Genomic DNA, 144179 nt, shown 5'->3' on the forward strand with positions numbered 1-144179 from the left:
AATTGTTCTATACATTTTTATTTACAGAACTTTTTACAACTATTTACATAAGTTACGTTTAAGATTAGAAAAACTAAATAAATTTTAAAATTAACAGTACATAAAACAGATGGAAGAAAATGTTTTTATGTAGTCTTTTATTGAGCTGGGCTTTATTGACCCTGGTGAAGCCTCTGTCAGCAGGACATCATCTGGATCAGGGCATATTTCCACTGTCTACCAACAGGTTTGCAGTGCGGACTTATTCGACGGCTGCCATGTCGCTAAGATGTTTTCAGAAAGAGGGAAGAATAAATTAAATTAACTCACATCCTCAAAGCAAACAACAAAATATTTTAACATGCATAACTGTTCTATGAGCTGAACTCTGCAGGACAGCGGTCCTCCAAGATCAATGATGCCTATCCCTGATCTATAAGACATATTTCTAGTGTATTTTATTTTTAGATTCTTTTTTAAACGATAACTAATATCAAAATGTAATATCCATGTGTTAAAAGTCAGTTTTTCATAAAACCACAACATTTGCCTCTGAGATGAAGTTGAATAAAAATCTGAGGTACTTCACAATTATACTCAAATACAGAGTAAATGTATTTTGTTACATTATTTGTAATATTTAGCAACTGTTGACAGCTGCCGTTGAAGAGAACTGAAATGAACATTTATACTGGACTTTAAAGTTATATTCAACTGCCTAAAAACAAAACAACTAAAGATGTTTACCTCGGCCCATTTATGTGCATAATAAAGAATATAAACTATATAAAATCGTATGTTGGTAACATATTAGTCAACATTTTATTTTTATCAGTAGATACATTAGATTACTGGAGTAAATTGAAACCCAATACTTGCATTTAAAAGTGTAATCTGGCAATTTCTCTTAAAGGGGTGGTAAACCACGATTTCACTATTCTAACTTTAGCTAACGTGTAATGTTGCTGCTTGAGCATAAACAACATCTGCAAAGTTACAACGTTCAAAGTTTAAAGCAAAGGGAGATATTTGCTTTTAAAGAAATCAGTTTCTAAGGACTACAGCAAACGGCCGCTAGGGACTACTACACATTCACCCAGGTTTTGCTGACATCACCAGGCCCAATATTTACATAAACCCCTCCTCCGGGGAATATGAAATAAGGCGGGCGAGGCAATTTTGTATCGCCGCGGGGAAGCGTTAGTAGGCTGTGTTTTTGCCGCAATGCCGAAGAAACGCTGTTATTTTCATCCGGATTGCAGGTCTGGGGTACTTGCTCTGTTCAGCCTTCATAGGGACAGGGGTGCGTTGCAGAGCGTTTAACATACAGCATGTTATATGCACGTGTGTTTGAGTCAGCGGGGAATCAGGCGCGCGCAGGGCTCCCTGCATCCACCGTCTTCGCGATTTCAATGCCGGATTTGCACAACGTCAGCTGCGTGAAAAAAACACTGCCGGTGCGTGGATGCATGACGCGCGCGCTGCACATTTCACGGAGGACAACACAAACTTCCACAAACTTCGCGAGTTCAATACAGGATATGCACAACGGCTTGTCCTGAAAGCTGGATTTACAAACAGAAGCTGTTTACGGGCCACAACCTGTAAGTCTGATTTATTTTTCATCAATGTGTTTTCCTGTAATAGGTTGTAGCAAGGAAGTAAACAGATGACAACGCTGTTCTGCAAACCAGTCTGTTAAATGCTCATTCATACTTAACGTTATCCGACGAACACCTATCGTTACAAACACGTTAAAATCTCAACAGCGAACCTGGCATTAGTGTAAATGATTCTTTGATTAGAGCTTTTATGTATTGTTTATCTACAGGCATGCTAAACATGGTTCTGTGTGTGATTTGGCTAACTTACTAGTTAAAGCCAGTGCTTAGTGTTCGTTTTGGGTTAGTTCTTGCGACAGATATTTGGCTATAATCGTTCTAAAAATACAAAAGTTAAAGTGCCATTCAGTAGCGATCATTATAGATCCGCAGTCTTTACTCTTGAGGACTGAACAGGTTCTGCTCGATCATCTTCACTCAAATGTTCTGGGTCTGATTCGGGCGGTAAGGGGCGTGACGTTTCCGACGTGCACTGCGGTTAGCGAATCACAACACACTGGGCCAGCTAACCAATCAGAGCCCACTGCGTATTTTTGAGGGACTGGCTTCATACAACCCGGAAAGCATCAGACCGTTTTACAAGGAGGGACAGAGCAGTGTAGAATAAAGGTCAGATATATGAAAAATAAGGCAATTTTTTTTAAAACGAAGCATGAACACATGTTACAGTGCACCCCACAAACACAATCAAGCCTTCAAAAGAATGTGTTTTACCACCCCTTTAAAAAATCTGACGTCGCGGCGCGCAATGAATTCTGGGGTAGGCAAGGCTGCGAAGCATCCATCCGAGTATCCGTGGCAGCATCCCAATTCGCCTACTTATACTACGTCCTAAAAGTATGTACTCTTTTTGTGAAGAAAAAGTACATACTTTTGAGTGTGTAGCAGAAGAGTATGCAAGCTTTGGGAAATACTACTTCGTCACTCTTACGTGAGTCGTTTAAACTGCCCTGTCAATCATCGTCACAGTTCAAATCCTCCACTTTCAATTTAATTTCCTACCGTATCGGAGAGAAATGTAGTCGCTCGTTGATCTGCCTTTCGTGGGTCTTTAATGCAGAGACTCCTCTCATGTGTTTGCAAAGTTAATGGCCAAACGTATCATTACAAAAGTTCTCAATGCTGCTGAAGGAGAAATATAATGTGGATAATATTGAATAAATATCTTTTCGTCCGGTTAAATACTGATAATTGCTCACTCAAACCACTTTATCTAATCCTCTCCACTTAACCGTCAGACTCGCGTAACCGTCATGTTTGTAGTTTTTTAAACACTTTTTATCCGCGTTTGTAGTTCTAATCGAATCCTCGTCCATCTCGCAATGGGTTGTGGGCAATATCAGCTGTTAGAGTGCGCATCGATCTGCACTTCGGATTCTGACCGGAAATAGTAAACCATCCGGGAATCTTTGGAATACTTTTTTCAACATACTAAGATTTGGGACATATTAATTCTTTTTTCGAAAACTATTTAGTACGGATAGTATGCGAATTGGGACGCAGCGCTTCATTTCATGGGAAAAGAAGGACGCATTTGCAGGCCGTGGCTGCGTTCGAAACCGCATACTCATTGAGTAGGTACTCATTTTCAATAAGTACTTACTTAACGAGCTCTAAAAGAGTAGGTACTATATTGCCTGATCTCGTTAAGTATAGCTGTGTCCCAATTCGGGGGCTGCATCCTTCAAAGGCCGCATTTGAAGGCCGATTGCGTCACCGCAGCGCGACGAAGGCTGTCTCAATTCGAAGGAGCCTTCAAATGCAGCCTGCCGTCCGTGTTGCCAAGTCCCCGTTTTTTCAGCCGAATTAGACTACTTTTAAGTTGTTGCCGCGGGTGAAAAATTATTTCCGCGGGTTTGGTTCTACCCCATAAGTACGATTTCGCCGCTCCAACACCCCCAAACGTACAACTGCAGTGGAGAATTCGGCCGCTCGATGGAGAAAATCGCATTGGGAGTTTTGGACTACTTTTGTTGCAGAGACCTGGCAACCCTACCCACCGTCTTTCTCCCCGGCCGCGAAGGATAGAACCAACCAGAACAAGTGGATTCTTCGCAGTGTGAATACACTGCCCATCCCGCGGCCGAGGAACACTTGTCATGTATTTTGTATGGTTGTACTACCCGTACCTATGTGACGTCACACACAATCGATCTGAGTAAAAAGACTACATTGTACTGATCTCGTGTCCGTGTCTTCATCTACAAAGTATAACATAACATGGTGTCAGATGTGGGATAGAAGAATCGAAAAGCACAACTGGAAAAGATGTCACTATTGCAGCCACCATCAGCTTTGTCTCTTCAAGGCAACTTGGCGGAGAATTGGAAGGTATGGATTCAGAAATTCGAGTTGTACCTCATTGCGAGTGGCGTGGCAGAAAAATCAGAGACCGTGCAGTGTGCTACATTTCTTCATATTGCGGGTGAAGAAGCCATTAAAGTGTACAACACATTCCAGTTCACGGAGCGAGAAGTGAATAAAATAGAGGAACTAAAAAAGAAATTCAAAGACTATTGTGAGCCCAGAAAGAATCTGCCGTACATTCGCCACATGTTTTTTACGAGAGCGCAAAGCTCAGAAGAAACAATTGATGCATATGTCACAGATCTTAAACACAAGGCGAAAGACTGTGAATTTGGCGATCTGACTGATTCACTTATCAGGGACAGAATCGTTTGCGGGATAAAGGACGACAATGTTCGTGCAAGATTATTACGCGAGGCAGACCTCACGTTGGAAAAAGCAATCGACACCTGCCGGGCCAACGAGTTAACGTCAAATCAGATGAAAATGCTAGTTGAAGAAATAGACGTGAACAAGATAAGCAGTGTAAAACATCCAAAGAAAAGAGGAGGCAAAACAGTGCAAAGTGAACAGAAAAGTAACCAGCATACAATGGAAAGTCACCACAAAGCGACCGTGAAATGTTCAAGATGTGGCTACCAACATGAATACAAAAAGTGCCCAGCTTATGGACAAATTTGCAAAGCATGCAACAAAAGAAACCACTTTGCAAAAATGTGCAGAATGCAAGTCTTCACCAAGAAAATGCATGCAATAGAGCAAGATGAACAAAGTGACGAACAAGATGATTTCTTTGTTGGAACCATCGATGTGCACACGGTCACCACTGAAAGACAAAGTAAGACAGACAAATGGACTGAAAACCTAAAAATAAACAACAAGAACATTACATTTAAATTAGACACAGGGGCAGCATGTAATGTAATACCCAACAATATGTTTAAGTCGCTGGAAACTCAAAGAAAACTAAAAAAATCCACCTGTCACTTAGTTACATATTCTGGCCACAAGATGTCACCGGTGGGACAAGTTCAGCTGACCTTCACCTACAGAAACCAAAAACATAATATTCAATTTCAAGTGGTTGACAACAACGTACCTGCAATTCTTGGACGCACAACTTGTGAAAAATTAGGGATGGTGAAAAGAATATACGAAATAAAGACTAAAAATGACCCCTTGAAAGGCTTTGATGACCTGTTTTCTGGCCTTGGCTGCTTACCAATTGAGCATCACATCAAAACAGACCCCAATGTATCACCAGTGATTCATCCACCAAGAAAGGTTCCTGTAGCACTCAAGGACAAAATAGTTGAAGAGCTACATAAGATGGAAAGCATGGGTGTAATAGTAAAGCAAACAGAACCGACGGACTGGGTGAACAGCATGGTAACAGTGGTGAAACCGAACAAGATACGTATATGTATGGACCCACAAAACCTCAATAAAGCAATAAAGCGTGAACATTACCCTCTACTGACAGTGGAAGAAGTGGTATCCAGCATGCCAAATGCAAAGATATTCTCAGTTCTGGACGCTAATCAAGGATTCTGGCAAATAAAACTGGACGATGAGAGCTCGAAACTCTGCACGTTTAACACGCCAATAGGAAGGTATAGATTTCTTCGATTACCATTTGGTGTGTCTTCAGCCAGTGAAGTATTTCAGCGTGCAGTCGCGCAGATGTTAGAAGGTCTTGAAGGTGTGGTCAATGTCATTGATGATATCCTAGTGTGGGGAGAGACAACAGAAGAACATGATCACAGGCTCATCAAGCTGCTGGAAAGAGCAAAGGAATGGAATCTAAAACTAAACAAGAGCAAGTGCCAGATACGAACGTCAAAGATAAGATATCTTGGACACATCATCTCAGAAGAAGGTCTTAAGCCAGATCATGAAAAGGTGAGAGCAATAGTGCAAATGCCACCACCTGAAAACAAGCAAGCACTCATGAGATTCATGGGTATGGTGCAATACCTATCCAAATTCATTCCAAATTTATCTGACGTCAGTGCTCCTCTTCGAAAGCTGCTAGAAGATGATGTTCAGTGGCACTGGGAGGAACAGCAACAAGAAAGCTTCACAAAATTGAAGAATTTACTGACAAATGCTCCAACACTGAAATTCTTTGATGTACAGAAACCAGTGACACTTTCAGTTGATGCCAGCTCAGAAGGCATCGGGGCAGTCATTCTGCAAGAGAAAAAACCAGTGGCTTATGGATCACGTGCGCTCACAGATGTTCAAAAAAGATATGCGCAAATTGAAAAAGAGCTACTTGCCATAGTTTATGGATGCGAAAAATTTCATCAATACATCTACGGCAAGGAAGTGGAAGTTGAAAGTGATCACAAACCACTGGAAAGTATTTTCAAGAAATCGCTGCACCAAGCTCCACCCAGATTACAGCGCATGCTTCTCAGACTTCAGCGATACAGCCTAAAGGTAACCTACAAACCAGGTAAAGAGATGCACATCGCGGATGCACTAAGTCGTGCATACCTAAATGAGCATGCAGAAGACTTACTTGGTCAAGAGTTAGAGATGTGCTGGATAACGTCGCATTTGCCTATGTCTGAAGAAAAGCTGAGTCTCTTCCGCAGTACAACAGCTGCTGATCAAGAAATGCAACTACTGCGCAAAATGACCATGGATGGATGGCCTAAAGAAAGAAGTGATGTTCCAAAGCTGATTCAAGCGTACTGGACATTCAAAGAAGAAATAAGCTTCACATCAGGACTCCTTTTCAAATCTGCAAAGCTTATAGTTCCAAGCAAACTGAGACAAGAAATGCTGATGAAAATTCATGAATCACACCTTGGAGTTGTAAAATGCAAAGAAAGAGCCAGGGATGTTCTGTATTGGCCGAACATGTCAAACCAAATTGAAAAGTTTGTCTCTCAATGTCCAGTGTGCAACACACACAAGAACAGTAATCCAAGAGAACCACTGATATCACATCCAATACCAGGAAGACCTTGGTCAAAAGTTGGCACAGATCTATTCCATTACAATGGTTCAGATTACTTACTGTCTGTTGATTACTACTCTAAATTCCCAGAAATCAGCAAACTGTCTGATACAACTGCTCAGAGTGTGATCGTGGCCATGAAATCTATGTTCGCAAGGCATGGTATACCAGATACTGTAGTCTCAGACAATGGTCCACAGTATGCCAGCACAGAGTTCAGTAAGTTTGCAAAAGCATGGGAATTCGAGCATGTGACATCCAGCCCAGGACATGCACAGTCAAATGGACAAGCTGAACGAGCAATCCAAACCATAAAAAACTTGTTAAAGAAAGCTCAGAGTGGCAAAAGTGACCCCTACATTGCTTTGTTGGAATACCGAAACACGCCATTGGATGGTATTGGGTACTCACCTGTACAGTTACTAATGGGACGGCGGTTGAAATCCAAGATACCTACCTCAGTCACCTTGCTGCAGCCCAAAAGCAACATACAAATTCAAGATGACCTGAAACAAAGGCAAGACAAGCAAAAAGCTTACTTTGACAGACAAACAAAATTGCTTCCAGATGTTCACATTGGAGAAAGAGTGAGAGTGCAACGAGGAGATGTCTGGAAACCTGCGGTAATCATAAAAAGACATGAGCAACCAAGATCCTTCATTGTACAAACTCCAGATGGGAAAATATACAGAAGGAACAGAAAACATCTTCTCAAGACTGGAGAGGAAAGTCTCACAACAGCAACAGACAATACAGTCAATGACACCAATGGTGAGATGGATTCGCATGTCAATGACACTCAATCTTCTACCATCGACAAGGACTCACAAAACACTGAATCTCCCGAGTCTCAGCCACATAGATATATAACCAAGTCAGGTAGACAAGTGAAAATGCCCTCAAGATACATGGACTGAACAGTGGTATGCACCACAAAGGTACACTGCAGTAACCTGAGTTTTGTTTTGAATAATTTGTGCAGTTAAAAAACAAAAAAAAAAAAAAAAAAACTCAATGTTCACAAGATTTCTCATAAAAACAGAGGTTCTATTTAGCTTATATATAACTGTCTAATTAAAATATTATGTTGTAAAGAGTTGAAGTTAGAATTGTTTACAGAGGCACATTTTGGATAGTTAAACTAAAGAAGGGGGATGTCATGTATTTTGTATGGTTGTACTACCCGTACCTATGTGACGTCACACACAATCGATCTGAGTAAAAAGACTACATTGTACTGATCTCGTGTCCGTGTCTTCATCTACAAAGTATAACATAACACACTTATACATGTAAGTAGCCTGTTGTGTTTTAATTTACTAAAATAACCAACGAAACGTTTTAAAAGCCGGTGGTCTTTATTTCTGTGTTACCACGGCACAGCTTTATTCGTTAGGTGATCTGATGTAATATTTCGTTTTGTTATGGATCAAGTTACTTTTAGCAGCTTTATTAAAATGAGGCAGCAAATGAGTATTTATTTACCAGGCCGGAAAAATCGAGAATATAGAATTTGAGTATCTATAAATATGATTTCTGGAGTATTTTGTATGTTTGTAGGCTACTGATGCATCATATTTTTAATTTTTCTTAAGATTGCACCCCTGCCTTGCAGGTAAAAAAAGTAAACTTATTACAACTTAAAAAATAAATAAAAAGTATGCAAGTTAATAGACACATCTTTACTGAAATGTATTGTGCTGTTGTGTTTGTTGTTGACAGACATGTTTGTTTTCTCTGCCTTAGGATTGAAAGTGTCCTGGGACAGGTGAGGGAGTGGGGAAACTTGGCCATGGTTTGTCTTCATGAATGAGGTGTTGGGACAACCCCACTGTCCTCATTGCCTCCATCCCTGAGGACACACCAGGGCCAAGTTCAGCAGTGGATGACCAAGAGGAGACGAGACCGAGAGGATGAGCTGGTGGAGATACTGAGGGAGGACAGGAAGTTTCAGCGAGAGACAGAGGAGAGCAGGGAGAGAATGGATTGATTGTTTTCTCTTCTTGAGAGATTGTTGAGAACTAAAATTTTGGTTTTGTAAATTAAAATGTGTAAATGAAATATTACCGTTCTACACATTATTTTTGTTATGCAAGTTATAATTTGTTAATAAAATAAATAATTCTGTACATTTATTTTTGTCATGTCAATTAATTTGTAAATGAAAAAATAAATTGTTCTATACATTTTTATTTACAGTACTTTTTACAACTATTTACATAAAGTTATGTTTAAGATTAGAAAAACTAAATACATTTTAAAATTAACTGTACATAACAGATGGAAGAAAATGTTTTTATGTAGTCTTTTATTGAGCTGGGCTTTATTGACCCTGGTGAAGCCTCTGTCAGCAGGACATCATCTGGATCAGTGCATTTTCCACTGTCTGCCAACAGGTTTGCAGTGCTGACTTATTCGACGGCTGCCATGTCGCTAAGATGTTTTCAGAAAGAGGGAAGAATAAATTAAATTAACTCACATCCTCAAAGCAAACAACAAAATATTTTAACATGCATAACTGTTCTATGAGCTGAATTCTGCAGGACAGTGGTCCTCCAAGATCAACAGTGCCTATCCCTGATCTATAACACATATTTCTAGTGTATTTTATTTTTTGATTCTTTTTTAAACGATAACTTATATCAAAATGTAATATCCATGTGTTAAAAGTCAGTTTTTCATAAAACCACAATATTTGCCTCTGAGATGAAGTTGAATAAAAATCTGAGGTACTTCACAATTATACTCAAATACAGAGTAAATGTATTTCGTTACATTATTTGTAATATTTAGCAACTGTTGACAGCTGCCGTTGAAGAGAACTGAAATGAACATTTATACTGGACTTTAAAGTTATATTCAACTGCCTAAAAACAAAACAGCTAAAGATGTTTACCTCGGCCCATTTATGTGCATAATAAAGAGTATAAACTATATAAAATCATATGTTGGTAACATATTAGTCAACGTTTTATTTTTATCAGTAGATACATTAGATTACTGGAGTAAATTGAAACCCAATACTTGCATTTAAAAGTGTAATCTGGCAATTTCTCTTCAAAAATCTGACGTCGCGGCGCGCAAGGAATTCTGGGTTAGGCAAGGCTGCGAAGCATCCATCCGAGTATCCTTCATTTCATGGGAAAAGAAGGACGCATTTGCAGGCCATATTTTGAAGGAGCCTTCGAAGGACCTACGAATTGGGACGGCCTTCGTCGCGCTGCGGTGACGCAATCCGCTATACCTTCCACTGTAAACGAGTCTCGGTGCGTCCTTTGAAGGCTGCGTCGGCCGCGCACTTCAAAGGACACGGCCTTCAAAGGATGCAGCCCTTGAATTGGGACACAGCTTTTGAATGCGAGCCTCACTTTATGCGCCATGTTGACGTTATCATGTGACCTACGACGTTATCTCAAGCGCAACAACTTGAAAGACGAGTGACAGGTTTAATTAATCGATCTATAAATATCTTAATATTGATTAAACTTGCTAATTTTGTGGTCTTGTTGAAGAAACAGCTGCCCATTTATTTTGTGATATTAACCCATCTGACCCAGTTTTATCCTTACCAAAACCGTGATCTCTTGAATATGTTGTTCATTTCTTTATTTTATATGCAAAATTGGCCTAAATCTCGTTTATATTTTCCTTTTTTTTCAAAGATATCTAACCTTATTATCGTTTTTTTTCTTTGTATATAATGCAAACCCATGCTATTTGTTTTGTTTTATCATTGTGATTGTTAAAGATACAACCATGTAATGATAAAATAAAAGATATGAGTGACAGGTGCAGTAACAGCTCAAAGCATCAGTAACTCCACAGCCTGACCTGTGCGGTTTCCCTCAGAGTCTGCACAGAGATGTCTTTCAGCTGCTCGAGGATCTCACCTTGGGAGAACACTGTTGATTTTATACTCTTAAAATGTAAGTTCACTATTCAAAATTAAGATTACCCCAGAATGAATTGCATTGCTAGCCCACTAAAACACTTACAATAATAATGACAAATGCTGACCAATACTTAATTATATTACTTTTTCTTAATTTTTTTTTACTGAAAATTATATTGTTTTAGTAAAACAAGCAAAATGCAACTTGTCATATGACATAGCGATGCATGAATATACACTAGACAAATGAATACCAATTTTCAGTCAAGCAATGAATAAATGCATGAGTTAATAAAATATTTTATTTACGGACAACAATAGGAAACATGAATTAATGAGTAAAAGAATGAATAAAAGTAAACATCACAAATGAATAAGTCACCAACACATGAAACAAAGCTTTATTCAAACGTATTGTTCTAACAAACCATCACACATTTACAGACGGTGAACCCCACATCTGCTGCCATCTCCACACAGCTGTGTCAGTTCGGCGGCTTTATATTGATGAAGCAGTTGACCACGTGAACACCTTCGCCTGTCCAGCCGTCCCTCATGTCCCTCCATCATGTCCATCATGTCCCTCCTGAACCCCACAACCCTGAAGCAAGAGTGAGAACATGTGCGGGACAATCTGACTGCTGATGTCTGCTCCAAACATCCGTGTGCCTGCTCTCCATCAGCATGACTACTTAAAGGGTTAGTTCACCCAAAAATGAAAATTCTGTCATTAATTACTCACCCTCATGTCGTTGGACACCCGTAAGACCTCCGTTCATATTCGGAACACAAATGAAGATATTTTAGTTGAAAGCTGATGGCTGAGAAAGGCTTCACACAGGCCTCCATTGGCATTCAGTACATTGACACTTCCAAGATCCATGAAAGGCACTTAAAACGTCGTTACAAAGTCTATCTCACCACAGTGGCTCTACAATAATCATACAATGCGACGACAATAGTTTTTGTGCGCAAAAAAAAATCTAAATAACACCTTTATCCAACTTGTTCTCAACTTCCGTGTGTGCCTCCACGACGCATGCGCGAGAATATGACGTAGCGCCGGTGTTCGGGAATCGATGAAATACACACTTAAGCCCCATTTTGAGCACTACGCCGAGACCTAAAGCACGATCAATGTAGAATCCAACAGCTTAGACACGCGCGTCTTCCTCTGCTCGTAAACAAATCGCTTCTGGGTCATATGTCCGAACGCCGGATCTGCGTCATATTCTCGCGCATGCGTCGTGGAGGCACACACGGAAGTCGAGAACAAGTTGGATAAAGGTGTTATTTTGATTTTTTTTTGCGCACAAAAACTATTGTCGTCGCATTGTATGATTATTGTAGAGCCACTGTGGTGAGATAGACTTTGTAACGACGTTTTAAGTGCCTTTCATGGATCTTGGAAGTGTCAATGTACTGAATGCCAATGGAGGCCTGTGTGAAGCCTTTCTCAGCCATCAGCTTTCAACTAAAATATCTTCATTTGTGTTCCGAAGATGAACGGAGGTCTTACGGGTGTCCAACGACATGAGGGTGAGTAATTAATGACAGAATTTTCATTTTTGGGTGAACTAACCCTTTAAAACGCTTTACAATTCATGCTGTCAGCATCCCATTTCTTGCCATATTTAATGTAATATTTTTACAATTACATGCTATTTGTATTGTAGCTTTATGACTTTTGTGGTGTAATGGGCTAAACACTGAACTGATAAGCAGAAGGTTTCCTTGAGCAAGGCTCATCCACAGGAGCTCTGCAGCAAATGCACAGACATCAAGAATCAGAAAAGTGCTGAAATAACTCTGTTTGAAATTATAATAAAATACAACTTAAGATTTAAATTGATGTTTTATTCATTTCTGTAGTATACTCAAAGCCTTTGATGACAGCCTTTCATCACCCTCTCTCCAGTCTCCACCAGATAAACACACATAAGCTCTTCTGCCCCTGTAACATCAGACAACATTCACGTTACCTGTATCTTAAACAACACCTTGATAAAAGCATACACGTTTGTGTGCTCAATAGCCTACTACATTTAAATGTTGAGGTAGTTGCTGATGTGTTAATGTTCCTCAATTCATCAACAGTACTAATGGACAAATAAAAAAGATAACTTATGTTTAGTTACTTTATGTAGATCTATTAACATTACTGACGTTCATGTAAAGTAAACAGTGATGACCACAGGGAACTCTACATTATAGCACACACACATCACTCTGATCAGATGTCTATTTCATGCTGTGATGTCATCTGCAATACTTATCGAAAATGTCCCGTCAAATGTTAAACGCACATTTAGGAAACGTCTATATTGCATATGGTTAAGAGTGCATTCACACCTTTTCTTTAAACAAACGTTTATCGGGTTCTTGTACACAGTTAAAGCAATGCTTTCAAGAAAACGATGATTAACAAATCTTCAGAAGTAACGTTATGTGTGCTTAATGAAGCACGACTGGTGCGTTAACTATATGAAAATGAAATGTTTTACAGCTATTTAATAACTTTAATATATCAATATTTAATATATATTAATGTCTTAAAACCAACAGTTTCCTCGTCAGTTGTTAAATATGTGAAATTTAAATACAATTAACAGCGGTTCAGTTTGTTGTACTTACACTTGAAAACAGCTGCGTCTCCGTCCTCCGACATGTTGGAAAATGATGATTCCCCATGGCCTCATGGGATATTAAAGTGTCCATCGGATGCACACTTCAGAATCTGGGCGGACGCAGTAGGCCATCCGGGGATTTCTCGCCTATACTGTTTTATAAATACTGAGGTTTCGGACATACTACTCCATTCACGTACTGTTTTCTCCTACTATATATTAGGTGTGTAGGCATATTCGGACGCAATTTAAGTACACGCGCGTCCGAATCTCGCGAGAATTAGTTCATCCGCCCGGAAATTCTCGCCTACTCTTTTATGAATACTGAGGATTCGGAGATTTCGGACATACTATTCGCTCGCCTACTGCTTTTTACATACTATATAGTAGGGAAGTATGCGGTTTCGAACGCAGCCCGTATTTTGAATGAGCCTTCGAAGGACCTACGAATTGGGACAGCCTTCGTCGCGCCGCGGTGACGCAGTCCGCTATACCTTCCACTGTAAACGAGTCTCAGACCGTCCTTTGAAGGCTGCGTCGGCCGCGCACTTCAAAGGACACGGCCTTCAAAGGATGCAGCCCTTGAATTGGGACACAGCTAGCTTATAGGCTTGTTTGAGATGCGCCTCGCCTCGCCTGATATTCAGCCGAGACTAGGCGGCTGCAGTGAGGGGAGGAGTGAAAAAAGTGCAGGCAAGCCGGACAGTTCTCTCTTCTCGTAGTGGATCAGACACCTGCGAGATCAAAGGCGGATATCGCGGGATTCACACTCGTGCGCTTTGTTGCTGATAAACTGGATGTAATTAAAGTTCTGTTACTTTTATATGAAAATAAATATTATGAACAAGACACCCAAAGTTGTTGTTATTTATTTCCATTCGAAAGACGTGTTTATCCATCATTTTGACTTTAATTAGGCCTACATACATGTTTTTTTATATATATATATAGGCCTATTTTATAAATATGACAAAATCACATAACCCACAGAGAGATCGCCTTTGCTAGAGAGTTTGGGAATATTCACACATAAAAACATGATCTCAGAGTTTTAAAATCAAACATTTTAAAAAAAGAACCATACATCACGGTTGTTTAAACCAATAAGCATTAAGCTGTGTCGTCAGCAAGTCGTTTCCCATCATGCTTTTGCTCCGCGCAGTCGGTGGAGAGCAGCTGCGCTCGTCTGCAGAATCCGACACATCCGCCTTTCGCTCGCGAGAGTTTTTTGTCATACGTCGGCATGACATCAGAGCAAGGCGGACCGCCCTCGGACACTTTTCTAACCGGAATGCATCTCGCGCTGATCACCGGTGATCGGTTCTGCGCAGATTTTGCTCATCTCAAACAAGTAGGGATGGCAGACGCGAAACAGACGTTTCGGGGCTTTGCCGAGATCCCGAAGCGCAGATGTTTCGAAACACTGCTCCGAACTGTGATTCGAAACACCCATGTCACGTGACTATGGCTAAATGAAGCTTCAAAGTGTTTCATCAGGTGGCGCCTTCCGAAACTGCGTTGATTAAAGGGGGCGGGAACAAGCCACACAGTCACACATCTGTATAAACCTAATTCACCACAGTTTAAAAGTGAAGTAAATCCATCTTCACCTCGTGGGTTTTTGTGAGAGGAGAGTGATTTTGTGATAGCAGTGATTTTGTGATAGCAGTGAGATTTATAGTGCGCTTTGGTTAGTTATATTTAGGCTAGATTTAAATTAGATATATTGACTGATAGGTATAGACAGTGACATATAGTATAGATATAGTGACACATTCATATAGGCTAAGTTAGATAGTGACAGATAGATAGCACAGCATAAGTTAGATATATAGAATTATATAGATATAGATTCATAGGTGATATATAGATAGATATATTAATTGAATATATAAAAATGGAGTCTGCACGCAAGAGATGCCGTACATCTGTGGTGTGGGAGCATTTCCATTTGGAAGCACCAAATAAAGTGAGATGTGTGTATTGTGATAGGCAGCTAGCCTTCTGCAACAATACATCATCCATGTATTTACATCATCCAAAAATATTTGTGCATGCCAGCAACAAGTGTCCCTTGTGAGAGGATTTTTTCAAAGGCTGGAGAAATTATATGTAAAAAAAGAAGTCAGCTGAGTCCTTCAACAGCAGAGCAATTCATATTTTTGAATAAAAATGTTTTGTGACAAATGTGACACATTGTGGCTTTATTTATTTTATTAATGTTCATTTTGTATAACAAACAAATATATATATAGTTCTTTACAATGACGAGGCTACAGGTTACAAAACCAAGATCATGTACTTGTCAGACAGATGTTAAAATTTTTTTTTTTTTTACATGGATCATTGTCAAGGTATTTCAGATCAACACATGGAAGTGACCACTAGATGGCGCCGTAGAGACGGGTGTCAGATTGATTCGAAGCTTCGAAACAATATGACACATTTGCTTCAACTGCTTCAGTGCTTCACGAAGCCTCGGTCTGCCCATCACTACAAACAAGCCTAAAGAGAATAGTGTGATGTCACTGTGACCATCGCATGATCTCACGTGTTGATTGGGATTTGGGATTTGATTGAGCTGGAAGATGACATCACTGTTTTCTACAGAGCTGCTTTATAGCTGAATTGAACAAATTTCATATTTGATTAACTTTGCACAGTTGAACTGAACTGAGTGAAGACCAAACTCAGCTGATCAATGACACTATTTACTTTTTAGACCTGCTTTACAGGAAAATGTAATTATGTTTTCATCACTGAATATTTTTTTAATCTTTATCCCTGTAAAAACTGATTTGAAACTGCATAGGCCTATTGTGTAAGTGCTATATGAATAAAGGAAACTTGACTTGACTAGAGTAAAATTTATAGAAAACTAGGAACAAAATAATGGCACCTCCTTAAGATCAGAATAATCCATTATATCCAATACATACAAGACAAATACAATTTTAGATCTGCCACAATAAAACATGATTGTGCTACTGAAATAATATCTTCCATAGTTTTAATCTTTTTGTAAATAGAGTTAACAATTTATATTCTGAATTTTAATGAATGAAGAGATGCCAATATTCAATTTAAAGATTACCTGTATTTGGCTTAACCCAATTTCCAATCAAAAAAATCGAAATAATAATAATACAAAAATAGATTCTGGAAATTTTTTGAAAGAGTCTCTAATATAATTTATTTTATCTTACAGTAGTAGAAATAACTCTATCAACTATATTTTGCTGAAACAATCGGTTTTAGCTTGACTCTTATTTTGAAATATTTCAGTGGTGTCGCCATATTTACATCGTTCTATACACATGTTCTAAGCGTTTATGGTTCTAAGCTAATCGACATGTATTCTCTTACTCAGTAGTGTCTTCGCATTTGTTCGATTAATTAACTGGGATAGATCGTTTATAATAGCGGTATAGCCTATGTCAGTGATGCGTTTGCCATTATTTTAGCTGTTAAGTGTGTTCATAACTATTGAGTGAGACATGAACAGAAGCAGCAGTAGCAGTTTCCGACTCTTTAGTTTTGCCCTTGGGAAATGTTTGTCTCGACGCCTTTACAGAGACACATATCACCGATATTATTGCTTTGGATCTTCTATTGCCAATCAAAGCAGAGTGATGCAGCTAAAGAATAAACTGGAAAGTGGTCCCAGTTTTCAGGACTTCATCAAGATTTCTGACAAGAGCCATGATGACTGTAATGAGGAATATGAGGAGTACTACATTACTGAATACACAACAGCACATTCACAGAAAGGTAAGGACATTTTATTTTCTATAAATCGACAGATTTGATGTCTAATAAACGGTATGCAAAACAATTTTTTAGTTATTCTGCTTTGTTGCAACAGTAGCCTAATAACGAAATAACTATTAGATTACAGCAATAAAAAGTCATTATGGTAACACTTAATAAGTATACAGAAATCACATACAATTTGCAAACTATTAGTGTATAGTTAATATATTGTAGTCTCTACATTGTTAAAATGTTAATAGGCTATAGTGAGTTCTTTGTTCATTGCCAATTATTGTTTAATTAGCTCATATGTAAAGAGTTAGATAATGTTTTTTATGCTTTGTTAACAACTTATTAACTGTAAACAGTTCTCCTTTTATATTAGGTCAGGGTATGTATTCTCTGGTTGCAGCATTTCTATGTTTAAATGAAGTTCATTGTGGCATGAATCCTCAGCAGTTGATCTCAGTTCATTGAACATTAATTGCGTTAGTATGAATTGTTTCTTAAAAAATATATATGTATGGGTAGAGTTTGTGTAAGAGTATAGAATATTCAGTTTGTACAGTATAAAAACCATTGCCAATGGAGAGTTCCCGTGAACAACATATGTCGCGTGTGTGTTTAATATCTAGGTTGATTTAATAAAGGTTGGTTTAAAGCACTTAAAGGTTCCATCCCATGGCATGGAATTTTCATTTCATAAGGTTTTTTAACTTTAATATGAGTTCCCCTAGCCTGTATATGGTCCCCAAGTGGCTAGAAATTTTGATAGGTGTAAACCGAGTTCTGCGTGTTCTGCTCTGCCTTGGAGATAATGAGCTCAGACAAGCCGATCTGGAATCTTCCCTGTATGCAGTTATATGGGGAACGTTACCTCCCCTTCCTCTGCTTTGCTCGCCCAGAGAATTTGGAGAAAATGGATTCCCTTTATCAGTCGCGATGTCAGCACAGGCTTTACAAACAGATCTTTACCATATGGATTCGACAGCACCGCCACAAACAGTGAGTAACAGTGTTCATTAATGCCTGATCTGTGATCAGTGATTTCTGATGTGTAGCTAATCATTCAAGTTCACACAGACTTTCTTTCTAAATCATATAATACTGTCCGTCCCGCCGCTGGCCGTCTTGATGCCCTAAGCGTAATGCATCAGTGAATCAAGCCAGTGACTAAAACGATCAACTTCACATAGTTTCTGTTAGTAGCATGTAACAAATCTGTTATTTCAATTTTGATTAGACACTAGATTAGCGATCAAAAAACACTCTCTTTATAATCGTGTATCTGCATACTTGCCCAAACTGCCGTTATAATGAATGACGCTGTTATGCTGCACAAAGCTCTTACTGTATTCCTGTCGATGTCGGGTTTGCTGTTAGTTGTGGTCAAAGCATTTTGTGAGAGAAATAGTGTTGCAATAACGAGATCACTGCCTTCACGCAATCAACAGACTGCATATGTACTCAATGTTGATCACTGCAGCTTATCATTTGATGGGAAAAGATCGAAAAATAATGCTATAATCAACACTTTGACGATTCGTTCATCTCGACAGCTGTAATGGTAAAAAAACGTAGTAAAAGTATTCGAGAGGGTTCCACATGTTACAAAGTTCGTAGAATAAGGAGGAAGAAGACAGGGTCGGTGTGACTGGGACTCGTGTTTATTCAGAACTCTCAGATACAAACAAAATAAACTCGCGCTCACAATAAAACTTTCTCAGTAATCTTTATCCAGCTCTATGGTCTCTCTCTGGTCCACATGCAGCCCGGGCTGTCTCTCTCTCTGGCAGTGCTTGCAGACTTCGCTAAACCACGCCCCCTCCGCCACATAATCTATCGCTACTCATTTCAAATGCTAAGATGTTAGCCAATCACAACAGTGGGCGTTTTCACTGAAGTCTCACAGCAGACATGCCCCTTCAAACAGAGCATTCAAGCCAGAGGGCTAATATCAGCAAGGCAAGGCATGGCAAGGCAAGTTTATTTGTATAGCACATTTCATACACAGTGGCAATTCAAAGTGCTTTACACAGAAATGAAATAAAAATATTCGTAAGATAATTAAAACAGTTATAAAAGAAATAAAAAATAAAGAAAATATTGAAAGATAAAAATAAACAGTATAATTAAAACAAAAAATAAAAACAGGGTTAAATTTAAACATATAAATTAAAATGCAAGCAGTTCGGACAAAGCACGTACAGTGGCACAGTGCTCATTCAGTAAATGCACAGCTGAACAGATGTGTTTTGAGTCTGGATTTGAAAGTGGCTACTGTTGGAGCACATCTGATCTGTTCAGGAAGCTGGTTCCAGCTACGGCTGGCACAATAGCTAAAAGCAGACTCTCCTTGCCTTGAGTGAACCCTTGGTATTTCTAACTGACTTGATCCTGATGATCTGAGTGATCTGTTGGGTTTGTATTTAATCAGCATATCTGCAATGTATTGAGGTCCTAGGTCATTGAGTGATTTATATACAAGTAATAGCACTTTAAAAGCGATCCTTAATGTAATTGGAAGCCAGTGTAAAGACCTGAGGACTTGTGTGATATGGTCATATTTTCTGGTTCTGCTCAGAATCCTGGCAGCAGCGTTCTGTATGAGCTGCAGCTGTCTAATGGTCTTTTTGGGAAGGCCGGTGAGGAGACCATTACAATAGTCCACCCTACTGGTAATAAAAGCATGAACGAGTTTCTCCAAGTCTTGCCTGGAAACAAAGCATCTAATTCTTGATATATTTTTGAGATGATAGTCAGCTGATTTAGTTATTGCTTTGACATGACTACTGAAACTCAGTATAGAAAAAATGCTTTTTATTTCTAAATTATGACATTTTTTATGTCAAAACCATACTAACCATATAAGTACACCTCAGGAAACATTATAAAATAATAAAAAAATCCATGCCATGGGACCTTTAAATAATTACATTTTCCGATTTCCCTTGACCTAATCTAAAGCGAGGACTATTAACTCCTAATTACTAATGAACAATTCCTTTACTACGAGCTAATTAAACGATAATAATTGTTAATTACAGTGACAATGAATGAAGAACTCACTTTGTATAGCCTGTTAATATATTAACAATGTAGAGACTACAATATATTGACTACGAATGAACTATAAACGAATAGTTTGTTAATGATTTTATGTACTTTATACTTATTATAAAGTATTACTGTGATTTATTTATTATTTAATCTACATTAAAGGATTAGTTCACCTCAAAATGAAATTTCCTGATCATTTACTCACCCCAATGCCATCCAAGATGTCATTCTTTCTTTCTTCAGTTTTTTGAGGAAAACATTTCAGGATTTTTCTCCACACAATGGACTTCAATTGCAACCAAATTGTTGAACGTCCACATTGTTCTGTAATGGGAACTTGTAATGTGATGCTACTGTTGTAGTACGGGGATATATGTGGGGACACAGGTTATGATGTCAGTTCCTGAGTAAAGAGCAATGCTGAATGGTCTCGTGTTCCTGGCTCGTTATTATAGCTAACATAACATGGTGTCAGAAGAGAACTGAACTCAAATAGAACCCACAGAACGGTGCATGCCGGTGAAATAAGGGGAAGATGGAGAGAGAAGCGCCAGTCCCATCGATGTTAGCGTCACAGCTAACTCTGCCCGGCAAGTTTGATTTTACCAATACAAGTGAATGGCCAAGATGGATGAAGCGTTTCGAGCGCTACAGAATCGCCTCTGGTTTGGATAGACAGCCAGAGGAATATCAGGTGAACACTTTCATGTATGCGGCGGGAGATGATGCCGAAGATATACTGTATGTGTTACCATTGACTGATGCGACTGATTGACTCATACGCGGCCGTTACGGAGGCTTTTAACAAGCACTGTGTTAGCAAGAGGAATATTATCTTCGAACGAGCGCGATTCAACAAGCGGAATCAAGAGCCGGGAGAGAGCGTCGAGTCATTTATTACAGCTGTTCATTTACTCGCCAAGCAATGTGATTTCGGAGCTTTAAAGGAAGATTTGATAAGGGACCGGATTGTAGTCGGCATTCGCGATGCCAAGTTGTCAGAAAGCTTGCAGTTGGACGCAGATCTGACGCTGGAGAAAGCGATAACAAGAGTGAGGCAAAGTGCAGCAGTGAAAAAACAACAGCCAATACTGCGCGGAGCAGAGCAGCCGACAGGACACGTTGAGGCTATACACAAAAAGGAAAGGAAAACACAAGCCATTTAAGATTAAAACAGAAAACCAGTCACTTGGATGTGGTAGATGTGGAAACATTAAAAATCACCCCTGGAAAGACTGCCCAGCTAGAGATGCTGACTGCAGGAGATGTCATCGCAAGGGGCATTTTGCAAAAAAAATGTAAGTCAGCTAGAGGGGTCCATAACATAACAGAGGGGCATTCAGAGAGTTATGATGAGGGGGATTTTGCTTTTCTTGGAGAGGTTTATAATCAAGGAACTGATGGGTGGAATGAACTGATAGTGCTGAATGGGGAAAACACAATTTTCAAATTGGACACGGGCGCTGCGGTTACAGCAATTCCAAGCAGCAGTTTCTCCACTAAGAAATATGGGGTGTTGCAGCCGCCTGGGAAAGTGCTGTTCGGACCAGGAAATCAAAGGCTGTATGTGAAGGGACAATTTAAAGGGCGACTAAGCATCAAAAATAAAGCTACAGAACAGGACATTTATGTAGTAGCGGGTCTGTCAAAGCCCTTATTAGGGCTCCCTGCTATTGAAGCCCTCACACTAATTCAGCGCCTCCACACGGTACAAGAGCGACAGGAGGACATTATAGCTGAAAACCCCTCAGTGTTCTCTGGCTTAGGCAAATTAAAGGAGCCATACAAAATTGAGCTGGAGCCAGCTGCTGTCCCATATGCTCCATCTTCTCCACGCCGTGTGCCCCTGCCAATGAGAGATAAGGTGCAAGCTGAGTTAAAATGCATGGAGGATATGGGAGTGATTTCTAAAGTGACTCAACCCACTCCATGGTGTGCGGGTGTGGTGGTAGTGCCCAAGGCCCAAGGAAAGATACGGCTGTGTGTGAATTTGACGCACCTAAATAAGTGGGTGCGGAGAGAACGTCACATCCTCCCTGCTGTAGAGCAGACAATCGCGATGCTTGCTGGTGCCAAAGTTTTCACAAAGCTGGACGCTACCTCCGGCTTCTGGCAAATTCCATTGTCCAAGGAAAGCTCACTTTTGACAACATTCATCACCCCATTCGGGAGATATGCCTTTAACCGTCTACCATTCGGGATCTCGTCAGCCCCAGAGCATTTTCAGCGTCGCATGTCGCAGATGCTGGAAGATTGTGAAGGAGTTGTGTCATGCAGATGACATATTAGTCTATGGCGAGAATATGCAGCAACACAACAAGAGACTGCATTGCGTCCTTAAGAGACTGAGAGATGAAGGCTTGACTTTAAACGAGAAGTGTGTGTTTGCAGCAGACAACATGATGTTTCTGGGGCACCGAATCGGGGCAGACGGTGTTGCACCAGATCCAGACAAAGTCAGGGCGATCTTGGAGATGCCTGAACCAACTGGGGTAGATGGAGTGAGGAGAGTGATGGGTATGGCTAATTATCTGGGTAAGTTTTTGCATCTTACACCCGTCCAATCAAAGGCCTGCTCAGTGAGGAAAAATGAATGGTGCTGGGAATCACCACAAAAAGAGGCTTTTCAGAAATTAAAATCAGAACTGAGTTCACAGCGGGTATTGGCACCATACTCACCAAAAGCAGAGACATGTGTTTCTGCTGACGCCTCTTCCTTTGGCTTGGGGGGCGTACTGAACCAAAAGCAGGCAGACGGAAAATGGAAACCAGTTGTGTTCATCTCACGGAGTCTGTCTGATGCAGAAAGACATTATGCCCAAATCGAAAAGGAGGCCTTAGCCGCCACGTGGGCATGTGAACGGCTGTCATCTTACCTCCTGGGTCTAAAATTTAGACTGGAGACGGATCACAAACCACTGCTCTCGCTGCTTAGCACCAAAGCACTAGAAGAACTCCCTCCACGAATACTGCGGTTCCGAGAGACCATGGCAGCGGGTGGGTACAGACTTATTTTTCTGGGAGAAAAATACATACCTTCTGGTTGTAGACTATTTTTCGCGTTACATTGAAGTAGCTTGCCTGAATGTAGCCTCAGCCAATACTGTAATTTCGGCTTTAAAAGAGGTGTTTAGCCGCCATGGAATCCCAGAGACTATTATGTCCGACAATGGGCCACAGTATAGCTGTGCACTCTTTAAGAACTTTGCCAGGGAATATGGGTTTACACACATCACTAGCAGCCCAGGATACCCTCAAGCAAACGGGGAAGCAGAGCGCGCAGTGGCTACTGTGAAAGGACTCTGGAAAGGGGGGTGAGAAATCAAAAGCTTTGATGACCTACCGGTCAACTCCTCTGGAGAATGGGTATTCTCCAGCACAGCTCTTGATGGGGAGACAACTGCGCTCTACCATTCCACAGCTCCCAACTTTTCTAACCCCTCGTTGGCCAAACATTAAGAGAGTCAGGGAATCGGACAACTGGGCAAAAGAGAGACAGCAACGCAGGTACAATGTGCGCACAAAACATGTCCCTTACCAATATTGCAGACTGGACAAAGAGTGTGGCTGCAGAGAGAAAAATCACAAGGGACTGTCATTAGTCAAGCAGAAACACCAAGGTCTTACTTCATACAGACTGATGGAGGTTAATCAGGAGAAACCGCTTTCACATGCGGGCAGTTCAGGGGCCGTTACCTCACAATTCCATGGAAACCACTGTCACATCCCTTAGACAGAGTGATGCTGAGACTCATGTGCATGCTACTAAGGATGGAGACAGGTCCAGAGACACTGACTTGAGTAGAGCACCTTACGTGACCAGCTCTGGTTGAGTGTCACAGCCTCCTGAACGGTTGAATTTGTGAGAGAGAGAAAGAAAAAAAAGGGAAAAAGTTCACTGTTTGTTTATGTGAATGTAATGAAAGTTAGGTGACCTGTAACTAATTTCAAGTTTGAAGGTTCAGCAAAGATGTTTTCAACATGTTACTATAAAAAGAGTCCTTACTTAAAAGGGGAAGGTGTTCTGTAATGGGAATGGGTAATGGGTCTTATCTAACGAAACGATTGGTCATTTTCTAAAAAACAAATTCAAATGTATACTTTTAAACCACAATTGATCATCTTGTGCTGGTCTGCAACGAGCCAGGCATTATGTAACGTATGTTGAAAAGGTCCCGCCGAACATTGGCGGAAGTACTGCCCCATTTTTTTAAAAGTGTGGAGAAGGAGGATCGTTCAAATGCTATTGTATGTTGAATGACATATTTATTATTTAATTTTGTCATTGTTTTACCTGTTTTGTTAAAAAAGCGTTTGTTTTAGTCTTCGAACGTTCGCTTTGTAAACAATGGGGCGGTGCACCCACGTTCGGAGTGACCTTTTCAACATACGTTACGTAATGCCTGGCTCTTTGCAGACCAGCACAAGACGATCAATTGTGGTTAAAAAGTATATACATTTGAATTTTTTTTAGAAAATGACAGATCGTTTCGCTATATAAGACCCTATTCCTCCGCTGGGATCGCGCAGTACCATTTGAAGCACTTCAAAGCCCTTTGAAACTGCATTGATGTGGACATTCAACATATTGGTTGCAATTAAAGTCCATTGTGTGGAGAAAAATCCTGAAACGTTTCCTCAAAAAACTTAATTTCTTTTCCACTGAAGAAAGAAAGACATGGACATCTTGGATGGCATTGGGGTGAGTAAATTATCTGAATTTTCATTTTGAGGTGAACTAATCCTTTAATTAGCTACTTTACCTGTTAACACCATTGTTTCCAGGTGAATGCACAGTTGACTTGTGCTGTATGGAAATGTTGCATTCATCAGTGAGTAGACACAATATTAAAAAGATCATAACAGATTCAAAAATTGTGAATATCAGTTGAAAGTTAACCAGTAGCTAATTATGTGTCATTTTGTTTCACTATACTAATTTTGAAGTCTAAATTCTTTCTTAGAGAATATTTATGCTATATGTTGACATATGAAATGTCTTTCAGTATATTTTGAGACATATGGCTGTCAGATGAATGTCAGTGACACTGAAACTGCTTGGTCCATTCTTCAGAAAGCAGGATATTCACGGACACATGAGCTTCACGAGGTACTGCAAACTTTCATTAATAAAAATTCACAATGAAAATCCATATGTAGAAACTAAGATTACCGTGGTAAATTTTTGTAAGGTGTGTGTGATACAGTCGGAATAGCAGAATATGGTTAATGTTCTTTAATTGCATCAAGGATTTAATGTTGTTCATCTGATATTCTTTTACAGGCCAATGTGGTGCTGCTTGTCACTTGCTCCATAAGGTAAGAAATACTGCTTTTTAAAGCAAAGAATGAGTATATTTAATGCAATTTGCTTTCAGATCTAGGGTTTAATGGTTTTCTCTTTTCACAGAGATAAGGCAGAGCAAACAATTTGGAATCGACTTAAACATCTCACTGCCTTAAAAAAGAGGAGTCAAAAACACAAGACTTCTCTAAAAATAGGTGTCTTAGGTAACTATTATAATAATTCCTCTATTTTCTTCAAAAAAAAATTGTGTGAATGTACATGCACAGGGCTCAACAGAAAGAAGCAGTTCAGAATTTTACCCTGGTGATATGTTAGAAATTAAAATGTAAATAAAAATGATACTTTTTAGCAACATATTTTGTATCAGATGTAAAGAAATGTTCAGCAAAGATATACTGCTAGCTAGGTGTACGGCCGAATAAATGAAAAGACAGAATACATTTTACTGAACAGTTATGTTTTTATGACGCGATCAGATAGCAACCAACATGGAGTGAGAGGCACGCACGCTTTTTTAATGCAGCAAACATGTCGGCGGTGTGGAAGCATTTTAAAGTGTCAGAGAAAGATGCAGAAATGGCAGTTTGCAGACACTCTTCTGTGTCTTAAAAGGGAGTAATCTTCTGTCATGCGAGAGCGGAGATCAAGTCAGACGCGAAGATGTCAAAGAAGCATGTGTACATTTAATGAGGATTTTCAGAGTTTATCAAGTTATTTTGCACATAAGTTGTGGAAAAAGAACTCTGTGTAGTATTGCGAAAAATCCTACAGCTCAAAAGAATTACATTATATGTTGACATTATCACTTCTTATCAGTCTTCTGCACCCCCCCCCATTTTTGCACAAATTGGAGTATTTTGAGCATTATGGAGATTTAAACACACTCATGTAATGTTATATTCATACTGGAAGCTAGAGGGCACCCTCATGCAGAAAGTCCACAAGTGAAACTCTTATAAGTAAAATTTATGACCAGGAAATCCCTTATATGGTTTGGTTAACTGTTGGGGAAAAACGTCTGATGTTTAACATTATAAAACATCTGTGCGGTACAGTAGGTCTTAATATATAGGCTGTTTCAATCAAACAATTGTGGTATCATGTAAACAAAGTTGAATGTATTTTTTTCTATAGATATTTGGTGTTGACTTGTGTGTCAAATTTGATGTTATTACCAGGGATTTTAATGTATGGTTGCTAGGTGATTTTGTTTTGGAACCTTCAAAAAACCTTAATTAAATTTTTGAATGACTTCCCATTCTTAATCTGTAGGGTTTAATATGGAGTTGGCCCACCCTTTGCAGCTATAATGGCTTCAACTCTTCTGGGAAGGCTTTCCACAAGGTTTAAAAGTGTGTTTATGGGAATTTTTGACCATTCTGCTAGAAGCGCATTTGTGAGTTCAGGCACTGATGTTGGAAGAGGAGGCCTGACTCGCAGTGTCCACTCTAATTCATCCCAAAGGTGTTCTATTGGGTTGAGGTCAGGGCTCTGTGCAGGCCAATCAATTTCCTTTACACCAAACTCGCTCATCCATGACTTTAGGGACCTTGCTCGTGCACTGGTGCGCAGTCATGTTGGAACAGAAAGGGGCCATCCCCAAACTGTTCCCACAAAGTTGGGAACATGAAATTGTCCAAAATGTCTTGGTATGCTGAAGCATTAAGAGTTCCTTTCATTGGAACTAACACCGTGTCCTAACTACACGTGACGCAATAAGATTCCAGCGATAAGCAACATGTCTGTCCACACCACACGCGACGCGACTGCGAGATGCAATAAATCAATCAAAAACCCCAGCCAATCAGAACAGCGTGTGGGCGGGTTCTCGCTGCAAGTGCACGGCACCAGAGATTAATCTTGACGGTACTCACAAGGAAATGGATAAGTACATCATCAATTAAGAACAGGGATACCATGGACCTTAAAGGGTTAGTTCACCCAAAAATGAAAATTCTGTCATTAATTACTCACCCTCATGTCGTTCGACACCCGTAAGACCTCCGTTCATATTCGGAACACAAATGAAGATATTTTAGTTGAAAGCTGATGGCTGAGAAAGGCTTCAGATAGGCCTCCATTGGCATTCAGTACATTTATACTCCCAAGACCCATAAAAGGCACTTAAAACGTCGTTACAAAGTCCATCTCACCACAGTGGCTCTACAATAATTTTACGATGCGACAACAATAGTTTTTGTGCGCAAAAAAAATCAAAATAACACCTTTATCCAACTTGTTACTGTCTTCCGTGTATGCCTCCACGACGCATGCGCGAGAATATGACGCAGATCTGGTGTATGTTTACCGGTATGTATATATATATATATATGTATATATAATGTATGTGTATATATATATGTATATATGTATATATATGTGTGTATATAATGTATGTGTATATATATATGTATATATGTATATATATGTGTGTATATATATGTGTATATGTATATATGTATATATATGTATATGTATGTATGTATGTATGTATATATATATATATATATATAGTGAGGAAAATAAGTATTTGAACACCCTGCTATTTTACAAGTTCTCCCACTTAGAAATCATGAAGGGGTCTGAAATTGTCATCTTATGTGCATGTCCACTGTGAGAGACATAATCTAAAAAAAAATAGAGAATCTTTGGAGGGAGCTCAAACTCCGTGTTCCTCAGCGACAGGCCAGAAACCTGACTGATCTAGAGAAGATCTGTGTGGAGGAGTGGGCCAAAATCCCTCCTGCAGTGTGTGCAAACCTGGTGAAAAACTACAGGAAACGTTTGACCTCTGTAATTGCAAACAAAGGCTACTGTACCAAATATTAACATTGATTTTCTCAGGTGTTCAAATACTTATTTGCAGCTGTATCATACAAATAAATAGTTACAAAAATCATACATTGTGATTTCTGGATTGTTTTTTTTAGATTATGTCTCTCACAGTGGACATGCACCTACGATGACAATTTCAGACCCCTCCATGATTTCTAAGTGGGAGAACTTGCAAAATAGCAGGGTGTTCAAATACTTATTTTCCTCACTGTATATATCTCAAAGCTAACCATTGGTTTATGTAATTTGCCCTACATTTCATTGCTCTTTTAATATTTAATACATGTTTATATTAATAATATAATACTTTTTTAAAATTAATATCCTACATTTCTGCCTCAAAATTATTTCTTAAATTAAGTTAGTGTTACATTAAATATTTGTGATTTGTGAACCGAAAAGTATAGTATTCTAACTGGATTGTTGTCGCACAATTTTCCTCCTGTTTTCCGTGTCAGTTGTTGAGGATGTCAGCACTGTTTCATCTGGCTTTAAACTAGTTTGAAAGTAGTCAACAAGAAATTTGTGTTTGTATCAGAGACCTCTGCGGCAAACTGTAATGCTTCTCATCGGATCTCATTGCGCTAAAAAGCGGTGGTGGTGTGATTAAGCCGGTCAGCGAGTAAACGCATTTGTTCTGAAGTTGAACTTGCGCTGAGTTATCTTTTGGTCAAAGCTAATAAATGGTGTGGTGCGGTTAGTAATGTCAACTTAAATATAATTGCATTTTTGAGACCCTGTGTTCTGTTACATTCTATTGTGTCATGTCTAGCTGTGTTTTGACACAAGGACATATGTTATGTGGGTACGGCCTTTTACTTTTTTTTTTTTTTTTTTCAGTAGCTCTACATTTGCATAAACTGAATTGTAGGCAGAAATGCTGTACTGGCCCAGACTGAGCAAGTGCCATCAACTGGCCATCCTTCTTGTTAAGCCCTAATACTAGGGGTGTAACGATATTCAAACCAAACCGAAAAAACGCGATACACAACCCACGGTTCGAACCACAATACTCTCATCTGGAACCGAGCGTGCCCTGCCCCCTGCTGCCCTGGCCAAGCTCTCACTTCACCTTATGCCACAAAATATTTTTTTTCTTCTTTGACATTAGATTAAATAGTAATTAGTACACGTTTAACAATTAATAAGAGCTGTATTTTTCCTAAATATTATTATAATAATATTAGTTACTAAGTATACACTAACTTTTGTCTTCGAAGTGCGTGTCACGTGACTTGGGCGATCGCTCAAGCTTCATGGAAGGGCAAAGATAACCAGTTTCCCCCTTTAGTCAGGTACGATAAATGCTACCTGGAGTCCCAGCAACATCGTCATATTTGTAGCTTGTTACAAAACAAAAAATCTCTCACCCCTCAGAAAACCGCTTTCCTGTCCTGTAAGCCACTATACTGTGCTCGTAGCGCACACTCTTTAATTACATGCGCGCTATCACGCCTTATATTATATGCACAAGAGAAACTCAGCATGCAACATTACGATGTCAATTCGTAAGTCATGAAATAAAAGTAAAGTACCAATAAATCACGTAATGGTTCGACTTGTGTGAGCTGGGAAGGATTTGCATGCAGTTATGATGTGCATTCTGTTTACCAGGAGCAGTTTTCATGTTTCATTAACAGTTCATGAAGTATTGTGTATCCGCCATGGGAACGTCTCGGTTACGTATGTAACCCTCGTTCCCTGAGGAGGGAACGGAGACGTAACGTGAGTGACTGACGAATGGGGTTTCGCTTAGAAGCCTATCAACTTCGAGATCTAGAAAACACCCAATGGCAGTGCCAATGCCATGGGCATGCGGAATTTGCATAGTGGACTCCACCCCACCGCGTGGGTATATAAGGAAGTACGCTGACAATGTCGCATTATGTTACCTGCTGAGGAGCCAAGACTGAACTCCCGGCCGTTCTAGCGGTACAGCGGATGTGGCAGAGGGACGTTACGTCTCCGTTCCCTCCTCAGGGAACGAGGGTTACATACGTAACCGTGACGTTCCCTTTCGTTCAGTCACTCCGAGTAACGTCAGTGACTGACGAATGGGGTCCCAATAGAATCACGCCACTCGGCTGTGATTCCAGTGCCCTGCGTAAGTGCGAGTGCCCTGTCGTAAGACTAGTACGGACGAAGGACTTCCACTTATCACAGGAATACCAAGGTACACTGGGAGGCATATTCCAGGTGTAAGTATGCGCCAGAATGCCTACCCGTAGGGAGGACCTAGAGAGTACACATATGACCCACTGAGGGCTGCATACGGGGAACTCTGGGGAACCAGCCGAAGGTGGATTTTTAACCCCAGGGTGGCATGGGCTTGCCAAGGGAAAGACACCTGCTCAAGGAGGCTTACGGTGGAAATACACGTGTGGGGGTCGCCCAGAGGGGAACCATGCACACGGAGGCACCTGGCCTGACACGAGGGTCTGGACTCGGAGAGGGCAGACTTACTGGTGTCGGCGTAAACAGTGCTGGAGGAGCTCAGGGCTTCCGGGAAGCTCACCTGAGGAGAATATTGCACGTATCCAGTCCGTGGAGTGGAATGGCGAGCAAGCGAAGACACCTGAGCCTAGTCCATTACCGGCCACTAATAGAGGTGAGTACATAGTCAGACACAGGCTCCAGTCGGAGATTGTAAAATCTACCGAATGTATTCGGTGTCGCCCAGCCTGCAGCTCTGCAGATGTCTGTTAGCGAGGCGCCATGCGCTAAAGCCCAAGAGGAGGCCACACTCCAAGTGGAGTGTGCCCTGACCCCAAGGGGGCATGGATGACCATGCTGCTGGTATGCCAAAACAATGGTGTCCACTATCCAGTGAGACAGCCTTTGCTTCGAGAGAGCCTTTCCCTTCAGCTTCCCACCATAACAGACAAAGAGCTGGTCTGAGGTCCTGAAACACTGGGTTCTGTCTACGTAAGCACGGAGGGCGTGTACTGGACAGAGCAGTGCCAAGGCTGGGTCTACCCCCTCCAAGGGCAGCGCTTGCAGGTTCACCACCTGGTCTCTGAACAGAGTGGTGGGAACCTTGGGCACATATCCGGGCCGGGGTCTCAGGATCATATGAGAGTTAGCTAGCCCGAACTCTAGGCGCGCTTCGTCAACCAAAAATGCCTGCTGGTCCCCTACCCTCTTGAGGCCAAAGCGGTCAGGAGTGCTGTCTTCATTGACAAGAACTTAAGATTGACTGACTGCAAAGGCTCAAAGGGAGGCCTAAGCAGAGCATCTAAGACTACTGCGAGGTCCCAAGAGGGCACGAGGGGAGCACGAGGAGGATTCAGTCTCCTCGCTCCCCTCAGGAACCTGACGACCAGGTCGTGCTGACTTACCTTTTTGTTCTCCAAGAGGTCGTGGTGGGCAGATATTGCGGCCACATATACTTTAAGGGTGGAAGGAGACAGCCTTCGTTCCAACCCTTCTTGGAGAAACGAGAGCACGGACCCGATCGGGCATTTCCAGGGGCCTGCTTGGCGAGAAGAGCACCAGGTGACAAAGAGGTTCCACTTCAACGCATAGGCGTGTCTGGTAGACTCTACCCTAGCGGAAGTGATGGTAGCCACCACCGGAGGTGTCGGGCGAGTTGAGACATACGGCAGGAGCGTATACCCCCCTGGTGGTTGATGTACGCTACAGTGGCCGTGTTGTCAGTCCTGACTAGTACATGTTGACCCTTAAGCAACGCTCGGAAGGGGTGCAGGGCGAACTGTACTGCCAGCAACTCGAGGCAATTGACATGCAGGAGGCGCTGGGGTCCTGTCCAGGAGCCTGCGGCAGCATGTCCATTGCACATGGCACCCCAGCCCGTGGCAGAGGTATCTGTTGATACAATAAAATGCCTGGAAACTCGTTCTAAGAGCTCGCCGGCCCGTAGAAAACTGCCTATCCCTGAGCAGTTTGCGTCAGGAGCGCCGCTTAGCCTGGCGTTTCTTCGCGGTCTGCGGGGCTGGAGCGGACTTGGATGCCTTCCTGCAGTTTCCTCTGTGCGGCCCAGGTGAAGGCTGCTGCTGGGGTGGTGCAAAGGGAGAGGGAAGCGTGGGAGGGCGCCTTCGGCGGCGAGCAGACTGAGACGATTGTGCGGCTGGGTGGAGTGACCGAGGCTTCTAAGCGAAACCCCATTCGTCAGTCACTGACGTTACTCGGAGTGACTGAAATGAGTGTGGTGGCTAACAAACTATTAACAATTTAACAAACTATTAACAATATTAACTATTAACAGTATTAATAAACTGCTTTTTAATATCTAATATTTATTAGCTTTAACTTATAGGCCTATTTATTCATCAGTTTTAGTCATATTCATACAATTGATGTGTTTGTTAAGTAGGCTACAGTGGGACATTACTTGAGTGTATCATCAATTTTTATGAAATAAATGCTTTGTTTTCAACATTATGGTAAAAGTAGATTATTTTTGACTAGTCTAAAGTGCAGACATTTATTTAATTTGAGTTTAGGTATGCTAACTGCTCAAAAGAAAACGTGAAGCCAATGTATAAAGTTACATTATTGCTGTTGTTATTATTAGGTTAAAAGTAAATCTAGTGTTATTATTGCTGGTGCCCGCCATGAACCCTGACCCACAGCAAACCGAACCGAACCGTGGCTCCAAAACCGTGACATGAACCGAACCGTGGCATAGGTGTATCGTTACATCCCTACCTAATACACATATCTTCTGTCCTGCTGTAGGTTGCATGGCGGAAAGACTGAAGTCTGAATTACTTGAGCGGGAGAAGTTGGTGGATGTTCTGGCAGGGCCAGACGCATACAGAGATCTGCCCCGGTTACTATCTCTTGCTCACGGAGGCCAGAGGGCCAGCAATGTGTTGTTATCATTAGAGGAGACCTATGCTGATGTCATGCCTGTCCATCAGACTCTGGAGGGGCACAGCGCTTTTGTGTGAGTAAATGCAGTATACGTGTAGTTTTAAGAGTTAGATTAGATTTAAATTAGTTAAATTAGATTTGATGTTGGTTTAGGATGTTTTTTTAACCTTTCTTTAAATGTAATGATTGTAGATGTACAGGTGCTGGTCATATAATTAGAATATCATCAAAAAAGTTTATTTATTTCACTAATTCCATTCAAAAAGTGAAACTTGTATATTATATTCATTCATTACACACAGACTGATATATTTCAAATGTTTATTTCTTTTAATTTTGATTGATTATTACTGAATTATCTCAGAAAATTAGAATATTGTGAAAAGGTTCAATATTGAAGACACCTGGTGCCACACTCTAATCAGCTGATTAACTCAAAGTTGTCCAAACTTTTTGGAAGTTGTCCAAAAGACGACCATTGACACCTTGCACAAGGAGGGCAAGACACAAAAGGTCATTGCAAAAGAGGCTGGCTGTTCACAGAGCTCTGTGTCCAAGCACATTAATAGAGAGGCGAAGGGAAGGAAAAGATGTGGTAGAAAAAAGTGTACAAGCAATAGGGATAACCGCACCCTGGAGAGGATTTTGAATCAACCCATTCAAAAATGTGGGGGAGATTCACAAAGAGTGGACTGCAGCTGGAGTCAGTGCTTCAAAAACCACTCCGCACAGACGTATGCAAGACATGGGTTTCAGCTGTCGCTTTCCTTGTGTCAAGCCACTCTTGAACAACAGACAGCGTCAGAAGCGTCTCGCCAGGGCTAAAGACAAAAAGGGACTGGACTGCTGCTGAGTGGTCCAAAGTTATGTTCTCTGATGAAAGTAAATTTTGCATTTACTTTGGTAATCAGGGTCCCAGAGTCTGGAGGAAGAGAGGAGAGGCACACAATTCATGTTGCTTGAGGTCCAGTGTAAAGTTTCCACAGTCAGTGATGGTTTGGGGTGCCATGTCATCTGCTGATGTTGGTCCACTGTGTTTTCTGAGGTCCAAGGTCAACGCAGCCGTATACCAGGAAGTTTTAGAGCACTTCATGCTTCCTGCTGCTGACCAACTTTATGGAGATGCAGATTTCATTTTCCAACAGGACTTGGCACCTGCACACAGTGCCAAAGCAACCAGTACCTGGTTTGAGGACCATGGTATCCCTGTTCTTAATTGGCCAGCAAACTCGCCTGACCTTAACCCCATAGAAAATCAATGGGGTATTTTGAAGAGGAAGATGCGATATGCCAGACCCAACAATGCAGAAGCCACTATCAGAGCAACCTGGACCCTCATAACACCTGAGCAGTGCCACAGACTGATCGACTCCATAACACGCCGCATTGCTGCAGTAATTCAGGCAAAAGGAGCCCCAACTAAGTATTGAGTGCTTTACATGCTCATACTTTTCATGTTCATACTTTTCAGTTTGGCCAAGATTTCTAAAAATCCTTTCTTTGTATTGGTCTTAAGTAATATTCAAATTATCTGAGATACTGAATTTGGGATTTTCCTTAGTTGTCAGTTATAATCATCAAAATTAAAAGAAATAAACATTTGAAATATATCAGTCTGTGTGTAATGAATGAATATAATATACAAGTTTCACTTTTTGAATGGAATTAGTGAAATCAACTTTTTTGATGATATTCTAATTATATGACCTGTACATGTATTTGTATGTGTGAATATACATAGATCATAGTAGATGCATCAAGTTTATTAACTTTGCTGTCTACCCTGTCTTTTTGTTGGTTTTATCAGGGCTCCAGACTAAAATATGAGAGTAGTGGCACCGGTGCCACCAAGTTCTACAAAAGGTGGCATCAGCACCCTAGGGCAGTGGTTTTCAAACCTGTCCTGAAGGCACCCCAGCCCTACACATTTTGTATGTCTCCCTTATCAGACACGCCCAATTTAGTTCTTGCAGTTTCTACTAACGAGCTGATGAGTTGAATCAGATGTGATAAATGAGGGTGACACACAAAATGTGCATGGCTGGGGTGCCTCTAGGACAGGTTTGAAAACCACTGCCCTAGGGTACTGGCGCCAACATCTGTAGAATATCACATTACTGTTGTATTTCACAAAAAAGTGCAGTTGCTAAATAATACTGCATTTTTGTCTAATTGAATTGTACAGCTCTTGTACAGCTCCGTCTGACAGCTCTTGATTTTGCTCTTAGTAAACGTTACCATTGTTCTTCCATAGAGTCGTACATTTGTAGATCATGTTAACCACTGGTAAAACCATGCATGTCTTGTCATTACCAATTAGGTAAAAAGTAACTATATGGCTTGTAACTGTATTGTTTTTGTTGGCAATTGTTTATGAAAAACTGCTGCCTAAACACATTTAGTCCATCCATCCATCCATCCATCCATCTATCCATCCATCCATCATCTTCCGCTTATCCGGGGCCGGGTCGCGGGGGCAACAGTCTAAGCAGAGACACCCAGACTTCCCTCTCCCTAGCCACTTCCTCCAGCACTTCCGGGGGAACCCAGAGGCGTTCCCAGGCCAGCCGGGAGACATAGTCCCTCCAGCGTGTCCTAGGTCTTCCCCGGGTCCTCCTCCTGGTGGGACGTGCCTGGAACACCTCCCTGGGAAGGCGTCCAGGAGGCATCCGAAATAGATGCCCGAGCCACCTCAGCTGGCTCCTCTCGATGTGGAGGAGCAACAGCTCTACTCTGAACTCCTCCAGAGTGACCGAGCTTCTCACCCTATCTCTAAGGGAGCACCCAGCCACCCTATGGAGAAAGCTCATTTCGGCCGCCTGTATCCGGGATCTTGTCCTTTCGGTCATGACCCACAGCTCATGACCATAGGTGAGAGTAGGAACGTAGATTGACCGGTAAATCGAGAGCTTTGCCTTACAGCTCAGCTCCTTCTTTACCACGACAGACCGGTAAATCGACTGCATTACGGAAGAAGCTGCACCGATCCGTCTGTCAATTTCCCGTTCCATCCTTCCCTCACTCGTGAACAAGACCCCAAGATACCTGAACTCCTCCACTTGAGGCAGGAACTCTCCACCAACCTGAAGTGGGCAATCCACCCTTTTCCGACTGAGAACCATGGGACTTGGAGGTGCTGATTCACATCCCAGCCGCTTCACACTCAGCTGCAAACTGTCCCATTGCACGCTGAAGGTCCTGGTCTGAGGAGGCCAACACGACAACATCATCCGCAAAAAGCAGCAAATAATTTTTTATTAAGCTTTAAAGCAGAGAAAACAACCAACCACCGCACTTGGCCGTCCGTTTGTGCCCACTATTTACTCCGATAACAACACGTCACGGTACAGTGGTTCCTTCCCAGTGCAGTGACCACATGCATGCATAAAATTAAATAGAAATAAAGTAAAGCACTGTAAATTATGGCGGATCGGGAGCCTTACCCACATGCGTCCCACCCACAGGTTCATGCCCCCCCCCCCCAAAAAAAATTTCTTTGATGAGCTTCAGGGGTGGAGTGGAGGGCTCGAGGAATGGAACCGCCTCGTGTGCAGGAGCGGGCTCGTGGAGGCTTGGAGGGGGCTCGTGGACGCTTGGAGTGGACTCGTGGAGGCCTGGAGCGGGCTCGTGGCAGACTGGAGTCGAATCCAGGAGACTTGGAGAGGAGTCCAGGAGACTAGGAGCGGAGTCCAGGAGACTAGAAGCTGAGTCTCGGAAGCCTGGAGCGGAATCCAGGAGACTTGGAGTGGAGTCCAGGAGACTAGGAGAGGAGTCCAGAAGGCTAGGAGAGGAGACTAGGAGTGGAGTCCAGGAGACTAGGAGCTGAGTCTCGGAAGCCTGGAGCAGAATCCAGGGGCCTCATTAATAAAACTTTGCATAGGATTTGTGTCAGAAGTGGCGTGCGGATGAAACATAGGACGTGCGTACGCACAGAAATATTCAGATTTATAAAACCGTGCACACGCACATCCTACGCTGTTTTCCCTTAAGAAATCACATCAATTCTAAATGTAGCGCAGCTTTTGCGGCTTCATGTCACGCCCATAGTTGCCCATAAATAGGCAATATTATTGCAGAACATATTTCACTTTTCTTTTTACAAATATGTGTTAATTTGCATTTCTGTTGTAATTTTCGTTTGTTTTACACTGCAGATCGATCAAACGGGTGTTCGTGTAGGCTGTTAATTGTAAGACTTGCTTTGTGAAGTCTTCATGTTATTTATGAGAGGCAGTATAGCCATTTCTTTTACACAACGTTCTACAGTTTCACACACTTTCACGTGTTTCTTCCATCTGCCGACGGTGTCACCATTTATCATTTCACCCGTTTATGTGCGTACGCCTGGGTCAGAGTTTGCGTGAAGGGCCGCACATTTTCCCGTCAAGTTTGCTTTTTATAAATACCAATTATTGCGTAGAGAGTGGCGTACGCCGCCTTTTGTGCGTACGCAACATTTATAAATGAGGCCCCAGGAGACTTGGAGCGGGTTCAGAGAGACTTGGGGCGGACTCGAGGGCTGGATCGCTCAAAAAGTTTATAAGCCAGGGCTCCTGTGGCTCTGGAGCGAGCTCTTGGCAGACTGGAGCGGGCTCTTGGCACACTGGAGCGAAATCCAGGAGACTAGGAGTATTGTCTAGGAAGCTTGGAGTGGAATCCAGGAGACTTGGAGCGGGTTCAGGGAGACTTGGGGCGGACTCGAGGGCTGGATCGCTCAAAAAGTTTATAAGCCAGGACTCCTGTTGCTCTGGAGCGGGCTCTTGGCAGACTGGAGAAGGGCTCTTGGCAGACTGGAGCGGGCTCTTGGCAGACTAGAGCGAAATCCAGGAGACTAGGAGTAGTGTCTCGGAAGCCTGGAGTGGAATCCAGGAGACTTGGAGTGGAGTCCAGGAGACTAGGAGCGGGGTCCAGGAGACTAGGAGAGGAGTCCAGGAGACTAGGAGAGGAGTCCAGGAGACTAGGAGAGGAGTCCAGGAGACTAGGAGCGGAGTCCTGGAGACTAGGAGCTGAGTTTCGGAAGCCTGGAGCCTGCCTGCCTCTCTGAAGGGACAGGACGAGCACAACACATTTCGCTCTGAACCTCCTCAATTTCAAAATCTGAACAATTTAACAATAGAATTCGATTGATGGTTTCTACAAGGGAGAAGGAACAGGCAGGTTCAAGGAAACAAACTGTGTCCTCATCCAGGCCCGCCAGAAAACAGGCAGAAAGAGAAGCATCTGGCCAGTTCACCAAATAACAGAGCTCAGCAAACTCCTCCACATACCTCTCAAGTGGGCGACCGTCCTGCCGAAGCCCACACAGCGATCCTCTTCTGAAGCCTCAGTCCTTGGAGGCGTAGGAGAGACGGGGATGAGGACAAGGCCCATCTTTAATTAGAAGTCCTTTGCTGTATTGATCCGTTCTTCTGTTTTGGGTCTGGTCATCTGTTACGGGTTTGTGCTCAGGAACAGGCAGAGGACACAGGAGATGCAGATTTGGACATATTTTAATTCACAATAAACTAAAGGCAGGCAAACACACAACTTAACACAACGGTCACCAGACAAGGAGTGAATGAACAGGGAGGAACTTAAATAGTGAACAGAAACAAGATAATTAACAAGACACAGCTGAACAGAACTAGACTAACGAGGGTAACCAAGAAAACAGACTAGTGGCGGGAAACTAAGACAAAGGAACATGTGACAGAATCAAAAACACAACCAAAACAGACTAGACATGTGACACTAGCACAGCGTAAGACTTGGCTAGAGATTAAATTTGTTTTCCACTAAACATCAGACATTATCCTTTTAACCCTCTCGAGTCGCTCTTTTTTTCTTATCAGTGCCAAAGAAACTCAAATAACTTTTTTATCATTCAGGCAAGTGTTATACATCATAAAACAAAAACAAAATAAAAACAAATTGTTGTGCTTTTTGCAAATTAAAGGAAACACACATGATGCGCGATCTGCAGCCTCTTTGTAAATTATGTCTAATCTGATTCTCTTCAGAAAATGACCTGTAGCTTAGTGAAAACTTATCACACAAATATGAGACATGTCTAAAGAAACGTTGAAATGTCAGGTTTTAAATTAATTAAATCAAAACGAAAACAAATATTCTGTGTTTATGTAATCTGTGTGAAAAGTGGGAGATGTCAGTCGACACATTATCTGACTCATTATCCGCTAATGCGGCCACGCCCATGGAGCATGCGCTCTTTGAGATTAAAATACAGGTGATCCGCGTCAACGCCCACACATCAACTCATACAAACAGATCAAGTGAAGCGCTATAGTTCAGATACATCATCAGATACATCGTTTCCCTCATGGAAAGCTGTTCATGTTCTGTCCAGAGGATTCAGGGCTGATTGTGGTAGGCTAAGTTTATTCTGTATAGCATCTGTGAATATTAAACACAAATGCACGCATGTCTCATAAATGAACTGAAGCTCGAAATGATATTTGAGTATTGAGTGTATCTGATCCTTTACAAAATCAAATGATTCCGAAAATGTTTGCCATTGAAATGACTGGGAAAAAGATTATGATGCGTTTATTGTTATGTGCCTAGTGTCACATCAATAAAGCTTTTATTCGCAAATGTATGCTCAGATGCTATAAATATTAGCCTGACAAGCCAGACCCACATCAAGATGTTGGGTCTGGAAACTCACCATTGACAGGGCTCAATCCGAGGGGCAGGATAAACGGTTGTTTTTCAAATTCCCTCTGCACGCAATTGGATGGCACCATGAGTGCCACAACCAATCAAAGCAAAGAAGAAGGTGAAGCCGAGCTAACGTTAGTTGAAAGACTTTCGCCGGATCCGGTAGGCAAATCACGCTGTGATTGGCCTGACCAGAGTTTGGTTTTTCCAGCTCTCAGGTCTACCGAGAGTTGCTAGACTACTCTTGCGGCAAAATACATTTTCTGCCGCTAGGGTGCGTCTAGATTGCTAGGCTATATAAATATAGAACCAGTCAAACGTATTTTGCTTCATATTGATGTTTAAATATTATACCGTAATGTTTTTTTTTTATTATGTTGCATTATGTTGTTTTAAATCCCAAATATTTTACTTATAACATTCATCATTACCAATTATTCAGTTATTTGTATAGGTTGAATACTGAATTGGGTTCAGTGTCACAATATTACTGTTTTTTTTTTAGCATGACACTTCTTTCAAACACATTTCTGATTTAAATCTTGTTTCTTGTTTTGGTAGATAATTTAGCTTGCTTTAAGTAAAAATTCACTTCATTTTGATTTTTCCCCCCAGAATTTTTTTTTACTGTTACTGTACTTCTCTAGTAAACCTAACATCTAGTACCTGTAGCACATTCATTATGTAGCTCATTATGCAGGCTATTATGCATTCTTTGTCTCTCAGCTGTGAATCACAACATTATTCATGGTTCGTTCATGCCTCCTCGCATACTGGGTTAGTAAAGAAAAAGTGTTTTACAAATTGTAAATTAATATATTGTTTTATGTGAATGAGTAGGCTCAATGATTCTCACATCAGTTTAAAGCAAAAACTCTCGACAAATACACCCAATAATCAAAGGTCTTGTGAACACATATCTATTGTGTGTTTTGAAGCCTTAATTTTAAAACAATTTTTACTTTTTTCAAATATCATGCATAAACATTATTCTCTCAAAAATACAAGCATGTACATACATGTTGCTCACATATTATGGTAGCCCAGTTTGTGCTTTGCCATTGATGTGTTTATAAGCAACTGAAAAATGCACAAATGTAAGAGCATGTCAAAACTTCTAAAGGGCCCCAAAACAGCTCCGACTCCTAGGGGTTAACTCTCTCCTTTGCCAGAAATGACGTTTTCAAATAACCATAGTTTTCATATTTGTATTTTACCCATACAATACATTAAAACTTCAAACTTTCATCCAAATTGAGTGTTACTCTTCCAATTTTAGCCACAGCACCAGAAATGACAGTGGGGCCAGATTCAGATAAGCGGATTGTTTTATTACAGCTCAGCACAAGCTTTTCTTTTGAAACCAAAACATCAGCTTCTAGGGTTTTCAGCATTTTAACACCAATTCTCCTACAGTGTTTTTACCAACATCCAGTTAAATAAACTTTATCAGAATTTTTTTCGAGTTAGAGGAACAGGAACATTTATTAAACATTTTTGTCATTTAAACCCTCTATGTCACTAATTATATATTTATTGCCATTCACATTTTTTTATAGTTATGTCTTTAATTTTTAACCTCATAATATTTATTTTAAAATTATCATAGATCTTTCCTTTAAAATGAATTCCTTAAGACTTCAATTTATTGAACTATTTACCATTTCATTATTTTCAATCTGCCCACCAGTCTGTGTGTCAGTGCCTATCAGCAGCTGCTTGGACAGTCTGAGAAGAGTGCGGGAGGGGAGGGGGCAGATAAGACTGGCTGCTCACATCTCTGTGTGATGCCTCCAAAATCCAAACACACGACAACATGTTCTGAAATCAAGTGGTTTTTTTTGCGAAACATCACACACAACCAGGACAGACCCTCAGTCACCACTCAGAGACCAAATACAAACTAGAAACAATCATGGGTCCTATTGATTAATCAAATTCATAACTGGAAAGAATCATTCAAATCATAATAATTATGTAGGAGGATGAATATTGATTGAGGCTTTGATTATGAATTTAAGTAGGATATATATGTATATATACATAATTATATTGAAGCTGTGGTAGATTCCAGAATATTTTAGCACAAACTTAACAGATTACTGAGTGCTTTGTTGGTATGATTGTAATATGATTATAGAATCAAGAAGTTGCCATCTAAAGTCTGTTTAATTTTGTGATTTTGCCCCGCCATAATTTCAAAGCGTATCACCACATTCGAGGCATACTGCGAGGATAAAGAGGATGGATGGATGGATAGATATACACATACACATAGATATACAATATTCAAAGCCTTACAGTACTACAGCTCAGACTGGGATATGTATTTTCTTTCTTTTTTTAAGTAGTCTCTTATGCTGAATATGCTCACTTTTCCCCAGGATTCTTAGATGTATAGAAAATTCAAAAGAACAGCATTTCTCTGAAATAGAAAGCTTTCAAAAAATCCTAAAAACATTGTACACAACTGTTTTCAACACTGATCATCATAAATGTTTGTTGAGCATCAAATCATCATATTAGAATGATTTCTGAAGGATCATGTGACACTGAAGACTGGAGTAATGATGCTGAAAATTCAGCTTTGATCCCAGGAATAAATTGCACTTTACTATATATTCACATAGAAATCAGCTGTTTTACATTATAATAATATTTCACAATACTACTGCATTTTTTATCAAATTAATGCAGCCTTGGTGAGCAGAAGAGACTTATTTTAATAACAAGATATGTTGATTTCTTTCAAACATTAAACATACCTTTTATTTTGGCGGAAATAAAATTGTATTTTCTGCATTCCATTCGACTGTGTAGAAAGAACCTTTTTATTTTCTAAATAAAAACTTCCAAAATGTAGGCTACACAGCTTATAATTCCAAGGGGACGATATAGCACTTGCAGAAAAACATTTACTGAGAAACTGGAAGCTATAGACCAATTTACTGTTTGTAAACATACAGGATGCGCGCGCAGCTAGGTTGCAGAAAACCAGGGGGAGATAGCGTTTACATATAGAAAATTACATGGATACGGTACAAAATCGTTAGATTTAAAAAGATATTTATAGATATATATTTATAGATGACTAATTATAGATTATTATATGTTATTTTAAAAATGTTGTCCGCATATTACAATAGTTTTACCCAGCAATAGGGCTGTGCGTGACAACTGCACCATAGTGGCTGAGTATCACCGGCGCTGGTCGGACAAAACACTTTTTTTTGTATGTGAATGCTGTTTTACATGAATATTATGACACGAGTGAAGCACAAACATTTATTTACAAAATAAATAATAGATTCGCAATTAAATGTTACATCGCAGCCATGGAAACATATTATATTCATGCCGAACGAGAGAGGTAGGCTTTGTGCGGTGAGCCAAATTTAAGCTTTGCCTACGTTTTGAGATCTGGTCACCCGATTTTCCACAAATTTAATAGGCTTACTCCATTTTATTCTACTGGACATGTAATCTCTCATTTATTTTCCAAAATCTTCATTTACAGGGGGTTATACACGTTTTTTCCTTGTTTGCTTTTAATTAGGAGTTGGCATTTACTGTGGTAAAGTAGAAAATGGTGCTGTAGGACAGATACATTTTACTTCAAATTATATTAAACACAGTTTGTGCTTGTTATTAGACTTAAACGTCCCATGGCATGGATTTTTATTTTTATTTTATAATGTTTCCTGAGGTGTACTTATATTGTTAGTATGGTTTTTACATAAAAAATTTTCGTCATTTAGAAGTAAAAAGCATTTTTTCTATACTTATATTAGCCCTCTGGCTTGAATGCTCTGTTTGAAGGGTCTGCTGTGAGACTTCAGTGAAAATGCCCACTGTTGTGATTGGCTGACATCTTTGCATTTGAAATGAGTATTAGATTATGTGGCGGAGGGGGCGTGGTTTAGCGAGGTCTGCAAGCACTGCCAGAGAGAGAGACCTTAGAGCTGGATAAAGATTGCTGAGAAAGTTTTATTGTGAGCGCAAGTTTATTTCGTTTATATCTGAGAGTTCTGAATAAACACGAGTCCCAGTCACGCCGACCCTGTATTCTTCCTCCTTATTCTACGAACTTTGTAACATGTGGAACCCTCTCGAATACCTTTTACTAAGTTTTTTTTTACCATTACAGCTGTTGAGATGAACGAATCCTCAAAGTGTTGATTATAGCATTATTTTTCGATCTTTTCCCATCACATGAAAAGCTGCAGTGATCAGCATTGAGTACATATGCAGTCTGTTGATTGCGTGAATGCAGTGATCTCGTCATTGCAACGCTATTTCTCTCACAAAATGCTTTCACTACAACTAACAGCAAACACGACATCGACAGGAATACAGTAAGAGCTTTGTGCAGCATAACGGCCTCATTCATTATAACGGCAGTTTGGGCAAGTGTGCAGATACACTCGCGACGTGTGATTGACAGATCCGAAGATTATAAAGAGAGTTCTTTGATCGCTAATCTAGCGTCTAATCAAAATTTAAATAACAGATTTGTTTCATGCTAATAACAGAAACGATGTGAAGTTGATCGTTTTAGTCACTGACTTGATTCACTGATGCATTACGCTTAGGGCATCAAGACGGCCAGTGGCGGGACTGACAGTATTAAATGATTTAGAAAGAAAGTCTGTGTAACTTGAATGATTAGCTACACATCAGAAATCACTGATCACAGATCAGGCATTAATGAACACTGTTACTCACTGTTTGTGGCGGTGCTGTCGAATCCATATGGTAAAAGTCTGTTTGTAAAGCCTGTGCTGACATCGCAGTCCATTTTCTCCAAATTCTCTGGGCGGGCAAAGCAGAGGAAGGGGAGGTAACGTTCCCCATATGACTGCATACAGGTAAGATTCCAGATCGGCTCGTCTGAGCTCTCATTTTCTCAAAGGCAGAGCAGAACACCCAGAACTCGGTTTACACCTATCAAAATTTCTAGCCACTTGGGGACCATATACAGGCTAGGGGAACTCATATTAATGCTAAAAAACCTTGTAAAATGAAAATATCATGCCATGGGACCTTTAAGGTGCGTCAAGTTTATGTGTATAGCGCATTTCATACATGCCGGATATTTTTAGTTTGCCTTTCTCTCGCAGTGCATAATCAAACAAAGCCTAAAGTTCTTGACCCTGCAGAAGATAATTTCGTTCTTCACACCTTTTACAACAAATCAAGCATACAGCGTTAGTTCTGGCAGGCTACGTAGTCAAGCTCCGCTATCAGCTGATTGGGAAGTTCTAACTCCGCCCCTTTCAGCTGATCCTATGCACTCAATTGGCTTCTCTCAAACAGGGCGCCTTACTTAAGCATAGCTTCACTTCAATCTGCCTGGTTGGAGAGAGAGAATTTCTGCTGCACGCTGCTTTGCATTCAGGATAAGAATTTATGGTTTTCCTATGCTTTATCATCTATGCATTTTGTGCAGTCTGCTTTATCAAATCATCGAACCATACACAAGGCTTTTTAAAGTGCAATTGCCTTTCACTTTGTATTCATATATCAAAAGGAGCTACAGCAATTCTATGTTTGTTTTGAGTGAGACAAGTAGGCAATGTGTTGGTTAATGATTCAATCACGCAATGTGAGCATTATTTTTGTAAATATGTATTCAATATTTACATACTTACATAGGACGAACGCGAGCAGCTGCATTTTCAGCAGAATTATACCAGGACATATACTATTTCATTACTATGGGAGCAGAAACAATTATGACCATGTGTTGGATACTTTCGTCAGCTTATTACTAGACTAACTTAGCCTGACGTTGTCATACTCAATTCTAGTCAGAATTTGAGTCTGATACTGCTCCGTTGGGCTGTGATTATGGGGCGTGTCTCAACCGAACCAGGAAAGACCTCAATTGGATAGACCTACAACCAATCAGAGCAACGGAGCGACGCATAACGTTAGTTGTCAAATGTCAACAGAACTCAAATGCTCTTGTTGCCAAGTCTGCGGTTTTGCCGCGGGCTGTTTTTCCATGTCCGCGGGTTGAAGCGACCCCAATTATGTGATATTTAGACCCAGGAACCCAGGCAACCCAGACAAAAAAAAACACATATTTTACCCCCCAAACTCCTTTTTTTCCGGAGAACCCCCCCCCCGCCGGGGCTTAGTTCGGCTGGCATCCAGGCTAAGACTAACTGCTGTCTTGTAAGATTTTTTTTTTTTTTTCAGCTTACCCGAGTGTGGCGGTTCAAGTTCTAACGTTACAAGCTATTTTCTCAGCGAAAGCAACCCCGCTTGATGAGCCTGTTATTTTATAATTTGGCAAACGTTTCACTGGGTTCTGTGTCTTGGGCTCTGGGATACGTTTGGTGTTCCATTGCGGCGTGTTTAGCAGCGATGGGCGGCGGCCGATCGTCACGAACGTGATCCTGAGAGGGCCGTCAGAGAGGTATTTATTAGTTAAAATCACTCACTGCTCAAATGCATGTTTTGCTTTAATACAAGATTTGTCAGGAGCTAATTAAATGAGGAATTCGGCAGGCTATGGAGTCAAAATAATGCCTTAAAGTTTTGCACAAGAATAAAGTTTTGCAAAAGAAAAATCAAGTATTGAGAGAAAAAAAATGTTTTGCAGACAAAAAGAAAGAATTGCAAAAGAAAAAAAAGTATTGAGAGAAAAAAATAAGTTTTGCAAACAAAAATAAAGATTTGCAAAAGTGGTTTCATTTGCAACGCAACTTTTACTCTGCGTTTCAGTCAGTGTGTGTGCGATACTGTTTTCCCCTTTGCGCTTCACTTTTCTGCGCGTGTAACTTTATGGCACTGTTTTGACGTGGGGGTGGAGTCAAGAAACTGGGGCGTGTTTAGCGGAGATGGTCATGCCTTCCTCCGAGTGACATCATCTACCCGAGACATGGGGTGCGTTCCATTCGACCGTAAGTGGACTGTGAAGTGGACTTCAGAGGGTATTCTGCCATCTTAAGTGAGATTCCAATCAAAAGGGAGCGAACATGTTCAGTCCGAAGGGTACTGCGAACGGCGTAGGGAAGAAGGGAACATCGATACATCACTTCACAGGAAGTAGAGAGTGAAAATCACCCAAATGTCTTTGCGCGTCGCGTGCATCACCTGTCTGAACTAATGATGGTACAGAGCCATTGGTTGGAAGAGTTTTTAAACAGCTCTGCGATTAAGGAGTTTACATATGCATTTGAATATTCATAGTTATTATACAAACTAGAGTATTTATGAATTGTTATGGCAATAACTGTTACATTTGTATATTATATTTGATGAATATGTAAACAAATTAAAAGTGTTGAGAAGCACCTGAGGGCTGTCATGTTTTTTATTTGACTTTATTTAGGCCTACCTCAGGAATGTTTACTGTGCAGCTGCACTTGGGAAAGAAAGCGCACGAGATGAGACCGCTAAAGACCATTAAGAATAGCCTACATACATAGTTAACCAAATCAAAGTATTTTCATATTGAATGACAGGTGCAGCTTCAAATCTGTTCATAGTCAATAGGCTACAGGTTATAAGTAAACTAATAAAACTAATGGACAATGTTTTGATTATATGTTTTAGATAGCCTATACTGTGTTTTTTGTAACTGTATATGCTTATTATATGGTTTTCAATTTGAAAGTAAAGTAAATTACAATATTAATTTATGTTATATCGTAATGCACCCGTCGTTGCCTTTCTTTGATGAGTTCCAAATGAGCGATTATTGTCAGCGAAGTCCACTTCAGCTGATATACCGTGCTCAGGGAGTAGGGACCCTGTCGAATGGAATGCACCCACAGATCAGCACAGATGAATGGCAGGGAGGCATGCGGTGGATCGTTTCCTTGTACTAACACTTTTACTAGCATTAAAACGGGCATGGTTTTGTTACGACTAAATGTGTATTAAAAGCGTTCGCTTAAGTTAGAGATCATGTTAAAGTGGTGTTTATTATTAGCTGTGGACTACTGGCTAACGTGAACTATCTGAAATTAGCCAGCATCTGCTGTTTATTTCTCTCAGTCTCAGTGTGCACACTTTTATAGCTTTTGAATGTTTGGTTTTGTTAATTAAATGTGTATTAGCAGCGTTTGCTTAAGTTAAAGAAGTTAGAGATCAGTTGATGGGATGTTTAGTGTTTGGTTTAGAGGCTACTTGCTAACGTGAACTGAAAATGCCATCCGCTGTTCATTTCGCTCAAAATGCGTGCACACTTTTATAGCTACTGTTGATGTTTGTTTGATCACTACACAACACCCTTAGCAACGTAAACATGTTTGTTCTAGTTGATATTGTTAATTGAAGCTTACTGTATTATATGTTCAGGTCAGTACTATGTTCATAATAAGGGTGCTTTGACACTTGGTTCGATTGTCTGGACCGAACCCGAGTCCGATTGCAGTATGTAATGGCACTTGCGTCTATCTACCGTAAATGTAACGTTACTGCAAATGCTCTGAAGAACGCTGAAGACGAGCAGAAATGAGATCTACAGGTCTCTGCTTGCAGAACGTCAGTCATGCTTGCCAGAAAAATGAGTGAAACCACATTTTATCAAATCATACATTGCATTCACATCAGCAGCCAACGAACCGTACCCTAGACCACCCTTTTAAGCGGACTCTGGTACGGTTCGCGGGTGCGCACCCGAGTACGGAAGACCGCTTTCACATCCAAACGTACCGAACTCTGACGTCAATCGACCCCGGGTGCGCACCAAAACTGCTAGTGTGAAAGCACCCTAAAACATCTATTTTGAATGTCCGCTGCGATATCTTGTCAATTAAACCATCATGGGGTTTTCCATGCCTGACAGCACTAGTCCAAGCATTTGTCAGTTGCGTCTTGTTCTGCTTCTATAGCCTGTCAAGTTAATTACATACTATTTACAACTTACAACTAGCAGTAACTTTGAAATTAACAGGTTAAGCAAACGCTGCTAATGCACATTTAATTAACAAAACCAAACATTCAAAAGCTATAAAAGTGTGCACACTGAGACTGAGAGAAATAAACAGCAGATGCTGGCTAATTTCAGATAGTTCACGTTAGCCAGTAGTCCACAGCTAATAATAAACACCACTTTAACAGGATCTCTATCTTAAGCAAACGCTTTTAATACACATTTAGTCGTAACAAAACCATGCCCGTTTTAATGCTAGTAAAAGTGTTAGTACAAGGAAACGATCCACCGCATGCCTCTCTGCCATTCATCTGTGCTGATCTGTGTCTCGGGTAGATGATGTCACTCGGAGGAAGGCGTGACCATGTCCGCTAAACACGCCCCAGTTTCTTGACTCCACCCCCACGTCAAAACAGTGCCATAAAGTTACACTCGCAGAAAAGTGAAGCGCAAAGGGGAAAACAGTATCGCACACACACTGACTGAAACGCAGAGTAAAAATTGCGTTGCAAATGAAACACTTTTGCAAATCTTTATTTTTGTTTGCAAAACTTTTTTTCTCTCAATACTTTTTTTTTCTTGTGCAATTCTTTCTTTTTGTCTGCAAAACATTTTTTTTTCTCTCAAGACATTTTTTTCTTTTGCAAACCTTTATTCTTGTGCAAAACTTTAAGGCATTATTTTGACTCCATAGCAGGCAAAACAGAATCATATCACAAGGAATTGTGAAATATAGCGAGAGCAGTTCACCTCACATTCATTCAGGTTGTAAACTTGAACTCGCGTTTTCGTCTCATGGTTCATAAACTGTCTAATTTGGAGTTTGCATCATTGCATTATTTTCATGGAAGTTATACTAATAACGTTGTGACTGACTAAAGAACAATTTCAGAGAAATCTGCACTCCACAAATTAAGTATATCAAGCCTATGTGTCAGCTGGCAATTTCACACTCCTTCATCTTTCGTTTATTTTTAACACTGTGTAAAACTATCAGGTCATTGGCAACCTAATTGACAATGGTATCTGCATTGCTTTAGCTTAGTCGTTTTCAGTAAAATGCTAGGCTTATGGATATTGTTCTTGTCTCTATAGTTGGTATTTGTAAATTTGTAACTCGTTTTAAGCTAAAGTTGCTATTGGAAATATTGTCTTGTCTTAAGCTATAGTTGGAGATTGGGAACGCACTTGTTATTAAAGCTATAATTAATATTGGAAGTGCTTGTTCTTAAAGCTATAGCTAATATTGGAAGCGCTTGTCTTAAAGCTATAATTATATTGGAAATGCTTGTTATTAAAGCTATAATTAATATTGGAAGCGCTTGTTCTTAAAGCTATAGCTAATATTGGAATGCTTGTTATTAAAGCTATAATTAATATCGGAAGTGTTTGTTCTTAAAGCTATAGCTAATATTGGAAGTGCTTGTTCTTAAAGCTATAGCTAACATTGGAAGCACTAGTCTTAAAGCTATATTATTGGAAGTGCTCATTCTTAAAGCTAAAGTTGCTATTGGAAATGCTTGTTCTTGAAGCTATAATATTGGAAGTGCTCATTCTTAAAGCTATAGTTAATATTGGAAATTCTTGTTCTTAAAGCTATAATTAATGTCGGAAGTGCTGAAACCCTATTGTAATTGTACTGATTTTTATTATTAGGGGTTCAAGCACGAAGTGCTGAAACCCTATTGTAATTGTATTGATTTTTATTATTATTAGGGGTTCAAGCACGAAGTGCTGAAACCCTATTGTAATTGTATTGATTTTTATTATTAGGGGTTCAAGCACGAAGTGCTGAAACCCTATTGTATTTGTGCTGATTTTTATTAGGGGTTCAAGCACGAAGTGCTGAAACCCTATTGTATTTGTGCTGATTTTTAGGGGTTCAAGCACAAAGTTCTGAAACCCTATTGTAATTGTATTGATTTTTTTATTAGGGGTTCAAGCCCAAAAGGGTTGAAACCCTATTGTAATTGTGCTGATTTTTATTATTAGGGGTTCAAGCACGAAGTGCTGAAACCCTTTTGTAATTGTAAGGGTTTTTACTAGGGGTTCAAGCACGAAGTGCTGAAACCCTATTGTAATTGAAAGGGTTTTTACTAGGGGTTCAAGCACGAAGTGCTGAAACCCTATTGTATTTGTACCGGTTTTTATTATTATTATTCTGCCGTAAAACGCATCGTGCAGACCAAACTGTAAGGGCTAGAGATTTGAAACGTTTCCAATTGGTAGTACAAAAATTGAGGAGAGGTTATCAAATTATGAACCAGATTGGCCCATAGGTGGAGCTATAGCAATCAATTGCGCAAAACTGCTCATAACTCCTAAACCATATGTCGTAGACTCAAGCTGTTGTATATCATTGGAAAGCTGAATACCTGAAGTAAAAAAACGTATATCTCCGATTTCATTTCCGCTAGGATAGATTTTCTGCCATTTTGAATCTTGTCAAAAAACTACTTTTGCAAACTAGTCCTAGGTTTTTCGCTTGATCGGAACCAAACCAGTGCAGAAATGTTCTCTGGAGTCTGAATATCAATAATTATTGAAAAAATGTTGAAATTTCGATTCACGGTCGCTAAGGGGGGGGAAAACGAATGTTGTGGGAGGAGCCTATTTTACTAAAATGGCTATAACTCAAGAACAAAATGAGATATCTTTACCAAACTTGGTACACATGTGTATGGGCTGAGTCTTTGGATTGAACACTTGGTGGCGCTATAACACGAAATAAACATGAAAATGGCTATAACCACCTGACCGCTAGTCCGAATTACTGGAAAATTGGTATGCAGTGTCTTGGTCCAAGGTACCATATATGTCTATGAGGACATTGGTGTATCTAAAAAAACATTGCCGCCATCGGCCAATGAAGTTTGAGCACCTATAAGACAAGGTTAACGAAGGCCGATCAGAACAAAACTTGATGGGCATGTTCGACTCATGGTCCTAGAGGTCTGTAAGAATTTTGAAAGAAATTGGCCACTAGATGGCGCTAACAAGTTTTATGGCTCTGTAATCACGTGGTGTTGCACACATCAACAAAATATGCATATCATATGATAGGTCTCCTCATGCTGAACAACTTTGCCTCTGGAAGCATTGCTGTCAATCAAATCGTTCATTAAATATTCGTGAATATGTTCAAAACCTACTTTTGCAAACTAGTCCCTAGATTTTTGCCCAATTGGAACCAAACCAGTCTAGGACAATTCTCGGCACTCTTTAGATCAATAATTATTGAAAAAAAGTTCAACTTTTGCATTTGGCTATAACAGGGTCATTTAGAAGAGGAGCGTAGCAAAATACACTCAAAAGCCTATAAATCCTAAAGGATAACTCAAAACTTCACGAAAATTGTAATGTATATCTGACATAACATGTTGAAGCAGCATGCAAAGTTTTATGGAGATTGGACCATAGGTGGCGCTATAAGTGTTAAAAAAGCTTTGAAAACCATGTATTCCTTTTTTTTTTTTTTTTTTCTTTATTAATTTATATTTAATGTGCAATTAATTTTTAGTTTTTCAATCTTTTTATTGAGGAAATATCACAAACAATCATGTACAAACAGTTTAGAGGTATTCCCCTTAAATTTTTGTTATTTTAAAACACAGTAACACAGGAGACTGAAAACAGAAAACAAAACACACGCTATAAAAATGGGTAAATGAATAAAAAAAAATAATAATAATAATAAAAAATAAAAAAAATAAAAAATGAAATAAAATAATAAAAAACAAAAAAACAAAAAAACAAAACAAGGGAGGGCAGAATCAATCACATGGTAGAGTTTGTAGCGATTTAAAATAATCCATGAAAGAATCCCATTTGTGGTGAAACTTTTCAGAATTTCCCCTAGATGAAAACTTTATCTTTTCCAATTTAAGCAACGACATCACATTCTGGAGCCACACAGAAACTGAAGGTGCTTTAGAGGCTTTCCAGAGAAGTAAAATGCACCATCTAGCCACAAGTGAAGTAAATGTCAATATATCAGCCTGAGCAGGGTCAGTTAACACAGAGTTGACCGAGAGTCCAAATACAGCCAAAAAGGGATCCATATGAACCTGAATTCTAAGAGCTTTGGAGAGAATCATGGAATACTGGCTCCAGAAATTGTGAAGTTTAGGGCAGGAGAAAAACATGTGACCAAGATTACATGGGGTACCGTGACACCGCTCACACTGATCAGTTATCTGTGGATAAATTTCAGATAATCGAGACCTTGAATAATGTACTCTGTATAATACCTTAAACTGAATTAGCTGCAACCTTACACAGGATGTGCTAGAACGAATACATGATTGATAATGCCTTTTCCCATTGCTGATCTGAAAAAGTTATTCCTAGCTCCTGTTCCCAAGACCTCTGAATTTTAGCTGTTGAATAGGTGTCCAAACCATTAACTGTTTATATATTATTGATATAATAGATTTCTTGTTGGGCTTAAGAGACAACAGCTCTTCCCAAAGTTGAGTATTAGGAAGTGAAGGATGGGAAGGGAAGAGAGACGAAGCACAGTGCCGAATCTGAAAGTAGCGAAATAAATGAGCAGCCGGGAGATTCATTTCAGAGGATAAAGTGGAAAAACTTGAGAAAAGGCGGTCTTTATACAAGTCTTTAAAACTTTTAATGCCAGAGTTTTCCCACTGAATATAGACAGCGTCAGTCAGGCCAGGGGGAAATAAGTGATTTTTTGTTATAGGCATTGTGGTTGAGGCTGAAACAAACTTGTAATTATTCCTGAATTGGGACCAGATTTTAATACTGGACTGAACCACAGGATTCTTTTTGAAAAAAGATGGTTTAATTGGGAGGGGAGATGTCAGTAAAGCATTTAAAGAAGAGGAGATACAGGACTGGTCCTCAAGCCTACACCATAGCAGTTCTTGTGATTGAAGCCAGTAAGTCAATTTGTGAATATGAACCGACCAATAATACAACAAAAAATTAGGTAAAGCCAGACCGCCACTAAACGTAAATCTCTGCAAAAGTGATTTCCTCACCCTGGGATTTTTACCTCCCCACAAAAAAGAGGTAATAAGTTGGTCCAGTGTTTTGAAAAAATTTTTGGGCAAAAATATAGGGATGCACTGAAACAGAAAAAGCAACCGCGGCAAAATGTTCATCTTAATGGAGTTGATACGACCAATTAGAGACAAAGGGAGGGAACTCCACCTTTGAAAATCCAACTTGATCTGGCTAAGCAATGGGGAGAAATTAGCCGAATATAAGAAAGGCAGAGTCCGGGTCACGTTGACTCCTAAATATTTGAAACCTGAAGGACTGAACTTGAAAGGAATGTCTGACTGTTTCAGTGTAAGAGCTAGAGAATTTATAGGATAGCATTCACTTTTGAGTAAGTTCACTTTATAACCTGAAAAAGAGCCAAATCTCTTCAGCAAAGATAAAATTGGTGGAACACTTGCCAAAGGATCAGAAACATATAGAAGGAGATCATCTGCATACAGTGACAATTTCAGACCAATATTATAGCGGGATACTCCGTGAAATGAAGTGAGTTCTTTGAGATGGCGCCGCCGTGTTCGGTCGCCGTTCAGGTCGCTCCGCTAAGACTTTGCTTTTATTTATTATTCTACTCTCTTTTACTCTCTATTTTTTCCAACGGATCATCTGCTTTGATCTGTTACGACAGCAAAACACTTCTGGAATTTGGTTACCGCTACACTGACCTGTTTCAGGACACTTTCTCCAATCTTCCATCTGAGATTCGCCGGGACGCCGAGTTGAACAATGGCCACTCGAGTCGACGGCGAAGATTCAAAAAACACCGCGGGAAACGCGCTGGGATCCGCAACAGACTGAGAAAAAGAGCATTCAGTCCTCCTCTCCCGAGCATTTTGCTCGCAAATGTCCAATCCTTGGAGAATAAGATGGACGATCTTAGAGCCAGGATAAGTTTTCAACGGGACATGAGAGACTGCAACATCTATTGTCTGTCCGAAACATGGCTCACGCCAGCGGTCCCGGATACAGCCGTGACGCCGTCCGAGAACTTCTCTGTTTTTCGGATGGACAGAACAGCCGAGACCGGGAAATCTAAAGGCGGTGGAGTGTGTTTCATGATAAACAAGAAATGGTGCGATCCTAGGAACATCTCCATTCTTTCGCGATCCTGCTCGCCTCACTTGGAACATTTAACTATCATTTGCCGGCCTTTCTACCTGCCGAGGGAGTTTTCCTCGGTCATCGCCACTGCCGTTTATATTCCACCACAGGCAGACACGGGGCTGGCTTTATCTGCCCTCCATGATGTGACCAGCGGCTTCATAAACAAACACCCCGACGCTGCTTTCATCGTCGCGGGTGATTTTAACAAAGCAAACCTAAAGAAAGTATTGCCAAACTTTCACCAGCATGTCTCCTGTCCCACACGAGGAGCAAACACACTGGATCATTGCTACTCTCCGTTTAAGAACGCCTACAAAGCTCGGTCACAGCCAGCTTTTGGCAAATCGGACCATGCCGCCATTTTCCTCACACCGGAATATAAACAAAGGCTCGTTCAAGAGCCCCCGGTGAGGAGGGAAGTCAAACGCTGGTCATCCCATTCAGAGATCACGCTACAGGCAGCTCTCGATGACGTCGACTGGGACATGTTCCGCGCGAGTTCTGAAGACGTCAGCGAGTTCACAGAAGTGGCGCTCTGCTTTATTAACACACTGACAGAGCAAGCCACACAAACAATAACTATAACGTCCTTCCCTAATCAGAAACCGTGGGTGGACAGTTCAATTCGCACTGCAGTAAACTCGCGCACTACCGCTTACAATGCCGGTCTCCTAACGGGGGATATGAGGGAGTACAAAGCTTCATGTTACGCCCTCCGGCGCGCCGTTAAAGCCGCAAAACTCCGCTATAAAGACAGAGTGGAATCTCATTTCCAACTCAACGACTCCCGGCGGATGTGGCAGGGACTGAGGACCATCTGTGCTTTTGGAACTAAATCCTCTGCAGAGGTGAGAGCTGATCCGTTGCTGGTGAACGAGTTAAACTCTTTCTACGCTCGCTTTGATGGTAATCGCGGCAGCGCGACTCCGGCGAGTGACGCGTCAGAGAGAGTCCCTCAGAGCAGCAACGGTCACGTGATCTCTGTCTCGGAGGACGAGGTTCGGAGGGCACTCAAACGTGTGGATGTCAGGAAAGCTGCTGGGCCGGATGGTATTTCAGGTCGTGTTCTGCGGTCCTGTGCTGATCAGCTCGCAGGGCTCTTTACATCCATATTTAACGAGTCCCTTGCTACATCTGTTGTCCCCACCTCCTTCAAACGATCCTCCATCATCCCTGTACCTAAGATCAGTAAACCCTCTTGCCTAAATGACTATCGTCCAGTGGCTCTCACATCTTTAGTCATGAAGGTCTTTGAGAGACTCATTAAAAACAACATTTGCTCCATTCCTGACACTTTGGACCCTCTTCAGTTTGCCTATCGTCCCAATAGATCGACTGAAGATGCCATCTCTCACGTCCTTCACTCCTGCCTCACTCACATCGACAGCAAAAGTGGGAACTATGTCAGGCTGCTATTTATTGACTATAGCTCAGCCTTTAACACCATAGTTCCCATTAAGCTAACACACAAACTCCTGGATCTAGGCCTGAATTCTTCTCTCTGCCTCTGGATTGAAGATTTCCTCACTGGCAGACCCCAGGCGGTGAGAGTAGGCCAGTTCACCTCCACCTCCATCACCCTGAGTGTTGGAGCTCCACAGGGCTGTGTGCTGAGTCCCCTGCTCTACTCTCTCTACACCCATGACTGTTTGTCCACACACAGCTCCACCTCGATCATCAAGTTTGCTGATGATACTGTTGTCCTGGGTCTCATCTCCAACAACAATGAGACGGCATACTTGGACGAAGTGGAGCAACTGACATCATGGTGCCAGGACAACTGTCTCTCTCTGAATGTTAACAAGACCAAAGAACTGATTGTGGACTTCAGGAAGAGACAGCATCGGTCATACTCCCCTCTCATGATCAGCGGGACACCGGTAGAGAGAGTGAGCAGCTTCAAATACCTGGGTGTGAACATCTCCGAGGATCTGACCTGGACTACACACATCCAGACACAGGTGAAAAAAGCCAGGCAAAGACTGTACCACCTGCGCCAGCTGAGGAAATTCAGGGTTTCACCAGCCATCCTGAAAACTTTCTATCGAGGGGCGATAGAAAGTGTCCTGACTCAGTGCATCACAGCGTGGTACGGGAACAGCACCAGTCACGACTGCAAAGCCCTGCAAAGAGTGGTGCGCTTATCCGAGCGCATCTCAGGCTCAGCTCTCCCGTCTCTGCAGGACATCTACACCAAACGCTGCAGAGGTAGAGCTACCAAAATCATCAGAGACATAAATCACCCTGCAAACTCTCACTTCACCCTGCTGCCATCTGGTAAGCGCTTCCGTAGCCTGATGGCAAAGACTGAAAGACTCAGGAGGAGTTTCTTCCCCCAGGCCATCAGACTCCTGAACTCAGTCACGTGACTTCACTTCACTTCACCCCGCACACGCATAAACATCCAGTTTATACATTAACATTCACATACTGCCATTGCACTGCACTTTACGTTCCTATTGTTACTGTGTAACAACCTGTAATAAACCTGTTTGCACATCATACTCCTGTTTGCACATTATACTCCGATTTGCAATTATACCTATTGCATGCACATCATACTTCTCTATATATAAATATATATATATATATTTTATGTTAACCACTTATTTTTAAGTCTACAGTTTATCTCACTTATCATATCCACTTACTTTATATTTTATATTTTTATTTTATTTTTTTATTTTTATCTTATTTCCTATTTTTATCTTACTTGATTTATTTATAACTCTACTTATGTTAATACTTTTTATTCTAATTTTATTCTATTTCTATTTTAATTTCCCTTGTGTTCTTGTAACTGTTATTTGCACTGTCCATGGAGCGGACCTGTTTACATTTCACTGCCAGTTGTATATTGTGTATATAACTGTGTATGTGACAAATAAAACTCTTGAATCTTGAGTGATTGCAAAGCTAACGACAAGGGTTCAATGGCCAAAGCAAAAAGTAAGGGAGACGGGGCAGCCCTGTCTAGTGCCACGTGACAAAAGAAAATAGTCAGAAGTAATCTCATTTGTGTGGACACTAGCCTGAGGGGAATTGTACAATAATCGAATCCATGAGATAAATCGGTCCCCAAAACCAAACTTATTTAGGACGGCAAAAAGATAGACCCATTCCACCCGATCGAAAGCTTTCTCGGCATCAAGCGAAATGACTACTTCAGGACTAGTTAAAGAGTGATTAGACAGAATGACATTCAAAAGTGTGCGAACATTAAAAAATAACTGCCGTCCTTTAATAAAGCCATTCTGTTCCTCTGAAATAATAGAAGGAAGTATTTTTTCAAGGCGTCTCGCTAATACCTTGGCCAAGATTTTTACATCCACATTGAGAAGGGATATAGGTCTATACGAGGCACAAGATGTAGGATCCTTATCCTTCTTTAAAAGAAGCGTGATGACTGCCTGAGAAAAAGTGGGAGGCAAAGAGCCACGTTCTAAAGATTCATTGTATACTAAAAGAAGAAGTGGAGCTAAACGGTCTATAAATTTCTTAAAAAATTCAGCAGGGAACCCGTCTGGGCCTGGTGCCTTACCATTATGCATAGCTTTAATAGCATGTATAACCTCTTCTAATTTTAGGGGCGCATCTAACTGTTCAGCCATGTTGGGGTCAACGGCAGGCACTGCCAAATCTTTGAGAAAAGAAGCCAAATCAGATGTATCAGCGACAGATTCAGACTTATACAGAGATGAATAATACGTTTTAAATACATTATTTCCTTAGGTTCAGAAACCATTTTGCCAGCCCTGTCTTTAATTTGAGGTATCAAACGGGAAGCAGCCTGGCGCTTTAATTGGTGGGCCAAGAGCCTACTAGGTTTATCACCATGCTCATAATAAATTGCGCGAGAACGCAACAGAAGACGCTCAGCTTCAGTTGTTGAAAGCAAGTCAAATTCAGTCTGTAGCTCAAGTCGTTTCTTTTGAATGCTGGGGGATGGATTGGCAGGCATTTGCTTGTCTAAATCATAAATGTTTGTAGTTAGATCCTGAAGCTTAGTTTTGCGGTCTTTATTGGAATGGACAGAATACGAAATAATTTGTCCACGTATATACGCTTTAAGAGATTCCCACAACAATGAAGCTGAGACATCATCACTCCTATTAAAGACTATATATTCATCTATTGCGGACAAAGTGAAAACGTTAAATGCCTCGTCTGACAACAACAAAGAATTGAACCTCCAGGGTGAGGAAAAAAGCGGCTGGTTCACAAATTTGATATTAACACTAAGTGGTGCATGGTCAGAAATAACAATTGCGTGATAATCAGACGCAGTGACTTTAGGGATTAGGGAATTGTCAATAAAAAAATAATCAATACGTGAAAAAGACTGGTGCACCTGAGAAAAGAAGGAATATGTCCTGGCACTAGGGTTATAAAATCTCCAAGGGTCTACAAACCCGTTTTTACTCATAAAATCCGAAATGGATTTGGACATAGAAGACTGGGTCAGGGTTCGAGGATTTGAACGATCTAAGGCGGGGTCAATAACACAATTCAGATCACCAGCCAGTATTAAAAGATGGGTGTCAAGAAAAGGGAGGGTACTCCACAACTTGTCTATAAAACCCGGATTATCAAAATTCGGAGCATATACATTGACCAACAATACAGGGTTATTACAAAGAGTGCCAGCAACTACTAGGTATCTCCCATTCTTGTCAGCCACTATCTTTGAAGGAATAAACTGAACTCTTTTATTGATCAGAATAGCTACCCCTCTGGCTCTAGAATTAAACGTCGAATGGAACACTTTTCCCACCCATGGACATCTGAGTCTAACATGGTCCCTGTCGCGCAAATGGGTCTCCTGTAAAAATATTACATCGCTCTTCAGGCGCTTTAAGTGTGAAAATATTTTGGACCGCTTAGTGGGGCTATTTAAGCCTTTCACATTCCAACTCAAAAATCGAATACCACTCGAATCACCACATTTTTGACCTTGAGTGCTGGCCATAGCTAACAGACTTTAGTTTGGAAGTAGGCTACACATTTAAACAGGTCGTTCCTCCCACCCCCATTAAAAGAAAAGGGAAAAAAGCGCTGACACGCAAACAAAATGAAACAGACATAGATGTGAACAAAAATGAAATGTGAAATGAACTTAACAGAACATTGGACCATGTCCTCTTCCCACCTTCCCCCCACCCGCACCGCAAATTTCCCCATCCCCAAACGACAGAGACAGCAGTGCAAGCTCCTAAGCGGAGCAAGAAAAAAGAAAACGCTTACGACTATATAGCTAACCATAACCTATAAAGAAAGCTCCTACAGAGCTATTTAACAATAGAAAGAAAATTGCAAGACGCGAAATAACCCCCTACACTCACTGGTAGTGCGGTACAAACTGAGTTAAACAAAACAGAAAGTTATAATTACACTCACCAACATAGTCGTGTTGGACCAACCAAGTTTGTAAATAAACAATATGCAACCCTCGATCTATAATCAGTCTATTTTGTAATTTTGCTAATAAACGCCTTAGCGTCAGCTGGTGAAGTGAAGTCGCGCTGCACTCCCTCGTATGTGATGCTTAACTTGGCTGGATGGAGGATGCCGAACCGGACTCCTTCGATGTCCCGTAGCTGGCGTCGAACCTCGTTGAAAGCTGCGCGAGCTCGTGCTGTTTTAGCGGTGTAGTCAGGGAAGACGGATATGGTCATGTTGTGTAGTTTAATCCGCTGTAGCTCCCTGGCTTTCTTGAGGATATTCGCACAGTCTGTATAATAGTGGAGCCTTGCCACTATCGCGCGCGGACGTTCGCCCGGCTTAGGTTTGGGAGCCAGGGTCCGGTGAGCACGATCCACAAGCGGTTCTTTCTCAAGTGTGAATGCCTCCATCAAGAGTTTTGACACATACTCTGTAGATAAATTATTTGGAGTATCCTCCGGCACCCCGACAATACGGACATTGTTACGGCGTGACCTAGATTCCAAATCATCACATTTGCTCTCCAATTTAACCAGTTCTCCAGACATGTACTCCACCTTAGTACGAAGAGTGGCTATGTCATTGGTGCAAGTGGAGAGGGACTGCTCCATCTCTGACACGGTGTCCTTGAGTCCGGTATAGTTTTGCTGCATAGCGGAAATATTGGAGGAAAGGTCAGTTTTCAGTGCTAGCAGCTCAGATTTAATCGAGGAGAGGTTGTCACCTAACGCTGCGTGAAGTTCGGCTTTAAATATTGCTGGAATTTCTTCACGAAGGGCGCAGAGAAGTTCAGTCCTGAGAGCAGTAACATTGGCATCTGCCAGCGTGGTCTCTAGCGACGGCGAGGTTTCACCACGAGGCGGGGATGCAGCGTTGGCAACAGGCTGCAGGTGCGGGTGAGAGGCGTTTGCGCTTTTATTGATCTTGGGTGGCATTGCAATCACCGAAAATCAAATAATTCTTGTTCAAAACAGGTTTAGAAAAACGTATAAGCTACCAAAAGTGAGCAAATCGTGCTTAAAATAATGGAGAAAAAAAACTCTGTAGGAGCGAGGCTCGATGCGTCCTACTCCATGCTTAGCTAAGCCGGAAGTCGAAAACCATGTATTCCTATGGTTAATTGCTTGTATTGGCTGTAGATGGTATTTTCCATCTCTGTAACCAGGTGGGGTTAAAAACATAATATGCATAAATAATGATAGATCTCCTCATACTTTGCCTCAAGAACCAATACTGTCAATCAAATTAAATATTCACGATTATGTTAAAAACATACTTTTGCAAACTAGTCATAGATTTTTGACCTGATCAGAACCAAACCAGTGCAGTACAATTCTCTGGACTCTTTAGAGCAATAATTTTTTTGAATGGCTATAACAGGGTTATTTCAAGATGTGGCCTTGACCAAGTGTCCCCAAATGCCTATATCTATTCAATGAATGCTCAGATATTCTTAAAAACAAGTCAGAACATGTGTACTATGCCTCTAAACAAGCATGAAAAATTTCAGACAGATCGGACAATATTTGCCTCTATAACAGTTAAAAAGGTGAAAATTACAGAGTTCATATGAAAATAATGGTATATTAAGCCAATAAGTGGTCGTTTGCTGCCCCCCGCTGTTCATTTTATTGTACTACACTCTAATATTGATCTATAAGTAATATTCAGACTTAAAACAAAATCACTATTTTAACATTTACAATCACATTTAGTCCAAATTAATCTATTAAGTATTACTATTGACAATTGTGTCACATTGAGAAATGTGAATCTTGAAGGAGACTTGCAGGAAATATTTTGTTTACTGCAACATCATATAGTTCAAATGTCTGTATCTACAACAAAATGTGTGTGTGTAGTCCTATGTTTCTGAATAAATTTTTAATAATCTGATTAATAGTTACAAAGAGCTATGTGACATGATTATAGACCATAGCATTAAAAAATGTGTGTGTGTGTGTGTGTGTGTGTGTGTGTGTGTGTGTGTGTGTATATAAGCATGCGTAATGGAATTAACATGGAAGACCAATTTTATATATAAGTGATTTTATAGTGTTTATTGCAAAGCAACTGTGAAAAGACTTTATTAATAAGTAGAATGTCCAGCAGAGGGCAGCAGAAGACCACTTATTGACTCACTTTCCTTTTAAAGTTAATGATTTTCAACAGTATTTTGCACAAAAGCAATTACTATTATAACACATTCATATTTTGTCAGAGTTTATCTCTTCTCTTGTACTGACACTTCACATAATTACTAGCAATGTGGTAAACATGGTTTATTACACATTATGTTAAAAACCTAATTTTGCAAACTAGTCCCTGTTTTTTTGCCCAATCGGAACCAAACCAGTCTAGGACAATTTTCTGGACTCTCTAGATCAATAATTATAAAAAAAGTTGAACTTTTGCATTTGGATGGCTATAACAGGGTCATTTAGAAAAGAGGCATGGCAAAATACACTCAAAAGCCTATAAATTCTAAGGGAAAACTCAAAACTTCACGTAAATTGGTGGGCATATGTGACATTAGATCCTTAACAAGCATGCAAAGTCTTATAGAGATCGGACCGTAGGTGGCGCTATAACTGTTAAAAACCTCTTAAAACCATATGTTTCCTATGGTAAATTGCCTATATTGCTTGTAAATTGACTTTTCCATCTATTATTTCAGTGTTTAAAATCTTGCTAAATAAAAATTAATGTCTTTTGATGCTTGTGTGCTTAAACGCCTTAAAGGCTTGAACCCCGCTAAATGCTGCTTGCAGCTTTAATTTTCTTTATTTTCATTCAGTGTCAGCAATTTAATCAAACGTAATGAAATTTAACTGCTTTTCTGCTGAAATCATTCAACTGTTTTTACATGTATAGGCTAAAGCACGATTTAAACCAATATGTTTCATACATTATAACACTTTCCAGATCGTCTTTTGCATGCGTAGTTGAACCTGCGTGACGTCAGTGTGACGTAGGCTGTAAATTGGTCTATGCTGTAGCCTACTCCAAGACATTCCCACATCAGACATTTAATTATATATAATACAAATCACATACAGCAATAAAAATCTCACATATTGGGTTGGTTTTGCAGGTCCATCATGCGTGGCTGTGATAACATGTGTAGTTACTGTATAGTGCCTTTCACCCGTGGCAGAGAGAGGAGCAGACCCCTGTCTTCCATCGTGGAGGAGGTCCGCATGCTTTCAGATCAGGTAGAATGGTAGAAGTTTTCAAATGTATGTAATGAACCTAGACTAAAAGCCCATTGATTTTTTCAGATCTTTGATGGTGAGATAATGTGTGTGTTTGTGTGTAGGGGGTGAAGGAGGTAACCCTCTTGGGGCAAAATGTGAACAGCTATAGGGACCTGTCTGAAGACCAGGTCATCTGTTCTGAGGGCAACACTCAGCTCAGTCGAGGATTCAAGACGGTCTACCGCACAAAACAGGGAGGCCTCCGCTTTGCAGACCTTCTGGATAGAGTGTCCCTCGTCGATCCAGATATGAGGATACGCTTCACCTCACCACATCCTAAAGATTTCCCTGATGAGGTAGGTACCATGAAGTTACATTTGAGTCAGGAATACAATACAACAATACAATTGACCTATCGGTAAGCCCTTCCCCTCGAACGCAGATGAGCCAATAGCAGTTGAGTATCAGTTGCGCTGGGACCGGAACTCAGACATCTTTAGGTGTCAGCGCCATAGAGAAACATTGGAAAATCCAAAGCTCTCATCGGTTTGATGGTGTTTATGCTACAAAAATACTAAAATGTCGTGCCTGAGGTACTGTAACACTGATTCCAGGTATCCTGAGAGGATTTTCTGTTTGTCATGCTCTCGTTAAGTTACAATTAAAGTCCCTGCTAACATACAAACCGAAATAACTAACTGTTCTCACGTCATGTAACACTGTAGGTCAAAAACACGTAGGTCTACATTTCAGTGCCTCTCCATATTAAACTGGTTATATGTAAATTAATTTAATTTTAGATATGTTTAAGGTCTACATTATCTGTCCTATTAAGGAGGACTCCTATTTTGATGGGTATTATAGTTTACGCGTAGTGAAAGGAAGAGCTTGCACGCAGTTTATCGGAGTTGTTTTGCAGATACAAAGTTTACCAGTTATTAACTGCACCCTCGAAAAGGCATACGGTCTGTGTATATGTTTGTTTACTATTAGTTGTATAAGTGTTTTGTGTAATTTGCTGTGTGTGTTAATGGTCATGCAACTGAGAGAGCAACGGAGAGAGATAGTTTGTGAATGAGACATTAATGCGCACTTCTTATGCTTTGTTTGTTCAGCTCTTACGATGATTTTTTGGAGTGAAAAAGGACAAAATAACCTTGATAAACCATCAGTTAAGTTTGGCCATCATTCGGACGGGATATATACGCTACATTCTGTGTCCAAAAACATATTGGGATAAGGTTTTCACACTGACAGCTGTCATTGTAAGATATAGCAACTCTGTTTGTTTGTCCGAGATAGCAACAGTAACTAAGGGGGGCGGGGCTTACCGATAGGTCAATTGTTGACAATTCTACTTAGGTGTGATTATTTACGTTTTTTTTATTTTTATTTTTTTTACACAGTTTATCTGAGGTTGTATTTACCTAATTTTTAGACCTGCTAATGACCAGAATATTTGTTTTACATTCTTAATTGTAAAAACATACAATTCTAAAGGGTGTCCTTTCTTTTTCACATGACTGTATACATTTCTGGAGAGGTTAATTTTCTGGGCCCGTATTCATAAAGATTCTAAGAGTCCTCTCAGAAAACTCCTAATTTAGCTTAAAAACTTTTACGTAGGAGTCTTAGCTTAAGAGCTATTCGGGACCGATCTGAGAGCAACTCTGAGCAAGGAAAATACAAAAACTTTTATCTTAATGAAGAGGCGGGGCTGACCCCATTGCTACGTATGACACAGTCTTTTGAAGACTGTCATTGGATGGTTGTCCAAAAAGGAGCGCTTTTAAGTATAGGGTCTATTCTAAGCCTTCACTTTGAAATTACAAGCGCAAATTGTCCTATTTTACCGTTCTCACTCACACACACACACACACACACACATTTTATATATATATATATATATATATATATATAATATATATATATATACAACCCCAAATCAGAAAAAGTTGGGACAGTATGGAAAACGCAAAAAAAAAGAAGTGATTTCTAAATTTACTTTGACTTGTATTTCATTGCAGACAATATGAACACAAAATATTTCATGTTTTGTCTGGTCAACTTCATGTCATTTGTAAATATGCATCCTTTCCTGTCATTCAGACCTGCAATACATTAAAAAAAAAGTTGGGACAGGAGCAATTTAGGGCTAGTAATGAGGTAAAATGGTTAAATAATGATGTGATTTGAAACGGGTGATGTCAACAGGTGATTGTAATTATGATTTGGTACAAAAGCAGCATCCAAGAAAGGTCTAATCCTTTAGGAGCAAAGATGGGCAGAGGATCGCCAGTTTGCCAACAAATACGTGAGAAAATTATTGAAATGTTTAAAAACAATGTTCCCCAAAGAAAGATAGGAAGAGATTTGGATATTTCACATTCAACAGTGCATAACATAATTAAAAGATTCAAGGAATCTGGAGGAATTTCAGTGTGTAAAGGACAAGGGGGCAAGCCTTAGCTGAACAACCGTGATCTCCGATCCCTCAGGCGGCACTGCATCAAGAATCGTCATTCATCTATAAGCGATATCACCACATGGGCTCAGGACTACTTTGGCAAACCTTTGTCAAGTACCAGAATACGTAGTTACATACACAAATGCCAGTTAAAACTGTACTGTGCCAAAAGGAAGCCCTATGTTAACAGTGTCCAGAAGCGCCTTCGACTTCTCTGGGCTCTGAGGCATCTGGGATGAACCATCACACAGTGGAAATGTGTACTGTGGTCAGATGAATCAGTATTTCAGGTATTTTTTGGGAGGAATGGATGCCGTGTGCTCCGGACCAAAGAAGAAAAGGATCATCCAGACTGTTACCAGCAACAAGTCCAAAAGCCAGGGTCTGTCATGGTATGGGGTTGTGTCAGTGCCCTTGGCAAAGGGAACTTGCACTTCTGTGAATGCTGAAAAGTACATAGAGATTTTGGAGCATAATATGCTGCCTTCAAGAAGACATCTTTTCCAGGGATGTCCATGCATATTTCAACAAGACAATGCAAAACCACATTCTGCACACATTACAAAGTCCTGGCTGCGGAGGAAGAGGGTACGGGTACTTGACTGGCCTGCCTGCAGTCCCGACCTGTCTCCAATAGTGAATGTGTGGCGCATTTTGAAACGCAAAATGCGATAACGAAGACCCCGTACTGTTGCCCACCTTAAGACTTGTTTGCAGGAAGAATGGGACAAAATTACACCTGAAACACTTCATCACTTGGTGTCTTCAGTCCCTAAACGTCTTGTAAGTGTTGTGAAAAGGAATGGCAACATTACAAAGTGGTAAATGCTTTACTGTCCCAACTTTTTTTTAAATGTGTTGCAGGTCTGAATGACAGGAAAGGATGCATATTTACAAATGACATGAAGTTGACCAGACAAAACATGAAATATTTTGTGTTCATATTGTCTGCAATGAAATACAAGTCAAAGTAAATTTAGAAATCACTTCTTTTTTTTTTTTTGCGTTTTCCATACTGTCCCAACTTTTTCTGATTTGGGGTTGTATATATATATATATATATAAAATGATATGTATCGTGAAAAGCACTATACAAATAAATTTGAATTGAATATAAATCCTTTTATTATTTACCATGCTGTTAATTTCCTAAGGTATTTGATTGGCTTAGAATTATAAACATTGTTCCACTCTTTCCAATTACACTGATTGCTGGCATGTCTATTTAAATGGTGGTTTGAAAGTTGGATTCAATGCAACAAACATGATCCCTGCACGATCTAATCTATAGCGTCTTATTAAGTCACTGTCATCCATTGTCTGCAACACATTTCTTCTCCCTCTTCGTCTTTCTGCCATTTTCCCCCGCTGCTAAAGAAACTCTTAAGCCTCTTAAAAGTCCTCGTCCGTGCTCCTAACAAATTTGATCTTAAGACCTCTTTTAAGGGTTAAGATTCTTTCTGAATTACTTTTTTCTTTACTAGGATTTTTTAGTTGATTTTAAGAGTAAACGCCCACATTTCTAAGAATTTTCTTCGAATTTTGTCACTAGGAGCTACTCTTTGCATTATGATTCTTTATGAATACGGGCCCTGGACGATAGCTAGGTGTAAAACTGAAAGCTTAAGCCACAGTAAAATGTCAGTCTATTATTGTTAAACTGTTAAACCATCTAAAATGCCGGTCAATAATGCTGCTTAATGGATCAGGCACCACAATAGGCCTTTACAGTGAAATCCCTTGTGAAAGAGACTAAACACTAAACAGACTAAAATGTTTTGTTGTTCTTCTGGATGGTTTTAGAGAGGCTTTTGCCATTTTAACCCCTACGGGTCTGCACAGTTTTGGGGCCCTTTAGAAGTTTTGACATGCTCCGGCTACCTAGCGGATAGTGTAGTGTTCTGTGGATGTTCAAATGTGTTCACAGTAGGGCTGGGCGATATGGCCAAAAGTGATCTTGATAAAAAAAATTTATATCAGTCGATATTGATAATTATCACGATAAATGTCCATGCCCATTCTTTCAAATTTAAAGGCAGATTTTTGCTCCTAGGTGAAAGTTGTTGAAACCAGACTGTTAATTGTGGTTTTAAACTACTTTTTATTGTCAGAATATGACAAACACGTTTTTGAATTCCTTACACTTTTCCAGTCATTTTTCCTTAACAAAATACATTTCTTGATTGAAAAAATGTATGTCTTAGTTTCTAATGGGTTATATTGTTTCTAGTCATGAAACAGGTTTGTGTTGCCTGACTTTGGCATATATCTTCAGCACAATTTGCAATGCATGTTTTGTCTCTTAGAAATGCACATTTGACAGTGTGTTGACAGTAGTAGTAGCTTGAGTTAGGAGGATGCAGATGTAAATTTATGTTCATCAACAAAAACACAGACATCTGTAAAAATTGTAACAACCTCATCTTTATATGGTAAAATATAAATATTATGACTGAGTTTTATTAAAATTAACCATTGGTCTTCCATAGTATCATAAATTTAGATCATGATAACCACAGTTAAAAACACGCATATAGCTCTTCACTACCATGGTCAAATGTATCTATATGGTTTCTATGGTATTTGCCTAGCTTAAAGACATTTAGTACAAATGCACAAATTCTATAAAAAATACTGTAATAATATTCCATTACTCCTTTAATACATTCAATACATGTCTACATTAATAATATAATACAATTATATATGAATATATCCCACATTTCTGCCACAGTACCATGGTGCAGTTAGTGTCACAACAGTAAATCTATGGTAAATTATGGATAAGATCGAAAAGCCTGACTGTATCATTGCACACAGTGTTTCTGATGTTTGTAAGTGCTGTTTTGTCTGGCTTTAAACTAGTTTAAATCACTGAGACATTTGTGTTTTCCGCTGAATGCACGTGCTTCTCACTGGATCTCACGGCACTGTTTAGTGCTCGCGTGACCGATCAGAGTAAACGGATCTGCTCTAGTGAGCTCGCTGCCGTTTGGACTTTGACCCGGCTTACTTAAGTTCTTCAGAGACGGTTCAAATGAGTAACAATTCGTGCTACCTTTTATCAACAAATTCGTCATCTTTGGATGATGACTCAAGGTTAGTTTAACTTTTGATTTAACGTTCGTCGTGGCATCCACTCATTTTTTCCTTCTCGTGTCGAGTTTTCGTTGCCAGTAGAGCATGTACTTTTGATGTGCAAGTTAAAAGCTGCACGCTGACTGGTTCTGACTGGCTGTTGTTGCATTTATTTCTGCTGTGTGATTGGGTGTTACAGTAATCTATATCGAGTAAAAATGTCCAGAGCTTATCATCGTTATCGACGTCAATTTTATCGCGATTCGATATGATATCGTTTATCGGCCCAGCCCTAGTTCACAGAACACAACACTATCCACCACTTCCAGAAGTTCAAAACTTCAAAATAAAAGCTTCCAGACTCAAGCATTCAAGAGGATGCAAACTTTTAACATGAACTCTTATCCTGTCATCTTAGGTAATTGTGCCTGTGTGAAGCATGCTGGATACATGACTACTGAACAGTTTGTTTTGTGATCACAAATAATCAAAATGGAGATTGAAAGATTATGGGCCAGATTTACTAACAGCTTTCGTCAGCGCAAACCCTCTTTTGGCATAAAAAAAAACTACTGTCAGGATTTACTTAAGACACGCATTGAAAAAATAGCGTTGAAAAGGCATGAAAAGGGTTATTTTGGCGGCTGACATTAATGCATATGCATTTGTAGGAGTTTCCCTTTCAGGCGCAAAATTTACGGGAGGAGAGTGATTTACTAAGGTTTGTGCTCGTCAATTTAATAGTATTTTTTTCACCATTATTTACCTCCCCCAATAATGATGTCTTGCGGGTAGATTGCGTTGGTCATTATGGAAATGATCTGGCTGCATTTGTGTTCTTTAATTTGCTCGTCGTCAGTAGATCACGCGCAGAACTTTCCACTCCCATAGGCGCTTTTTAGGTATTGCGCTCTCATGCTAATTTGCCCAGTTAAATAAATCTGGCCCTATGTGTATTTTCAGTTATGTGTATTTTCAGATGCAATCAACTGAAACTATGTCTGTAAAGGTATGGCCAAATGGCTTAAATAATTTGAATAACAAAGGAACAGCATTTCTCATGGTATATTACAGATCTCCAGTGAGAGGTCCTAACAGTTATCTATTGTCTGTAGCTCTTTTGTCTTCATCTATAAAGTTCTGTCCCTCAGACAGAACTTTGGGTTTAGATTCTTTGAAGGCAGGCGCGCTAACATTGCTGCTGATGAACTGTCATGAATATTACTTGTTTTGTCTTAGTTTCATTGTCATGGATTTTGTTTGTTTTTATTCAGTTTCCAAACAACTGCTTGACCAAATACAGCAAAATCTAACTCACATCATGTCCTCCTCCTCTGTCATCTGCCAATAAATACTGCTTTGGGTTCAACTTAACCATCATGTCTGAGTTCTCCATAACACTACCAAGAGCAGCACAAATGAGTGTAGAGTCGCAAACAAGCAGAGCCGATGATAATCAGGTGCGGGTAATCTACTAACAACATAGGTGTAGCATAGCAAATTAACATCGAAAATAGTGTGGCTTGGCAAACAGTATGTTCGAATAACATTGTCTTCTGGCATTACAAATAAATGAACGTAAGTGGAGAAAATTCTCTCCCCTCTACCAAGGCCCTCTGTTCTCTGCGGTGCTTCCTCCTACCAGCAGCTATCACAGCCATGTCAAGCACAAAGTGGGTTAAGACATGTTTTTTTGGGGTGGTAAATAATGGCGCAAATACCAGTAAATTACTAGCACAAACCCACGTTGCATGATTTTAGGGCTGAAACGATTCCTTGAGTAACTCGAGTTACTCAAATAAAAAAAAAAACATTTGCCTCGAAGCTTCGTGTAGTGTAACTTCGTGTAACTACTGAGTTTTGAGAGCGCTGTCTGTCAGCGCGAGTTTATTGTGTTTGTATCTGAGAGTTCTGAATAAACACGAGTCCCAGTCACGCCGAGTCCGTCTTCATCATTATTCTACCAACTTTGTAACACATGCAATGTACCATTACAGCGAGATGAACGAGTTAGTAAGTGTTGATTATAGCATTATTTTTAGATATGTTCCAATTAAATGAAAAGCGTCAGTGAGTACACAGCGCAAACAAAGACACAACAGCAGTAATCGAATGTAATCCAGTTTATTGTGGGGATAGCTGGCTAGCCTTTCCGGATACCCTCACGCTTACCCCCCTTCTGCTTCATCTCGCGCCGTGTTTGGTGCCTCCGCTGTGGGCCAGATGCAGTACTGGGGGTCAGGGATGTTGAAGGCCGACCGGTCAGTGCAGCCCGAGCCTCGGCGTGCGTGAGGTTTATCTCTAAAGAGATGTGAGTCTGCCGATGTTGAGCAGAAACTCGTGACTGTATGCACATTGTAGAACAGATAGATGCGACGAGGACGTACAAAAACACTGACTCACAAGATAGAAAACACAAAAACACTGTTCTGTCGGGAGAGAGAGAAGCCGCAGTGTGTGCACGAATAATAAATAATTAGCTACACATAATAAATCACTGATCACAGATCAGAAGGAACTGAAAAAAGACTTCTGTTTTCATTTGTACATCCAAACACTGAGAAACTGCCAGCAATCATCGTTCACAAGCCATGATCTCTCGAGCGTTTGCATGGGCGTGCCAGATTCTCTGGGTGGAGGAAAGGGAGGTAACCGTTCCTGTGTGGACGTCAAAACAGGAGACTTCAGGATTGGCTAGTCTGGCCTGTCATTTTCTCAAAGGCAGAGAAAGACAGCCAGAACTCGGTTTTACACCGATCAACATTTCTATCCACTTGGGGACAATATTCAGGCTAGGGAACTCATATTAATGTTGAAATACCTCATAAAATGAAAATTTCATGCCATGGGACCTTTAACAGTGGATTGGTTGACGTTAGAGTTGATCCGCGCATCTCTAGTATGCCCATCTCTACTCTTGTTCTTGTTTCAAGTTTCCTTCCTGTCCAATATGTTTTTGCTTCTTACAAAAGCCACAAAGCCTTCAGAAGACAGTAAAGGCTTGTGTCATACCTGAGCTGAAGCTGAAACTTGAAAGTTAAGTTGCACAACATAAATGCAATGTTTAGGCATTTATATTACTATTATTTTGATTTATAGGTTGTAGGTTTAATAGTAAATAAAATAGTTAATCGTAGTTTTAAATGTATTTTTTATTTATATATTTGCATTTTGAATATAATATGGCAATTGAATGCACTAAATTGGTTTAGTTTTCACAGATATTAATGTATGCAATTTCAGCAATAAAACTTACATTTTTTCTAAAAGGGAAACAAATTATTTGTTCACTTTAAGATACCCGTCTTGTTTTCTTTTGTATATTTAGTATTGCTCTTTAATAAAGAAAAAGTACTTCTTATCCGATTACTCGATTAATCGATGGAAAAATTGGTAGAATGCTCGATTACTAAAATATCTGATAGCTACAGCCCTACATGACTTATTTAAATGCTCTCATAAATTTTGCGTCTGAAAGGGAAACTCCTACAAATGCATATGCAATAAGGTCAGCCATAAAATTACCATCCACACCTTGTCATCTCTAATTTCTAACTGCATGTCTTTCCTTACAGTTATTCCTTTCATTTGTTAACACCAAGAGTGTTGAGCTGGTGCAGGCCTGTAATTATTGTATTTAATTTAACTGTATACTTTTTTGTTGTCAAATCAGGTGTTACACTTGATTCAGGAGAGAAGAAACATCTGCAAGCAGATCCATCTGCCAGCACAGAGCGGCAGCAGTCAGGTTCTTCTTGCTATGAGACGTGGGTAAGAATCGTTTTATAGGGGTGTGTATTGTCAGCTTAACTTATTATACAATACAGACAATAGCAGGGCTGCTCGATTATGGCAAAAGTCATAATCACGTTTATTTTGGTCAGTATTACAACTAAGTTTATTTAATACAATTATGAGTGGGCGATATGATCAAACCTTATATGAGTAATTTATTTCACAGTAGCGATATATAACAAGTATATTTTGATGGAATTCCATTAAAAATGCACAATTTTCTATATCACAGCAGTCTAACTAGGCTGTAGTTGAAAATTCCTCAAAAAGTTATTGAAGACAAGTAAACAGTAATACAATAAAAACAAAAAAGCAAATGACAAACAATATAACAAATTATTTATTCGTTTTTTATCAGAACAACATTAAAAAGAGGAAATACAACCAAAGCAGAACAAGAGACAACATTAACTGAGGAAAAAAAGAGTGGCCTAACAGAGTAATGAAAGTGTACAGTGTACAATAGTTTAACTTAAGTGAATGCTGGATATGAGATTCAGACATTAAAACATATTAACCTATTTCTTAAAAGGGTCCCAAGCTTTAATTGGGAATTGGGAAACCAAAGTTACATATATAACCGAGGCGCCCTACCAGTCTCGTAGTTGCCAATTATTTAAACAACCTGCTTTTTGATTATTGAACCATAGGACATGATGTGAATGCAATAATACATAAAAAATATAAATATTGATAGAAGAATCTAAAAGGTCAATATAAAAAAATATTACAATATATGATTGTACCGGCACAGCCCTGTGTGGTTATGATGTGCCAATCAGAGGATATTTTGTTGCTAATGCATTAAAGGGATAGTTCACCCAAAAACGAAAATGTGATGTTTTTCTGCTTACCCCTAAGGCATCCAAGATGTAGGTGTCTTCGTTTCTTCAGTAGAACACAAATTAAGATTTTTAACTTCAACCGTTGCTGTGTGTCACTCATATAATGCTTGTCAATGGGGTCTAATTCTATTAGAGTAAAAAAAACATGGGCAGACAACTTCAAATTAAACCCCGTGGCTCGTAACGACACATTGATGTCTTAAGACACGAAACGATCGGTTTCTGAGAGAAACCGAACGGTATTTATGCAATTATATCACCTCATATCAGACGAATGTGTTAAGCTCTCCAGACTGCCATCACTTCCCGTGAGTGAGGTCAAAATTCCGGCCGGGTCATAGATATATACATAGATACCTCATTAGTGCCTGCGTGGATCGCTTGAATGAGGAATCTACGTATACATATCTATGACCCGGCCGGAATTTTGACCTCACTCACGGGAAGTGATGGCAGTCTGGAGAGCTGAAGACATTCGTTTTCTGTCCATGTTTTTTTTACTCTAATAGAATTAGACCCCATTGACATGCATTATACAACTGGCACACAGCAACGGTTGGAGTTAAAAATCATAATTTGTGTTCTACTGAAGAAACAAAGACACCTACATCTTGGATGCCTTGGGGGTAAGCAGATAAACATAAAATTTTCGTTTTTGGGTGAACTATCCCTTTAAATTGATCTTTTTAGAGCATATGTACTTTTTATTGAAATCCAAGACTTTGTGGATGTGCTGTATAATTTCATTTCCTACAACCTGTCATATGTTTTCTTTTTCAGTTATACCCGAGAGGCATATCTTGAACTTGTGGAAAACATTCGTAAAATAATACCAGGTAGCTTGTCACTATGAAATATACCAATTGATAATAACTGATTCTTGAGTACTGAGACAAAACTGCCTACAAAACTGATAAAATAGTTGTTTATATACTTAGTAGGGATGCCGCAATTCTCAATATAATATTGAACCGTTCGGTACGGCACTCACGGTTCAATATGCGCTTGTGAATTGCGGTTTTTCCGGTTTTGCATTTAAATAATTATTTTTCTACACATTCTATCATTTGCCTCCATCCCAATACTGAACAACGCAACATACAACCCCAAATCAGAAAAAGTTGGGACAGTATGGAAAACGCAAAAAAAAAAAAAAAAGAAGTGATTTCTAAATTTACTTTGACTTGTATTTCATTGCAGACAATATGAACTCAAAATATTTCATGTTTTGTCTGGTCAACTTCATGTCATTTGTAAATATGCATCCTTTCCTGTCATTCAGACCTGCAACACATTTCAAAAAAAGTTGGGACAGTAAAGCATTTACCACTTTGTAATGTTGCCATTCCTTTTCACAACACTTAAAAGACGTTTAGGGACTGAAGACACCAATTGATGAAGTGTTTCAGGTGTAATTTTGTCCCATTCTTCCTGCAAACAAGTCTTAAGGTGGGCAACAGTACGGGGTCTTCGTTGTCGCATTTTTAAACGCAAAATGCGCCACACATTTTCTATTGGAGACAGGTCGGGACTGCAGGCAGGCCAGTCAAGTACCCGTACCCTCTTCCTCCGCAGCCAGGACTTTGTAATGTGTGCAGAATGTGGTTTTGCATTTTCTTGTTGAAATATGCATGGACGTCCCTGGAAAAGATGTCTTCTAGAAGGCAGCATATTATGCTCCAAAATCTCTATGTACTTTTCAGCATTAATGGTGCCTTCACAGAAGTGCAAGTTACCTTTGCCAAGGGCACTGACACAACCCCATACCATGACAGACCCTGGCTTTTGGACTTGTTGCTGGTAACAGTCTGGATGATCCTTTTCTTCTTTGGTCCGGAGCACACGGTGTCCATTCCTCCCAAAAAATACCTGAAATACTGATTCATCTGACCACAGTACACGTTTCCACTGTGTGATGGTCCATCCCAGATGCCTCCGAGCCCAGAGAAGTCGACGGCGCTTCTGGACACTGTTAACATAGGGCTTCCTTTTGGCACAGTACAGTTTTAACTGGCATTTGTGTATGTAACTACGTATTCTGGTACTTGACAAAGGTTTGCCAAAGTAGTCCTGAGCCCATATGGTGATATCGCTTATAGATGAATGACGATTCTTGATGCAGTGCCGCCTGAGGGATCGGAGATCACGGTTGTTCAGCTTAGGCTTGCGCCCTTGTCCTTTACGCACTGAAATTCCTCCAGATTCCTTGAATCTTTTAATTATGTTATGCACTGTTGAATGTGAAATATCCAAATCTCTTCCTATCTTTCTTTGAGGAACATTGTTTTTAAACATTTCAATAATTTTCTCACATATTTGTTCGCAAACTGATGATCCTCGGCCCATCTTTGCTCCTAAAGGATTAGACCTTTCTTGGATGCTGCTTTTGTACCAAATCATAATTACAATCACCTGTTGACATCACCTGTTTCAAATCACATCATTATTTAACCATTTTACCTCATTACTAGCCCTAAATTGCTCCTGTCCCAACTTTTTTTGAAATGTGTTGCAGGTCTGAATGACAGGAAAGGATGCATATTTACAAATGACATGAAGTTGACCAGACAAAACATGAAATATTTTGTGTTCATATTGTCTGCAATGAAATACAAGTCAAAGTAAATTTAGAAATCACTTCTTCTTTTCTTTTTTTTCCGTTTCCCATACTGTCCCAACTTTTTCTGATTTGGGGTTGTACATTAACATCACACATTAGTGGTAGAGTTATACTCACGGAACCCTATAGTTATTCACAATCAGGAAAGTTCATTATTTGCATGCGTTTTAAAGCCTTGCCGGTTAAACTTTTCATTCGCGTGCTTATGCACATGCGTTTTTTCGAGCGCGCACACTAAAAGCCTGTCAAACACGTGATTACTGGACTAAGTAGTCTTACTGCGCTATTACTGTCAAATACACACAAGGTTTACATAAAAACAGTCGGTTATGTCTAAAGAGAAAGTAAAATCGGCGTGTGTCTGTATATTAAACGTGGGCAGGTCTTACATTTTCAGCAGCGCAGCCTAGTGAACACAGGTTTTAAATCAACTTGAGCGTGAGTAATCGATGACAGAATTTTCATTTTTGAGTGAACTATTAATAAAACAACAAAAGAGAAAGAGAAAATCACTCGCTGCTCTTGACTGAAAAACTTTAATACAGTAGTTTTAATAAGAATCAATGTATATTTTATAGTGAAGTAGTGTTTTATTTTTACATTTATTCATTCAATTTCATACTTAAATGCTGCTGTACAGCTCTGAGCTGCCAATGTAAATCTTTATATATATTTATTTTATATTATACTATACACTAGGAATGTGTACAAGGTTTTTTTTTAAGTAAAGTTTTAAGTTTAAGTAAGGTTTTTCAAGTCTTTTAAGTAAAATAAAGAAAGAGTATTGCAATCAAAAAAGAGTATTTTTTCCCCTTAACCTCTTGCTGTTCCTGTCGCCTATGAATAGAATAACAAAAAACATTTGTGACAAGCCATCAGAACCGAACCAAACCGAAAACCGTGGTTAAAAAACCGAGGTATGTATTGAACCGTGGATTAACTGTATTGTTGCATCCCTAAAACTTAGGAAGGAATTATTTTGTATTAATCTGTTAAACATATAAAAGAAAGATAAATCTGTATATCATATAATAATAACAATATCCAATATATCAAATCTATTTTCAAATCAACATTTGAATAATTTGACACTATAGGATTATTTCATACGGACTTCATAGAAAAAGAAAATCTGACAATGTTAAAAAACCCCACAATAAACTATACCTGTGTGACCTTTTAAAGCTAATATTGCCTGGTTTTGTACATGTTTCTGTTCATATCTGACAAGTGTGAAGCCTAATAAAAGAGGTACATCCACTTTATATTAGTTTGTTTTGGTAACACTTTATAATAAGTATACAATAATAAAGTACTTACAAATCATTTGCAAACTATTATTTTCTATAACTTCTATAACTATACATGTATTTTCTCAACTTTCAACACTTCTGAGCATTTCCCTACATTCCAGGGATCCCCTGAAACGTCACTATCTTCAAATATGGTGTTAAACGTTGTCTAAAACCAATCAAAAAGCTTAGAAACCTACACAAACAGTGACATAAACGCTGATAATTTGTCAATGGGAAGCCCCGTTTCGACTGACCGGCACACGATTGGTCCAGCCATCCTCCTGTCAGACCAGCAGCGCTCTGTCAACAAGCTAACAGATCTCATCAGAAAGATAGTTCAATACTGTGTAGTGTAGTAGCCTATAATGTAGTATACTGTGTGTAGTTCTTTTTATTAATTTGAGAAATGTCGCTGTCAAAAGAGAGTGACTGCGTGTGCATGGGCGTCTACACACGAGGTGACAGTCAAGGATGGGCGCGCACACACACACACACACACACACACACACACACACACACACACACACACACACACACACACACACACACACACACACACACACACACACACACACACACACACACACACACACACACACACACACACACACACCCTCTCTCCAGCAAAAATGTAGCACCTCTGTTCAATCTTTCTGATTTTAATAAATTTTTGTAAAAGTACCTTTTAAAATATTTATTCAAATAAATACTTTAAAATAATTTGAGCTTCAGTCTGGTTTAATAGCTTAATTTGACCAAATACATTTGTGTATTTATATATATATATATATATATATATATATATATATATATATATATATATATATATATATATATATATATATATATATATATATATATATATATATATATATATATATATATATATACAAATGTGTTTTGTCAAATTACGCTGTAAAATAAATAGTTTATTCCTTTAAATGCATAGGATTTTGAAAGATATCAACAAAAACTTTAAAAGCTATTTTCTCAGGTTTTCAATTGGAAAAAGAGGGCAGACGACCATAATTCAAATGGGTATATCTTTAAAACCATTCAAGATATTTTGAATAGGGTATCATTTTAAAGCTTACAGTCTCCTCTTTCCATCGATACCAATATCTCAATTATGAAATTTGGATCACTGTGACTCATTTTGCTGGATCTGTTCACATATATTAATAGGCTATGTACATAGCCTTTGCGGGGAATCCCTTCTTCCTTGACAATGACGATATCTCCAATCTTCACATTTCGTCTTGGAGAGCGCCACCGTTGTCTGAGAGTGATGTTTGCCAGATATTCCTTCCTCCATCTGCCCCAGATTTGCTCTGTCAGATATTGTACTCTGCGCCACCTTTTCCTTGTGTACAGGTCTTACAGTACAAATTTACCTGGTGGAGGCAGAGGGACAGAAGATTTCATGGTGAGTAAATGGTTTGGGGTAAGTGGCTCTAGCCCCTTGGGATCATTAATGGTATCTGTGGTGAGTGGGCGGCTATTTATGATCAACATGGCTTCATAGAAGAAAGTTCTCAAGGAAGCATCGTCCAATCTTCCTGAGCTCTGCGAAAGGACTTAGAATGCTCCTAACTGTTCTGATCTGCCTTTCCCAAACCCCTCCCATGTGACTGGCATCAGGTACATTCATAATTAAGTCACATTGCTTCTGGGATAGGTAAGCAGTCAGTCTGTCCTTGTCCAATTCTTTCAAAGCCTTTGTCAGCTCATTTTGTGCCCCAACAAAATTTGTCCCTTGATTCGATCTGATCTCTCTTACAGTTCCACGGATAGATATAAAACACTGCAAGGCATTTATGAAGGCATCTGTTGTGAGATCTTTCAACATCTCTATGTGAATTGCTCTTGAAGAGAAACAGGTGACTATGAGAACGTATCTCTTATGCTCCTTACGACCTTGCTTGATGAGAAATGGTCCAAAACAATCAATCCCACAATAAGAGAATGGTGGAGAGGGATCAACACGGCTAGCAGGTAGATCTGCCATCTTTTGCATCTCTGTTGATCTGCAAGCTCTCCTGCACGTAACACATTGCTTAATGTGATTTGCCACAACTTTGCTGCCACCAACAACCCAGTAACCATTTGCTCTCAATTCATTGAGGGTCTGTCCTCTGCCTTGGTGCTGAGTTTTTTCAAGGCAGTAATCCAAGACAAGACGTGTGACAACACCATCACTCGGGAGGATTGCTGGGTGTTTTGAATCAAAAGGTAAGGAAGCTTTCCTCGATCGCCCTCCCACCCTGAGAACACCATCATGCAGTATTGGGTCAAGTTGGAACAATGGATGACAATGTGGGTATTTGCATCTCTTCTTTGAAGGCATCCTTTTGTGCCAATTTTACAAGCATGATACTGGCCTCTCTCATGTCTACAACATTTATGGGTTTAACGGTTTTGTCCCTTGCTAATTGCTAAATACGAGCGACAACTTTCAATGCTGTGTGCCATTTTGAAAACCGCTTAAACCTCTCCAAAAGATTCTCATCTTGTACTACCTTTGTTTGTTGTACTTGTGTAGTTCTGATTTCAGGATCACCAACAAGCAGCTCTGGAGTTGACTTTGGTGTGATAAGATCTTTTTCCCAAAGAAACTTGGGTCCCATAAGCCAATTTGAATGAATCAGCTCTGACACCTTGAGGCCCCTGGAGGCATGATCTGCTGGATTTTGATCCGATTCTACATAATGCCAATGTGCAGGGTCAGTTGTTTCTCTGATTCTTTGGACTCGCTTTGCCACGAAGACGTGAAACCTACGGGCTTCATTGTTAATGTAGCCCAAGACCACCTGAGAATCTGTCCAGAAATATTCTTGGTCAATTTTGAGCTCCAGCTCCTCCTTTAACATGCTACTGACCGCTGCTGAGATCACAGCAGCCGTTAACTCAAGCCTGGGTATGGTCACAACCTTTGTGGGTGCAACCCTTGCCTTTCCAATCACCAAGGAGCAGTGCACTTTTTCTTCACTCAACACTCGGATATATGAGCACTGACCATAGCCATAGCTACTTGCATCTGAAAAGTGATTGAGTTCAATCCTCTGAACCTTCCCTAGGTTTTCAGGAGCAAAACATTCCGGAATCTGGAGATTTTGCAGGTGCTTTAGTTCATTCAGCCAGCTTGTCCACTGTGGCATTTACTCTTTGGGCAGCGGTTCATCCCATTCTATGCCCTTTTGGCACATTTCCTGTAGTACTTTCTTTCCTAAGAGGATGAAAGGAGCCAGGAAGCCTAGTGGATCAAACACAGATGCCACAGTTGAGAGTATTCCTCGTCGTGTTGCTGGTTTCTCATCCAGAGCGACATTAAAGGAAAAGGTGTCATTATTTACACTCCACTTTACTCCCAACACGGTCTGAACTGGGAGTTCATCACAAACAAGGTCCACATCCTGAACTCCGCTCGCTCTTTCGCTGACAGGAATTGACTCCAAAACCTTTCTGTTGTTGGACATGAACTTGTGTAAACGCAATTTCCCTTTTGCACACACATTTCAGGCTTTTTGAACTAGTTTGACAGCTGAGTCCATATTTTGTGATTTGCCACAACTTTGCTGCCACCAACAACCCAGTAACCATTTGCTCTCAATTCATTGAGGATCTGTCCTCTGCCTTCTCTCACCATCTCTCGGGAGGATTGCTGGGTGTTTTGAATCAAAAGGTAAGGAAGCTTTCCTCAATCGCCCTCCCACCCTGAGAACACCATCATGCTGTATTGGGTCAAGTTGGAACAATGAATGACAATGTGGCAATTTGCCATGACTCAGTATTTGCATCTCTTCTTTGAAGGCATCCTTTTGTGCCAATTTTACAAGCATAATACTGGCCTCTCTCATGTCTTCAACATTTATGGGTTTAACGGTTTTGTTGTTGGACATGAACTTGTGTAAACGCAATTTCCCTTTTGCACACACATTTCGGGCTTCTTGCTGAGTCCACATTTTCTACGCTAATGAGTCAATCATCAACATAGAAATTCTTTTTGATGAAGCTGGCTGCTGCAGGATACTCGCTTTCATTTTGACAGGCAAGGTATTTCATTCCATAATTCGCGCAGCCAGGAGAGGATGCTGCTCCGAAAAGATGGACTTTCATGCGGTACTCCTTTGGCTCTAAATTTGTATTGCCATTTTCCCACCACAAGAACCGCAAGTAATCTCTGTCGTCCTGGCTCACATCGGTGAAACATCCTTTCTACATCACAAATAACTGTGACTGGATGTTTGCGAAATCTGCTGAGAACCCCAGTTAACCCATTAGTGAGATCAGGTCCAGTAAGCAAGTGATCATTTAGTGCAGTACCGTCATATTTGGCAGAGTAATCGAACACAACTCTGATTTTCTCTGGCTTTCTAGGGTGATATACCCCTTGATGAGGAATATACTAGACGTGTCCTGCCTTGGGTTGGTGTTCAGCTCTCTCCGCATTACCATCATTGAAAACACCTTCCATAAATTTTACATAGTCATCCTTGAATTTGGGGTTTTTCTCAAATTTTCCTTTCAGGGGCTTCAGCCGCACCAGAGCCAGACGCTTATTTTCTGGTAGTTGTGGGCGTGTCTTAAAGGGGAGCGGCAGCACCTTCTGGCAGTTGCAGGGGTAGGAATGTGGGAACGTTCAAGTGGGATGAAATCTCTGGTATAGGCAGATGGCAAGTTGATTAGGCCATGAGAGGAAAACCCACTTACTCTGAGCCCACTAACTCTTTCACTTTGAACAATGGAATCCTTTCCCATCATTGTAGTAAGCTTTACCTTAAATGGCTCTGAAACTACCCCCATCCACTCACATAGCTCCTGGTCCACGAAGGTGTTGCTACTCTGAGTATCCTGTTGGGCATAAATGTCTCTCTTTCAGGATTGATGGATGAATCCATACAGGCACTATCATTGAGGTACTCCCACCATCACCACTGCCAATGCAACAGGAAAGGGAAGATGTGTTTTCTTCTGTTTGCATAGCATGAGAAAATGTGGCTGCTGCAGAAGACGGGCGGTCTTCATGAAGTGGTGTTGGATGATGTTTCTTGCATATACTACAAGAAGCTTTATTCTTGCAATCCCTTGAATTGTGTCCTTTCCTAAGACAGCCAAAACACAGGTTATTGTCTAATATGAACTTTCTCTTGTCCTCCACAGACTTACTGGCAAATGTTTGGCATTTGTGGATGGAGTGGCTTTCCCCACAACACCTACAATATGAGCATGAAGGCAATGTGCTTACTTTATTGGGTCTGTTTGAATCCTTTGAGTTATTTCCCCCAACACTGTATGTTTTCGGTACTGAGCTTGATTTCTCTGATGCATTCACGCTTGTGAAGAATGCATTAGCCTTTGAGAGCTTAACCTCTCGAGATGATCTTTCTTCAGTAAGCTTCAAGGCGTGAAAGGATATTACAGGGTTACATGCTATTTCTGCTTCTTGTGCTACAAAATCAGCGAACTCCTTGAAATTAGGGTATTCTTCTGATTGTTTCAACTGCATTGTAACATGTCTGTTCCAGCGAGACGTCACCCAATCAGGGAGTTTTTGTAACATTCTTTGATTCTCTTCACAGTCATTTAACACCTGAAGCCCTTTGATGTGTGGCATGGCATTGCTACAGACTGTCAGAAAGTCACTGAACTGTCTCAATTTAACTGATTCTCTTGAGCCAATCTTTGGCCAGTTATTCAGTTTTTCTCTGAATGCACACTGGATTACAAATGGATGACCATACCGAGAATTCAACGCTTCCCATGCTTGATCATAGGCGTCCTCATCCTTTCTGTAGAAGCTTCCTTCCAATACAGATAGTGCCTCACCACTGACATATTTCTGTAGGTAGAACAACCTATCAGCTGGATTTGCGCATCGCCTTTCTATCAATGCCTTGAAACTTGTTCTCGACTCTAAGAACTTAAGTGGGTCACCTGAGAAAACTGAGGGCTCAGGTGCGGGAAGTCTGCCGAGAACCATTGTGTCCTGTAGGGCTTGTACTACTGAAGCTTCCCTATCATTATGGGTTGTTTGTTCCTCTTTCATTTCCTTAGCAGATACTGAAGGACAATTGGCTACCTTACGTCGTGCTACTCTACTTTCTTTACTGGACTTATTTGAGTCAGCTTCAGAGTATGCTTTGAGCTTTGCAGCTATCACTTGAAGATCAGATCTCTCTGATTTTTAAGTCTTTTAAGTTCAAGCCTTTGAGTAGCAATAGCCTCCTCCATTTCCATCTCTGCCTGCTTTGCAGCCAACTCAGCGGCACACTCTGCTCTTTTTGCTGTGATGCTATGCTGTTCTGATGCGCAGCTTGAACGGTGACTACGAATAGTAGATTTGGAACGTGTAGACCCAAATATTGACTGAGCATACTCTTTGTCAAGCACCATACGAATTCTTGCATCTTCTGCATTAGCATCAAACTCTTCTTGCCCCACTTCACTCATACGTACTTTCATCAGCCCCAGCAAATCTGTTGTTACTCCTGTACAGGAATCAATTTTTCTTCTTATCCCATTAGAAGGTACTGATTGAGTATAAGTTCATACACATTTTTCACTTGAGTTTCCAGCCCTTCAACACTATCCATCATGTCACCTAAGTCTTGGTCGGAGCACTCATCCTTAAGTTTGGTACGAGTAGTTCTCACTTGTTCTCTCCAGCTTTCATACAGCTTGATGAATTTACTCTCCTTCTGAGAAACTTCTTGCTGCTTAAGCTCCTGCATTTTGGGTGTTAACTTTCTCTCTCGTGACGATTTTCTGGGTTCATAGCTTCTTGAAGTGGAAGCAGTAGGTTCTATCATTGCTATTTGAAGTGACTGTATTTAACTGTTCAGTTAAACTAGTCAATTCTGCCTGAAAGTACTCAATTTGCTCGCTTGATTCATTCATTGCAATTTTTCTCCATGAACTGACATTGTACATGTTTTAGCAAAACACTTTAGTACTTAACTCCTACTCTCAGATCAAAAAACCCTTGTAACTATTCACCACTGTCACTTGTAAATATAAACCACGATTAGGTTGAAATGATAAACCAATTCGAAAAAAAGAAATATATTATAAACACCCCTTTTGTCTTTCTTTTTCTTTTTTTTTTTTAAATGTCCATAAAGACAGAGGTATCACAGTCCGAAATGCTGTTGATTGAAAAGCAGTACTCTTCAGCTTGAAATAGCGATGAAATAAACAAAAACTGTTATATGAAGCCTGTAGAAAGGATACATGCAAAGCTACGCGGCTAAATGTTGCCCTCTACTGGTCGGGTCGCTGTACTTCCTTGGCTGTGACAGCTGCATAACGGCATGCCTCGTCTCTGACGCCTTCTCTCTCCACGAGATAGCCCCGCCGCGATCGTGCTTTCTCTTAGTATCCGACATCTCTTCTGTACGTGATGCACCCGTGATCATGTTTCCTCTTCCCATCCAGCCGATGCCGTACCACTCTTTAAGCTGTCGGCTGTAATGGCGTCACGTTTTCACTATAACTGCACTGGTCTAATAAAACAATGGCCACGTTTCATACAGATGTCTTCTCTGTTTATTTTTGTCTCTCTCTTCAGTAGACACCGTGAAAATGTGTGCACCTCTCAGACCATGCAGACAAAACAATTCTCTTCAGGCTATATGTAATTTCTCCGTGTTCATGCTCGACCTTGCCAAAATCACGCAGACCCACTCTCAACTCAACCGGGTCACGTGACACAATACGTCTCCTAAATCCCACTCCCAATTTCAAACATTTCGAAGGGGATACATTATAAATACATTTGTTTCTAAATTGAATAAACTCAAAATTGAAATGAATTTATAACAAAAACATAAGTACCCATCTCAACAAAAAAAGGATGTCCTTTGACAGTTACACTCACAATTAAAGACGATCATAATTCTCCATGTCATTGTCATTGAGCTATATTTGCTCATTATTTATTAAATCCAGGCAATTGGTTGTTAAAACATTGATTAAAATTAAGATACAATTTATACAAAACTAAATTCACTTTAAAGAAAGGCGTTCAACAAAACAAAAGTTAATGAAGTGGTCAAAATCATTTCTGACCCCCATGTCTTCTGACATATTGCACATCTTATGATGTGTCCTGTTCACTTTTCATAATCAACGTAGATTAAATAAAAAAATAGCATTATAATATTTAAACATATGAAACTAAATACGTGTTTTAATGGCTACAACAAGTATAGTAGGCTACATTAGCAGAGAAATTTCATGTCAGAGGGGGATTTGAACGCACGTCGTTTTACCATCGTTTTACTCACATGCTCTGCAAGGTAGGCAGGTTTTTCGCGTTAATTTTTATTTCCTGTCGCTATGCGGGCTCTTTTATTGTATTATTGTATTGTCTCTAGTTCATTTTTAATGAATGACACATGGAAAGTGGCAAATCAATGGTAGTCTCGGTGAGACACATAACTTCTCCCCCTCTTTCTCTCACATGGCTACACATGCATAGCCTATACCTTTCAGAAGCGCGTGTCTTTAAAATCATTAGCCATCACCAGTAGTAAAAGTAGTCATCTTTTGTATTCATGTACGGATTGTTTTTTTTCTTTTTTTTTCTTTTTTTTCTTATATTTTTGGATGTACATCAGGGAGTTTTTCATGTAGACCGATGATGCTCTGTGGGGCGGGCATGGTAGGCTACTAGAATGAAGGAAAGTTCATTTAGATTTAGAATAGCTAATGGAGTGATAACTTGATGATGGAAGTGCAATAATTCAAACGAATGTCCCAAAAAATTATAATTAAATAAATTAAATGGGGGAAAAAATATTTTATTCTTGCCGACCTGACTCTGCTGCCGCCCTAGGCAGCTGCCAAGTTCGCCTATAGGCACACGCCGGCCCTGCCCTCATTGACACTATATGATAATTGAACTGAGCTGGATGACATCACTGTTTTCTCCAGAGCGGCTGTACAGCCGAATCAAATTCTGTTGCATTATTTTTCTGTTAACACTGTGAAGCTGCTTTGAAACAATCGGCATTGTAAAAAGCGCTATATAAATAAAGGTGACTTGACTTGACTTGACAACACACTGGGCTAGCTAACCACTTATATATATCAGAAAGAGGGGTTTCATCGAAACCGGAAATAAACGGCACGTTCTGGCCAGACTGGGGAGAGAGGTGCTGTAATAATGTAAAATGTGATAAATGTTTTTTGAACAATCGAGCATGAAAGCATATTCTAGTACACCCCAAAAACAAAATCAAGACTACATAAAAGGACATAATAGGACCCCTTTAACATGTATATTAATCTATATAAAGTATTGAGTTATATTTTGAGCAGATGACGGGTGAGAAATAATGTCATAATTTTGATAAAAATATTAAGATGCATGTCAAAGAATTATTTTAAATGTTTTGTCCCATGCCTCAATAATCAATGTAGTGTCAAGCTGTGATGTGATGTAAATTAAGTGCAGTGGTTTATGATGTTCCCCTCTGTCCCTGATAAATCCTGTTTCAGGAGTCAGTCTAAGCAGTGATTTCATCACAGGCTTCTGTGGAGAGACTGAAGATGACCATCAGCAGACCCTATCTCTCCTCAGGGAGGTGGGCTATAACATGGGCTTTCTCTTCGCCTACAGCATGAGGAAGGTCTGATCTACCTTTTGCTCTTCCTATCCTATCTCCCTTCCTATTTTGCTCTGTCAGATTCATGTATCTCTTGTAATTATGTTCATAATAATATGGGTGTCAATCAGTCATACAATCTTTTTTCTTTTCTTACTTTTACATTTTTTTTTGCAGTGTTCTCAGTGTTGATAACAAATATAAAAATTAATAATACAATGGAAATCCCCAGCAATCTCTACAGAATGATTAAAAACTGGGATAGGAAAAAGTATTTTAATATTGAAAAATAACATATATTACATTTATTAAAATTACTATGGCTTTTTTGTTGCTTATCTTTAGAAAACTCATGCGTATCATCGGCTGCAAGATGATGTTCCTGTGCCAGTGAAACAGCGTCGTCTGGAGGAACTCATCTCTGTTTTTAGAGAAGAGGCAACTAAAGTCAACATGGCTTTTATCGGCAGTGCACAGCTGGTGTTGGTAGAAGGAGTGAGTATAACATCATACTTCATGATGTTTTGCCTCATTTTCTCCACTACTTGAAGGGTTGCTTAGGGATAGAAAAACACTAAACAGATATCTGTTACATATGTACATTTTAAGCAGCAGTTAAAATCCTCACTGACTTTCAGTGTATGGTCGAAATAAAACGCTTTAAAAAATATACAGGTGCTGGTCATATAATTAGAATATCATCAAAAAGTTGATTTATTTCACTAATTCCATTCAAAAAGTGAAACTATATTATAACTAATTTATAATATAAATTATATTCATGCATTACACACAGACTGATATATTTCAAATGTTTATTTCATTTAATTTTGATGATTTTAACTGACAACTAAGGAAAATCCCAAATTCAGTATCTCTGAAAATTAGAATATTACTTAAGACCAATACAAAGAAAGACTGAAAAGTATGAACATGAGCAAAAGGAAGTATGTTTTCTTTAAGGATAACCTTATATGTGGCTTGATTCATTAGTCTTTCACAGATGAATCTGCCCAATTCCTGTCCTGCTGAAGCACCCGAGATCATCACAGATCCTCCACCAAATTTCACAGTGGGTTGTAGGCCTCTCCAGGTCTCCTTCTGACCATTAGACAACTAGGTGTTGACCAAAGCTGAAAATTAGACTAATCAGAGAAGATGACCTTACTCCTGTCCTCTACAGTCCAATCCTTATGGTCTTCTGCAAACCTGAGCCTGGCTCTTCTTTACTTTTCATTGATGAAGAGCTTTTTTCTATCTTTGCTCGACTTCTGCCCTGCCCCTAGAAGCCTATTTCAAACCGTCTTCACCATGCACTTACCCCGAACTGCTGTTTTTGTTTTGTCACTTGATGTCATTCTACAGTTCTTCAGTGACTCCAGTGACTTGACGGTTATCCTGGTCAGTGGACATTAAAGCCAGAATTTAACTTTTTTGCACTCAAATTTTTTTTTTCAACTGTGTTGGAATAGTTATTTTTTTTATTCAATTACCTTTGAGGTCCTAATAGCAGAGTTTTTACTATCCAGCTGATCATATTGCAAGAGGATAGTGATGACCACATCAGGGTTTTTTTTATACTTTTTCTTGTTAAACATGATTTAGTTCGGGTGATCACCTAATCGTTAGCTCATTAAGTAGATTGAGGCATGCTTTTGTTGAACTTCAGTAGATACTGGAAAGGAATGGCTGCTATACATGAAGAAATGCTAATTAAAGAAAAATTTGGTGCAGTCTCTTAATTTTTTTCCTGAGCTATATACTTGATCAGTAACAAGGTATTATGTTATTCCAAACATAGCCTTGTTGAACCATGAAACTACTATTTGTTTGTTTTTTTTACATCCATTTTAATCTATCAGTTTCATCTGATTACAGATTGCTTTCAGTGGGAAGGGGAAATTGTTTTAGATTTACTCTTAGATACTCTTGCAATGTTTTGAATGCCTAAAAGTTTCACAACCTTAAGTATTATGCATGATAGTCTCTTACAGAATTTTGTTTTTATCTTTCTTTCTTGATATTTTACAGGAGAGCAAAAGATCCTCTGAAGAACTTTGTGGTCGAAATGATGGAAATGTGAAAGTAATTTTTCCTAAAGCAGATTTGCGTGTTCAGCCTGAGAAACATCAGATGGTCCCCATTAAACCTGGAGACTATATGTTAGTCAAGGTATGCTATGTACTAATAGTTCTTTCTCTATTATTGGAGCAATTTTATTGTTGCTTGCGTTGAATGCGTTTTTCGACTAGTGGTCGAAAGTGGACTATGGAATTCCAAAGCTGCCAAAATGAAAAACTAAATAAATAAATAAATAAATATACAAAGAAATGTAAAAAAACAAAAATAAATAAATAAATATATAAATAAATATACATAGAGAGGCAAAAATAAATAATTATTCATACATTTATTTCCTTATTTATTTTTTTCCACATTTATTTATTCTTTTATTTCTTTACACTGTACATTTATTAATTTCTATTTTTATTTATTTCCACATTTATTCATTTCTACATTTATTTATTTCTACATTTTATTTATTTTTACATTTATGCATTTCTACATTTATTTATTTTTACATTTATGCATTTTTACATTTCTTTGTGCATAATGAGGAGGGCGTGGTTTACCTCAGACATATCAGTCGAGCTCAGAGTAGGCGAGGGCGAATCGTTGAGGCCACAGTGACAACCTTGTGGTGTGGCCGAAATACAAAAAGTATAGCCTACTGACGTTGAGACCGTCTGTGATGAATGACTTGAATAGGTATATGACCAGAATCTTATATTACGGGATAAGTCATATCACCAGGCCTTGACATTAAAGGGGTGATGAATTGCGAAATCAACTTTCCTTTGAGCCTTTGGTATATAAAAGTTCATTGTGATTTAAGAATATCCTGTAAGTTTTAGAGCTGAAAACGTCCTTGTTAGTCAAAGAAAAGCTTTTTATAGACACCAGGCCCAGAAAACGAGAGCTCTCACAATATGTCGACCATTGACGTATTAGGACGCAGAAGCACTGCCTCAAGCCCGCCCACCAACTCGTGGAGCTAAACAATGCGGAATCGATTGTAAACAAGATAGAGGTCGAGACTGGATTTGCAGACATATTGAGATTACAACACAATGCTGTGCCTTCTATATTGGATCTGACAGGAACTGTGCAACACACTTATGTGAGTAAAATATGTTTTTTTATATGTGTTAGTATTGCATTGTTACAGATCGTTTGATATCTATTGATTACATACCTTAGCACGCTGTCACAGGCTGGAGAAGGTGTTATTGGTTCATTCGGGATCAGACACGGACTTGTAACGCCAGCCCGCAAAGCCCGGGGCTATGTGTTTTTCAGACGGGCTATCACCGGCCAGCCGACGTGAGCGTGCGCATGTGTGTGTGTGTGTGGTTCGCGGTTATATTCACTGTTGATCGGGCAAAATGATACAGAAATAACATTCCAATCAATTGCGGGTGGATGAGAGATGAATTATTGTGTTTGTTTGATAAAGACATTTTGCGAGCCCTGGCTGTGGGCTGGGCGATTCATTCCGGTTGCCGTTTGCCACACGCTATCACTGACAGGGGAGCAGAAGCTCATTAAATATGCAGATCTTATCCAATCCTAGCCGTGGGCGTTTACTTCCAAGTCTTTAGTGCGGCACGCCCATCGAAACCGACCGTTTTTCAGAGAGCCTCAAAACCAAGGCAGAAAATAGCCTATTACTTATTCATTATGATGTTTTTGAATGTAAAAACAACGCGAACGTCATAAGTTGACCTCAGACAACAGTATAAAAAAATGTAAAAAGCCAGTTCATGACACTTTTAACTTTTTTGCTCACCAGCCACTGTGGCTAGTGGTTTTCCAAAGTTGTTAGCACTCAGCATAACTTTAGAGATGGTCCCTAAATTCACGAATATCGAATGTCCAACGTCAAGCCAACTTTATGCCAGTCATATCATGTGCGCTATGGTTCTGTTGTGATACTATTTTCGCTGCTGAAATAGAACAAAATCAGTCAATCTCTGTATGATTGATGAAACTCCTACTCTCACGCACATCTCTGCTTTGATGAGAGTGCAGATTTCAGTGAGTGAGAGCGCACTCTGAACAAAACTCTGGCGCTTCAGCGATGAGTAATCCGATCATCTCTGATTATGACATTGCATTTATAAACTCAACAGACTTGCGTGTGATTGGTTATAATGCGTATTGCGATTATAACAGATGCATTTTGAGAAGACCCGCCAAAGTGGCTAGTGGGAGTGACTGTGTTACACGCCACAGCTGAAATCCACCCGCAAATGGCAGGTTGGCGTGCATATCACCTTAACTGTACTGTGTGACATGGATAGGCTACTCTTTATTCCGGACATGGCCGTAGAACATCGTCTGGTCTGGATTTGTAAAATGTCCTGGGCTAACAAACATGAACAGCAACATCTTCAACATATCTGATAACAGGGACTCTGAAATGGAAGCGCTTGATATTTTCCATTACCGGTGAGAACACACGGAAAGGAAGCAGCGCACATATAGGCTACAGTGAAGTCGATGCAAGCATATTGATCAATGTATTTGAAACGAGACCACAAATTCACTTCACATTCATATTTCCTATTTGTACATGCACAACATATGACAAACGCTTAAAAAACAATGCACATTTCAAAGATCCAAAATAGAATGAGGTGTCTGTTACAGTAGAACATTTTGTTTCGAAGTTTTGGTGCTTTATGTAACGCTATGTAATGTACATGATAAAACCCGTTCAACATTTGTGTTAGCTACTGTATACAGGCCACCAGGGCATAATACAGACTTTATCAAAGAATTTGCTGATTTTCTATCAGAGTTAGTAGTGGCCGTAGATAAAGTACTTATTGTTGGTGATTTTAATATCCATGTAGACAACGGAAAAGACGTATTGGGATTAGCATTTAAAGACACACTAAACTCTATTGGAGTTAGGCAACACGTGTCAGGAGCCACTCATCGCCATAATCATACTTTAGACCTAATATTGTCACATGGAATAAATGTTGATACCGTTGAAATTCTGCAGCAGAGCGATGACATCTCAGATCATTACTTCGTATCATGTATACTTAATTTAGCTAAGGTTGCAAAGCCGCCCCCTCGCTTCAAAAATGGCAGGACAATCACTGCCGCTACTAAAGATTGCTTTTTAAATAATCTTCCTCATCAGTATCATCTGCTCAGCATCCCAGATAATATAGAAGAACTCGATGTTGCAACAGAAACTATTGACTCTCTCTTTTCCAGTACTTTAGACACAGTTGCTCTTCTGCGCTTAAAGAAGATTAAAGAAAATAGTCCAACGCCGTGGTACAACGAGCACACCCGGGCCCTTAAAACAGCAGCCAGAAAAATGGAGCGCAGCTGGAAGAAAACAAAATTAGAGGTATTTCGTAATTCGTGGAAAGAGCACATGATCACATACAGAAAGGCCGTAAAAACTGCTAGATCTGCTTATTTCTCAACTCTCTTGGAAGAAAACAAACACAACCCAAGGTATTTATTCGATACAGTGGCTAAATTAACCAAAAATAAAGCTTCAACTTCTGATGATTGTAAACAGCACAGCAGTAATGACTTTATGAACTTCTTCACATGTAAGATTGATAATATTAGGAAAAAAATGTTAACCATGCAGCCGTCTACTACAGTATCACATCAGACAGAGCATTGTAGTGTCACTGAGGAAAAATTACACTCATTCACTGCTATAGGAGAAGAAGAATTGGCTAAACTCGTTAAATCATCAAAATCGACAACATGTATGCTCGACCCTATACCGACTAGGCTATTAAAAGAGATGCTACCAGAGGTCATAGATCCTCTTCTTAATATAATTAATTCATCTTTGTCATTAGGATATGTACCGAAAACTTTTAAGTTGGCTATTATTAAACCACTTATTAAAAAAACGCAACTTGATCCTACAGAATTAGTCAATTATAGACCAATCTCAAATCTACCCTTCCTGTCAAAAATACTTGAAAAGGCAGTGTCTTCACAATTATGTTCCTTTTTAGAAAGAAATGGTATCTGTGAGGATTTCCAGTCAGGATTTAGACCGTATCATAGCACTGAGACTGCTCTCATCACAGTTACAAATGATTTACTCTTATCATCCGATCGTGGCTGTATCTCTCTATTAGTGTTACTCGATCTTAGCGCTGCATTTGATACTATCGACCACAACATTCTTTTGAATAGACTCGAAAATAATGTAGGTATTAGTGGAATTGCTTTATCATGGTTTAAATCATACCTATGCGACCGTTATCAGTTTGTAGTAGTAAATGAAGATATGTCATACCGATCGCAAGTTCAGTATGGAGTACCACAAGGCTCAGTGCTAGGACCGCTACTCTTCACCCTGTACATGCTACCACTGGGAGATATCATTAGGAAGCATGGCGTTAGTTTTCATTGTTATGCTGACGATACTCAGCTCTATATTTCTTCACGCCCTGAAGAAACTTACCAATTCACAAGATTAACGGAATGCATAGCTGATATAAAACATTGGATGACTGGTAATTTCCTGCAACTCAATTCAGAAAAAACTGAATTTTTAATTATTGGACAAAAAAGCTCCACAAGTAGTAGCCTAGAATACTGTCTAACACTTGATGGCTGTTCTGTCAAGTCCTCGTCGTCAGTGAGGAACCTGGGTGTGCTCTTTGATACCAATCTTTCGTTTGAAAGCCACGTTTCTAGCATCTGTAAAACTGCTTTCTACCATCTTAAAAATATATCTAAATTACGGCACATGCTCTCAATGCAAAATGCTGAACAGTTAGTTCGTTCATGACCTCAAGGCTAGATTATTGTAATGCTCTACTGGGTGGTTGCCCTGCTCGCTTAATAAATAAACTCCAGCTGGTCCAAAACGCAGCAGCTCGAGTTCTTACTAGAACCAGGAAGTATGACCATATTAGCCCAGTTCTGTCAACACTGCACTGGCTGCCTATTAAACATCGCATACATTTTAAAATCTTACTTATTACTTACAAAGCACTAAATGGTTTAGCTCCCTAATACTTGAGCGAGCTCTTAACATATTATACTCCATCACGTCTACTGCGGTCTCAAAATTCTGGCCAGTTGATAATACCTAGAATATCCAAATCAACTGCAGGCGGTCGATCCTTTTCCTATTTAGCTCCGAAACTCTGGAACAGTCTTCCTAACATTGTTCGGGAAGCAGACACACTCTGTCAGTTTAAATCTAGACTAAAAACACATCTCTTTACTGTGGCATACACATAAAACACTTTTTCAATGAAATGATTGTTAGGCTGCATTAACTAGGTCAGCCGGAACCGGGAACACTTCCCATAACACCTGATGTACTCGTTACATCATCAGAAGAATGGCATCTACGCTAATGATAGTCTCTCTGTTTTATCCCGAGGTTTACTGCAGTCAGCCGGATCCGGGCCGTATCCAGTTCAGATGGTGGACCTGCGCCCAAAGAAGACCAACACAGGACCCTGAAGTGTCTGCAGAGACCGTGATTAGACTCCCCCTGCAACTGCCTCATCGACACGGCATCTCAATAAACCCGTCTCCGGCGTGTTGACTCAGATTGTTCGAATATTACAATTAAATAATACTTAAATCGATATGTCATCCTCAATAAACCCGTCTCCAGCGTGTTGCCTCTGATCATTCGATTATTGCACTTTAATAATTATTTAATCAACATCATCCTCAATAAACCCATCTCCAGCATGTTGCCCCCGGTCCCTCGAATATTCCGATCTATTATGACCTCTGAGCTGTAAAGCTGCCAGAATAATAATAATAATAATACGCTGTTTGTTAATTGGCCAGAGGAGAACTGGCACCCCGACTGAGCCTGGTTTCTCCCAAGGTTTATTTTTCTCCATTAGGTCACCTAATGGGGTTTTGGTTTCCTTGCCACTGTTGCCTCTGGCTTGGCGTGCTCAGTTGGGGACACTCAATTTTTCAACTAAACATTGAAATAAATCTAATTAATAAACTAAATTAACCATTTAAACTAAATTACTGATCAAATTATTGATCTAAAGCCCACACTGTCACTGTATGATAATTGAAATGAACTGATGACATCAGCGGTTTTTCCAGAATGGCTATACAGCTGAATAAAATTATGCTGCATTATTTTCCTGTTTAACACTGTAAAGCTGCTTTGAAACAATCTACATTGTTAAAAGCGCTATATAAATAAAGTTGACTTGACTTGACTTGTTGCGTCACTTCACGTGTGGACAGTCACAGCATCACTGAGTAAAATGTTTTTTTCTTGGTGTGGTCTTATTATTAATCACACGTCTTAAGCCGGGGACACACTTAACGACTGAAACATTCTAAGACTGAACTAAACACACTTAAAGACTGTTCCCTTTGACTGGAGAAGATTTTAATCTTTGACAGTCAGAGAAGAGCACAAACATTTACGAGTGAGTCAGTCCACACAACACACTTAAAGAAACTCAACTGTGTGAGATCTTGTATAGAAACAAACATGGATGTGAACAGACAGCCGCCAAAAAGAAAAAAAAACAAGGAAAACCCCTGCCAACAAGGTTTAAAAAAAATAAATAATTAAACATTAAACATAAAATCATAAAGCCCTATTTTTATTTTTCAAAGTTTTCTTTTTGCCGTTATTGTCTGAGCAGACACATTTCATTATGCATTTCCTGATTCATTAATTAAAACATTTTTAGTGCTATTTTTTAAACCTATAAATCAAGTAATAATGTAGACTGTTATTCACAAATCAGGAGTTAAAAACAAATTGGTTCGTATGAGCAATTTTTTTTCCGTTGTTTCCAGAGTTACTGGTTATAACGAAATTAAATACTGCTTTATTTATTCTGAAACAGATGTAATTCAAAATGTGATTTTTATATTTGTATTAGTTTTTTTTAAATATATTTTCTTATCAGTCTACAGTAAGTGTACAACGCTCTCAAAACCATTTAACGGGATTGACAAAACTGGAAACTCTGAAAGCATAACTTAATTTGACAGAAGAGCTGCAGAGATATTCAAAGAACTGTATTTCCTCATCATATTTCCTCAAATATATTAGAGATCATTTTTTTTATTTTTATTCATTAGACTTTTTAAATTAACATTAGGCTATCAATCATTAACATTAACATTACTATTCTGAAACAAGTGCCTACAGCAGCCTACAGCTACCATTTTCTGTTTAACAATTATTATTCTCCAAGTCTTTTTAATCGTGAGAATCGGCTTTAAATAACGATGTACCATTTTCCACGTTTCATGAAGTTACGAGTGAAAAACGTCATGTGAATGCCACATCAGTATATTATTTGCATATGGGTTTTGCAGGACTTACAAAAAACTTGCTCAAGTTTAGTCAAAGCCCAAAACAATTAGGCTTGTTGTGTTTTACTCCATGAGACATTTCAAATGACATATGACACATGACTATCTGAGCTTTATGATGTGTTTGACACATTGCAGTACATAATAACCCCCCCCCCCCCCCCCCCCATAAATTATGATTTTTTTTTTTCATCACTACTTTGGAGATACTCATAATGGCTACATTCATTGTAAAGTTTAGACTCTAAGCTTAAGTCAAGTCAGGTCAAGTCAACTTTATTTATATAGCGCTTTTTACAATGCAGATTGTTTCAAAGCAGCTTCACAGTGTTAAACAGGAAAATAATGCAACAGAATTTTATTCGGCCGTACAGCCACTCCGGAGAAAATGGTGATGTCATCTAGCTCATTTCAATTATCATGCAGTAACAATGTGGGCATTAGATTAGTAATTAGATCAGTAATTTAGTTTATATGGTTAATTTAGTTTACTAATTAGTTTTATTTGGATATTTAGTTGAAAAATTTAGTGTCCCCCAACTGAGCAAGCCAAGACAAAGGCGACAGTGGCAAGGAAACCAAAACCCCATCAGGTGGCCTAATGGAGAAAAATAAATTTGGGAGAAACCAGGCTCAGTCGGGGTGCCAGTTTTCCTCTGGCCAATTAACAAACAGCGTATGATTATTATTCTGGCAACTTTACAGGACAGGGGTCATATTCGATCGGATGATCGATTGATCGATTCATATTAGATTCATCTGTCATATTAGATCGGAATATTCAAAAGATCGGAGGCAACATGCCGGAGACGGATTTATTGAGGATGCCGTATTGATTAAACAATTATTAAAGTGCAATATTCAAAAGATCGGAGTCATCACGCCAGAGACAGGTTTATTGAGGATGAATTATTGATTAAACAATTATTAAAGTGCAATATTCGAAAGATCTGAGTCATCACGCCAGAGACGGGTTTATTGAGGATGACGTATTGAATAAACAATTATTAAAGTGCAGTATTCGAAGGATTGGAGGCAACACGCTGGAGACGGGTTTATTGAGGATGACGTATTGATTAAACAATTATTAAAGTGTAATATTCGAAGGATTGGAGTCATCACGCCGGAGACGGGTTTATTGAGGATGCCGTGTCGATGAGGTAATTCGGGGGGAGTCTAATTGACACGGTCTCTGCAGACACTCAGACACAGACACAGGGTCATGCATTGGTCATGTCTGGGCGCAGGTCCACCATCTGATCTGGATACGGCCCGGATCCGGCTGACTGCAGTAAACCTCGGGATAAAACAGAGAGATATATTTTAGATTATATTTAGATAAATTTAGATTTATTTTTAAGATGGTAGAATGCAGTTTTACAGATGCTAGAAATGTGGCTTTCAAATGAGAGATTGGTATCAAAGAGCACAACCAGGTTCCTCACTGACGACGAGGACTTGACAGAGCAGCCATCAAGTGTTAGACAGTATTCTAGGTTACTACTTGTGGAGCTTTTTTGTCCAATAATTAAACATTAATTTTTTTCTGAATTGAGTTGCAGGAAATTACTGGTCATCCAATTTTTTATATCAGCTATGCATTCCGTTAATCTTGTGAATTGGTAAGTTTCTTCAGGGCGTGAAGAAATATAGAGCTGAGTATCGTCAGCATAACAATGAAAACTAATGCCATGCTTCCTAATGATATCTCCCAGTGGTAGCATGTACAGGGTGAAAAGCAACGGTCCTAGCACTGAGCCCTGCGGTACTCCATACTGAACTTGTGATCGGTGTGACATCTCTTCATTTACTGCTACAAACTGATAACGGTCAGATAGGTATGATTTAAACCATGCCAATGCAATTCCACTAATGCCTACATCATTTTCGAGTCCATTACAAAGAATGTTGTGGTCAATAGTATCGAATGCAGCGCTAAGATCGAGTAACACTAATAGAGAGATACAGCCACAATCGGATGATAAGAGTAAATCATTTGTAACTCTGATGAGAGCAGTCTCAGTACTATGATACGGCCTAAATCCTGACTGGAATTCCTCACAGATACCATTTCTTTCTAAAAAGGAACATAATTGTGAGTATACTGCCTTTTCAAGTATTTTTGACAGAAAGGGTAGATTTGAGATTGGCCTGTAATTGACTAATTCTGTAGGATCAAGTTGGATTTTTTAATAAGTGGTTTAATAATAGCCAACTTAAAAGTTTTCGGTACATATCCTAATGACAAAGATGAATTAATGATATTAAGAAGAGGATCTACGACCTCTGGTCTCATTCCATTCAAGAGTTATAGCCAATTAAGTAAAAGTGGTCAGTCCTACTTCAATGTTTTGGTTTGCCATAGCAGCAAAGTCGAAAGTTCAAGTTTTTAGGGGCGAAGGACCAAAGGTGCATAGGCTGTTGCAGTTAGTTTGCTTCTCCTATTCCTTCTTCTGCTATGGCAGCCTATAGAATCACTTGACAAAAAGTTTATATTTTTCACACAGATTAAGATAAATAGGACATCATGAGGCACGTGTGGAATCAGTCCAATGAAAAGATGGAACGTCATTGGCAGGTGACATCATAGACCGGAAACTATAAAGCACTCGTGAAAACAAACCGCGCTAGCTTCTGTGCCTTCAGTAAGCGCCCTGTGTGAATCTTAGGCAGGATTTTTCACCTGTGTTATAAAAAACATAGAAGTAAAAAATTATTGCGAGTGCACAGCAATTCACTATGTGTGTTCATCCCTGCCCTCATTTCATTACAGGTGGGGATACACATTCTATGTGTGTTGTCTGTTTTGGAGCGCAGCACGCTCAGGCAGCTCTCGAGGGGGCTGGTTGTGAGAGTTTGCCATTAAGAACGTTGCGCTCCCGCCGGACGCTCTCAACTCTGAGTTTGGAAGCACGCGCTGCGGTTACTTCCTCCCGGGGTGAGACACCAGTGCTGCAACTATCCAGCTCTGAGGAGTTGGATGTTGTTAGTGTCGCAACTGAAGACTCGCCACTTCAGTCACCTGCTAGTGAGGAGCTTATAGAGGTGCTGACGAGGGCCGTGGCCAGATTAAATATTGAGAGACAAGAGCTTCATCATAAAAGCAAATTAGATGAACGCTTCTTGCCTTCTCGTGCAGCGCAGCCTCTACGTCAGGGTTTACCGTTTTTTCCAGACCTCCTGTTACGACCCGCTCGTTTGAAGTTGCAACATAAAAGGGGGATCAGATGACAACGTCTAATAAGTGAAAATTGTTTATTAAATTAAAATAATAACACAACAATGAATAATGAAAGATAAACAGAAGTCTAGGGATAATAAAGAAATAAATAAACTTACAACAAATAATGTATGCTACATGACATAAGAAATACAAACAAAAGCAAATGAGAAATAAATCAGTAAAGTCTTACTTACTTAACAGGAGACATCTCTGGGAATGACTATCCCACAGAGAGTGCCTGCCTCAAATGATACACACCACTCTTATATACTCAAGTTAATCATCAATTAACATAGGTTAACCAATCAGAAACTTCCTCCATCCTGCCCAATAGGAAGACAGGAAGACTCAGGGTCGTCACACCTCCCACTCCAAAAGGAGGTTTCCTGAAAAACCGACAAAGAATAAAACTAATATATGTACAGAAACCACCACCTAAATGTGAATATACAACAACAACAACATTAACCCTCTCGAGTCGGTGGTCGCTTATCAGTGTCAAAGAGACTCAAATAACTCTGTCGTTTTTTATCATTCACGCAAGTGTTATACATCATTATAATCTGTTAAATTTAAAAAAAAATTGTGTACATTCACAATAAAAACAAATTGTTGTGCTTTTTGCAAAATAAAGAAAACAAACATGATGCACGATCTTCAGCCTCTCTGTCAAAGACGTTCATTCATATAGTCTTCAGAAAATGACCTCTAGCTTAGTGAATACTTGTCTCACAAACATGAGACATATGTCTAAAGAAACACTGAAATGTCAGGTTTTAAACACTGTAAACCAAATCAAAAACAAATATTCTGTGTTTATGTAATCTGTTTGAAAGCAGAGAGATGTTAGTCGTTCCTGAGCGGCTCATTATACACTAATGCGACCACGCCCACGAAGCGCGTGTTCTATTGAGATTAAAATACTGAGGCTCCGGAGTCGACGCCCCACATTAACACATCAATTCGAACAAACACATCAAGTACTGCATTCCTACTTCAACTACATCGTTTTGAGACGCGTTTAATAATCCTGGAATAATTCTCCATGAAAAGCTGTTCATTTCTGAAAGCAACGGATTCCACCGCTGTGTAAGTAGGCTAAGTTTACTCTGTAAGTATCTGTGAATATTAAATGCAAAAACCTGCCCGAAGACGCACTGAAGCTTCTTTGTTTAAATTAGCTCAAAATTACTGTCAGATGTAAGTAATTACCTTGACATACTATACATAATTTAAAAGATCTAAGACTCAAGCTTCCATTTTTGACCTCTGTTTTATTCTCAAAGTCATATAGTGACCATAATTTGTTAATATGTGTCAGGAGTTATGAATATGAAAACTGCGTTGGTACCTTGCAATGATTGTAATATGAGCGTCAGCTGATCTCATTCATAAAAAAACTCCTCTATGCTCATGAAGACTCACGACAAAACATCCCTCAGGGCTTTTAGTTCAAAAGTGTACAGATGAGGAGAAATATTGATAGATTCTCATATGTCTGTGTCAAATTTCTATACAGAGAAGTGTTTTTTATTCAATCGCAGATATAATCTTTATGAGCACTGGATACTCTGATGTGCTGTGTTTTCAGTTCATACTGGCAGCCGGAGGGCGCTCCGTGCACATGTAGTTCATATACGGTAGACGAAGAAGATACCATGTGACATTCTCACTGACATAAACAGCTTCCAGAAATCGCTATAACATGCAGATGGACACGTTTGAAGATAATAAACACACAATCGCGACAATATATGGCTTATCTGTGTTATTTATACCATGTTGCGTGTTTTCATAATAGATTATATTTATAATGCAATGCTATTGGAGCTTTTATAATTATGCAGAATATTGTAAAATTATATATTTTTTACGTCTGATTTTTTTATCCAAAGCCAAATGAGATCACATAAGGTTATTTAAAACATTTGACTTGTGATATAAAGTAAGTTTGGAGTTTTAATCTCATTAATTGTTGTGTTTTAATAAATTGGTGCAATAAATCATAAGTTATGGTTTAATAAATCATAAATTGTTGTGGCAGATAATATAGATTGTTTTAAGCAAAACTTCATTTTGATTTTCCCCCCAGAAATGTTTACTTATCTAGTAAATTAATCTTGATTTAAGAATTTTAAATATTTGGACTGGAAACAAGAATTTACCAAATACAAAATACCAAATAAGAAGAGCATTTTTTGCAGTGTAGTCAAATATTTTGATCATTTAAAATATAATAGGCCTTTGATTACTACATTCATAAAAAAATAAACTACAAAAGTATATATTTCCTTTGCTCTGTTGCTCTCTGTCACATAGGATACCTGAAGCTCATTCATTATGCAGCTCATTATGCGGGCATTATGTTATTTTGTCCTCTCAGGTGATCTCCAGCATTATTCATTAGCCATCAAGCCTCCTCGTATATTGGCTTTGTGAAGAAAAACTGTCTTACAAATTGTAAATTAATATACTGTTTTATGTGAATGAGTAGGCTCAATGATTCTCACATCAGTTTAAAGAAAAAAACTCTATGCAAATACACCCAGGAGTGTACTTGTGAACACATATCTATTGTGTGTTTTGAGGCCTTAAAGGGTTAGTTCACCCAAAAATGAAAATTCTGTCATTAATTACTCACCCTCATGTCGTTCGACACCCGTAAGACCTCCGTTAATCTTCGGAACACAAATGAAGATATTTTTGTTGAAAGCTGATGGCTGTGAAAGGCTTCAGATAGGCCTCCATTGGCATTCAATACATTTACACTGACAAGACCCATAAAAGGCACTTAAAACGTTGTTACAAAGTCCATCTCACCACAGTGGCTCTACAATAATTTTACGAAGCGACGACAATAGTTTTTGTGCGCAAAAAAAAAAATCTAAATAACGACTTTATTCAACCTCTTCTTGTCTTCCGTGTAGGCCTCCACGACGCATGCGCGAGAATATGACGTAGCGCCGGCGTTCGGGAATCCATGAAATGCACTTTTTAGCCCCATTTGAGCACTACGCCGAGACCTAAAGCACGATCAATGTAGAATTTAACAGCTTAGATACGGCGCGTCTTCCTCTGCTTGTAAACAAATCGCTTCTGGGTCATGTGTCCGAACGCCGGATCTGCGTAATATTCTCGCGCATGCGTCGTGGAGGCCTACACGGAAGACAAGAACAAGTTGGATAAAGGCGTTATTTTGATTTTTTTTTGCGCACAAAAACTATTGTCGTCGCATCGTAAAATTATTGTAGAGCCACTGTGGTGAGATGGACTTTATAACGACTTTTTAAGTGCCTTTTATGGGTCTTGTGAGTGTAAATGTACTGAATGCCAATGGAGGCCTATCTGAAGCCTTTCTCAGCCATCAGCTTTCAACAAAAATATCTTCATTTGTGTTCCGAAGATGAACGGAGGTCTTACGGGTGTCGAACGACATGAGGGTGAGTAATTAAAGGGTAACTAAACCCTGAACCAACTTTTTTTAGTTAATGATCTGTAATACTGGGGCTTTATTAATGCTGTTCATTGATTCGAGTAAATGTTTTGACATTTGAGTATAAAGTGTTTTAATTCTATAAAATATGGTGTAAAACCGCAAAAGTGCTGCCCTCTTAAGGTTGAACGGTGGCTACTGCAGTTGAATTTTCCTATTGGACGTTGTGGTACATCGTGACGTAGGATGGTACCTCCAACGGCTCATTATCCGCGCCCCTAGCACGAGCTCACCACGCCCTCAGAAATGTTTCCCCCAATCACATGATGAGAACGGCTTCACTCCAGTATGAACTGTCATGTTACATGAAGTAGAAACACTATGAATGAAACTGATTTGACACTTGCTTTAACATTGTATTCAAGAAAATACGGTTAAATAATGCAGTTGTCAGTACACATCAGGCTTTTCTTGCGATATTATTGCCGCCCGTCATGTGTACAGATAATTTTCATACATGAGACGCGCTTTCAAACCCTGACACGCAAGTGGTTGCCACGGACGCAGATAGATTAGGTCAGTTCTCTTGCGCGGCTGCTTCACTAGCATCGTCGGTATCGGGAGTTAACGCAGTTTGAGCAGCGGCTCGCATTGATAAGGCTCCGGGTTTGTGTCTGTAACAGACAATCCACCCTCCTCCACTTCAGGTGAAGGTAGGAGAAATGACCGCTCTGTTGCAAAGCTGGCGTCACTCCAGTCATTCTCCATCTTTGCGACTCGCGAGTCAGACAGCTGTCAATCAATCCGTCACTGCGGGTCTCAGGTGCACGCCCTCCGCTCAGCCCCGCCCTCGGTTCGTCCCCACTGTGTCCGCCGGGCTCTGCCCACTTTTCCAGCATTTTTTGAAAATTGCCAGTGGGTGGAGTTAAGCTCTGAGCAGGGGTTTAGTTACCCTTTAATGACAGAATTTTCATTTTTGGGTGAAATAACTCTTTCATTTTAAAACAAGTTTTTTTTTTTTTTTTTTTTAAAAACACTCCTGCAATCCTGGGCCCTAGAAAATCAGAGAGGGAAAAAGAGAGAGAAGGAGAAAGGCCAAAGATAGAGAAAAGACAAGCAAGAAGACAACGGATATAAAACACCTGACTCTATACTGGGACAATCTTATACCCGGGAGAGAGCATCCGCGATTACATTATCCTTGCCACGTATGTGTTAAATTTGTAAGTGGAAAGGTTCTAACTAAAATGCATGAAGAGCTCCAGGAACTAAAACTGGGTTCTGCTAAATTATGAGCAAGTAAGTAGTCCACCTCTTTCTGCAGAAACTTCCTTTCAATAGGATTTACTCGATATGAATGTTGTTTTACCGGTTGAGCAATGTCCACATCAATATCATACGCGATGAGTTTGAGTTTGAGTTTGAGTAGGAACATCGGAAAAGAGAGAAGGGAATGAATTTATCAACTTGATGACATCAGCCTTTTCAGATTCACATAAATGAGATAAATGGGAACTCAAGTTTGTAAGAACCTCAGAGTTGTTTAGACAACCTTCCACTGCACCTCGAGAAAGACCAATCTCCACAGATGTTTCTGAAACACTCAGGTCTACAGCATCAGTAGATGTCACAACATCGACAAGCAATGAAGGTACAGGAGTCACATAAGATTTCAGCAAGTTAACATCACAAATCGGTGTTTTCTTGCAACGATCAGGTATACCTAACACATAATTGTTATTATGATAACTCTTAGTAATGGTGGAAGGACCAGCAAACCTAGCCTTGAATGGACTAGTCAAGACAGGTAACAAGGCCAACACTTTATCACCCACTTGAAAACTTCTAGGCTTGACTTTACGGTCAAACAGCCTCTGCATCTTCCCTTGCGACTACAACTCGGGCTTCATAGAGTCTTTAACGGAAACTGCTAACATAATCTGACACGTTCTCAGGAGGATGAGATGATGTCCACTCATCTGCCAAGACAGCCATAGGACCTCTGACAGTATGTCCAAACACTAACTCATTCAGACTGAAGCCTGTGCTCTCTTGCACAACCTCACGAACGGCTAGCAACATCCAGGGAAGTCCTTCCTCCCAGTCACTGTCAAGTTCAACCCAATAAGACCTCAAGAGTGACTTAAAGGGTTAGTTCACCCAAAAATGAAAATTCTGTCATTAATTACTCACCCTCATGTCGTTCGACACCCGTAAGACCTCCGTTAATCTTCGGAACACAAATGAAGATATTTTTGTTGAAAGCTGATGGCTGAGAAAGGCTTCAGATAGGCCTCCATTGGCATTCAGTACATTTACACTCCCAAGACCCATAAAAGGCACTTAAAACGTCGTTACAAAGTCCATCTCACCACAGTGACTCTACAATAATTTTACGATGCGACGACAATAGTTTTTGTGCGCAAAAAAAATCAAAATAACGACTTTATTCAACCTCTTCTGGTCTTCTGTGTAGGCCTTCACGACGCATGCGCGAGAATATGACGTAGCACCGGGGTTCGGGAATCCATGAAATGCACACTTTAACCCCATTTTGAGAACTACGCCGAGACCTAAAGCACGATCAATGTAGAATTCAACAGCTGAGATATGCGGGTCTTCCTCTGCTTGTAAACAAATCGCTTCTGGGTCATGTGTCCGAACGCCGGATCTGCGTAATATTCTCGCGCATGCGTTGTGGAGGCACACACAGAAGACAAGAACAAGTTGGATAAAGGTGTTATTTTGATTTTTTTTTGCGCACAAAAACTATTGTCGTCGCATCGTAAAATTATTGTAGAGTCACTGTGGTGAGATGGACTTTGTAACGACGTTTTAAGTGCCTTTTATGGGTCTTGGGAGTGTAAATGTACTGAATGCCAATGGAGGCCTATCTGAAGCCTTTCTCAGCCATCAGCTTTCAACAAAAATATCTTCATTTGTGTTCCGAAGATGAACGGAGGTCTTACGGGTGTCGAACGACATGAGGGTGAGTAATTAATTACATAATTTTCATTTTTGGGTGAACTAACCCTTTAAGAGTCTGATGGAATCTTTCCAACCCTCCTTGACTCTGAGGATGATAAGCACTCAAGACATTGTGCTTAACGTTTAGTTGGTGCAGGGCTTTAGAAAACTGTCTAGACATAAAGTTTGAGCCTTGGTCAGACTGAATAACTTTTGGAATGCCAAAAGTAGACATGAAACTCGTCAAAACCTTTACTATAACATTTGTGGTAATGGATCTGAAAGAATAAGCTGCAGGATAACGTGTAGACTGACACATCACAGTGAGTAGATAAGCATGCCCAGCCTTAGAACGTGGTAATGGACCAACACAATCGACAATCAAATGTTCGAAAGGAGTGGCCACTACAGCTATAGGCTGTAAAGGAGCTAATGGAATCTTTTGATATGGCTTACCTGTCATCTGACACGTGTGACAGGACCGTACATACTGAATCACATCTCTCTTGATTCTAGGCCAGTAAAATGTCCTCAAAATTCTATCATACGTCTTCCGTACCCCCATATGACCAGCAAGCCCCTGATGTGATAACTGGAGGACAGCTTGACGAAAGGTGAGAGGTACTACAATCTGGACTCTAGGGTCAAGTGAAGAGTCAGCACTCGTTGACTGCTGTCTACAAAGTAATCCATCCTGTAGAAAATAGAAGACAGACAAAAGATAATTTCCTTCTCCCCCAGCAACTAAAGAAAACAGTGGTCTGAGAGTTTCAGCCGCCTGTTGTGCTTGAATTAACTCCTCTCGAGTCACACCCTGAGTGATGCCAAATTAAAACAATTAGCAGGATCACAAATAAATGAACTTTCAGGCATGGAATCAGACTCAGTCTTGCGATCATCAGATTGTAATTCTTTCACAGGACACACATCTTCAACTTTAGAACACACAGTACTAGATTCAAGTTGAGAAGAATTTGAAGCAATAAAAGTATCGCTAAGATCACAATCAGTTTGTCTGGCATACTTCTCTTAGTCATTGCACAAGTTATTGCACAGGCAGGAAATAAATGAGTACAGTCAGATGATCCCTTTAGTTTCTCATCAGCAGAAACTACTATAGGTGGGACACCTCCGTCAGACTTTTCCCAGGCATTACCTCCGGCTAAGTCGTTTCCAAGGATGAAAGTGACACCAGGGACAGGAAGCATAGCTCAAACTCCAACCAGCACATCTCCTGTAACAATTCTGGAATTAAGACGAACACGGTGTAAAGGAACTTCCATGTAACCCATCTCAAGCCCTCTGACCAGCACGTGAGATCCAGTGGCAGTACGTTCAGACAGAGATAAAAGTCCTTCCAACAGGAATGACTGCCCCGCCCCTGTATCTCGGAGAATACGAACAGGCACAAATTAATCAGAGTCAGGCATAGAAACACTCCCTTCCGTGAGAAATGGTGTAAAATCAGCACTGGTTGGAACATTCTCCATCTCAGTGATATCTAACAGTTCACCCTGTTTATTAAATTGTGCAGGAGTATAATTTACATTCGACGTAGAAATCAAACTAACAGGTTTAACAGCTCTCTCTTTCTTTTTGAGAATAACACAGTCTGAGATTTTATGTCCTGGTTTTCTACAATAAAAGCAAACCATTTCACCTTTTGTACGCATGACTGAACTATTTTCAGCAGGAGTGTTTAACACATTCTGGCGTGCAACCATCTGTTTATTTTTAACAGAGAGACTCAACTGAGACCTACTCAAATCAATTTTTTTAGTCACTTTATGTTCATTAAGATACATAGCGACAGCACAGTTTTTTAATTCTTCCAGAAGAATGAGCTCTCTAAGCTGTTCCTTAGTGGTAACTTTTAAAGTGGAACACCAACAGTCAAACAGGTTCTATTTCTCTCTAGCAAACTCAAGATACGTGCACTTCTCAGCCTTAAAATGACTCCTAAATTTCTGGCGATATGCCTCAGATGCCAACTCATAAGCATGTAAAACAGCAGACTTAACAACATCATAGTCACCTCTTTGTTCCATAATCAACGTTGAATACACTTCTTGTGCTCTCCCTACTAATACACATTTCAAGAGTAATGTCCAAAACTCTTTTGGCCATTTCAAAGACTCTGCAACACGTTCAAAATGTTGGAAATACTTCTCTACTTCCTTCTCTAAAAACGGCGGAACTAATCTAATGTTTTTAAAAACATCAAAACCAGGTGCAGCGAACACAGCCTCAACAGGTGACGCGTGAATTGGAGTTTCAGCTGGATTTGCATTCAGCTCTAGCTCAAGTTTTTTTAACTGAAACTCTCTTTCCTCCTTTTCTTTTTCAAACTGTAACTCCATTCTTCGCATCTCAAACTGCTGTTGTAACTTCTTTAATTCTAAATCATTTTCTAACTCTAACTCTTTCTCTTTAAGTGCACACGCATCGCACTCAGCACAAAATCTTTCTGCATCAACACACAACTGTTTCTCTTGCAACGACATCTCACTAAACTTCACGTTTCGATCGGGACCACAAAGAGGAGAGGTTTAAAGATACATCAGGATCAATAATGTGAGCTCTTGCCTCTAAAACACCCCGCTCGAACAACGCAGTTTTCACAACTTTCATCAGTGTCTCTTTAAGTTTCTTATCATTAGTTGTTATCTCCACATCAAAACGTTCGGCAATCTGCAACAGCTCTTCCTTCGTACATCGCTCCAACAGTATTTGGAGGAAATGCAAAAAAATCCTCGACTACCGATGCCATTTCTGCAAAAAGAAGCAGGAGAGCAAACAACAACAATACAAACACCCGCGAGACGCCGCTAAACTAACATGTGAGATTCTGCTAACCCTAGAGCGTGAGAAATACAAATCCTATCAGCCATCATCAGGAATCATCATATATACGCGCTCCAAGTCTAAGCCACCGTAGTTATAAGATAAATAAAGACTTACCACAAGTAATTTCCCAAATTATCTTTAACTTCCGTAGGCATCACAAACACAGATACAGAAAAAGACAACAACACTGCCATCTTATATGAAAATGAGAGACTCCAGCTAACTATAAACCCAAACTAACTAACCTACCTGATCTTCAAAGGTGTACTGGACTCGAGGTGCCTTTAAACGCTGAACTCATGGACAATTGGTAATGAAACCAAAAGCCTGAAGCGTACCCCCGACAGATTTAAAACCTCCGCCCATAATAACCTTCAAAAATAAGAAAGGCAAAATAACAAACAAAAACAACAAATAGTGCCTCGATGGAAGGATTATAAAACCCAGCTGAAAACACTCTAACTACCTGAAGTCTGCTCATTTACACAGATGACACACTGAAACATAATGCATTTACTTGAGCATGTAGCATCCCGGACGAGCCCCCAATTTAATGTTACGACCCACTCGTTTGAAGTCGCAACATAAAAGGGGATCAGACGACAACGTCTAATAAATGAAAATTGTTTATTAAATTGAAATAATAACACAATGAATAATGAAAGATAAACAGAAGTCTAGGGATAATAAAGAAATAAATAAACTTACAACAAATAATGTATCCTACATGACATAAGAAATACAAACAAAAGCAAATGAGAAATAAATCAGTAAAGTCTTACATACTGAACAGGAGACATCTCTGGGAATGACTATCCCACAGAGAGTGCCTGCCTCAAATGATACACACTACTCTTATATACTCAAGTTAATCATCAAGTAACATAGGAGAACCAATCAGAAACTTCCTCCATCCTGCCCAATAGGAAGACAGGAAGACTCAGGGTCGTCACACCAAGGTATCGAGGTCCTGGAAGAAACCAGTCTTGTACCGTGTGTTTAGTCCCCAAACGTTCACTTACAGTAACATCGTGGGTCTAAAACAGCACAGTTATGGGGCAATGCCTGCGAGTCATTTCTCCCACGGCTGCATCACCACCCTAAAAGCCCCGACATTACCCACCAAACCGCTAAAAACTACATTTACGTTAGGGCTGTGCAATATGGACAGAATAATCATATTGCGATTTTTTTTTTTTTTTTTTTTTTTTTTTTTAAAGGTCCCATGGCATGGATTTTATTATTTTATAATGTTTCCTGAGGTGTACTTATATTGTTAGTATGGTTTTTATATCAAAAAAATTCATAATTTAGAAATAAAAAGCATTTTTTCTATACTGATATTAGCCCTCTGGCTTGAATGCTCTGTTTGAAGGGGCGTGTCTGCTGTGAGACTTCAGTGAAAACGCCCACTGTTGTGATTGGCTGACATCTTTGCATTTGAAATGAGTATTAGATTATGTGGCGGAGGGGGCGTGGTTTTGCGAGGTCTGCAAGCACTGCCAGAGAGAGAGAGATGGGCTGCATGTGGACCAGAGGGAGAGCTGGATAAAGATGGCTAAGAAAGTTTTTTTGTACCGAGTTGTTGAGAGCGCTGTGAGCGTGAGTTTATTTTGTTTGTATCTGAGAGTTCTGAATAAACACGAGTCCCAGCCACGCGACCCCGTCTTCTTCCTCCTTATTCTACGAACTTTGTAACATGTGGAACCCTCTCGGATACTTTTACTACGTTTTTTTACCATCACAGCCGTCGAGATGAACGAATCGTCAAAGTGTTGATTATAGCATTATTTTTAGATCTATTCCCATCACATGAAAATCTGCAGTGAAGAGCATTGAGTAAGTTACACAGACAGTATGTTGATCGCGTGAATGCAGTGATCTCGTCATTGCAGCGCGTTTTCTCTCACAAAATGCTTTCACCACAACTAACAGCAAACACGACATCGACATGAATACAGTAAGAGCTTTGTGCAGCACACCAGCATCATTCATTATAACGGCAGTTTGGACAAGTGTGCAGATACACTCGCGACGTGTGATTGACAGATCCGAACATTATAAAGAGAGTTCTTTGATCGCTCTCTGTAATCATTTAAATAACAGATTTGTTTCATGCTACTAACCGAAACAATGTGAAGTTTATCGTTTTAGTCACTGGTTTGATTCACTGATGCCTTACGCTTGGGGCATCAAGACGGCCAGCGGCAGGACTGACCGTATTAAACGATTTAAGAAAATCTGCGTGAACTTGAATTATTAACTACACATCAGAAATCACTGATCACAGATCAGGCATTAATGAACACTGTTACTCACTGTTTGTGGCAGTGTTGTCGAATCTATATGGTAAAAGTCTGTTTGTAAAGCCTGTGCTGACGTTGCGACTGATAAATGGAATCCATTTTCTCCAAATTCTCTGGGCGGGCAAAGCAGAGGAAGGGGAGGTAACCTTTTCTCGTATGACGACATAACAGGGAAGATTTCAGATCTCGTCTGAGCTTTCATTTTCTCAAAGGCAGAGCAGGACAACCAGAACTCAGTTTACACCTATCAAAATTTCTAGCCACTTGGGGACCATATTAATTTTTACTTACTAATGCAAGTGATTTACTTGCACTGTAGGGCACGGAAACAAAGCAACAGAAAAAATTATGTAACAACCTTTGCGCTTTTGTAATGGATGTTTTGTTTCACAGAATGTCACTGACTGTTAAATGTTCCAACAGATCACATCAGCTAACTCCCAGAGTCTGAGAGGGCATGCCTTGATCCACTCCACCCTGAATGACTGAAAATCATGGCCATCCGAGCATCTTCTGAGCGAACAGACAATTTCATGCTGACAATTTCATACTGTACTGTAAGATATCATGTTGCCTTTCTCAGTACACTATGTGCATGCTGTAATTGAAGAATAACTGCTTATTTATTTTCTTTAATTTGTTGTATTGAAGCAAAGTGTATATTAAATGCAGAGTAAATAGAAAGTAATGTAACAATGTATTGTGCAGACATAAAGTTGCTCTAAATTTTTCTCCGATTGATCAAACACGACTGACCAAGCTGCAGTATATATGAAGTATTATATTGCTACCTTGACACATCATCGGTTACATCACTGATGATGAGGTGTCTAGGTTGCACCTGTAAGGTGTGTGCTAAAATCTATATACAGTGGGGAGAACAAGTATTTGATGCACTGCCGTTTTTGCAGGTTTGCCCACTTACAAAGCATGTAGAAGTCTGTAATTATCATATCTATCATATTATCATATAATTTATCATAGGTACTCTTCAACTGTGAGTGACGGAATCTAAAACAAAAATCCAGAAAATCACATTGTATGATTTTTAAGTAATTAATTTGCATTTTATTGCATGACATAAGTATTTGAGACACAGCAGAAAAGCAGAACTTAATATTTGGTACAGAAACCTTTGTTTGCAATTACAGAGATCATACGTTTCCTGTAGTTCTTCACCAGGTTTGCACACACTGCAGCAGGGATTTTGGCCCACTCCTCCATACAGACCATCTCCAGATCCTTCAGATTTCAGGGCTGTCGCTGGGCAATACAGACTTTCAGCTCCCTCCAAAGATTTTCTATTGGTTTCAGGTCTGGAAATTGGCTAGGCCACTCCAGGACCTTTAGATGCTTCTTACGGAGCCACTCCTTAGTTGCCCTGGCTGTGTGTTTTGGGTCGTTGTCATGCTGGAAGACCCAGCCACGACCCATCTTCAATGCTCTTACTGAGGGAAGGAGGTCAGTGTTTCCCCTAGGTTTACAGCTTTGGGGGGGGGGGGGGGATACGTGGTGTTGCCATAGACAATAAATTAATTAATTTGGTAAATAAATATAAACAACATTTATTTATACATCACACAACTATTTACAACACAACAGAGGTTGGCTTTGCTTGAGTTGTTGCTCTGGATTTTGTTGCTTTTAAGAAAAAACAACAACATTTTTGCCTGTTTAGGTTCGTCACCTTCTCCATTGCATTTTTACATTTTTACCATTAAAGTTACTACACGCAAATCCGTGTTTTTTTGTTGTTGTTGTTGTTTTTTTGGGGGGGAATATATTTCAGGGCTCAATGCTAAGGATTTTTTTCGGGGGTTCAAATTTTTACTTGCCCTGTCAGAAAAAAAAAAAACGATAAAATAGGCCTAGTATTGTTTTTGAGCCATATAAGCTTAATAAATAAGGTTATGACTCTAAAAACTAATATCCTAACTCATATATTTTTTTTATATTGTTAAATACCATCAGTAATAAAATAAGAACAAATAATCAAATTATGAGCAAATTCACAAATAAATACAGCAGAACAAACATATACAAATGAAATAAACAGTTATTTTCATGTAGGTCTAAACTAGATTGTCAGGTACAAAAATAGTAATCAAATGTAAAATATCACTGCATAGTCTGCATAAAATTATATGCCACTGCATATAAATACAGATTAACCCTTATTAAAAGTTATTCAGTCAAGAGCAGTGAGTTATTTTTTTTTTGTCTTTTGTTATCTCAATATTTATATAGCCAATGACGATATTTTCCGGCTTTCCATGTGTGTTCACTGTTATACGGTAGGGGGCGCTGTAGCGCATTTCCTGCACGAGAACAGAATCTCCTGATCAAAACAGCCGAAGAAGAAGGAACGTGCGCTATCATAAGCAGATGCATTATGTAAAATAACGCGATCATCACCATTAAACAGCATATAAATCACAACTGCCTAATGTTATTGAATGAAATGTCAACCCAGGACGAGTTATAGGACTGTCAAGCTTTGGGGTGTTGATGGACTCCATCTACAACATCTGTGTTTTGTTCATCGTTCGGACGTAACGTTAGTCTTTTACAAAAACGTGATTTTTTTTCAGCTTTATGCTCAAAATGTTGCTTTTTCATGAAACTTGCAACATTCAAGTGTTGATTAAAAAAATAATATATGAAGCTGGAATAAAACAGTTCTTTCTTTTGATATATTGCATGTTTAGATATTCTGTGGACCATTAAAACTTGTGAAAATGACCATAAATGCTGGCGGTGACTGGCAAATTTCATGTTTACGTTCATTTAAAAGACCTAACCGACTATGTTTACGATGATACTAAACAAGACAGTCATTTGATATAATTTTGTGTGAATATTCGCGCGCTGTGAGACGCGTGGCCGTGCGTGTGTGTGTGTGTTGTTGCCCTTCGCGAGTATCAAAATGAGAGAGAGACACTTTCTCGTCTATGAGCGCTTGAATATTTAAATTGCCAAGGCTTAAAAATGCGCAAATGATCAGTTTCCGTGAAGATGCAGCTCTGGGAGTGTCTTTCACGCTTGGCACTGAACCATCGGGCAATTCTTATTGTCGACCGTAATGACAAATATTTTTTGTCATTCATTCAGGGGGGGCGGGGGGTCGTTTTGGGAGGGCGGGGCGCCCCCTCAAAACAATGGTAGGGGAAACACTGGAGGTTGTTGGCCAAGATCTCGCGATACATGGCCCCATCCATCCTCCCCTCAATACGGTGCAGTCGTCCTGTCCCCTTTGCAGAAAAGCATCCCCAAAGAATGATGTTTCCACCTCCATGCTTCACGGTTGGGATGGTGTTGTACTCATCTTTCTTGTTCCTTCAAAAACGGCGAGTGGAGTTTAGACCAAAAAGCTCTATTTTTGTCTCATCAGACCACATTACCTTCTCCCATTCCTCCTCTGGATCATCCAGATGGTCATTGGCAAACTTCAGACGAGCCTGGACATGCGCTGGCTTGAGCAGGGGGACCTTGCGTGCGCTGCAGGATTTTAATCCATGACGGCGTACTGTGTTACTAATGGTTTTCTTTGAGACTGTGGTCCCAGCTCTCTACAGGTCATTGACTGCAGTGTCGTTCTGGGCTGATCCCTCACCTTCCTAATGATCATTGATGCCCCACAAGGTGAGATCTTGCATGATGCCCCAGACCAAGGGAGATTGACCGTCATCTTGAACTTCTTCCATTTTCTAATAATTGCGCCAACAGTTGTTGCCTTGTTGCTTGCTTATTGTCCTGTAGCCCATCCCAGCCTTGAGCAGGTCTACAGTTTTATCCCTGATGTCCTTACACAGCTCTCTGGTCTTGGCAATTGTGGAGAGGTTGGAGTCTGTTTGATTGAGTGTGTGGACAGGTGTCTTTTATACAGGTAACAAGTTCAAACAGGTGCAGTTAATAAAGGTAATGAATGGAGAACAGGAGGGTTTTTCTTAACAGGTCTGTGAGAGTAGGAATTCTTACTGGTTGGTAGGTGATCAAATACTTGTGTCATACAATAAAATGCAAATTAATTATTTAAAATCATACAATGTGATTTTCTGAATTTTTGTTTTAGATTCCGTCTCTCACAGTTGAAGTGTACCTATGATAAAAATGACAGACCTCTACATGCTTTGTAAGTAGGAAAACCTGCAAAATCAGCAGTGTATCAAATACTTGTTCTCCCCACTGTAAGTAAGTTTACAATACTTTGAACCATTAGTTGGGTGTTTACAAGCTGCAGGAAGATGTTAACCATCCTCTAAACAAGCAGAGAGTGCAAGAGTTCATGTTCCCATATTTGCATTTATGCCTTTGCCAGATGCTTTTATACTAGGTATACATTTTTTCAGCCCAGGAATTGGAGTTGCAATGGAACTGGAGTAAAATACCTTTTATCATTAACCTTGGGGATCACAGCTACATTAAATTTTAAAAGTTAAACTACATTAAAAGTTATGAGACCTGTTAATTAGACATTACTGAAGTGTTTTTTTTTTTCTTCTAACTCACTTCATAGTAGGGATGCATCGAATCCAGGATTCGGATTCGGCCAAATATTGGGCTTTTTGAAGGGGTTCGGTTCCTGCCGAACGTCAATTTTTTTCCACCGAACCGAACCCTAGGTTTGCACTATGCGCGCTCCGCTGGTCGAACGTAATGACGCCGCCGTTGATTCGGCTACGGGAAGGTGTTTACTAGGACCGTTCAAATCCAGCAGGCTGTGAGAAAGTGAAAATGGAACTCATGAACAGAAAACGTGGCAGTACTTAAAGTCAAAAGAAAGGCGATTCAAGTTGAGCTACATGTTCAATTTGCAATGCCCATTTGTCTCGTGGTGGCAAGGACCCTAAACAATAGCTGCTGTTAAAACATTTGCATATGAAACATCAGAAGTTGTGCATGAAGGAATACAGACAGCAGCCAAAATGCAGCAACTTCAGGTAGCAGGCCTACCTCAATCCACAACTTGTATGTTTGTTTGTTTTTTTAAGTAACATGTCTAAGTGATGTGGGTTAGTCTGGAGAGCAGTCTGTTGACAGTTAAACCCGCGGCAGAAGACAACCTCTCAATCCTTCTGTCTACGCAGCGCGCGAGCCTCGGCTGACAGCGTGCACGCGCCTCCTGAGCCCCTCGTTGTGCTGTTCTTTGAAACGACAGAGGACGACTCGGGGTAATTGTTTTATAAACCATCAGGAAACAGTGGCAAATAGAACATACGTGACAATGTTTACTTTAGTAAACTTGACCAAAACCACACTATTAAAAGCCTTAAACAAGGCTTCATATCACTGCATGAAAAAAGGTGTATCCGGACCAGGATACTCCTGTATACACTGCTGAAATTCGGAAGAATCCAGGAGTATACTGGCCGGATAGGTCAAATTCCATGGATCCGTATATGTCCGTATTCATCCGAAATGGTACCAAATCGGATGTATGTTGTGGCCGTATACTCCCATGCTACAGCCATTTGTTGCCATGGCAAATAATCCCATCAAGTTTTTCCCAGGAGACATTTTCACACCTCTAAACAGCTTTGCCTTCCATCCCCTATTGGTCCTTCATCTCAAACTGGATTGGTTGTTTTTTTTAAAACCACTCCCAAAACCCAGACTGCTATTGGAGGACAGGGCGCATTGAAAACCCAGTCAAGTGACTTTATTGGTTACTTCTAAGGCTAAGGGTGGGCTAGGTTTTGTAGCATAGGGACTTGATTGGTTATAGGCCAGCTATGCAGATTTTGCTAATTAATATATAATATATATATATAAAAAATAATCCCCTCTCCCTCCCAAAAGAAAAATACACACAAAACAATTTGAGAAAGTCTGAAATATTTATTAAAAAGGTATATAAAAAAAAAAAACATTCTTAACAGCATTATAAACGAACATTAAAACAATGGTGAAACAAAAACAAGTGAACTAAATGTATTTAAAAGGGATGAAAATGTAAAGGAACAAATGTAAAAATATAAACAGTCCAAAGAACATAAATATACGTTAAATTGAATTGGTAAAGAAACAAAAAGGGAAAAAAAATTAACAAAATGCATTTAAAAGACAGATGTAAAGGAATAAAATACACAGTGAACATAAAAAGGAAAAGAATAAATATACAAATTAAACAATATAAAATGAGAACAATAAATTTATAAGACAAAAAAAAGTGTATATAAAATACACATAAATATTCCAAGTAAACAATATAACCAAATAAAAAGAACAAAGAGCATTATAAACATACATTCAAATGAATGGGGGAAAAGATAAGTGAACAAAATGTTTCTAAAGGAAGGCGACGTAAGAGGAACAACAATACAAAACGTGGAGATCAAAAGCAACATGGACATCTAAAAAGGAACAAACATACAAAGTATACATTATAAAACGAGACAAAGAAATCTATAAATTAAAAAGTGTATATAAAATATATGTAAATGTTCTATATATGGGAACCAATAAAAGTATAAGTATATAAACATAGGAATAAAGAAAATATAAAATGGAACAATTGAATATTAAAATTATAATTATAAAATAATTGTGACCAACTCTAACACAATGTTGTTTGAGCTAGCCAAACCATCCACACTGGCCTTCCATCAACAACAGCATCATCTTCATCAGACATCAGGTCTATAGTTGCGGTCTTCCACAGGTTCTGTGTTGGTTTGTGCAACCCTGGACCTGGTCTCCAGCAACTGCAAAACATGACAGTAAATTAACCACTAAAACTCAGAGAGGAGTATAGTAACATTCTGGAGGGAAAAAGCTTAACCGGTTTCTTAACTTACCCGTCTCTTTCTCTGACGGTTCTGTGTGATGTTCTTCATAGTGTTTCTTTTCTGGGCCTTTTCAGACTGAGCCAAAGAATACTTCCTCAGCAAAGTCTCACAAAATAAAATACATCTTGCGACCTGCCAAATAATACATTAATAATATATAGTTAATGCCAATAAAAGCAAGTAAAACAATTCAATTAAAATGTATTTGTATAGCGCTTTTCACAATACATATTCAGGGTTTTTCCTGGGTCAAAAATGGTCTTCGGTGGTGGCTGACAGACATGGTCACACACACACACACACACACACACACACACACACACACACACACACACACACACACACACACACACACACACACACACACACACACACACACACACACACACACACACACACACACACACACACACACACACACACACACACACACACACACACACACACACACACACACACACACACACACACACACACACACACACACACACACACACACACACACTAAAAAAAAAAATACCCTACCCACTTGATCTGCAAGCACAAAACTGACAATAAATTTGAAATTAATTCAAAGAAAGTTTGTAACTTTTGCTTATCTTATTTTGATACCTTGATGTTTGTTTTTTTTCCTCATTTGTACACTATTTACTGATAATTGTTTGTTTTGGTAATCATATCAATATTAAAAAAATGAACAAATAGCCAAATTTTCTGCCATATACAATCAGCTAGCTAACAACAACTTTGTTCTGGGTTCACCTCACTCCAGTCTAAACTAAATGATTTTAGGCGATTTATTTTACTACACATTATGAACATAAATAAGCTGAAAGACTGTTGATAATTAAAACTAATTCTTACTATCCACTCTTGCTAAAGTGGGTAAGCACACTTGTGTTCTCATTTCAGGTGTTGTTCTGAGTAAATGATTAAACTAATTCGTGAGTTCAGTGTTGGACAGATCAGTTCTAACCAGTTGTTAAAATGATTCAGTTCAAAGGAGTCATTAGGTGGCGAATCGGACATTAGCAGACGCGTTGTGTGTGAATCCCGTCTTTAGAACATCGCGAAAGATTTGTCAAGACACAGAAAACACTTCATAACCGGATAGGATTTGTTTCCTGTTTATTTAAAGTATGCTTTATGTCAGCTGGTCAGAGAATCAGTCAATGTGTTTTGAGCGCATTTCACACCCAGCGGTAATTAAAAGAAGACGTCTGATAGCGCCACGTGCAACATGGATTCGGTCTTCCGACCTTTTGATTTTGATTAACGTAAAATGTGAAACATTAGAAAGCTAAGAATGCTTATTTTGAAGACAGAGAGCGTGCGAGCGGGAGGAGCTCACTGGTCGTTCTCTGTCACTCAGTTAACGCAAGCGCAGCAGTCATCTACTACATCATTCATAAATCACAATAACTGATCAAATAAGGCTTTGGCGGGACAAAAATTTGTTTTGGCGGCCGGCAAAAAATTTTCAATGTAGGAAAAACCCTGATATTGTTTCAAAGCAACTTCACAGAAAATGCATGCGTCTACATTACAGAAAAAAACAGAGAACATTAAAATAATTTTTAAGATTACCTTTTACACATTCAGGGTCAACATCTGTAAAAGTTCTTCAGGATCATGGATCCAAAACTTCTGGATCATGAGGGGGGAAGAAACATGCACACACACACAAATGAATATTAATTTGTTTGATAAAACATTAATATTAATTATCAACTTACGGACAAGGACTTGCAAAACATACTCACCAGGCCCATACAAAAACTTTACAGTAGATCCAAAATCCTGGTTTGTCTATAATTTTTCAGAGTCCAAGTATGGTGGATTCCTGTCCTCTCTGTTGAACAAGTGTACATGACAGTGTTTTCGGATAACTCATTCCAAAACTCTGTTACATTTTATGACAAGCTTGATCTTAAAACTAGCTGACAGTAGGGATGGGCATTATGAACATATAATTATACATACATGAGAAATTTTATTTTACAATAACGATATCACAATATATTTATTTTGATGGATATTTTATTAAAATGCTACAGAATAATACTGCTTTAAATGTCTTCACTGTATGATATTCAATTAATTAATATCACTTGATTCTTAAAGAAGCAGAAGGTATTCTCTATTCTTTTGTTTTATTAAAATGATGACAAAGCTGCAGCCCCTTTAAGAACGGATGCACAGAATGTCACGCATCCGGGTTTCCCCACGTTAACTTGAACTGTTTAACTTTACTTAAGACATAACTGACTGTTTAAATCAAGTGAATACCTCACATGACAAGGTTTCTGAGATAATAGTGTGCATTTTACAGAAAGATAATTGATTTCGGGATCGCATGCTGTCTGAGAGAGGCTTATTTAAACACATGCATGTCCCGTTCATTATTCTACATTCATGCATGTTTCCTTGTCAAAATGTCATAAAGTTTTAGTACAGTCAGTGCTGCGTTATATACGCTATATTCCCATTCCGCAATATAAAAAGGTAATGTTAACGTTTACAGCAAAATCACTAACAATAGTCAGTAGTTTTTCCCAGGAGACATTTTCACACCTCTAAACAGCTTTGCAATCAGTCAATGTGTTTTGAGCGCATTTCACACCCAGCGGTAATTAAAAGAAGACGTCTGATAGCGCCACGTGCAACATGGATTCGGTCTTCCGACCTTTTGATTTTGATTAACGTAAAATGTGAAACATTAGAAAGCTAAGAATGCTTATTTTGAAGACAGAGAGCGTGCGAGCGGGAGGAGCTCACTGGTCGTTCTCTCTGTCACTCAGTTAACGCAAGCGCAGCAGTCATCTACTACATCATTCATAAATCACAATAACTGATCAAATAAGGCTTTGGCGGGACAAAAATTTGTTTTGGCGGCCGGCAAAAAATTTTCAATGTAGGAAAAACCCTGATATTGTTTCAAAGCAACTTCACAGAAAATGCATGCGTCTACATTACAGAAAAAAACAGAGAACATTAAAATAATTTTTAAGATTACCTTTTACACATTCAGGGTCAACATCTGTAAAAGTTCTTCAGGATCATGGATCCAAAACTTCTGGATCATGAGGGGGGAAGAAACATGCACACACACACAAATGAATATTAATTTGTTTGATAAAACATTAATATTAATTATCAACTTACGGACAAGGACTTGCAAAACATACTCACCAGGCCCATACAAAAACTTTACAGTAGATCCAAAATCCTGGTTTGTCTATAATTTTTCAGAGTCCAAGTATGGTGGATTCCTGTCCTCTCTGTTGAACAAGTGTACATGACAGTGTTTTCGGATAACTCATTCCAAAACTCTGTTACATTTTATGACAAGCTTGATCTTAAAACTAGCTGACAGTAGGGATGGGCATTATGAACATATAATTATACATACATGAGAAATTTTATTTTACAATAACGATATCACAATATATTTATTTTGATGGATATTTTATTAAAATGCTACAGAATAATACTGCTTTAAATGTCTTCACTGTATGATATTCAATTAATTAATATCACTTGATTCTTAAAGAAGCAGAAGGTATTCTCTATTCTTTTGTTTTATTAAAATGATGACAAAGCTGCAGCCCCTTTAAGAACGGATGCACAGAATGTCACGCATCCGGGTTTCCCCACGTTAACTTGAACTGTTTAACTTTACTTAAGACATAACTGACTGTTTAAATCAAGTGAATACCTCACATGACAAGGTTTCTGAGATAATAGTGTGCATTTTACAGAAAGATAATTGATTTCGGGATCGCATGCTGTCTGAGAGAGGCTTATTTAAACACATGCATGTCCCGTTCATTATTCTACATTCATGCATGTTTCCTTGTCAAAATGTCATAAAGTTTTAGTACAGTCAGTGCTGCGTTATATACGCTATATTCCCATTCCGCAATATAAAAAGGTAATGTTAACGTTTACAGCAAAATCACTAACAATAGTCAGTATCATCAGATCGCCATAACACCCAGCCCTATCTTAACAATATTACAACACAACAAAACACAGAAACAGAATATGTAAGTTAATCACGATTAGCATATGACTTTAATGCACTAACGTTATATCTTGATGAGCAGTAGAAACAATATAAAGGGATTTACGTTACCTTCTGCCGTCTGCTGTCCGCCATTGGAAACTTAGTCTGTTCGTATTCATGTTTTTTCGTTCTCAGTCGACATCCCACCATCAAAATTCGTCCAAAATAAGATTTTAACAGGTTTAAATGGTCCATGCAATGCCATTAATAGACCGACGTGAAGATTAGAAGCCGCGATCGCGTCGCGTCCCCGCGAGCCACGATCAACTCCAACGGCAACGGCAACGAGTGTATAATTCAAACTGAAGGCGCGCACTGTCATTGGCCAGATTTCTGGATGACGTTCAGATTGACCAATCACGCTCAAAAGAACACGGAAAGACAGCAAATAGCCTTGCAAATATAGAAAAAACTTGTTTTAAACAACAGTTAGAAAATGTGTATATTTATTTTTATTTGCTGTTATATTTAATTAATTGGTCAAATGGTGTTTTGTGGTGTGGGCAGAAGTTTCAACCTGGAGAGCAGTGCAGATTTGTACTCTTTAAAAACAATTATTGTTTGATATTTAGTTTGCTATATATTTTGTTATATTTGTATCCAGAATTGAATGTAAAAATACACCTTCACTGTAAAACAGAAAATTAAATTAAAATATCTTAATTTAAATAAGGAAAAATCTGTAAACTAATGGTGTTTTCTCTAAAACGTTTAATGTAAATTTCTGTGAAGTTTTTTAACTTTATTTGACTTAAGATATTTGACTTTAATTTTACGGTTTTTGTTTTGCAGCTGTAGCTGCTGTTTTTTTAGGATTTTATTTTTACAGTGTAAATATAAAACTAATAAGATTTACTTCAAAATGACAAAGAATAATGTTAAATTGTTAGTATGGACATAAACATAAATCTTTAATATAATGAGCTAAATATTGTATTACAGTTGTTAATTTACAGATATTGTTTGTAATTTTGCATGAATTTGTTATTTATGAAAACAGAAAAATAATACAGTTATGTTCCTGTATAAAAAAATGAGAATTATTGTAGTTTGTCATTAATGATATAATCCTTAAAATAACAGTCAAGTTGTTTATTTAGATATTGTTTGTAATTTTACATCGTTTTAAACATAATTCAAAATTACAAGAAAATACTGTAAAAAACTGAAGTTTTTTTCTGTAAAATTAGGATTATTTTTATTGGTTGCCTTATTTTTATTGGTAACCTTATTGGTTGCTCCTACATCTATTGTGAGTGGTGGATTTCAAACCTCAAAACTCCCCTCTTTTGCAGCGTGTTAAAGTTAAGAATCTTGGAGTGACACTTTTTGTGAACAGTTGCAGAGCTGAAAGATCTGCTTGTGTTTCTGTGTTTCTTGAGCAAGTGAATCCCTGCTCTTTTTTTATTCCATATTTTTATTTTGAGCATATCAGTTTTTGGTGTTTTTAAAACAAACTTTTTCATTTTCCACATTTCATCTCCTCTTTATTTAATTCTATTATTGCCTACAATTTGTAAAACTTTGCAAAAATTGTTTGGGGATAGTCTAAAATGTTTGGTTAATTATCCTTTGTTAATTCCATTACATTTCTTTGTTTATTTCATTACATATTCAGATTTTTTTGTGAACGTATATGTTCAGACAGGGTTTTTATTTTGTACTGTTTTTATAAAAAATATTTGATTAAGAGACTCTTTTCATGCAGTGGTTTTAAGGCCCTGCCACACCATTCTGATGGTTTGGCCCAGACCCAGACAACGTGAACCAACCCCACAGTTGGCTTTAGTCATTGCTAGTTCAGTTTAGTGTTTCAGGGCCTTAAGAATTCTTTTTTCTGTGTAAAAAGCTTGTTTGCTGTAGCCTACAGTAGACCAGAGATAATTCTCAATCCTGAAGTCGTCCCCTGCCCCCCCCTCTCTCTGAGAACAGCCAGCTCCTAGTGTCAGTCATTAACATATGAAAGGTCTTCTTCACACCTAACAGTCTTCAGTCCTAGCACACCCAGCAGTGTTTCAGCTGTATATGTCCGTGAAATTTCACGGATTCCTGTATACGTCCGCATACGTGAGGTTTCCGGGTTTTTCTGGAAATATACTGTTCCGTGTTACTCTGATCCGCTTTTTCCCACATACATCCGGTAAACATCAAATTACACAGGAGTATACCATGCCCGGATAGTGCCGGATTTCAGTGTTTTCATGCAGTGTATGGCACTGATGTCCCGGGAATACTGAGATAACGCCTCGCTAGAGTGGCCAGCCTCGGGAAGCGCCGTTCATTTGCTTTCCACCAGTCAGGAGCTTGTACTACTGCTGTATTTTTCTGTCGGAATTGTCCCACACAGTAAGCTTTTCAATTGCTTCATTTTGTGAAATATGTCTGGTTTGTGGTTGCACATGTCGACGCGCTCCGTGAGTGAACAAATAACGCTATACAGCATATTTTTCTTTAACCATGCAGCAAAAAAACTAAACAAAAAAGCGTTAAAAACATTTAAAGTGTTAAACTGATAGTATTAATCGGTCAAAGTTCTTACTTTCGGTTAACGGTTAAACAGTCAATATAGCATACATTGCTGTGGAAGTTGTTTACTTCATTAATGTGTTTCCTTTGATAGACTGAGGATGGGAGTAGGATTAGGTATTCGGTTTCGGATTCAGCCGAATCTTAACCAGTGGATTCGGTATTCGGCCGAACCCCAAAAATCTGGATTCGGTGCATCCCTACTTCATGGAACTGTCTCTGTTACCTATGTAACCCTGGTTCCTTGAGTTGGGAAAAAGACACTCAATCAGTAATACTGTGGGTACATAGTATCGGCTGATGATCCCACACAAATATCCTCCAAAGACACCTTTAACGCATTAGACAAAGTAACACTCCTAGTGGAGTGAGCTTGAACACCCAGAGGCAAAGTCAAACTATGATTCATAAGGGAGATAAATTGCATTCCTTACCCAATGCAACACTTGTTGGGGCAACCACCAAATCAAACAACTGATCTGATTTATGCCACTTGCTTGTGTTGTCAACGTTAATCTGTGCAGTCTGTCATCCTCATGACTGACAAGGCGAAGAGGAAAACAATTGCAACACTACAACCAGAGAGTAAAAGCAGTGGAAGCAAGTCTTAATCACAATACAAGTGATTAACATGGATGTTGCTTTGGCAGAGTTATGTTATCTTATGGCAAGATAAACGTCTCCATTACGTATGGTAACCCTCGTTCCCTCCTTCAGGTCGTACGTCACAGATCTTCTGGGAGCCCCTATCAGCTTCGAGATCTAGAGAACGGGCCAATGGCCATTGGCGTGCGAGATTTGCATCTAGCACTCTGCCCTGCGGGTATAAACAGGAGGGAGATGCACCGCACCTTTGTTTTTCACAGAGGAGCCGAACTAGTGACTCGGCCATGCAGTGATGGTACAGCAACTGTGGCGATGGGACGTACGTCTCCATTTCCTACTTCAGGGAACGAGGGTTACCATACGTAACAGAGACGTTCCCTTTCAGTTGGTCACGTTCAACGTACGTCGGACGTCACCGACGAATTGGGATCCCAATGGAAAACGCTACAGTTACTACCACTTCCAGTGCTCCGCGAAAGCCCCTCAGACTCTGTCTGTTTAGGGTGTACCAGGCACGAATTCCAGGCACAATTCATTGACCAAAAATGCCTGCAGGTCCCCTACCCTCTTGATGGAAGCTCAAAGGGCGCTCTCTGCAGTGCGGTTAGCACCAGAGTTAAGTCCCAAGAGGGTATAGAGTGAGGGCGAGGCGGATTTAGTCTCCTCACCCCCCTCAGGAACCTGACGATCAGATCGTGCTTCCCTAAGGACTTACCATCTACCATGTCATGATTTGCGGCGATAGTGGCAACATAAACTTTGAGGGTAGATGGAGACAGCCTTCGCTCCAACCCATCTTGTAGGAAGGAAAGCACAGAACTGATCGAACATCTTTGGGGGTCTTCTCGGTGAGAAAAACACCATTCGACGAACAGGTTCCACTTCAACGCATAGAGGCGCCTCGTAGAGGGGGCTCTAGCGGAAGTAATGGTGTCTACCACAGCCTGTGGTAGGCCACCTAGAGCCACCGTGTCCCGTCCAGGGACCAGACATGGAGTTTCCAGAGGTCCGGACATGGGTGCCCCGTCTCTGAGTCAGGAGGTCCTTCCTCAGAGGAATGGGCCAAGGAGGTGCTGTTGCGAGGAGCACTAGTTCCGGGACCCAAGTCCGGTTAGGCCAATACAGAGCGACCAACAGGACTTGCTCCTCGTCCTCCCTGACCTTGCACAGTGTCTGTGCGAGAAGGCTCACTGGGGGAAACGCATATTTGGCCCCGGGGCCAGCTTTGTGCCAGGGCATCCGAGCCGAGGGTCCCCTCGGTCAGGGAATAAAACAACTGGCAGTGGGTCATGTCCGGGGCGGCAAACAGGTCTACCTGTGCGGTCCCGAAGCGACTCCAGATCAACTGGACCACCTGGGGATGGAGTCTCCACTCTCCCGGGAGCACTGGCTGTCGTGAGAGCTCATCGGCTGCACGATTGAGCAGGCCCAATGTGAATGGCATGAAGTGACCTCAGATGCTACATGCGACGGGAGCGTAGACCACCCTGTTTGTTGACGTATGCAACAGCCGCAGTGTTGTCCATACTGACCAGAACGTGCTTGCCTCGTAGCGGCCCTTTGAGGCGGCCCAGCGCAAGACGAACTGCTAACAACTCGAGACAATTGATATGCCATTGCGAAACTGCAAGCCCGTTGTACGTGGCCCCCCAGCCGATGGATGAGGCATCCGTGGAGACAACAGCATGCCTGGACACTTGTTCTTGGGGAACTCCTGCCCGTAGAAACGAAGGGTCCGACCACGGGCTGAAGGTTTGGCGGCACCTCTGTGTTACTGAGACACGGAGCGAGCCACGCTGCCACGCCCACCTCGGGACTAGGTCGTGTAGCCAGTGTTGAAGCGGTCCCATATGAAGCAATCCGAGCGCCGTCACTGCGACTGCGGATGTCATATGACCCAGGAGCCTCTGAAAGTGTTTCAGTGGTACCGCTGTCCCGTGTTTGAATGAATTCAAGCAGTTCAACACTGACTAGACACGCTCCTCTGTGAGTCGCGCTGTCAGATCGACGATACCTCCATACTGGGAAAGAGATCCTCTACACGGGGCAGAGTTTGCTCTTCTCCCAGTTGACCCCAAGCCCCAACCAGCAGAGGTGACTGAGTACCATGCCCCTGTGTTCGCACAACTGCTCTCGCGACTGGGCAAGGATCAACCAGTCGCTGAGATAGTTGAGGAAGTGAACCCACGCTCTCTCATGAGAGAAATGGCTTCCTCCGCGACTTTCGTGAAGACACAGGGCGACAGGGACAGCCCGAAGGGTAAGACTCTGTACTGATATGCCCATCCCTCGAACGCAAAGCATAGGATTGAGACATGAAAGTATGTGTCCTTCAGGTCGATCGCTGCAGACCAATCTTGGGGACGGATGCACCTGAAGATGCGTTTCTGCGTTAGCATTCTGAACGGCAGCCTGTGAAGGGTCCGATTCAAGAACCGCAGATCCAAGATTGGGCGTAAAAGAGCGGCAAGGCATAGTGTCACGCACTGTCGTCCTCGCACCGCTGAGAAGAGGGGAATGAGAGTGACGAGACTCCCCGGCGTCGCACACTGCCATTCTCACCCTCTTGTGGGGAGGGGAACGAGAGCGGCGAGGCTTCGTAGCGTCACACGCTGCCATTCCTGAACTCCCGAGACCCAGAGGTATTGGAACTGCTCTTAAGAATTTGGGTACCACTGGCTGTTTTTAACACCAGTGGCAGAACAGAATTACCAATGGTTCTCCACCCGGCCCTCCTCCGGGGAAGAGTAGCTCCTGACCAAATCCGGGTCACCCGTCTCAGCTGACTGGCAGAATGTACAAAAGATGCAGTGACCAGTGCCTGAGTGGCCTTTGGGTTTATTTAGCTGTGGTTGACACACAATCACAAAGGAGAAAAAGAGAGAAGATTACTTAATATTAGTCAAATATTGCATAAATCTATACAAATAAAATGTATACATTTTTCAGGAGTTCTCAAGTCTGGCCGTTGAAGTGCACCATCTTGCAGATTTTATGTCCAGACATGATCAATCTCAGCTGCTTGTGACTGTCTAGTCAGTAAACCAAAAGAGCTTGATTAGTTTGTTCATGTGTGTTGGACCAGGATTGGTGTTAAAGTCTGCAGGACAGTGGTCCTCTAGGGCCAGAGCTGACACCCTCTGCAATAATGTTATAAACATGATTATTCAGAGATCCAGAATGACTGCTAGATCAATCATTTACAACACTGGTGTCCAGTCCTGGTCATGGAGGACCGACATCCTGCAGAGCGTAGCTCCAGCCTGAAGTAGCTTCCTGAAGACCTTGATCAACTGATTCAGGTCTGCTTAACTTAGGGGTTGAACGACTTCCGATTTTTTCAAGTCGACATTTATGTGATGAAAGTCGAGTCGACGTCGACTAGTCGCTGATGACGTCATTAATAAACAAATAACCCTGAACCTTGAGCTTGAGTTGGCCATATAACTTAGGCCAACGAATCCTTTAGGATTTTTTGACAAGGGCACACAAGCTGGCGGCACGTGCACGGGGGGAGAGAGCGTGAGTCACTCTTTCTCCCTGTGCACGCGCCGTCAGCTTGTGTAACACAACCAAGCCTGCAGCACTCCTGTAAATAACTGAAGCCTCCGTGCCTCGATCGCCTCCAGATGGTTGGTCCCACTATAGGTCATAAGCCCCCCAAACCCCCACCCCTTTTAATTCTAATGGACGCGAGATAAACTAAACAATCAAATTACACTTCATATAATTCATATAATTTTTTCCCAAAGTTGGTTTCTGTCATTTTAGGCAGTTTTTATCACGATGATTTAATTTCAAGTGTTTGTTTTTTAAATAAGTTTAGTTTTAGTTAGTTATTTGAGGCTATAAAAACGGGGGGTGTGACGTCATGATTGACAGCTGAGATTGACAGCTTCTCTGAGTGAAGTTGTCACTGAGGCACTAACTGACTTTTTCGGGATTTTCCGGAGGAGAGTGGAGCTTTAGCTTTAATTTTTACATTTCCATAACTGTTTATTTCACACCAACATAATGAATTGTTCTTCATCTGTGAGAGTGTGGGCGGGCTTTTGACATCGCGCCTCTACTTCCTGCTCTCTACTGAGCAGACTCCGGTCCCGAGATCACTACTGCGCAGGCGCGGCCCCAAATCTGCGCAAGATGTCAGCACCATATTCGGACCTCCGGAGGCTTCAGTTACTTAAGCAGAAGCCAATGAAGTCGTGTTGTCCATATTTTTTTACGGTCTATGAACAAAACGCGTACAAAGTTATAATTGTACAATCAGCTATTTTTAGGTCACGTTAACATGATAGTAATATGGCCATAGCTTTGTAAAAATACAAACGCTCATGTAACTTTAGGCTACGTAAATATATGGTTTGCCGAACTGTCAGTGCAGTGCAGTTTGTCTATCAATTATGACATTCATCAGTAACAAGGTTTAATAAGGGTTTGTAGCTTATATATTGTATTTACGCTGCCTAAATCCTCAGCTCTGTTGTAGTTTGCTAAAATAGCAACTGGAAAACAATAATAAATCAAATTAACACCAAAATGGACGTAAAACAATTCAAGGTAATGAATTCATTCAGTTTTAAAGCATATAACGCTATTACTTCAGAGATGACCAGAAGATGGGCTAGTCGACCGTTATAACTATTAACCGTTTATCGTTTAAACTTTAAACAGCAGCAGAGTATAACATGATCAGATAAACCACTAAATGGAGAGAGTGTAGTTTAATATCAATTAATTAATTTGTTACCCTTTTGACCTGTTTCAGTAATTTTAATAGAAAACTCACATATTAATTAGGGATGGCTGACGCGAAACTAACGTTTTGGCGCTTTGTCGAGATCCCGAAGCGCAGATGTTTCGAAACACTGCTCCGAACCGTGATTCGAAACACCCATGTCACGTGACTATGGCTAAATGAAGCTTCAAGTGTTTCATCAACTGCTTTTAATTGAAAGGGGCAGGAACAAACCACACAGTCACACATCTGTATGAACCTAATTCCCCACATTTTAAAAGTGAAGTTAATCCATCTTCACCTCGTGGGTTTTTGTGAGAGGAGTGAGATTTTGTGATAGCAGTGATTTTCCCTCATTTGTATGTACTTGCTAAAAAAAAATTCTGCATGCCAGCAACAAGTGTCCCTTGTGAGAGGATTTTTTCAAAGGCTAGAGAAAAATGTAAAAAAAGAAGTCGGCTAAGTCCTTCAACAGCAGAGGAAATAATATTTTTGATTAAAAATGTTATGTAACAAATGTGACACATAATAAAACTATTTATTTTAATAATGTTCCTTTTTCATGACCAAAAAAACCCCTAATGTTATTCACAATGAGGAGGCTACAGGTTACAAAACCAAGATCATGTAGTTGTCAGACAGATGTTAAAAAGTTTTTTTTTTTTTTTTACATGGATCATTGTCAAGGTTATTTCAGATCAACACATGCAAGTGACCACTAGGTGTCGCCGTAGAGACGGGTGTCGGATTGATTCGAACCTTCGAAAGAATATGGCACATTCGCTTCAACTTCAGTGCTTCACAAAGCCTCGGTCTGCCCATCACTCATATTAAAATGAAAAGCTTAACTGTTTGGAGCCAAGCGGCAACCTCCCGCAGTTTCTCTTGAAGCCAATACGGAAGTGTCTTAAAATGCAATTCATCGACTGGCCACTAGGGACAGGCTCCAGAAGGGAGCAGAATCTCATTGTTAAATGGCCAACTTTACAGCAGAATAAAGCATGTTTACAGCCTGGTACAAATTGTGGTTTTGGTCTATACGGCTAATTTTGCCCTTCATGACAACTGTGAGGGTGGTGAATTTTTTTATAACTCATTCGTTTACATTATAGAAAGCATTAAAGTTCTGCATAATTAAGGGCGTGGCCACTTCGAGTGACAGGTGGATAGCCATTTATCTGCTGTCTGTTTGTCATCGCGTCACTTAAGCTCCGCCCACGTCCCGCCTTTTTCCCCATTTTCTGTTATCCGGGAGTGACGCGCTGCCAAGATGGCAACGGCCATCTCGTCCATACTTTGCGCTTCAGAACGGCTCATCAGAATCCTATGGGTGACGTCACGGACACTACGTCCATATTTTTTTATAGTCTATGTTTGGAGCAGAGTTTTGCGGTACCAGTCGAATCCGGAATGACAGCTAAGCTCATTAGTGGTGCAGTTCCAGCAGTCTCAGTTTTATTATCCTCCCCCCTGCTATTCAAAGGAATTTACGACTGTTTGTAACTTTTTTTTTTTATGTTTGTAAAGTCTGTTTGTTAGTTTCAGTGTGTTTTTCTAAAAAGTTCGAAAACGATCAAAGAATGTTTAAAAATGAATGTTCTTGAAACGTTTAAAAATGTCAGACATTGTGTTTGGATTACAGTGACAAGATCAGGGAATAGTTTTTATTAAACAAAGATAGTATTTCACATACATTTGAACTTTGAGCCGTTAAAATGTTTTTCATAAATATAAAAACAAGTTAGAGAATTTCTTTGACGTACGGTCTGTAAAGAAAGAGTAAACACTGTTTTCGAACAAGTATAGGCATTAAACATATCAAAGAAATGTGGTTAAAATCACATGAAACAAATAATGTTAAGTTGTTTCACATTACATCTTACTGTTCAAGTTTTTCTTTAGTTTTAGTCAAAATAATTCTCTCTTACGGAACTCTGTGCGAACAAGTCCTTCCAGGTTGACGACGGAAACAAGACTGTACGCGGAGGCTCGTGCGAAGCCGCCTCCCTCAGCTCCACCCCCAACACTCCCCCCTCGGTACGGAAAACACACCTGCACGCACAGGCCTTGCGGTAAGCTGTTAAAAGGGGTGAAAAACAGCAGAACGCAACTTGTGATTTAACACACACGGAAGCTAATCTGTTACGATGGCCGAGACTTCACCTAAAACTCCTGAGAGAACCGCCGAGGCGGCAATGGAACATCTGGCTCTAGCTCCTAGGAAGACGCACGGACCTTGTCCGACCAAATTTCTCCACGAGCCGTTGGAGGATGTCAGATATGAGTTTCATTTGTCAGGCTCTCGAGTGTGCGCACACAATTTTAACAAAGAAGAAAGAGAGGTCAGACTGGTCAATGTGGACAACGACGAAAGATTTACAACGAAAACAACAGATGATCCAGATCTGGTTTTTTCAGAAAAAGAATAGATTCTGTTTTACACACGTGTGTGGCGTGATTTGAAAGACGGAGGAGACGATCCGCTGTTCAAAGCAGAGTGGAACGGGTTAGTGAGGAGGAGGATCATCTTAAGCTTTATGACATAAAGTTCATATTTAAGTGGTGTGATTTACAGGTTTTGGAGGATATATTTTATAAAATAGACAAGATGTTTAAGTGGTGTGAGGCGTGTGACCGGTACAACCACATCAAAGTCAAACTTTTTCACCCTGAATGGTGTTTCACTAGCAGGCGTGGCGTTCATGTAGCCCCACCCACATTCTACAATCATTAAATACCTACCGCAGAAGAGTACTTACACCATTCACGCACCATGTCTCAGGAAAGCAAAGCTACTTCTCTCAACACTGTACCATCATCATCATCAACGTCAACGGTCGAGTGTCACCAAAGATGCAACGCATGGCTGACCACGTTCTGCACAGAGCTGGGGTATCATAACCTCGAGTTCCTCGCAAACTACGGATCTCCAGGAGTCATCGCCAAGATTTCTGACCGCGCCGGTGATGATGTGAACGGGTGTATCGGTGTGACGGGTCACAAGATCATTAAATCAGTCGTCATCATCATCCTACAACACCTGGTTGATAAAAGGATGAAAAAGGATTGTGACGGTTACGCAGACGATCATCCTTCACAAACGAGACACTCGTGCCTGTTTGAACCTAGTCCCTATAATTTTTACGGATGTTTCGACAAGATCAGTCAGGAGGTGCTCAAGCCAGGGCTAAATACCATTTTAGCAAATGCTCTTAAACAATTCGGCCTAACGCCACATCTACAGAGAATCCAGGGGACTGTTGAAACTGTCTTGTGCGACCTGAGAGATGAACTTTACATAGTGGAAGAGCTGGCTTCTATCAGACAGAAACTCGCGGATGAAAGCTGTGAACAGATTGTTTACGAAGCTGTTGACAGCTGGAAGCTCACTGCCCCTGCTGCTACCGATTCTGCTGCTACCGATTCTGCTGCCGTCTAACAAGGGGAATCTCCTCTGCTTCACCTGTCTGTCTAAATATTTCTTTAAACAAAGGATCAGATGCGAGATATCAAATTTGTTGCACAAGATTGTTGACGATGTAATAGACACTGATACCTGCGACGGTATACGCTTAGCAAAGCTAAAGACTCAAATGAACTCTGTAAGGAGATTGTCAAGCGAATGGAAAAATATGATAAACACAACTATTGTCTGTAACGATACGCCATATACAACTATTACAGTTTTTTTAAATTCTACCATCCTTTTGTCCAATCTGTAGTCACATTTTCAAAACTCTAAACATAATTAGCACAACATCTGTCTGTTGTGACCATACCATTAACACAATTCATGTTGTTTTCACACCAAATGCAGTCAATTAACACGTTTCTAGAATGCCTACATTTTCTTTACATATAAGCACACCCAATACCAAAATCATAGATCTTTAGTCTTTTTTTACAAATGCTTAAACGCAACATGCCAAAAATGAAGACCTAATGTTCCAAACCATAGATATAGTATAAAGTCTCTATTTCTGCAACAATATCAGCTCAAAAGTATTGAAACAAATATTTTTAAAAAATATTCAAACAGCTGATAAGCATTTTTAAATTAACTGATTATTAGAGTAAAAAATGGCTGATTCCAATCTCAATCAGAGACATAGCCAGGTGTTGAGGAGGGAGAGGAGTAAGAATGCGTGCTGCTGTTCAAAGGAGAGTAAGAGCTGTTGTCACGGATGAAATAAGAGCCACCATCATAGATCATGTGATAAACCATGGACTATCATTGAGAGAGGCTGGCAAAAGAGTCCAGCCTAATCTCAGACGGTCAACTGTTGCTTCCATTATCCAGATATTTCAACAAACCAACAGGTAAGTCATGCATTTCATGAGGGCTATCAATGCAGTTGCTATTTACTGTATTACAGTAACTGCTGGCCACCAGGAGTTACAAATATAGATGTGTTGTATTTTTGTTCTTCTAAAGGACACAACGACTTCCTCGCTCTGGGGGAAGAAGAAAGCTTCTCAGTGAAGACCAAGAACATGCCATTGTAGGATGGGTCATTGCTGACAATGCAATACAACTGAGAGAAATTCAGACCAGAATTGTAGAGGACAACCTGGTATTCCAGAATGTGGAAAGCATCAGCTTGCCTACCATTGCTCAGACTCTGACCAAACACAGAATTCGGATGAAACAGCTGTACACGGTTCCCTTTGAGAGAAACAGTGATCGGGTCAAGGAACTCTGGCACCAATACGTCCAGATATGATGTCTATACACCATGTCTGATTCTACAGTGACTATTTCACACTACTTTTTTTTTTCACTATTCTCTATAGCTACTCTACAAGTAAACATACCCACATAGTGGAAAGCATGTATGTAAAAAAAAAATATTTTTCTTTCAGAGAATTATGGAGTTGGAGGCTAATCAGACACTGCATGAATTCATTTATGTAGACAAGGCAGGGTTTAACCTGGCAAAAACACGTAGACAAGGAAGAAATGTAATTGGGAAAAGGGCCACCGTTGATGTGCAGGGTCAGAGAGGAGCAAACATCACAATGTGTGCTGCAATCTCAAGTGCTGGTTTGGTCCTGCAGAAAAGCCAGATTGGTCCCTACAACACAGAGCGCCGACTTTTGTTTTTAGATGACCTCCACCAACAACTGGTGCCAGAAGCCAACAGGTGGGAGGAAATATGAGGACATTTGTGATTACATGGGACAATGTAGCATTCCACCATTCACATGCAATCACAAACTGGTTTGCAGCACATCCAAGAGTGATTTCCCTTTTTCTTCCTCCGTACTCTCCGTTCCTCAACCCCATTGAGGATTTTTTTTTCTGCTTGGAGGTGGAAAGTATATGATCATCGGCCACATGACCAAATGTCCCTTCTGGATGCCATGGATGCTGGCTGCAGAGACATCTCAATTGAAGACTGTCAGGGGTGGATAAGGCATGCTAAGCGTTTCTATCCAAGGTGTATTGCGAGAGACAACATGCGATGTGATGTAGATGAGAACATGTGTCCAAATGCTGAAGATCGTATAGATTAGAAGAGGACTTTTTTTTTCTGGGTCTTTTTTTTCCTTTTTGATTTATTTTTGCAACCTTTAGTAAACCAAAGGCCATGTATGTTTGTCTTTTTTGTTTCGTTTTGTTGATCACTGACAGCAATTTCATATTGCTAATAAAGCCTTTACTGCAGCAAATCTGTCACTTACTGTTTTTATTTTAAGTTGTACATTCTATAAAGTATTGATGACTCCATCACATTTAGATAGTATGTGTACAATATACTATCTAATGCACCATGAATTCTCTCTCTCACACACACACACACACACACACACACACACACACACACACACACACACACACACACACACACACACACACACACACACACACACACACACACACACACACACACACACACACACACACACACACACACACACACACACACACACACACACACACACACACACACACACACACACACACAGCTGAATGAATAATGTTAAAAAAAAGGATTTAATTCTGTATGTTCTATAGAGATAGAGCTGAAACATGACAAGTAATGCAGTTTTTGTAATGCCACCAACTGTTAGCATTTTGACAGTCATTGCACTATTATTGACCATGTGTTCATGTTGGATAGAAAACAAGTGCTAGAGTTTTGACCAAATGATTCGATTTTGAAATGGGTTTGCAGTGTTTTGATTGAGTTAGTGTATATTGAAAAAGTTTTTTGCATTTTGAAATGTAGAGTTTGTATTGATTTAAGAAAATGTGGTTTTGGGCAGAAAATTAACTATTTAGCTAATTGTGTGATGTAGGTGTGTTGCTGTGTTAACAGTTTAGAAAAAGTATTTTAAGAATTGTGAAACGCTTCTTAGCAATTGAAAAAAAACTGTAGAAAGTTCTTGAGACAATGCCTGAATGTAAAGAAACCGTAAAAATAGGTAACATATTATGCCTCTGTACTTATGTAACTGATGTATGTGTAACACTTCTGTCAAGAAATGAATCGACCTATGTTTGTGAAATTATTGACACATTGGCTAAATACATGCTGGAGAAAAATTTGGTAATGTGTGTCAAAATAATTTTTTTATCTGGACGATATATGATTTGTCCATGTCTGTTTGACCAATTTGCTGCCCTAGGCAAGATTTTACTTGGTGCCCCTTGTATCAAGGTTTAGCACTACATGTTTTCAGTCTAAGTTGCGGAAATACTGGTACTGTTTTATTTTTTTAATGCATTGATGTTTTTTAATTTTTATTGTTGTTGTTTTATATGATGTCCTGTCCATTCTACCATTATTTTCATGATATTATTATTTTTTAATTTTTTTAAAAGGCTGATGATAGTTAAACTAGCCAATACAAAAATAGCACCTACGCCACATTACAGCCTAAACACAAATAACAAGTAATTGCATCTAGCATTCATGCACAAACTATTGAGAACTAGCAAAAGTGTTTGTTTTCCAGTAGATGGCAGCAAACTTCCACTAATATGCACATTCATGTTTTCACCATGAATTAAACTGAGAAATTTAGATATTTAATGTGAAATGTACATAAAATGTTGCTATTTTAAATAAACCTGTATATAAATATCATTACTAATTTCGGCAAATACTTTGTAAAATGTCCATATGTCCCCTTAAAACTGCACAACTGTAGAATAAAAACATTAGGCTATTAAAAAAGTGATATTACATGCGTTTAAAAATCAGATATGAATTTTTTTTGACAAAATACTCTATCTGTGGCCACTGGAGAACCCAGAACAGCTGCTTGCATATAGTTTAAGGTAAAACTGGAATTAATTAGCATACATTAGTATTTTACTACTATGCAATTAAATAAACTGTTCATTCATTACACCACTTTACCTCTGTCTTTACACTGCAAAACATGCTCTTCTTATTTAGTATTTTTTTCTTGTGTCCAGTCCAAACATCAAAAAATTCTTAAATCAAGATGTATTTACAAGTAAAATGACAGATAATTTTTTCCTTGTTTTCTGGGGGAAAAAATCAAAATGAAGTGAGTTTGAGCTTAAAACTAGAACAATTATCTGCCAAATGGGGTGAGAAGAATTATCTTATTTCTGTTTGGGACAGAAATAAGATTTTAATCAGAAACAAGATTATTTTTCTCACCCCATTGGCAGATAATTTAGCTTGTTTTAAGCATAAACTCACTTAAGAAAAATGTTATTTTACTTATCTAGTAAATGCATCTTGGTTTAAGAATTTTTAGATATTTAAACTAGAAACAAGACAAAAATACTACATAAGAAGAGCATTTTTGCAGTGTTTCCCTTATCTTGCCTGCATCAGAGGGCTTCTGTTTTTTATGACACTACAATTTGGCAAATCCGTCATAAATTATCAGGCAACTTTCACCGTGTCTACACCTGTAGCGAGCGGCCAAGCACCCTAAAAAATGAAAGCAATCCTGTCTACATTAGATGCGGCGAGAGGCGACGCGACACAACAAATTCCATAAATTAAACTGATCGCGCGTTATATTTCTGACTTCAAGTAGCTCGGCGGGGGAGATTGATGAGGCAGACCAGGAAGAGGCGGGGGACTTAGTTAAGGTTTTTTGCGCTTTATTTGGTCATATTTTAAATTAATATGAATAAAATAGTATCAGTAATACATTTTGGCGCCCCTATGGATGAGTGGCGCCCCTAGCATTTGCCTATTCCGCCTATGCCACGGGCCGGCCCTGTGTATGTCGCTACTCGTCTTGTCATTACTTTGTGAAAAGGAGTAGAGACAACATGTCAGAGCTCATGAAACGAAGTGACCGACTCGTTAGCTAGTCAAGATACATATACATTACATCGAACCGCTCCTATAAAATATAAGTGAAATAGAGTAGTGGTGTATGGGAAAGATGTACAGTTTCAAGCGGACCTGGTCGATATGTCCGCTTATTCAAAGGAGAATGATAACATAAAATTCCTACTAACGTGTATAGACGTATTTAGTAAATATGCATGGACACGGGTGTTGAAGAATAAGACCGGACAGGAGGTAACCAAAGCGTTTGAATCAATCTTGAAGGAGGGGTGCGTCCCACAGAAGCTGCAGACTGATAAGGGCAAAGAATTTCTCAATAAACATTTTCAACAATTGATGAAAAAGTACAACATGCATCATTTTACCATGGCCAGTGATTTAAAAGCATGTGTAGTTGAGCGGTTTAACAGAACTCTAAAAGGACGTATGTGGAGGTATTTAACGGCCATAAATTCCAATTGTTACTACCCTATTTTGCAAAATCTAACAGACGGTTATAACAGTAGCCATCACAAGTCCATACGAATGAGACCGATTGACGTTCATAAAGAAAATGAGACAATCGTGTTGTCACGACTACCTGGCTCACAGTAGCAATGACATAGGGGAGACCACACCGTTTGTTAAGTTAAATCCAAAATAATTTATTTAAAGAGCACCTATCATGGAATTTTGAAATTTACCTTTCATGTAGTGTGTAACATAGATCTAAGTGAACAAAAACATCCTGTGATAGCTTGAAATATGACAGTGCACCGTATATATAGTTATTTTCTTTCAAAAGTAAGAGTCGACTCGGAGTCATTTTTAAGAATCGTTAGAAGACCGAAGCTTTTTCTCTGACTAGATGACGTCAACTTGTCAAGTTATTTGAATACGATACGCCCACTTATTGCGCTCCAAGACGCCAGTGAAAACTAGAAAACATCATGGCCACGAGACGCTGTGTTCTGAAGTGCGACTCAAAAGCAAACTTTTTTCATCTGCCCAAGGATGAGCATTTGAAGACTAAGTGGCTTGAAGACAAACCATACATCGTCGCGATTGAGTGTTTATTATTAGTCGTCAAATGTATGTTTCGCGATCTCAGGAAGCTTTTATTATGGACTTTTATTATGGCACATGGTATCTTCTTCGTCTGTCTGTACCATATATGGATTACATGTGCACAGAGCGCCCTCCGGCTGCCAGTATGAATTGAAAACAACACATAAGAGACTCAATAGGGCTCGGGCGCTGCGTTGCATTCTGGGACGTGGCGGCCATGTTGATGGCCTCGCGAATGTAAACATACAGCAAATCGAAACGAGGAGAAGCAGAGTTGGGAGAAAGAAAAACTATGTTAAAATCCCGAAAAGGATGTGGAATTTACCGGGATACGTTAAATAGGGAAGCCAGGGACCGGTATATGGACAAAATTGGAACTATTAACGGTTTGGATTCATATGAAATTTGCAGTTCACAAATGGATGGGTTCAGGAGCTGCAGACCATGAAGCCTATGTAACGTTAACCTTTTACCTTGAAGCATTCTGCACCGTTCTGTGTTCTCGGGTTGCACTACTTGCAAATAAACACTGAAAAATATCTGATTGTGTGACACTTCTTGCTTTTGCACATTATACGGTTATTGCGATTGTGTGACACTTCTTGCTTTTGCACATTATACGGTTATTGCGATTGTGTGACACTTCTTGCTTTTGCACATTATATTGATTTAAGTATATTTATTTTGAAGATTGTGGATATGGATGCAACAGACACTTATGGCTGTATTTAATGCACATTTATTTTATTTCAACGCTAGGGCTCATGTTTGTCAGAGCACAACATACATACACAATCTTATAGAGGAATGTCATGTCTTCGTCCTTGCTTGGCAACACCATGTGAATCGGTACTTTATCTGACAAAATAGTGTACTTGTTGCGGACGGTTACAATCACCCTTTCCACGTGAATTCGGAGGTGGGCATTTTTTCTTGTGCTCCCCACATCTCTTGCATCCAGCTGACAGCGTTCTTTTGTGAAAGCAGGGATCTTTACCTCGGCACACATAAGTCCCACACACTGTCCTTTATGTCAAAGCCGCAATCAGCCAACACCATATCCCCAGGTAACAGTTTGTCTTACAAGCGCGATCCAAGCGAGCCGACGACTCTGTTACCTCGGATACTTGGTCTCCGTAGTTGCGTCTCCAAGCAGGAAAGAGGTGGAAAGTTAATCCATTTTCGAAATTTTTCCCATGGCGATTATGTGATCTAGTGTTACACCCCACAATGCAGCAACGGTTTACCATGGTTTCCAATAATAACGCCAAATTAAGACACACGACTGAGAGGGAGCATGTCTATAAACAGTGCGCAGTAGTCCGAGAAGCAGCAAATGAGGCCATCAACATGGCCGCCACGCAAAGTAATGACGTCATACGCCCGAGCCCTATCGCTCATGATTAGGCTATTTCTGCCCATTTTGAGGAAGTATTGAATAAAAAATACTCCTCTGTTTAGAAATTTGACACAGACATATGAGAATCTATCAATATGTCTCCTCATCTGCACACTTTTGAACTAAAAGCCCTGAGGGATGTTGATTTGTCGCGAGTCTTCGTGAGGAGTTTTTTTATGAATGAGATCAGCTGAGGCTCATATTACAATCAAACAGTACCGATGCGGTTTTCATATTCATAACTCCTGACACATATTAACAAATTACTGTCATTATAAGACTTTGATGGGCGTTCCGTTTCCGAGAATATCTGCACAGACTATACCAATCACAACTGACTGGGTCATCTGACCAATCACCGCAGATTAGCGTCACGTAAAGGCGGGGTTTTGAAAAGTGAATCACTAAAGGAATCATTTGAGAATCGCTGTCAAAACAGGTAAAAATAAATGCATATTATAAGAAAACTAAAGTCTTTTTTGTCATTGCATGCATGCAAAACTGTTGTTGGGGACTTCTAAAACAATATTTGGAACATTTTAAATGCCATGATAGGTGCTCTTTAAACATTAATAGAGATAATGAAATCATAATTTGAATCAATAAATGTATCCAGTCAGTAAATGAGAAACAAAAGAAAACTAATCAAAAGTGTAGTGCAGATCAGTAAAGTAAACATGTGCAATGTAAAAAAGGCAAACAAAGGAGTAGAATGATGCAGCTGCCACCAGCCTGGAGGCCAGAGCAAAAGCAGCGACGCACAGCCCAGAGCAGAGAGCGAACAACTGGCAGGAGATGTCCTTTAATCACAGTCCAGCCCATCCTCTCTTGTCAGATGGACCTAAAACAGACAGCTCCCCCTTCAGCTTGGGGGAAGAACAACGGCCCAAACATATTCTGTCCATGGTAGAGTGAGCACACCCAGCACGGCAAAGCCGGGCGTGACTCCCCTCACAAAACAGAGACCCATATGGGACTCTGTAAAACTACCTTTTACTCCTTACACCATTTCCCATAATCAATACTAAAAACAAAACCCAACCCAATAACAAACTACACCCAAAAAAAAACAATAAATGACTAAATCCTTTATTCTAAAAAACTAAATCCATTTCCCCTTTTACACCCATTCTCCCGAAAGACTAATGGTAAACTAAACCAAACTCTCAACACCCTTAACCCACCTCCTCAATACAACAGCCACCATTGGAAATGACCAAACTCACCCCCCCCCACCTTCTTCCCACCCAGCAGATCCTGGCGCCTGGATAGCAATTTAAGAATGGAAAGACAGGAGACAAGAGAAAGGAACCAGTGACCGGAGAAGAGATAGACACCCCTTAACAGTCATCAAGAGCCCGCGACAAGGCATCGGCCATGACGTTGTCGGACCCCTTGATGTGCCTAATAGACAGGTTATAAGGCTGTAAAAAAAGAGCCCAGCGCATAAGGCGCTGGTTAGTATTTTGAAGAGAAGAGAGGAAAGTAAGAGGATTGTGGTCAGAGAAGACCACCACAGGGTGTAACCCACCACCAACATAAACCTCAAAATGTTGGAGTGCCCAAATAACGGCCAGGGCCTCCTTTTCGATGGTGGAGTAATTAAATTGGTGACGATTAAATTTCCGAGAAAAATAGGAAATTGGTCTATCTATTCCATTCTCATCCTTCTGAAGAAGAACGGCACCTGCCCCTACCTGGCTGGCATCTACTTGTAGCTGGAAGGGCTCCTCCAGCCTAGGGGCAGCCAGTATAGGTGCAGAACTCAGGAGAGACTTGGCGTTTTCGAATGCATGTTGGCAATCTGCAGTCCAATTGAATTTAACTGAACCCTTTAACAGGTTAGTTAGTGGGGCAATGACAGATGAAAAATTACAGCAAAAATTCCTGTAATACCCTATCATACCAAGGAAGTGCATCAATTCCTTCTTAGTAGCAGGACGTGGGAATTAATCAATAGCCAGGGCCTTCATTCTCACTGGCCGAACGTTCCCCTGTCCAACCACCTTTCCCAGATGTACCACTGTAGCCTGAGCAAACTCACACTTTGCTAAGTTCACAGTGAGGTTTGCAGCCGCAAACGGCTCAAATAATGAACGTATATGGGCAAGGTGGCCTGTCCAAGTGTCTGAATAACAGACCACATCATCAATATACACGCGCACCCCTCCAGTCCCGCAACAACTTGATTCATGAGCCGCTGGAAACTGGATGGGGCGTTGCGCAACCCAAAAGCCATCCTCGTATAAGAGTAGAGTCCCGACGGCGTAATAAAGGCAGAGATCTCTTGTTCCCTAGGAGTAAGAGGAACCTGGTAATAACCTTTTAGCAAGTCAAATTTGCCCACATAACGAGCCGCACCGACTTGATCGACACAGTCTTCTATCCTAGGCAGTGGATACGAGTCTGGTTTTGTTACACAATTAACTTTTCTGTAATCCGTGCAAAATCTGTACGTATGATCAGGTTTTTTTTACTAATTAACAGGGCGAAGCCCAGCTAGAGTATGACTGTACAGCAAGACCATTTTCTAGAAGATATTGGACACTATCATCCAGAATTTTACGCTTATCAGGACCAGTGTGGTAAAACCTCTGATGGATTGGCTTTGCATTTCCAACTTCTATGTCATGCTCGATTAAAGTTGTGCAGGTCGGAGTATCTGAAAACAGACAAGAAAATTCAAAGATTAAAGCTTTCAATTTTACATGCCAAAAGTAACCTGCGGCGGAAACCATACACATAACTGGACAAACTCTTGGGCGGTTCAGAAGAATCCAGATCACTTGACAACACAGACAATGGGGTACGAACCTCGTGACCAAATATCAAATCATTTGGACTAAAACCTGTGCTTTCTTGCACAACGCTCTAGCCGCCAACAATAGCCGTTGTAGACCATCCTCCCACTCCCGTTTCATCTCAATGCAGTAAGCATGCAATAGAGACTTAAGAGTGGCGTGGAACCGTTCCAAAACCCCTTGACTTTGTGCGTGGTACGCGCTACTCAAGTTGTGCTGGATACGCAGCTGTTTCAAAGCTGCTGCAAATGTTTTTGATGTAAAATTTGAACCCCGATCACTTTGGATGATTCTGGGAAGCCCAAATATTGAGATAAACTGCGACAATGCTTTCACCACAGACCTTGTAGTAATGGTCCTCAAAGCATACGCAGCAGGATAGCGAGTCGCCTGGCACATGATGGTAAACAAATAAACACAGCCTGATTTTGACTGGGGTAAGGGGCCCACACAATCAATGACCAAATGCTCGAAAGGCTTACCAACAGACGGAATGGGCTGTAAAGGCGCAGGCTTAATGACAGCA

At 39.9% G+C, this 144179-nt stretch overlaps 1 protein-coding gene across 1 annotated transcript; it reads left to right on the forward strand.

Moving 5' to 3' along the window:
* The first annotated feature begins 16681 nt into the window (after window positions 1–16681).
* Window positions 16682–113231, forward strand: cdk5rap1 (CDK5 regulatory subunit associated protein 1). The gene is made up of 13 exons (XM_079843978.1): window positions 16682–17169; window positions 25218–25321; window positions 25496–25530; window positions 25622–25722; window positions 33053–33263; window positions 63409–63529; window positions 63634–63867; window positions 72730–72827; window positions 74477–74532; window positions 87113–87243; window positions 87565–87714; window positions 89251–89391; window positions 111812–113231. The coding sequence occupies exons 1-13, from the start codon at window positions 16896–16898 to the stop codon at window positions 111875–111877; spliced, it is 1722 nt and encodes a 573-aa protein (XP_079700104.1). The 5' UTR covers window positions 16682–16895; the 3' UTR covers window positions 111878–113231.
* The last annotated feature ends 30948 nt before the right edge of the window (window positions 113232–144179 follow it).

This window comes from Gobio gobio, assembly GCF_949357685.1.
Source record: "Gobio gobio genome assembly, chromosome: 19".
Classification (NCBI taxonomy): Eukaryota; Metazoa; Chordata; class Actinopteri; order Cypriniformes; family Gobionidae; genus Gobio; species Gobio gobio.

What these genes read in the sequence shown, in the direction of transcription:
- cdk5rap1 (XM_079843978.1), top strand. Translation starts at nt 16,896, where the DNA reads ATGAACAGAAGCAGCAGTAGCAGTTTCCGACTCTTTAGTTTTGCCCTT. An exon ending in AACAGCACATTCACAGAAAG is followed by an intron (nt 17,170 to 25,217) that starts GTAAGGACATTT and finishes AATGTCTTTCAG; the next exon opens with TATATTTTGAGACATATGGC. An exon ending in CTTCTTGCTATGAGACGTGG is followed by an intron (nt 72,828 to 74,476) that starts GTAAGAATCGTT and finishes TTTCTTTTTCAG; the next exon opens with TTATACCCGAGAGGCATATC.